The sequence below is a fragment of the Geotrypetes seraphini genome, chromosome 16 (genome assembly GCF_902459505.1).
Source record: "Geotrypetes seraphini chromosome 16, aGeoSer1.1, whole genome shotgun sequence".
Taxonomy (NCBI): Eukaryota; Metazoa; Chordata; class Amphibia; order Gymnophiona; family Dermophiidae; genus Geotrypetes; species Geotrypetes seraphini.
In genome coordinates this window covers 43,957,848-44,101,498 of record NC_047099.1, presented here as the reverse complement: position 1 = coordinate 44,101,498, position 143,651 = coordinate 43,957,848, and the positions used below count along the sequence as shown (strand labels likewise).

The 143,651-nt window shown below is 44.0% G+C and overlaps 6 protein-coding genes across 10 annotated transcripts in view; 2 read left to right on the top strand and 4 right to left on the bottom strand.

The window, feature by feature from the left end:
- Positions 1 to 3,236, bottom strand: part of SDHC (succinate dehydrogenase complex subunit C) — an 8,026-nt gene extending 4,790 nt beyond the window's left edge. Inside the window, exons 1-3 of the mRNA XM_033925022.1 lie at positions 3,081 to 3,236; positions 961 to 1,017; positions 338 to 439 (exon numbers count right to left, since the gene is read on the bottom strand). Of these exons, the coding sequence (XP_033780913.1) occupies positions 338 to 439; positions 961 to 1,017; positions 3,081 to 3,100 (179 nt within the window). The 5' untranslated portion in view covers positions 3,101 to 3,236. The remainder of the gene's footprint in view (positions 1 to 337; positions 440 to 960; positions 1,018 to 3,080) is intronic.
- Positions 3,237 to 7,991: 4,755 nt separating this feature from the next.
- Positions 7,992 to 25,636, top strand: MPZ (myelin protein zero). The gene is made up of 6 exons (XM_033925361.1): positions 7,992 to 8,156; positions 15,521 to 15,687; positions 16,944 to 17,154; positions 17,546 to 17,681; positions 19,068 to 19,125; positions 21,586 to 25,636. The coding sequence occupies exons 1-6, from the start codon at positions 8,090 to 8,092 to the stop codon at positions 21,682 to 21,684; spliced, it is 738 nt and encodes a 245-aa protein (XP_033781252.1). The 5' UTR covers positions 7,992 to 8,089; the 3' UTR covers positions 21,685 to 25,636.
- Positions 25,637 to 28,552: 2,916 nt separating this feature from the next.
- On the bottom strand, positions 28,553 to 43,492 carry LOC117350775 (persulfide dioxygenase ETHE1, mitochondrial-like). Its single transcript, XM_033925368.1, has 7 exons — positions 43,424 to 43,492; positions 36,892 to 37,036; positions 35,887 to 36,035; positions 34,940 to 35,069; positions 30,037 to 30,126; positions 29,737 to 29,853; positions 28,553 to 29,022 (listed from the first exon to the last, which is right to left on the bottom strand). The coding sequence occupies exons 1-7, from the start codon at positions 43,448 to 43,450 to the stop codon at positions 28,922 to 28,924; spliced, it is 759 nt and encodes a 252-aa protein (XP_033781259.1). The 5' UTR covers positions 43,451 to 43,492; the 3' UTR covers positions 28,553 to 28,921.
- A 7,324-nt stretch (positions 43,493 to 50,816) lies between these two features.
- On the bottom strand, positions 50,817 to 86,843 carry PCP4L1 (Purkinje cell protein 4 like 1). Its single transcript, XM_033924952.1, has 3 exons — positions 86,705 to 86,843; positions 60,092 to 60,149; positions 50,817 to 52,717 (listed from the first exon to the last, which is right to left on the bottom strand). The coding sequence occupies exons 1-3, from the start codon at positions 86,711 to 86,713 to the stop codon at positions 52,575 to 52,577; spliced, it is 210 nt and encodes a 69-aa protein (XP_033780843.1). The 5' UTR covers positions 86,714 to 86,843; the 3' UTR covers positions 50,817 to 52,574.
- A 7,427-nt stretch (positions 86,844 to 94,270) lies between these two features.
- On the top strand, positions 94,271 to 130,109 carry NR1I3 (nuclear receptor subfamily 1 group I member 3). 4 transcript variants are annotated; one of them, XR_004537286.1, is made up of 10 exons: positions 103,456 to 103,690; positions 105,835 to 106,040; positions 108,379 to 108,509; positions 111,888 to 112,078; positions 115,122 to 115,351; positions 117,532 to 117,677; positions 118,908 to 119,024; positions 121,511 to 121,616; positions 125,493 to 125,710; positions 125,754 to 130,109. XR_004537286.1 is itself a non-coding variant. In XM_033925305.1 (9 exons), the coding sequence occupies exons 2-9, from the start codon at positions 105,865 to 105,867 to the stop codon at positions 125,626 to 125,628; spliced, it is 1,233 nt and encodes a 410-aa protein (XP_033781196.1). In that variant the 5' UTR covers positions 94,271 to 94,406; positions 105,835 to 105,864; the 3' UTR covers positions 125,629 to 130,109. The 4 variants fall into 4 exon arrangements, 3 of the variants coding, with proteins under 3 accessions (XP_033781196.1, XP_033781192.1, XP_033781195.1); XM_033925305.1 differs by lacking the exon at positions 103,456 to 103,690 and adding an exon at positions 94,271 to 94,406 and having other exon boundaries at positions 125,493 to 130,109; XM_033925301.1 differs by having other exon boundaries at positions 125,493 to 130,109.
- Positions 130,110 to 141,856: 11,747 nt separating this feature from the next.
- The window catches only part of TOMM40L (translocase of outer mitochondrial membrane 40 like), a 16,544-nt gene continuing 14,749 nt past the window's right edge, over positions 141,857 to 143,651 (bottom strand). For both annotated transcript variants that reach the window (XM_033924142.1, XM_033924143.1), the window contains exon 9: positions 141,857 to 143,651. This exon is cut by the window's right edge and continues 4,190 nt beyond it. The gene's annotated coding sequence lies outside the window, so the exon portion shown is untranslated.

The following is a 143,651-nucleotide window of genomic DNA, read 5'->3' as shown; positions in this document are numbered from 1 at the left end:
AATTTCCATTATTTCTTATGGGGAAATTCGCTTTGATGTACGAGCACTTTGGATTACAAGCATGTTTCTGGAACGAATTATATTCGTAAACCAAGGTTTTACTGTAAATAATTAGTGTCCAGCTATCATTGGGTCCTGAAGTACCCCCTTACCAGCCAGGTTTTCAGGATATCCACATTATAAGCAAATTTCTTTCATGCATATTCATTGTGGATATCCTGAAAACCCGACTAGCAAGGGGGTACTCCCGGATCGACTTGGGGGAAACACCGCAGTATGACATAGGGGACATCTAACAGAAAAGCTTGACACAGATCTAAGATAATGAACACCTTACCTGTAAATGGTGATGTGAGGAGAGATAGGACGACTCAGCTTGGTATTTTTGTTCCAAAATTGTTCCATTTCTTCTTTTGCTGTTGTGCCCATGGGGACAACACTGGGATAAAGCAAGAAAATTCTTAAACTCTGGTTACAAGGCACTACTTCTACTTATAACTGTAATAACGATATATAATAAATTGGAGTTTCAAACTCCACTGTACAGAAAAAAAGTAAATGGTTGGGAAGAAAATATATACGTCTTATTTATCGTGTACAGAGCAGTAAGTACAAAGAGCATCCTACAAGATGCATGGTTACGGTGCCTCTTTGAACATGAAGAGCTTATGATTCAGGACTGCATTGCATCAAGTTTGAGGGTTTGCAACTTGAACCTCCACAATTCACAGAATTTTTTGTCTATCATTTTGAGACATCCTTCTATCCACTTGTAAAAAGTGTGCCCATTTTGCTTATTCTGGCACAAAAAAATAAAAAGACAAAAAATGTAAATATTGCTTAGGATCATCGGTGTTTCTATCTGCCCACTAATGACAGTAGGCAGACAAAAATAAGAGATTGCATGTGGTTTTTACTATGCCAACTTTGGGCAAGAACGAAGGGGAAAACATAACTTACTTTCTGACACACAAAACTGGCCGCAGCCGAGCATGAAGGCAATGCCGACCAGCGTGTCTGGAAGAGAACAAAAGCATAGTTAGGGCAGAAATAAGATAGAAATCTCATCTACTACTAGTACCTATCACTTCTATAGACTTGGAAGAGCTTACAATCTAACTTGGACAGACAGACATGACATATAGGGTTGGGGATGCAGAACCCAAGGTGAGAGGAGTTAGGAGTCAAAAGCACTCTCAAAGAGGAGGGCTTTTAACTGGGCCTTGAACACTGCCAGAGACTTCATATACCTTACAGAAAGAGAGACAGCAAAGCTAAGATGGAAAAATGGAAGTACCGAAAAGGTAATGCACAAGAAGGCTACCCCCTTTTTCAACAGAAAGAAGTTCTAGACTAAGATCATGACAGGATGCTTTAAGCTGGTACACTCAAGTGTAGTATCAGGAAATATGGTGGGTGCCTAGAATATACTCCCCACAGGGGATGTACAGACTGTAGCAGCCTAAGAAAGTAAATAGACCCATGTATATCAGGACTTTGGTTATTGTCAAATACGTATGGTATTAATGTGCTGGGAATGGAGATTGAAGATGTGTATATAGCTCTGCATAATCAAAGCTAAATGCATATTTTCCAGTGGAAATAGTAGGAGCATTCTATTCTTTTTATTTTTCTGTTAACTTTACACTTGATTATTGATGCAAACCTGTACCAAGTAAGCTAGCTGTGATTATTATCCCTCTATAAGTTATGTGCAGAGCTTTTTTCCTGCTGTCTTCGTAGGTATTTTATTTTTCAGAAACTTGCATTGCTCGCGCTCTCTCTCTCTGCCTTGGGATTGCCTCCAGAGTTCGACCTTGTCAGTCTTTTGCACCTACATAACAAGTTACTGATTAACCCTTATAATGGTCATGTTTAGGGTGTTTTGACTAAGTGGCACCATAGTTCTTCACATTCAGCACACACTGACCGGTAATGCCATGTTGTGCAAAGAGCCCTTAGGAATTGTTCATTCTCTTTTATTTAACAGAACTAAAAGAGGAAGCACGCCAGTCAGCTTTTATATATTCTTATTGTTCCTACTTCTACATTATTTCTATAGCGCTACCAGACGCACGCAGCGCTTCATGTTTGCAATATGTGTGTGCTAACGATTTTATTGCATATGTTGCTTGTAAGCCGTCTAAAATTGTACAGTGCAGGATAAAATATTTTTTTAAATAAATAAAGTGCCTGAATTTTCTGTGAGATTGTGTTTGTTGGTACAAATTTATAAGATGGGCCTTAATGCGGGTGCCTGAATTAGAGTAATAACTAATCATTTCAATTCTAAAAATCGGATGTGTGTGGAGGTGTCGAAACTTCAGCCTGCCTCAGATTGCAACATCTTTTATTTGTGGACTAGCCGATTACCCGGATATTCATTTATTGCAAAATGTCCCTCTCTAGGGTGCTGAACTTGGACTTAAACGGCACTGAGAGTGTCCGTATTTATCTCAGTCTGTTGTTGTTTTTTAAATTTTACATGTGTCCCCCCCCCCCCCCCCCCCCCCAGTATTTGTTCCCAGATAGTAAGTCATATGTTTGGTTGAAATCTGTCCATGCGTCTCAAAGTTATGCTGGAACATAAACACACACACATGGGATTTTCTAGAAGATTAAGACTTTAGCTCATAAAAGGTGCCGTGATCTTTGCACTTTTTTTATTTCACAATTCCACTTGTTTCCTAGAGTCCTGGTGTATCCTTCCAAATACTTGGTTATGTGAGTGTGTTTGTTACTAATGTTAAGAACCTAAGACTGGTCCATCAAGCCCAGTAGCCAATCCAAGTCACTAGTACCTGGCCAAACCCCAGAGAGTAACAAAAGATTCCATGTGGAATCCCCAGAGTGCCAAGATTCCATGTGGAATCCCCAGAGTGGCAACATTCCATTCTACCGATCCAGGCCAAGCAGTGGCTTCCCCCAGGTCTTAAGAACAGACTCTGGACTTTTCCTCCAGGAACTTGTCCAAACCTTTCTTAAAACCAGCTACGCTACCCGCCCTTATCCTCTTCAATGACTACGATCTCCCCCCCTGTCCCGCACAGAGATTCTACCTCCAACTGCTAAAAAGTCACCTCAACAGAAGCGCCGCCATCTTTTCTGCCTGCCGCGCCGGGTAATGACGTCACAGGCCACGCCTCCGGATGACGTAGCGCGTCTCGGGACCGTTTAACGGCCGTTCGCTTTCGTTTCTTAAGAGAAGCTACTTAGGCGCCCGAGCGAAACGGAAAAAGGAAACGAGCAAGAGCCGAAAAAGGAGAAAGAAAATCCCCTTTAAGCAAGCGAGAAAACCAAGGGGCGGTTCTTTAGGGTCACGTGGCGTTTGGCCCCGCCCACGGCTGTCTTTGGTCCGAGGTAGAGCGTCAAGGAGGCTGAATCGAAAAAGCGGACTGGAGCAGTTCAATAACATGACATGGAGCCATTTTCCAGAAGAACAATATCATAACTTCAGTTTCTTAAAAAAATACCTTTTTCATTCCCTTCTAAACACTCTATAGTATGATCTGGATGCAAAATTTTGATTTTTTAAAAATTCTTTTTTTATGATATGCAAAATTTGAATTATACAGTTTAATATTTTTTCCCTTTTACAGTCGGGAACCCACAATATTATAAAACATATCAATTTCAGCTTCTTAAAAAATACCTTTTTCATTCCCTTCTAAACACTCTATAATATGATCTGGATGCCCTAGAGATGTCAGGCTCTGCAATTGGACAACTAGATGTTCTGGTTTTTATTACTTTGTAAATCCTGGTTATGACCTTTTTTTTTAGATTATTGTAAATCATATTGAACTCCTATTTGGGGCATATTAGCATTCATAAGAATTGATGTAATGTAATCCCTGTCCCTGAAACATTCAGCATTAGAGGTTTTATTTTTTATTGCCTTAGGCAACTTACACAGAGATGCCAGGGGTGGCCCATTTCAAAGCTAGAGATTTACCACTGCTATGGTGTAGATTAAAAACCAATAAATGAGGGTTTGTTTGTTTTTTACATTTAAAACCAATTCTGGCAGATGCACATTCCAGAAACTGACATTCTAATCAGATAAATTGACAACAAAAGTCTTTTTTCTACTTTTGTTGTCTGGCCATTTTATTTTTCTCATTGTGTTGATCCCAGTCTCTGGCTTCTGCTTTCCTCTTTCTTCTCTTAACTGTTTTGCCAGTGTCTCTTGTCCATTTGGCACTTCTTTTCTCTTCGTGTCTGCCATTCATCTTCTCTCTGCATCCCTATCTATCTGACCCAGCATCACCCCTGTCTTCCCACCACGTTGAGTTTCTCCCATTTCTGTGTTCCTGTTCTTGCCTTCCTCCGCCATGTGCCAGCATCTATCCCTCTCTCTTCTTTCCCTCTGCTCTCCCCAGGGGTCTAGTAAGTATTTCTCTCTCTTCCCTTGTTCCTGTTTCATCTTCTCTTGGAGGGCCAGCACCTCTCCCTCTTTCTTTTTACCCTGCAGGTCCTAGCACCTCTCTCGAGTCCTCCCTCCCCCCTCATCCAACACTTTTTTCCCTCTCCACGCCCCCTACTTTTTCTCACCCACCTCATTGGATCGCTTTCTTCCATACCTGACCTCCATTTTGGTACCTCTCTCTCTCCTTGCCCCCATCAGATGCAGCACTTCTCCCCCGCCTCCCTCATTCCCCCCATCTCTCTTTGACTCTCCACTTCCTTCAGCCTCGTCCTATCCCTTCCTTTTCACAAGGACAGGATGTGGCTGATAAAAGGCCTCTGGGTTGGGCTAAAGTAGCCTTATATTGCTGATGGTGCCAGCACTGCACAAAAAAAGATTAACACCCCACTTTTACAAAAGCGTAGAATTCCTATGAGCGTAGGAACTGTTATCACCACAGCCGATGCTAAAAACTGTGCTAAGCTTTTGTAAAAGGGGGGGGGGGGCAATTTCAGCAAAAAGTGAGGTACCAGATTGCGCAAGGAGAGGGGTGGTTGTGGAAAGAGGACAAAGAGAGAGGTGTTGCATGTGATGGGACCCACATGAGGGTGCCAATTGTGAAATTGGGCCCCTTAAGTATGTGAGCTGGAGAAGGAGCCTGATTTTGTGTGTCACACACCAAATGCATTACTTGGCACGTCTGCTTACAATCACAGAAGAGAATTCAAACACTGTGTCCCTGTGCCCATCCCTGACCAGTCCAGGCCTGGGGTATTTCTGCAAGTGTGTGACATCCTTTTGCAGGGTGTGAAGCTTTATATATGGTTTATTCTGGGAACGTGCACTGGCCTTTGCTGCCCACTTGCTGTTGCTCAGCCCAGGAGTTGACAGCGTTCTCTTTGTGAAATCAAACTGGAATCCTTCTGAGTCTAGTGGATTTTTCTTAAGCTCCCTCCTACACACAGGGCAGTGTGCAGGCTGAGGTTCTGTAGTTTGCACAGTTTAAAGAGCTGAGGTGGCCTCCAAAGAATGTGAGAAATGAGGCAGATTAATCTCGGTGTTTAGGACAGCCCGACAATGTGAGACAATTCAAGCAAATATATTACTAACAGGGCCGGATTAACTCTGTGTTGGGCCCTAGACAAACATACATTTGTTCCCTCCCTCCCCCAAGGACTCCAGACCCAGAGTAACCAAGTTATCTAGGCCCCAAGGTGGACCCTAGCATCCAGTAACTGTGATTCAGATTATTATTCCCAATGTGCATCACTTTGCATTTGTCCACATAAAATTTCATTTGCCATTTGGACGCCCAGTCTTCCAATTTCCTAATGTCCGCCTGCAATTTTTCACAATCCGCATGCGTTTTAACAACTTTGAACAGTTTAGTGTTATCTGCAAATTTAATCACCTCATTCGTCATTCCAATTTCCAGATCATTTATAAATAAGTTAAATAGTACCGGTCCCAGTACAGACCCCTGTGGCACTCCACTGTTTACTCTCCTCCATTGAGAAAAATGACCATTTAACCCTACCCTCTGATTTCTATCCAATAACCAATTCCTAATCCACAACTGAACTTTGCCACTTTGATGAGCAAACAAAACAAAACTGCAGATCTGTACAAGACGTAGGCAAAATTTATTGTGACAAAATAATTATATGCAAACCCTTTTACCGATCAAGGGACCCGACACGGTCCGTGTTTCGGACAAACCTTCGTCAGGGGTCCTATTAGGTACAAATATAATATAAAATTTATTATTAAAATAACAATTGTACACATAATAAAGGATACAAATAATAATTAAAAAGACATTTTAACAGAAGATGGTGTTTAAACAATACTATACCAAAGTTTGTGATGGATACGACAGAGGAACATATGTGCGTATTGGGAAAGTGAAATGAACCGAAGTAAGAATAAAATAGCAATGACATGCAATTTCAATGAACTACATGCAGAACAGAATAAGTGATCTTAATGAACTAGAGAACATCAATTTTACTATAAATACATTACTGACTGTAAAAAAGAAATAAGGGCAAAGATAGACACTTTGTGAAATTAAATGACCTCTTCCCAAACCATTAAGAGAGTAAACACCCAACATTCTACATTTGATTACTTCCAGCATGGACAGAGACAGAAAACTTATCCTTTCCTTTCACTTTGGTTCCATGACACTTTGATTTTCTCAGGAGCCTCTCGTGAGGAACTTTGTCTTGAGCTTTCTGAAAATCCAGATGTTTTGCCACTGTGATGACTGGTCTTGAGTTTTTGTCTTGTTTTTACAATAGGAAACATAGAAACATGATGGCGGATAAAGGCCAAACGGCCCATCCACAGCATCCACTATCTCCTCTTCTCCCTAAGAGATCCCACGTGCCTGTCCCACACTTTCTTAACTCAGACACAGTCTTTTTCTCCACCACCTTCCAGTAGACTATTCCATACATCTGCCACCCTTTCTGTAACAAACTATTTTCTTAGATTACCTCTTAACTTCATCCGACCTAGGCCCTATCATTCCGGAACTTCCTTTCAAATGCAAGACATTTGCCTTATGCCACGTAGGTAGGCCCAATTATGTATGTTATTTTGTAATCTGCCTTGGCTAAAGGTGGACTATTAATAAACCATAACAAGACTTTGATGCAATGTGTGTTTGGGGGGTTGTGGGAAAGATTTTTTTCCTGGTGATAAATGAAGAATGACTTTTGCACCTTTGACATGATGGGTGTGTGCACATGGACTGCAGATGTGGAATGTGAGACAACTTTTCCATTTCTTCTTTATGTATCTTGAATTTTCTTGTTGTGTTGGTGGAATGTAAATACAATGCAATCAAATAAAGAAACTAAAATCAATCTCCCTATTCTCTTTTTCATTACCTTTCTTCATTCTTCTTTTTGTCTTTATTCCTCTCAACTACTTTTATTTTTCTCAACCTACCTCTTTCTCTTATATCTGTTTTTCATTGTTTCCATTTTTCTCAATTTCCCTTCATATTCTTCTCTCTCTCTGCCTGTTTCCATTTCCTGTTCTCTCTCTATACCTGATCTTCTTTCCTTCCTTTTCTCTGTAGTATCCATCTCTTCCTCTCTTTTTCCCTCCTCGCTCTCTCTTTACTTTTCTCTCTTTATATCATGCTCTCTCTGTCTCTTTCTTATCTCTTTGTATCTCTTTCCTTTCTTCTGTCTGTCTCTTCTACCCCTCCTTTTCTTTCTTTTTTGTCTGTTCCTCTCTGTCTCTTTTTCTGTCCCTTTGACTCATTTTCTCTCTCTCTGTCTTGCCCTCCATCTCTCTGTCCTCTATCTGTTACAGCATTCTTATCGGGGGCTAAAGAATCGCCCACATCTGCAGGGAGAATGTAAAAGTGACAAAGCCCTGCTGTGTCTCAAAATATTTCACCACTGAATGTTTGCCACACAGTTCCAAACAGAAAACAAAATTCTCCTTTCTATTTGCTGGGTTTTTTTTCTCCTAAAAGCTCCCACTAATAAAATGCCAAGTCTCCATTGGCCCAATGGCTAGCAGACCCCACACCCGCTGACCACAGGCAGTTTTTAAGCCCCACTGCAGACTGGATCCCACCCTCAGTTCTTCCTAGGAGGGATCTGGGCTGTGTGATTTCATGTCTAATGTATCCAAGGATTTAATCTCGACGGCAAAGCCATGACTCCAAAGAACTGGTGGGAAAATGCTGTATCCCAAGTTTCTGCTTTCTTTTTCATTTTAATGGGTAAGTAACTCTGCATCTACTCTATTACCTGGGAGGGAGAAGCCCCAGACCAGTTGCTCTACAGCAGACTGGAAGGTGACAGACTCATACATCAAATTTGGTCATTGATTTTTCTTTAATGAAGGATCTGGCATGGATTCTTGGCTCATGTCTGTGGCTCCCTGGGGACCAGGGCTGGGAAGGCAGGAAAGGCAGTGGGTTCAGACCCTGGGGGGCAGGAAGCGTCACTATAACACAGTAGTGACACCCAGTGGATGGACTTAGGATCCATGATTGCACAATTTTGGAAAGATCCCAGCTGAGGATTCACACTTCAATGACAGGTTAAGTGGGGGGGGGGGGGGAGCCTAGGTAGTTATGAATGATGATTTTTGCATCTTAGACTAAATCAGTGGTTCTTAAACCTGTCCTAAGGGACCCCCTGGCCTATTACCTACTTTAGAGGCATATCTCATTCATGCATACTCATTAGGGATATCTTGAAAACCCAACTGGCTGAGGGGTTCCCTAGGACAGGTTTAAGAAGAGACCTGATTCTAAATGAGAAACGAGAAAAATGACACACATTACAAGTTCTCAGCCCAACTAACTTCCTAAATTCTGAATGTTATTCTCTTACTTTGTTAAGTGCCAATTTGCAGAAACAAAATTCTATATTTTGATATTGTTTCAGATCAAGGGCTGAGAGACAGTGGTATCTCCATTATTGATAGAGTTGAAAAGCCGTTCAGAAAGGTATCCGTGTGGGGCATGTGAGCTGCAGGGGTGGTCAGGGTGACTTCATGAGATCTCTTGCAGCTCTTCAGGTCCCCTCATTTCGATCTTTCTGGGATTCTGGATGTCCCATTCAGCCCTAGCTCCCTGTGGTGCCACAACAAACATTTTGGATCAGATAAGAAAGGTTTAGATGAAGACATGAGGTTTTGGAACTCACTATCCAAAATCAAATTCAACTGCCAATCCCTAATACATCAACATGGCTCTCTTTCACCTTTACCTTTCTCCTGTATACTGTCATTATAATGTTTTTTTTTTATTATGGTATTCAAGTGTATTTTTTGGGGCAGTTATTATTTGCTGTTTTGGACCTATGGAATAGTGTGGCAACTCTCAAAAACTAGTCGAGAAATGCATTAAGTTAGATTATGTACAGTCCTGTATTTGATTGTTTATTTAATAATAATAATTTATTCTTATATATCGCCATACCAAAAAAAGTTCTATTCGGTTCACAACAAACTGGGCAAGTACATAAAATACAGATGAAATACAACAGATTGAAATAAGAGAAACTTAACAATAATGAGTGGAATGCGGATAAAATACATTACAAAATAAAGAGAAAGCTGATAAAATACCAGCTTAAAGGCACAAGAAATGCATATTTAACTTTATCTCTGTGTATGTAAGGGGGCTAAAATGGCAACCATTCGATTTATCCTGTGATTCTGGAGGAACCCTTAGGTCTCTTCCAGCTTTATCTTTATATTAATCGAGATGACAAATATGGATCCTTTCCAGCAGTATCTTTCTACAATTATGGCTGGCCTGAAGGGTATCTTTCGGCCCCATCTGTCTATGGTTGTGGATGACTTCTTGAGGTCTTTAACCAGCTCTGTATTTCTGTGATTCTGGATAAAATCACGAGGTCTTTATTTTTTTCAGAGTTATAGTGTCCTGGGTTGTTTTTCATAAAGGACCAGCAAAGGTTGTAAAGAAAGCATGTGCTGTATCTCCTGAATAACTTTTTATTTTTATTTTTTGAGAACATGTCAGGGGATAAAAGAAGGTTCTGCCTTCCCAATCACTTTTCTTATTTAATTTCCTGTGTTGCCTCTAGAAGTTCAATACTTATGTTAACTGAGAGTCAGCATGGTTTGAGTGGAAGAGTAGCCTAGTGGTTAGTGTAGCAGGGTTTAAAAAAGGTTTGGATAAGTTCCTAGAGGAAAGTCCATAGTCTGCTATTGAGGCAGACATGGGGGAAGCCACTACTTGCCCTGGGATTAGTAGCATGGAATGCTGCTACTATTTGGGATTCTGTAAGGTACTGTGACTCGGATTGGCCACTGCTGGAAACAATACTGGGCTAGATAGACCTTTGGTTTGACCCAGTATGGCATATGAGAAAAGGACTATATGGGGCATGGGGGAACAGGGAGAGGGAGATCTATATGTAGAGGAGACAGAGTGAGGAAGACCTAATCAGGTGAGGGACAGGGATAGTGAGACTGTACTTGAAAATGGATGGATAGGATGGATGGGGGAGAGAGAGGGGACTCATATTGGGAGCTGAAGTGGGAGAAAGGACCCAAGATAGCAGAATAATGACAGGGGAGAGGATGAGGCATTTAATTAGGTGAGAGTGTAAGGATTAGGCCTGCACAACAATTTTACACAGAGCTGCTAGAATTCAGAGACTATGCTTGAAGCAGAGAAAAACGTCTGGCCTATTTCTGTTCCTTCAGTATCTTATCAGTGACGCGCTGAACTGAAACAACTGGGATTTGTTATCGCCATGTGTTCTAGCTTGCAGCCTTATCTAGGGCACACTTGTCCTTTTAGACCACTTGGACCCCAAACTTTCTGAGGGCCACCAGCCAGGAGCTAGGGTTCCTGGAATTTATTTGCCTATATTGAAGTTGGAAGGATATTTCCGGAGATGCTCAGGTCATGAGGTCGAACAGGAAACGTGGAATTCCCAAGTGGGCTTGTGGTTCCTGGCTATCACTCTCTAAGAAGGGACCCCAAGCTGGTGGTTCCTGGCTATCATTAAGAAGGGGGCATGCATGCTGCTGGTTCCTGATCCTGAGGCCTGCTGGCTATGCTATGCCTGAACCTCTACCCTTTGAGTCTGTGACAGAGACCTGAAGAGAGTGGCTGGACCCAGACTTCTGACATTCCAGTGTATGGTCCTCCTCCTGAGAGACATCTCTCCCACTCAGACTGTGTTGGGCAGCGTGCCTGATTCTGCGCAATGAGATGCACCAGCTGACTGAGGAAGGACCTTCCCTGCATGCACAGGTCGGATCAGTTTTCTGTGTAATAGGGAGGAACGCTAATTGGGAGGCCCAATCTTAGGGTTGCCAGATTTTCCAGTCAGAAAATCCGGACCCCCTAGATCTGCCCACCAGGCCCACACAATTTCACCCATTCCCGCCCTGTAACGCCCTAATCCCAGGTTTTGAAAAGCCATCCGGACTCCCGGACGTCTGGTAACCCTACCCAATCTTAGCCTATAGGGGAAACATGTGTTTGTTTTTCCAAACAATTCATAACAATAGTGGGTAATTTGCACTTTCTGATCATTATTACGTTTCCTATCTTTCTAACACCAAGCCTGATCTATTTGTTTGTCAGCAATCCTATTGGCACAGGGGTTTTGGGTTTAGATCTTTGGGAAAACAGGTAAATATAGATAAAGAGATTTCCTAAACCAGAATGCTACCAGAATATAAAATCTGTTGTGAGTGACCCCTGTTTAGCCTCTCTAAAATGCTTACAGGGTGAAAGCAGAAGAATGTAAGTGAGGGATGGGAAAGGGGTGAGTCGAGAGGGTGGAAAAGAGAGATAGGGAGTGGGTAGAAGATAGAGTCTACGAAGAGAGTGAATGGTCAATTTAAAAACTCGGGAGAAGAACAGAGATTAAAATTAGAGAAAGATACAGTAGGAAATGAAGCAGACAGAAGAAACATCAAATAGAAAGGGAGACCCTGAAAAGATGAGAAGAGGAAGGCACTGAAAGCAAAACAAGAACATAAACCACCAGGAAAAGAAAAGAAAATGCCCAGACGAATCAAAAAAGAAAAGTTTTATTTTCAATGTATTGATGGAACTATTCCAGATTTGAGACTTTTGGAGAAAACTTTTTCTTTTCAATGAACTCCTGGTTCTTAAACCACAAGCTCAATCCTAGTATTCTTTTAGGAAGTGGTTGAAAACTTATTTGTTTGAAAAATTGGTCAATTGAGATTGGTTGTATTCCCTCTAAAATGTTTATGTTTTCTTATGCTAGGGCGGTTATTATTCTATGCATCTGTAATGTTTTTATATTTTGCACAATGTGAGTGGAAATACACTGCACACAGAGTCTAACGTTTTGGGATATCTGTTCCTAAAGTGAGGCATTTTGCTATAACTAGGAGGTCTTGGTGGAGCAGGAGTTTCAGAGTCTGAATTCTCTTAGCAGATTTTCTTTACATTACATGCATTGGTTGGTTTTGTGTCATTTCCAAAATGCCTGGGAGTGAAGAATTTTTTTTGCTGTTACTGAGGCAACTCCATAATTTGTATATGATGCATCTGTGGTTTGATTACGATTTCCCCTTTTTACCAGGATTTTAGAAAAACATTGAAAACCTATCTGTTTGTTAAATTTGTTTAATGCCTTAGCAATTTCAAGACATCTGTGATTTTATTAATAATATAACTGTTTTTCTTGTCTGTAAATAATAATAATAATTTTATAAACCGCCAAAGCCATGATAGTTCGAGGCGGTTTACAACAAGAGGCGCTGGACAATCAGCGAAGTATAAAAATAGAGTTATTATAATTATAGTGAATGCCAGAGCTATTGCTGGTAGGTACGTATGACAGAGAGTGATGAAAAAGTAATACATATGTAATACCATATGAGTTTATCTTGGGCCGACTGGATGAATCAATCAGGTCTTTTATTGGTTGTCATCTACTGTGTTGTTCCTATAGGGGAGTGTGTGACGATACAGCCTCAGCACCCTGAGGTTGTGGGTTCAAATCCACGCTGCTCCTTGTGACCTTGGGCAAGTCACTTAATCCCCCCATTGCCCCAGGTACATTAGATAGATTGTAAGCTCGCCGGGACAGACAGGGAAAATACTTGAGTACCTGAATAAACTCATGTAAACCGTTCAGAGCTCCCTTGGGAGAACGATATGGAAAATTGACTAAATAATTACCAAACAATACTACTGGGGAAATAACTCAACACACTAGGGTGAAACCCAATCAAACAACTAAGGCACCCCTTGCAAAACACTCTAACTGATTCCTTATCGACTGGAAAAAGGTGCTCAGAACCGTTCTCGGTGGAAAGACTGACATTTAGCCTCTACTATTTTTTATGGCGTGTTGCCTTATCTGAGGCTGCTGAAATGCTCGTATGTAAATGTACAACTTCTAGAATGCTGTGAAGAAGCATGTGATCAAGAGTTCCAGGCTCTTTCAAACAGTTCCAACAGGTAGGGTCTTGTTTCAGCTTCTTCACTGCACTATGGTTCATTCCTTTTGGACTCGTATCTGGGACACCATAAAATCTATTACCAAATGTTCAGAAGCTATTTCCATAGACATTATAATCCTTCGTTCTCAACACCCTTGTTTCGCACTATCAAACTGTCCTCCTAAACTTATTGACACCATGATTGTGACAGCTCTTATGCACATTTTGAAAAATTGGAAGTCACCCACACTACTAGACTACACCTTTTGGTGGAACTCCTGGAGCATGTACCACAAATTCGAATCATATGCATATGAAAAGAACATGATATCCCGTTATTCTACAAATTTGGTGCGAAATAAATCACCTTGGTCATTCTTAGATTCATATGTTCATTCTGCCTTGTAGACACTTCTGTCTCTCTCTCTTTCTTTATCTCTCTTTTTTCTTTTTTATTTCAATTCATCTTCTCTGCTTTTCTATCCTTTCTATTTCTTTTCTTAGCAGTTTAAAATACTCTGAATTCTTCTTACTAATCTACTATATGCAAATAACAGCAATTATGGTTTCTTTTGTTTCTACATCACTATTTCTTATTCAATTTTTATGTATTTGAACTGCTTTCTGTATATTACTTATAATATTCAATAAAATTAATGAACTAAAAAAAAAAAAACCAACAAATTCTAGAATGCTGTCAGTTATGATAATTAGCTGCTGATTGACATTATGGACCAATTATTAGCTATAATTAGTTTTAGTGAACACCTTATTTATTTATTTTTAAAATTTATAGACCATCTATCAACAATTCCTATGTAAAACATAGATAACGACCTAATACCAATAGATTAAAAAAAGCTGCATCTTCGTTACATTTCTTCCGCCCCAGATTAAACTGTTCCTTCATCAGAGTAATTATTCCATTACAAAAATGCTGGTATAAAAAGTTGTGTCTTCAATAATTTCTTAAACTCTAACCTATGAGCAGATAAATGCAGTTGTGAGCTCAATAACTGCAAGAGGGATGGACCCGGGAGAGACATGCATCAGCTGTTGAGCTGGCCTAAGAATAGTCCTCCGGGATCAGACCAACGGTCCATCTGACCCAGAATCTTCTTTCGACAGGGGCCAAGTACTGAGATAGTAGCAACATCTCAAAGTGCAAGAAAATTAGATTTCGCTCATCTCAACTGTCTCCATGCCATTGATAGAATTCCTCCCACATCTCCATGTATACATGCCAATAAGTAATTTAGGCCCTCGTTTACAAAGCTGCAGTAAAGGCTTGTATTGTGGCCCGGAGTGCTTAATTCTATGAGTATTGGAGCAGTGTGGGCTTAGTTTGATTTTGTACTTTTAAGGTATACAGTATATATATTTTTAATATATTTTGGGTTTTATCTTTAATTGTAATCTGCTTTGAACCAGTTTTCTATACAGATAATTTAAATTCAATTATACTATGTGTCTGGGGAAATAAAAATGTAAACTGCTTTGGTTATACCACAGAAAGCGGTATACCAAATCTGTGATCCTTTACCCTATGCAACATGCCTGAACCAGCAATTCCTCCCCCACCTCACTCCAAGTACATATTTTGAAGAATCACTCTGCTCTCTTGGCTGATAAAATCAGAGTAACAAGGTAGATGATAGCAGAAAAATAGCAATCAGCCTTTCCAATCTGCCCAGTCATTCCTGTCCACGCTGCTAAGGACATATCCAGTGATTTTTATGTTCTAGAAATAAAGTGCCAGTAGTCAGATGCAGGTCATCCTTGGGAGGGTGGAGGAAATCAAGGTTAATGTCACCCCTACCCCTGGCTGCAGAACTTCTCTTCTGCCAGCAGGTGGCATAAGAGAGCAGCCCTCTTGTCTGTTCCTGTCTCCTCTGCCACCATCATGGAACTTGTAGCACTGATTCAAATGGTAGAATGGTTTGGGATGTAAGCTAAAACGTCTCCAGCTCAGAACTGGATAACTTGGCACTCTGTCCTCTGGAATCAGTCCCATACAATGCTCCTGTCACACCCCTCTTCATGCCTTGAGATGGGACTTAGCCAGTGTCCTTTGTTATTGGAGGGAATGCTGTGAGTGTGAACAAACCTCTGACCTTGGAAAGACCTTGAATTATGCTGCAGCCATGCTTGTTTGTTTCCTTACAGTGCTTACTCCAGCTCTGGCCATTGAAGTGTACACCAGTCGAGAAGTCCATGGCACGATTGGGTCACGGGTCACCCTCTCCTGCACCTTCTGGTCAGAGGAATGGATCTCAGATGAAGTCTCTGTGACTTGGTACTACAGGCCTCAGAGCGGCAAAGACAGTAATTCTGTAAGAACTCTGACTTTATTTGCTTTTATAATACACTGCATTAATTCGTAATTTAGCTCAGCTTGAATCTCTAGCTGTGCCAACGATTCTCCTCTGTGTGACCTTGGGCCAAGTAGGGTTACCATATGGCTCCAAACATCTATTTCTTTATTTAGGGTTCACGACTAATATCTCTGTGAGACACTGGGGTGAATTGCTTTCCCTCCCTGTGCCTCAGTTCTAATCCCAGCTCTGCCGCTCTCTATTTGACACTGAAATGAATTGCTTTCCCTCTCTGTACTTCAGTTCTAATCCCAGCTCTGCCTTTCTATTACAGTGAAGTGAGTTGCTTTCACTCCCTACTGCTCTGCCTCTCTCTGTGTGACGCTGGGGAGAGTTGCTTTTGCCTTGTGTGCCACACTTTATTCTGCTGGATGGTTGTAACATGGTTGCTCTTCCCCCTTTTAGAAACATTTTTATGCCATATGTGGTAAGAGCGGATAGCGTAGCTGATTTTAAGAAAGGTTTGGGCAAGTTCCTGGAGGAAAAGTCCATGGTCTGTTATTGAGAAAGACATGGAGGAAGCCACTGCTTGCCCTGGATCGGTAGCATGGAATGTTGCTACTCTTTGAGTTTTGGCCAGATACTAGTGACCTGGATTGGCCACCGTGAGAATGGGCTACTGGGCTTGATGGACCATTGGTCTGACCCAATAAGGCTCTTCTTAGGTTCTGCCAGACCTTTGCTTGGCTATTTAGAAAGATTATGATCCTAACACTTGTGAGATTCTGCTTGCATAGGGTTACCAGAGTTTCCCGAAGGAAAATCTGGACTCATGGCCATGCCCCCAGGCCCGCCCAGTTCCATCCCGTTCCAACTGTGTCCCGTCCCTGCCCTCAGACGGCATCCGAGCATGCGCAGACACAACGCAGTGATATCACTGTATTGCGTTCAGGCATGCGCGGATGCCCCTTCCTGACGTGATTTTGATGGGAAGCTTGTCAGCTACACCCCTGCCCAGCTCAAATATTAGGTAAGAATAAGCATTTTTGAGGGCAGCAAAGAGTAGCCACATTCAGAGCCAAAGAATACGTATAAACCGAAAGAACCATCAGTACGTACTTTAATTATCAAATCTTTGGGCAGAAGGGGCCTGAAAGTTAACTGAAGGAGGGTGTAAGACTGAAGGTTCATCTAGGACTTCCACCACCCTTGCATATTATCAGTTTGGGCCTGTTTTCTCATGTCTTCCTCTCCACCTTTCCCTGCTTCCACAGATATTCCACTACACAAAGGGGCAGGCCTACATCGACAAGGGAATATTTAAGGAGCGCATAGACTGGGTAGGGAACCTGCGGAAGAAGGATGGCTCCATTGTGATTTACAACTTGGACACTACGGACAATGGAACCTTCACTTGTGACGTAAAGAACCCACCCGACGTTGTGGGGAAGTCCTCCTCTGTCCAGCTGTTTGTCTTCGAGAAAGGTGAGAAAGAAAAGAGGTTTGGGGGCTAGAATCACTAGTTGACTCCAAGCCAGTCCTAGTTTTATACTGCTGCATCAGCTGATTTGCAATGCCAAGATACTACAAGCTAAAGGTTAGGTGCGCTGTTATAGAATATGCCCGATCTGCGCACAGCATCTAAGCCTGGTTTTCATTGACACATCATGCCTGAATATTAGTCACTTAGATGGGCGCTATGGGTATTCTGGAGGCGGTTTAAAGTATAAATAGTAGAAGTAGCGTTTAGGATACTGCATCTTGGCACTTAACTTTTGATGCTCTTTATAGAATAGCCCCCATGACCTGACCCAGGCTGCGAAGTTCAGATGTATTGACCCCAGTGCACTACAAGAACTCCCTTTTCTCTTTCCAGTGCCCATACGAGCTGGGGTCATCCTGGGTGCAATTATTGGAACAGCACTGGGATTAGTGATCATTGTGGTAATTGCTGCCTACCTCATCCGATATTGCTGGCTGAAGAGGCAAGCCAGAGTGCGTCGGGAGCTCAGGTGAGGCATACTGCTTTCTTTTGTGCTGGAGGGATGTACCTGTAAAGTGGGCTGGACCTATGTAGATCCATATGCGTTCTAGGTCACTGTCTCTTTATATGCAGAGTTACCATATTTAAAAAAAGAAATCTTGGTTACATAACCACGCCCCATTCCGCCTCCAGCCCGCCCTATTGTGTCCCAGCCCCGCCCAGTACTTCCTCTAGCCCCACCCAGTTCTGCCTGGGGGCAGAACCACGGTTCCGGATTGCACACAGTTTTTGAGGTGCAACCGTATCATAAAGTAATTTCAGCTAATAGAGGACTTCGCAGTGGAGGGCTTTGAGGGCCACAGTGGAGAACATTGAGGCCTGCATGTGTTGGAGATCATTATGCTAGAGAAACTGGGCCCCTTCTCCCTTGAGAAGAGAAGACTGAGAGGGGACATGATCGAAACATTCAAGATATTGAAGGGAATTGACTTAGTAGAGAAAGAGAGATTGTTCACCCTCTCCTAGGTGAAGAGAACGAGAGGGCACTCGCTAAAGTTAGAAGGGAAAAGATTCCGTACAAACGTAAGAAAGTTTTTTTTCACCCAGAGAGTGGTAGAAATCTGGAAGGCTCTTCCGGAGGCTGTTATAGGGATTCAATACAAGGTTGGATAAGTTCCTACTGGAACAGAACGTACGCAAATAAGGCTAGATTCAAATAGGTCTTTGACCTAAGAGCCGCTGTGTGAGCGGACTGCTGAGCACGATGGACCACTGGTCTGACCCAGCAGCGGCAAATCTTATGTTCTTATGTTCTATGAACTATAACAGAGACTTTCTATGCTAAGGAAAAAAAACAAAATCCTTAAACTCCCTCGCTAAGTGAGCAGAACACTGAAAGTCCCTGAACATACTTATTTAACTTCAAGCCTACCTTTCCCCAAGATTACAAGCAATTTCCCAGTGAAGAACTCTCAGTCACTGGCGTAATAAGGGGCGGCAGTCTGCCCCAGGACCCCTCCTCCTCTCTGCCACATGCGCACTCCCTTCCCCCTTAACTCTGCTTTTTCACCGCCGCAAGTAATAACTTCAACGTGCTCCTCGCAACCACGTTGGCTCATACTGATGTCACGTCTGGGTGCCGCACATAGGAAGTGACAAAGGGAGAGGACGCGGTCGCGAGAAGCACATTGAAGTTGATGGTCGCGGCGGTGAACAACTAGAGGTCGGGAAGGAGCAGGGGGTGGGGGAGGGGCGCCTTTCACCCCCGCTACGCTACTGCTCTCAGTCTCTGGAAATCCTCTCACAGGGAAAGGAGTGATATGAGGGAGTAGACAGGTGCCTATTGCTTTCTAAAGGGAATGAAAGAGGTTCTTGTTCCTTTGGTGACAGGTGATTGTTGATGTTTTTCTTTCAGTGCTATGGAAAGAGGAAAACTTCATAAATCTAGCAAAGACTCAAAACGGACCCGGCAGGTGAGTCAATGAACTCTAGAGCTGAAATATCCTTTGCTGAAAAGAGGGGTAAAAGGAGCGAGAAAAACGGAGGGAAATAAGAGAACGAGAGCAGGGACAAAGGTAGAGAAGAGAAAAGCTCCCCCCAGGTCGGTTACTTATTTCCTCTTCTTCCGTGAGGGGTCCCTCGAAGGCTGTTACTACTTTTCTTTCATCACCTTCAGGAGGTTGTTCTACGCATCTACCCTTCTTTCTTTGAAGAAATATCTCTTTGTCTTAGTCCCGAGCCTATCACACCGATGTTTCGCATCGCTATCTTGTACTTAGGGATCTCCTTTCCTGACCTTGAAGGGAGGAATTCTCCTCAGGTCATCCAAAGTCAGGCACAGAGGAGGATGCACGCTAAGTATGAATTTTATGTCATGGGGAGAATGTGGGGCAGTGGTTAAAGCTCTGGCTTCAGCACTCTGAGGTTGTGGGTTCAAACCCACCTACTCCTCGTGACCCTGGGCAAGTCACTTAATCCCCACCATTGGCCCATATACTGTATATGACTAACTCAGTGTTGCAAACGTTTTGAGCTCTGGAACACTAAACGGAGCAAATGCTTTTCGTGGCACATTATAACTGAAATTCTAAAATTGCAAAACCAACAAAAAATTAAATTTGAGAGTTATTTATTTAAAGTTCTTTAAGCTATGTATGGGTAATTGTAACAACAGTGAAGCTGTTTGCGCTAAATAACTATATGAACAGGTTTCATACCCCTCAGCCCTTTCTTCCATCTCTGGAGGAGTCCAAGGAAATAATTATCAGACACAAAAATTATACTGTATTTTAAACATCAAGGCCTTGGGAGTTCTTGGCATTCTACTAAGTGGTAGAATATCAACCAAGAATCTCCCCAAATTACAAGTGACTGGCCATTTTATTAGGTTTATTATATTACTTAATTTATTATTAAACATACGTGGTTGAATTACAATTGCTTCATTAAGATCCAATGATAAATTGCATACTCCAGCAATGTTCTTTTGATTAGTTTTGATCACATGATTTCTTGTCAATCTTATTTCATTCATCATTTTTCCTAGCAACAATCATGACTTAGTTATCACATGGTATTTAATTTTGCGCCTGTCAACAATAGAGGGGGTGTTCTATCTCAATGCATTGCACATCATTTAGGGTACACTGACCTGATCCCTTAGGCACATCTTCTATTCTGTTAATGGAACAGGATGTAGTTGGGTCAAACGTCTAAGCAAGCAATATTCTTTTTACTGTAACTCTGAAGTATTTCTATATCCTTTAGCTTCATCCTTTGTCTTTTCAGGTTTCCCAGGCAAGGGGTGTCTCATACACATTGAGTTATGGGCCCCCCTTATATCCTGCTTAATACTACTATTTATCACTTATATAGCACTGAAAGGCACTGTACATTTTGACATTTAATAGCTAGTTGTGCTTGTTTTTGAGTGCAAATTATGTATTCAAGTCCCACTCAGCCTGGGCCCACTGAAGACCTCTCCCCAGGCTTACCTTATAGCCCTAATGGTCTAGTGGTAAGCTGGGGCAGAAGCAATCCCTACTTTCCCCAAGGCGAGGTGCCATGTCCTGTCCCAGCCGGCTCTGCACCCCCCCCCACACCCACACCTACACCCACTGCAGGCCTCTCCCCAGGTTTACCATACAACCCTGCTCCGGCTCACCACTGGATCACCAGGATTGTAAGATAGGTCTGGGGTGAGCCTGCAGTGGGTCTGGGAGTGAGGGGTGCAGAGCTTCTGGGATAGGACATGACACTTCACCTTGGTGAAAGGAGGGATTGTTCCTGTCCCAGTTCACCACTGGACCACCAGGACTGTAAAGTAGACCTGGGGAGAGGCCTGCGGTGTGTTCAGGCTGGGTGGGATGACCTGCAGTGTGGCTGGGTGCAGAGCTGGCCAGGACGGGACAGGGTAGGACACCTTGGAGAAGGGAGGGAAGGCAGGAATGTGGACACCACAGGGAAGAGAGGGAGGTAAGGCAGAGAGAGAGGATTACCTGTGCTTAAATATAAACCATCTGGTAGCACTATAGAAATAATAAATAGTAGTAATAGTAGCAGTAGAGTTAACATTTTAGGGGGCAAATATTATCTCGGTTTATATTCGGATGGGCATATATTCAGGTTTATATGGTAATCCTGGATTAAGTATGTGTAAGTGGAATTTTGGAGACAAATGCAGTACAAATGATGAATACAACAGATAATCCAACCATTCTTTAATTCTATAGTAGTTTCCCTGTATCAGAAGAACAGAGAACAAAGTCAGATTCATTAATGCAGGGGCAAAAGCAGTAGCGTGACAGTCACATGGGTCAAACAGAAAAGAGAAAATGTCTCATTCTCAGATTGGTTGAACCAGTCAGTCCTTTTAGCTATGTTACTGTGGTGAATTCATTTCTAATGTTCTTTTCTCCCCCAATTTTTTTCAGACTCCAGTCTTGTATGCCATGCTAGACCAGTCCAGGCTCACAAAGTCCTCCAGTGACAAGAGATCCAAGAGCGGGGACTCCCGGAGAGATAGGAAATAGCAGTTAGCAGGCAGGGAAGGTACTCAGAAGGCGGAAGGCGGGTCCCCTCGCAGTTCAAAGGTCGTCATGACCATTGAACTGGAAATGAAGGGGGATAAGTCCGGCGAGGAACAACCTCTCAGAGCCGCAGTGAAGTCACCCAGCAGAACCAGCCTCAAGAACGCCTTAAAAAATTTAATCAAAAGTGACGCTGAACAATAAATGCTATTAATCAAGTACTAGAATTTTGGGGTGAGGGGAGCTCATGTGAAGGGGTGACTGTACTTACAGGAGGCTAAGAAAGCTAGATTTCCTCTGAAGACCTCCTTGGTGGGTTCCCTTTCTTCAGAAATTGCGCTTATGTGCCTAAAAGAATTGCATACAGATTCCTTTGGTTGGTATTTTCAATTAATTACCAATAAGAGACGTTATATGTGCACCTAAATCACTTTGGGGATAAATTCTGTCTTGAGCCACTTACTTGTAGGCAGCAAGACCAGCGTAAAAGTGTTGTTAGCATGGCAAGTACTTGGAAAGATAAATACTAAAATTTGCATGTAGGTGCGCTCATTTACATCAGCTCTAGGACTGATGTGAATGCTTGTGCCTTCATTTAAGGTGCATTTTTGGCCACTTAAGATGCCGGGTTCTAAAATTACCCTCTGCAAGTGCATCCTTGACCTTCTGAGCCCAGTCTTGGGTCCACTGGTTTGCATCTGCAGCTTCTAATTACAAAAGCAAGCCTGAGACTCGATTTGGTTCAGCAGCACTGCAGCTGGTTGGTGGCTTAGATATAAGGCCCATTGGATACCCTCGAAGGTTGATGGTTCGCTCTCTCCCATTTAGAATTTGGCATAAGCTACAGCCTACTGAAACATTGCTCTAGCTACCACCTCATGTAACAAACACTGACATAACATCTCTGTTGTCCCTAATACACAAAAGCATGTCATAATCTCTAATAAACACTAGATACACCATAGGGACTTTTACCAAGGTTTGCAGAGGCAATCAGTGTCAGTCACAGAAAACCTAAGTGTATACAAGAGGCTTTGAGGTCATTTTGGAAGAAATCTCCTTGCGATAGATGACATCTTTTACCTGCCTGACAGCAGATAAAGATCAGTTGGCCTGACCGTCCATAGCAAGCTCTCAAATCCTTTCCTTTCCCTTTGAGATCCTCTATACATGTCCCCTACTTTTATGAATTCAGATAACAGTCCTGAGCCTACCCCCTTTCACATTTATCCTGGGATCCCACATTCCCGAGCTTCCTTTCAATTGTGCATTGATGCAACAGAGAGAGTTAAATGTTTCCCACTGTGATCTTTATGTTTCAATATGTCTTTTTATCACTATTTTAGTAGCCATCCCTCGACTGACTCCAGCACTCCAAATGAGGTCTCACCAGAGACTTATACAGAGACTTTATCATCCTTATCCCTGCTTGACATTTTTCTCTTTAAGCACCAACTTCCCAAATTCTGAGCATTATTTTGCCACTGGAGCTGAAAAGAGCGTTCTCATTTCGATAAAATTCTCTGTTTTTGACGTTTAAGATCATCGATTGAACCACATCCACGCCACTCTCGTCTTGGTTGGGCTGAGAACTTTTCAGGACCCCCTCGTATTTCTGGATTTTGCTGTCACCTTTTCTACCTGTTTGACCATCTTATGATTGTTTTTCTGTTTATTAAAAACTCTTGCTATACCGCTTAAACTACAAATAAGAACAAAGCGGTTTACAAAATAATACAATATAGTAACTAAAGAATTGCATTAAAACAGGAAAGATGATACAAACCTGCAGAAAATACAAAGGAATTCAGACCGCCGAGTCCAAAGAGAAGGCTCATCAAAAGTCTTGTGCTTTTAAATTCACTAAGGATTCCTCTTTCCTTAATTCTAATGGCAGGCTAGTCCATAGAACTGGTACTAGGTCGAAAAAAAGCACAATTTCTAATAGATGCCAAATGCGCTTCAGATATATGAGATAAAACGACTCTATTGTCATATCTGATTATTCTTCCTTTGTACACAAAGTATTTTGACCTCCTAAACTATACCATTATTTTAGTAATGCAATATCCCCCAAAGTCCAGGGATGGAAGCTCTTCTCAGTCAACGTATCCGACCTTGAACAACATTGCACCTTTTGTGTCAGTGTTGGGAATCATTGTAGAAGATTGTGTTTTTCCAGGCCAAGGATGAAACTTGTTACTTTGCTTCCATTTCCCAGCTTTGCAAAATGATTCAGGGTGCTAAACCCAATGGAATTTAGCCCTCCAAGAGGTTTGCTCAAGCACTCACACAGCTGGCTCCTAAGCCATGAGATCAAATTACCTTTGCTCTCTTTCAAGCAAAAATGTTAGTTCAGTTTATCTCACTATCTTTGTTTAAATAGCTTTTCATTGACGTTGGGATATTGATTTTTCCAGACCAAACTTCTCTAGTTGACTTAGGAACTGCTGCCCCTTACTTCTGACAGCGAACATTGATAAATGGACCTCTCCAGTAGAATCGGCCAAGGATTTGCTATTGACCTGGGGTGATCACTGTACAAAACAGGATATTGGGCTCACCAGCATGGTGTCTTTTGTGTTCTGACGATCACTTATCATACACTGGAACCCACTTATCTTGGGATGGTTTCTTGCTGAAAAATAATCAATGACTAACCAGCATTAGAGAAACACACTTTGAACTGATTTACCACCTTCTGGGTCTTACATAGGATAAGGAAGGAAAGATGATATTGCCACTCACATAGCCTTTCAGAAGAGTTTTTAGGAGCAAGAGAAAGAATGGTTGACATATGGTCAGCTGAAGATGAAGCTTCTCTCTTAAGATGGAGGAATTGGCAATCTCCTCTATTGGGTTCTTTCCTCATTCAAGAATGGCTGATGCTATTTCGATGCCATCACCAAGCTATCTTTTCCATATACAGTATGCAAAGAGTTAATGACAAATAATTGATCTCAATTCATTCAAATGTTTAAAAATCATAATTCAAACACAAAATGATTAACAACATATACAAAGAGTTTATCAAGTAAATGTTCCACTTCCGTGGTTCACAACTACCATCATCCAAAATGATGAATCCTCTTAAATGACAGAAAGCTCCCATCAACCTTTGAACCCAGCTATGCTGAACAGGGCAGCTGATGCATTTCTTTTAACCACAACCTGCATCACCCCTTACCCCAAACATCTTGTGTACTAAAATTCTTCAGAAATAACCGATCCTGTGAACAATAGACCATCATGTACCTTCCACTGCCAAATGCTTCTTAAAATGGGCTTCGGCCTGAATTGCATTCTGTATGAATATGTAGGGGCCAAGCCTAGATCTCTTTGTATACATGGAGATCATGTTTGTGCTGCCCAGTGATTCTACTCCATGACTTAAGGCCTCATTCAACTTCCTAACACCAGCTTCAATGCCTTCTGGTACTTGTAGTTCCACAACGGCTGACCAGGCCTGGAGATCTAACTAACCTCAAACCATAAGACACAATTTGATTTTTTAAAAGCTTCCTTCTCTGAGTATGCTGGTATGTGTGGTTTTTAACCTTAACAACCAATCCCAGAATGCTTAAAGGTAAATTTTAAAAAACTCAGGCTAGATCCAGACTGCCTCAGCTCTCATGAAGTTTGTGGACATAGAACTACAAGTTCCAGAATGCAATGGTAAGGGAGGCCAGAAAGTTAGAACAAGCTTCAGGTTCTCTTGAGGCCCAGGAATCAGTTCCATAGTAAAATTCAGCCTGGTTTAATTCCCTTTTGTGGGGAGGAGGTTTGTTTACAGCCCAGCCTTCTTATTCCTGTTCTCATGGAGCTTTAAGAGAAAGGATATCATTTTTTTACCTCAAGTTTTCCTATGATTAGGGTTACCAGGCGTCTGGATTTCCCTGGACAAGTCTTCCTTTTGAGGACAACAAACCCCCTTCCCTGCATGGATCTGGCCTCCCTCTGATTGTCCCCCCCCCCCCTCTCCATGTGGATCTGGTTTATCTCTTATCCATGGGTCCTCCCAAAGCAGTGGTGGCAGCTGTCCAGCAGAGACAGCAGCACTGTGAACAGGCTGCTTGCAGTTGGCCTCACCAAAGCCTTTCCCCTGCCGTGTCGGAAGTGATACAGTAGAGGAAAGGCCCAGGTGGGGACGGCTGAGAGCAGCCTGTTCACAGCACTGCCTCTTCTGGCTGGCTGCCACCGTTGCTTTGGCAGGACCCTTGGGTAAGAGATACCAGATCCACATGAAGGGGGGGGGGATGGAGACAATAAGAGGGAGGCCAGATCCATGCAGGGAAGGGGGGTTTGTTGTTTGGTCAGGAACAGGTGGCAGGACAAGGACAGTGGGAGAAAGGAAGGACTGCGCTGAATTCTGCCAGTAGTAAATACTGCAAAAAGTTACTTTTATCGAGTTAAATAGAACCTCCTGCAGCTTATATCTTTCTATTCACCCTGACTGAGACCCTCTTATTTTAGGCAGGCAGGCAAGGGGGATGATTTCCCTTTTAAAGCAGCGACTACATCTCCCTATGTACTGAAGGATTGTCTCTTTTGACACAGAGCCATCTGGCCATCTTGTCCCTTCACCACGCACCTCAAGGCAATCTGATATCCTTCATGTTCTTCGTATCAAAACCACCCCATCATATTTATAGGAAAACTCAGTCTGACCCAATGGGCTGGAACCAATGCTCCACAGATTTTGAGAGGGAATTGTACCTGCGCTGAAATGAAATTGATTTACTTTCTGTACTAAAACCTTGCGTTAGAGATTTTGTTTGTTTAATGATGTGTTTTATGGTTCCGATTTATATCTTATTAGGGTGATTTTTGTGCTGGGAGAGGCGAGGTCAAAGACCCCTGTTTTACAGTTCCGTACTCTTGGTTCACCAACTGGAGCGGTCTCCACCTCAGTCGCCATTTTCAGATTAGTGGGGAGGAGAGGATTTTCTCCAAAATATTTTGGAGACTTTTTTTTTTAAAGTTTTCTCGGTGGTCTTCCCTTTCCACCTCTCCTGGCACAAGAATAATGTTTCAGCCTTATACATTTGTCTTGTGCCATGCAACTGAGAGGTTATGACGTTGCATGGTTTTGAAGAGGACTGAAGCCATTTCTCTGTATGTAAAGATTAACTGATTTGTAAAGGTGTGTTTGCTCCTTTTTTTTCCCAATGATCCCTTCCTTTCATAGCAGAAAACCATTGTGAACCATCCCAACCCTACCACCTTCTGCCCATAATGCATGCTGGTGGCTGTAACATGCACTGAGGCAGGAAATAACTTGGCAACTGTGTATTTGGGCATGGCAGGAGAGCTCCTCTACAATTTAAATCACTACTATCACCGGTAATGAGATGCCTGACCCATTTCTTTAAGAAGGTGAACATAAAATGTTTGAGTAGGTTGGCTAGCAAAACTCGGAGTGGCTCTCTCTTTGGTTATGGACTGGGGTCAGCAGGTAAGTTTCTCTTTAGAAAGGTACTAGTTGCCAAATAATCCAGAATAGACCCTGCTTCTTCATTTTCATCCTGCACTACACTCTGTAGTTTTGCTGATGAACTCTAGAACTACAAGTCCCAGGATAGAGTGATGGATTATGGGTAAAGTCATGAGACGCTTGCATTCAAGAGCCGCCATCTTGGAAAATTGGAGCATTATGTTACAATGCCCTAAAAATGTATATATAACTGTGTACATATACATATAAGGAAATTATCCATACAGGAAGCAAGGCAATAGTTAGAATATGTATTTTAAAAGGACTAAAATATTTATCCTGCTCCTCATCCTTTCCCCCGACTTCTGTACATTTTTTCTCAACATCATTAAACGTGTAATTTAAAAAAAACATGCATGTCTGGGAATGTGTCAGATTTATTTCTCGTTCCATGTCAGGACAGAGCCTGACTAATAAAAGAAAATACTACCCCCGTTAGCATTTAGCGGACCTTAGTAAAAGGAGCCCTATGTTAGCCAGTCCTCTTTTTACCCCTTAAAAAAAGTGGCATCTACTTGCCCTGGATGACATGGTAAGAGGCAAACTACAAGCTGGTCCAATGCACGGCTGCTCTGACTTAGGGTTAACAAAGTCACCACACACTCAGTCATTCACCCACATTCTCTCACTACCATTATAGTGCTAGAGTTAACATACAATCAGATTTCTAGACTGCATAACCTGGACGTTCAGATTAAATTAATAAAGAAATAGAAATGAATCATAAGGATCTAATTAGCTCTACATTTTGAGAAAAGATAAGTTTTTAATTGTTTTCTGAAATGCAAATAAGAGTAAGAAGCCTTGAATAGGTCGTAAAAAGGAAAAGGTACGATCATGGTATTTCTTACTTTTGCAACCTTTGACAGGCCGAAATATAAAGAGGGCATGGGATGTTCTACTATTTCTTTGAGAGACCATTGAAAATATGTTAACGAAGGCAGCTTTATAATATATATAGCCTAATTTGAAAATTATATGGGAGCTGAAATGAACAGGATCCGTTTCTTGGTCCCGAAATCGTCCTGCAAAACATTCTGTCATCTATTTCAGACGTCCGGAGGCAATTCCCCTTAGAAAGAAAGATACACAGACAGAGTTCTAAAGGGATAGCCTGTTTTTTTATTAGTCTGCATTCATTATATATCTTCAGTGGTATTAGCAGATGACATAAGTACAGACCATATCTAGTGACAGGATACATAGGCTTCAAAGAAGTAAACAAAAAGGAGCAGGATATGTACTTCATTGTTTAAAGCTAAAAGGTGTAAAAAGCTTCCTTTATCTATCTCAACCGGTACATAGTAGTGGGGGGTCGAGCCTTCATTGTCTGAGAGTTAACTTCGTTAACATAAATTAAATGACCTCTTCCCAAACCATTAAGAGAGTAAACACCCAACATTCTACATTTGATTACTTCCAGCATGGACAGAGACAGAAAACTTATCCATTAAAATGTGTCCTTTCATAGACAGAGACAGAAAACCTATCCTTTCCTTTCAGGAGCCAATGGAGCTCCCGACAGAAAAGAGTTATAAGGTCGAACGTCTTTAGTCTATAGGTAAGTCTTAGCGCATTGCTCTGAATAAGTCTCAATCTGGCAATATTTTCCTGGGTGCACAGAGCTGCCCCATGTCATTCAAAGAGTCGGTGGACTTTTTACAATGTAAACAGCAGAGGGAGAGGTGCTATATGAGGGTTTCATGGTTCACATAAAGTGCATTCTGTACCACAGGAACTCCCTATTCACAGAGCTTGGGAAGGGGGGAAGGCTGTAGCAGAACTGTGAGGCAGGGAGACGACATCTTCTTGGAGCCCACACACCAAGTTAGCTGGAACTGCCCGATCTAGAAATGAAAAAAAAAAAACAACCCAAGATGTGAAATTGTGAGGGTTACCAGATTTTGGTTGGATAAAACCGAGAAACACGGCCCTGTCTCGTTCTACCCCAGCTCCGCCCCTCCCAAACATCTTCTCCTCTTTCCTCCTGCTCAGGCCCACATCTGGAGGGTCTCCGAGCATGCCCAGATGTGATGCGATGACATCACATGTAGGGTTACCAGACGTCTGGATTTCCTCAGATGGCTTTTCAAAACTCGGCACTTTGTCCGGCTTTTGAAAAGCTGTGTCGGGCAGGGAGGAAGTCCGCCATCATGCAATGATGTCACATGTGTGTGATGTCATCAAGTAGCTTCCGCACATGTGCGGATTTCCCTGCCCAACAAGAGCAAGCAGCGGGAGGCAGAGCTTGGGTGGGATTAGGACAGGGGTGGGTGTAACTAGGCGGACCTGGGGGCGGAGATAGGGGTCCAGATTTTCCAAAAGGAAAATCTGGCAACCCTAATCACATACATGCAAGTGGCATCATCACGTCACACCCACCATGTGTGCTTGGAAGCCCTCCAGGTGCAGCCCCAAGCTTGAAAACCCGGACACCTCTGAAAAGAGGACATGTTCGGGTAAATCCTATGCCTATGACAACACACAGAATTGTGCACCAAAATATTAATCCCTCCCCTCCCCACAGCCCCCACTCAATTCTCATAATGCGCAGGCCTTGCCTATTTGCTTGGGGTACGGCAGGTTGAGGTTGTTCATGATCTTGCAGAACTCGGAGAGAGGCTTTGTGAGCCGGGGGTTAAAGTTCTTCTCCTCAGCTACTGTTGTCACTGTCTGGCCTGGGATGAATTGGAGAAAGTTCACAATCAGATCTTTCAGAGAGTTGCCCCTGAGCTCAGAGCTTTGAATTCTTGCCCAGAAATAGCTCAGAATCAGTAATTTAAAGAGTGGGTAAGTTGGGCAGACTGGATGAACCATTCGGGTCGTCTACTAGGTTACTTCCTGAATGATCTGAGGCATACCCGTGTAGTCGTGTGCAGGATAGAGTTGGCACTCGTCAGGGAGGGAGAGGATTTCTTCATGAACCGATTTGTATAATGTTTCTGGATTTCCTGGTTGAAGACAGCAACAAGTACAAAACTGTAAATAGATTTTACATCACATAAGGCCTTCGATGTTCTTTGCATATTTTCTTGTAAGATTTACACACTACTGCATGTAACAAAATCACACTCACATTTTCACACACATTAGTATTGTAAACATCAGAGACCTATATTTCCTCTATGCCAGTGATCTAGGCTAATTTTTAAGCGAGGGCCATTTGGGTTCCTAAAGAGCTGAAGGAGAGCCAACAAATATCTTCCTATTTGGGGCCCTGATGCCAATATTATTGATAAATGTGTTCATGTGTCTACATAATTTGGCTCCCAAACACCTGCTCCAGAGTATCCTCGATTGCTCCGGTCTACTGTGCGGGATTTGAGGTTAACGTCATCAAGGGATAGTAGCTTCCATTGTATTGGCCCCAGGGAATGGAACAACCTCCTGAGTACATGCGTCAACAGCAGAATACACAAAATTTCAAGAAATGACTCAAAAGGCACATGTTTTGTCAGATGAAATCCAGAGTCTGAGACTGTGGATTGGAGGGTGCTGGTCACTGATGTATTCTATGGTCTGAGTGAAGTTTGTCATTGATGCAACTTGTTTGATAGATGGAATTTTAGATTTTGTATGTAAGTGTGTAACTTGCCCTGGATAAGGGCGGGGATAAAGAAACAAACAAACGCACTTCTCAACATTCATTCCTACCAGAACACCTGGCCTGAAGAGATGATATTGGTCATATCTGATTACGTGACATCAAAATCTAAGGAGGGACCAGAGAGTGACCAAGTGTGGGCTTGACTGCCTTTTGGAAGACTCCACAGATTCTCTCCCTGCTAGGGCTACTCTCTTGGTTACCTTCTTTCATGAAGGGGATTACAGAAATGTGATGAAATGATTTGTAAATGCCTTTTTCTACACATTGATTCCTCTTGACTCCTGATATTTTGAAATTCTGTATGTAATTGTGAAAGGTCACTTGGACACACAAAGTCAGAGGCGTGAAGAAAGTACAAGAGTTTTATTTACAGCATGCCGGACTCTTGTGCAGTGAGCAGCCTGCTTACAAGAGTGCCAGAAACAGGAAATGCACGGACTTTTATGCCTTTTTCACAAACTAATATATGCAAAATCTACAACTTCTCATTTGTTACTTCTCTAACTTTTCTACAATTATTATTGGTCCTAAGCCAGCACTTGCGATAGGTTCAGGGGTACAATTTATAGTCCTATAGGAAGCTAGTTCATTTACCTGCTTATCTAAGCCTTGCAGTTCTAACTGTTACATGTTTAGGAGGGCAGGGTACATCATGGCTCAAACTCTTATCTATTTAGCTTACAATGTGGTAAGGCAGGGACATACATTTCAAGCAGATGATGTCAGCAGATTGTACACTGTTTCCAGCTAAGTAGGCCAGAGCAGTATTTCAAACAACAGTTAACCATTTCATGACCCTACAATTGCTTGTATAGGCTTTTCTGGTATTGATTCCTGCTGCTGCTACTTTGAGAATTTGTTCACTTATGTTTATGTGTTTTTATTTTGTTTATAAACTTATGTAGGTGATGTTATGTAAACTGTTTAGGTAGAAAGTTTAAAAATAAATAAATAAAATAAGCTAACTTTAAAAAGAATATATTATTCTGCGGAAAACCCGTGCAGATTTTTCCAGATGTACCTGGGAACACCCTATTGGCAAGGAAAGCCTTTTTGGTGGTCCCATAACCCACCAGAGAAATCAATGCACAGTTTATGATTCTTCACAGCTGGAGCAAGGCACAAAGTGAATACAGATTGGGTTGTTTGGAGTTAGTCTGGCTTTTTAAGAATTGATTTAGTCTGTGTTAAGGCTTGTTCTTATATTTCTTCATTTAGTTTCTCTGCATTTTAGCCAAATACCTCCCGTAATGGGGACTGTCATTTGATTAGATTTTCAATTCTTGCTTTCTTTTCTATTTTTCCTTTGTGTAAGAGGGATATGTTTTTCCTGAATTAACTTATTTAATAAGTGAAATAATTTATAGTAAAACACTGGATTGCAAGTAACTTGGTTTACAAGCAAAACATTTTATTAAATTTTAACTTGATATACAAGCAATGTCTTGCAATACAAGTACGTACAGTGTACACACATCACAACTGAGCCGATGGTTCTTCTCTCTCTGACATTGCAGGAGTCTAGTGACTTTACAGTCTACAGCCCAGAAATATCAAAGAAGAGACAAGTTAATCTAACCATGTATTTTTTAATGAGTATAACTCAGGGGTAGGCAATTCTGGTCCTCGAGAGCCGGAGCCAGGTCAGGTTTTCAGGATATCCACAATAAATTTGCATGAGATAGATTTGCATCTCAAGGAGGCAGTGCATATTTTCAAGTTTTTTATTTTGTTTGATAAATTGCTTATTTAAAATTTACTAAGCGATGTACAGTTTTATAAAATCAAGAATAGAAGACTAACAGGGTAGAACATATATTTTTTTGACTCAACAAGACTAACATGAAACATAAGGAGAGCGGGGAGAAGTTACAATTTATTAAATTGAAAGAGAAAAACAAAAAAGGAAGAAAACAAAGGGACGGGAAGAGAGCAAGAAAAATGAGAAGATTCCTGGGTTAAATCTCAGTGTTAGATGCCAAACGCATCTTTAAAAAGATATGTTTTTAACAGTTTTTTAAATAAAGAAATTTTTTTTTCATCTCTAATGTAATGTGGTAGTGCGTTCCACAGTTGTGGGGCTACCACCGAAAACATTTCATGCCTTCTGATGCCTATGATTTTCAAGGAGGGAACAGATAGGAGGTTTTGTGTCATTGAATGGAGAGGTCGGCAGCTACTATGGGGAATGAGCATTCTGGAAATAAATTGTGGTTCGTTAGAAGATAAGGTTTTGTGTACTAGCATAAGAATTTTGAAATTGATCCGATGGCTGACCGGAAGCCAATGAGCATCCTTTAGTAATGGAGTGACGTGATCATATTTTTTGGCATTATAAATTAATTTAACTGCTGTGTTTTGTATAATTTGCAGTCTTCGTTTTTCTTTTTGTGTAATGTTAAGTAGGAGTGAATTACAGTAATCTATTTTGGAACGAACAAGAGAGTGAATTAAGATATTGATAGATTTGGGTTCCAAAAATTTTGAAATAGATCGGATCAGACGTAGCTTATAAAAGCATGTTTTAACTATGTTGCTGATGTGATCTTGAAACAAGAGTTTGTCATCGATGATGACACCTAATTTTTTACAGAGGAGACTAATTCAATAGGGATGGTGTTGAGAAAAAAAGGGGTTTTTAAAATAGTGTCTTTTTTCCAAGAGAATAGCGTCGCTTTGGTTTTTTGAGTATTTAAGGATAGTTTGTTGGTGACCAGCCAATCATTGATGATTTCTAGTTTATTGTTGATGATAGAAATGTCATCAGAATTATCTGGGTCAAGAGGGTGGAGAAGTTGAATGTCGTCTGCATAGGTGAAAGATGTAAAGCCTATAGATTGACAAATGCTTAAAAGAGGAGAAAGAAAAATGTTAAATAGAAGAGGTGACAGAACGGACCCTTGTGGAATACCGTAAGATAAGGAAAAACTTTCGGAATTTTCATTATTATAACTGACGAATGAAGAGCGGTTCGATAGAAAAGAGTTAAACCATTGTAGAACTTGGTTATCTATACCGATGGATGCTAATCGTTTTAGTAGTAGATCATGGTCAATGGTGTCAAAGGCCGGCGATAGATCTAAGGAAAAAAGAATTACAGATTTATGGTGATCTAAGGGTAATGAATGTTATTTATAAGTCCTATTAGAGAGTATTCAGTGCTGTGAAATTTGCGGAATCCGGTTTGATTAGGATGAAGGACGTTAGTGGATTCAATCTCATTCATATTCATGGTGGAGATCCTGAAAACCTGACCTGGCTCCGGCTCTCGAGGACTGGAATTGCCTACCCCTGGATAACTTATGGGCAGACTGGATGGACCGTTCAGGTCTTTATCTGCCGTCATTTACTATGCTACAATACGAGTATGTGTAGTATTTTGTATTAAAGTTTTTGGGTTGTGGAACAAATCGTCCGAGTTTCCATTTTTTCCTATGGGGAAATTTGCTTTGATATACGAGTTTGACTGTATTTGTTTAACCCTTTATTTAGCATTGCTGCTCAGAAGCAACAGGTGTTTTCTACGGCTCTTAAGGGAGATCTGTATCTCCAAATGCCTGTTACCTTGGCACTGTTGCTCTCGTACAACATCAAGTTATGTAAAACAGCCGTTTCACCATCTGTCAATTGAAGGGTTAAAAATAAAAGCAGGGGCATCCCTATCTCTAGGTGGTCTAAGCATTCACCTGAGGAAGCAGCACTTCCCCTTCCCATGTCCAACATCTCCCCCCTCTTCTCTGTCTCTATCACTGCTGTCCTGCCTCTTCCCAGACCTGAGCCCAAATTGCAATCTGTCTCAATGCCAGCGCACAGCCTTTAAATGACAGTTGGGGGCGGGGAAGAGGGGTAATTGCTGAGCACAGAATAGGGGGAGGAAAGGGGGAGGAGTAGAAGAGTCACTTGGGTGGAGGAGAGAGAGGGAAGGTAAGAGGAGATGCTAGGGAGGCATGGTGGAGGTTCACCGAGGGCGTCAACAGACTCTGTCCAGAAGCGGAGGGTTTGACTAGCCTTGTCAGTCCTTGAGAACATGTCATTCTTTCTAGATTTTGACCCCTTTTACTGTAAAATTATGAAAATCATAAAACAGGCATGCACTTGTTCTCTCTCTCCGCTTTCACCTCCATGCTCAAGGACTGACTCGCTCTCAGACCTACTACCTTGCTGGAAGTCTGTCCTTCCGCAGCCTCGGATCAGCAGTGCATCTCCTGTGAAGGCCATGCTGTGGTCGCTCAGGACATAGGTGACGCAGCCGTTTGTGTGGCCTGGAGTGGCTCTCACCTCCAGGGTCTACGGGTGGAGGATGACACAGGAAATCGCAACATGGTCATGACACAGTATGGGATTAGCTAGGCTATGTAAGCAACACCAACCACAAGAACCAAGTCACCTACAGGGTAACTCTAAAAATGTGCACTTCTATAAAGCAGGGATCCTCAAATTCAGTCCTCGAGGTTCAATGTCAGATATCCTGAAAATGTGATTGGCTGGGGGCTCCCCCGGGACAGGTTTGGGCACCACTGCTTTGAAGCTGAAGGAAGCAGAGTCTGCAAATCACATCACTCCGAGTGAAAAAGGCATCTCTAGACTAGGAAGAAAGATGACTGTGGACTGTGGACTGTAGGTCATTAGAGCAGAGAATCATTGCTAGTTTTCCAAATCACAACTCAAAGCTCTTGAACATAAATAAATTTGGATAAATATTCAAACAGGGGTTATAAATTTTTATGCCGCAATAAATGTTTAATGTATGTCTCCTAATTCTATAATCCTAGGTGCCCATTTTTGCGATTCGTACTCAAAGTTGCATACAGAGGTTACAGAATACCGCCAGGGGCTGTTTTTTTCACCCAGACACAAAATAACTCTAATGCATCCTTAGTCATTGGAGTATAGGATATCCCTTGGAAGTTGGGAAATCTGGAAATTATTGCTCCAGGTCACCCCTTCTCTCATCTCAGACCCTCCACTTTAAGCTGCATAGCACCCCTAGGCCACTGCCTATTCTGCTTAATACACAATTCAGCCTATCATCCATCCCAAAGCCAGCCTGAGGTTATCAGTCCTGCTATGTTAATAGCATGCAAAAATGCAGTCAGTTCCTTACTAAGCCTCCAAACTTGATCGTGTCGCCAGCTTTAATATAAACATCAGCCTTGCCCCCGCTCTCTAGGCTCAGGACACTGCGACACCCAGGGATCTTCTCCTTTAGTCGTCCAGAGCCTGTCACGTGGTCTGCGTGGACATGTGTGTTGGCTAGAAAGACAAGAGGCCAGTCAGATACCAAGCAGCAAGCATCCTTGTCATCAGAATATAGGGGATCTGAGTGCAAATCATGCCTGAGAAACAAGAATGTTCATGGCCATGCCTCAGGCCACAGGGCAAGTCACAGGTTCATACCGAGGCCCTCTATGCAGTGAGCAAGCTCCCATGCATGGCCAACCACCCCAGAGGAGCCAAAGAAACTGAAAAAGTCCCCCTTCCAGTGCAACATAAAAGATGTGTTTCCCTTTTCCTTCCTTCACAGATTTAATCATGTGAATGTGGGGCTGAAATTAGAGAATGACACGGTGACAAAATTCATCACCGTCCCCGTCCCCGCGGATAACCGCGGGAAATAAACCCATGTCATTTTCTAGTGTCTATTTCATCCTCTGTCCTTCTACACCAGAATTATTCAAAGCAAAGCTAGCGGGTCAGTGGTTGTTGCCATTCATACTCTGATTCTTCCCTCTTTCCTTAAAGAATGACATGAAGATGGTTTCCCGCGGTTATCCGCGGGGACGGAAACGGTGATGAATTTTGTCACTGTGTCATTCTCTAGCTGAAATGTATAAAGTGTGTCTCAGTGGGTTGGTAGGGATAGTGTGAGGGTAGTGACTATGTGAGGTTTGTTTATCATCCTGGAGCAAATTAGCTCTATACCTGTGTCCCATGCCCTCGCCTCTAAAGCTCACTCTTTTGTTCTTCCTATTCTCCGATATCCTCTACTCCTGCTCTCCCCCTCCCTCCAGTGCCCTCTTCCATCCTCCTCTGCTCTCTCAGTCCCTCTCCCTTGCACGATTCTCCTGCCCAGCTTGGTCAGAAGATGGGAGGCAAACCAAACTCAGACCTGCATACAACAGCGCCAATCCCAGCTCTCTGATCAGACGGGCATCTCTCTCCACGGTCTCCAGGACCGGGTCGATGATCACAGCCTCCTTGGTCTCTGCATCAGCCAGAACGTAAGAATAGGTAGAGCTTTTAGGCTCAAACAGCTGCAGGAAAAAAAAGGGAAAAGGGAGAATGAGGAAGAAGATCAGCACCAAGGGAGGGTTTGCCAACTTTATTTAACATTTGATAAAATCACTTTTTCATAAATTCAAAGCGATGTACAATAATAAAAAAAAACCTCAGAAAAAAAGGGGAGACAGACAATTTTGGGAAGAACTACAATCGATATAGGCAAGAAAACGAAAAAGGGAATAACGTAGGTGGTACCGTGCCTTCGTAAGAGTCGATGTCCTACTAATACGGAGATGAATTATTCAAAAGCGTCCCTAAATAGGTGACTGTTTAATTTCCCTTTAAACTTGTCAAGGGTTTTTTTCCCCCTTTAATAGATTCCAAATTTGAGGAGCTGCAACTGAAAACTGGAATTGTTAGAAGGTTTTTATCCTCTGATCGTAGAGGATCCTTGTGTGATAAGTGACGGATTACTATAGTATCATAAGAACATAAGAACATAAGCGTTGCCTCTGCCGGGTCAGACCAGGGGTCCATCGTGCCCGGCAGTCCGCTCCCGCGGCGGCCCCCCAGGTCCATGACCTGAAAGTGTTCCCTACCTAACCTAAAATGTCCATACCCTATTCGCTCAATGTCCTGTACGGTAAACCTCTATCTGTACCCTGTTATCCCCTTCGCTTCCAGGAAGTCATCCAGTCCCTTTTTGAACCCCAGAATTGTACTCTGTCTTATTACCTCTCCGGGAAGCGCGTTCCAGGTGTCCACCACCCTCTGAGTGAAGAAGAACCTCCTTGCATTCGTTATGAATCTGTCTCCTCTCAGTTTTTCTGAATGACCTCTTGTTTTAGTTGTCCCTGCTAGTCTAAAGAATCTGTCCCTCTCCACCTTCTCTATGCCTTTCATGATTTTATAAGTTTCTATCATGTCCCCTCTCAGTCTCCGCTTCTCCAGGGTAAAGAGCCCCAGCCTGTCTAACCGTTCGGCATATGAAAGGTTCTCCATACCCTTTATCATCCTCGTGTTATATCAGGACATGCTTTGCCTCGTTGCTTAATAATAATTTATTTTCTTGTATACCACCCTGCCAGTAGTTCTTGGTGGTTCACAACAAGAGAGACATTTCAGTGAAGAAATACAATTCAAAAAAACATGTTCCTAATTTAAATAGATCAATTTTAAAAAAAATGCGAATACCTAATTAAAATACACTATCGTTACTATACTGTTATAAATGAACATTCTTGCTTATCGAATAGGTAAGTTTTCAATAATTCCCTAAATTTGAGATAAGAGTAAGATTGGACAATCAAAGGGCACATCCAGGAGTTCATCTTCCCCGCTTGATATGCCAATGTTCTGTCCAGAAAGGTTTGATAACGACAGGCCTTTAGAGCAGGGAAGATGAACATACCGGAATTTCTTGTGCAATCATTTCAGATAAGAAGACAATAAAACAAAAAGTGCCTTGCAACAAATACACCCAAATTTCAAAATCACTCTGGTCTCAAATGGAAGCCAATGCAATCTAGTATATATTTCTTAAGAACCAAAAATCAGATGGACAGCGGCATTTTGAACCAATTGAAGTCTTTTTTGTTAACCTTAGATAGATGATGTTACAATAATCCAGGGTAGACAGTATGGTAGACTGAACTAATAGCCGAAAGGGGGCCCAGGACCACGTCAAAGCAGTTGCACTGGTCACGGGATGACTAGGGGTCACTCGATGAAGTTTCAGGGAAATATTTTTTCACTCAAGAGAATAAAACTCTGGAATGCGTTGCCAGAGGATGTGATAACAGCGGTTAACATAGATGGGTTTAAAAAAAGGTTTGGACAAGTTCCTGGAGGAAAAGTCCATAGTCTGCTTGCCCTGGGATCAGTAGCATGGAATGCTGCTATTTGGGGTCTGAATTGGGAACATGGGTTCAAGGAGGGTCTAGATAGGTTCTTAAAAGAAAAGGGGATTGAGGGGTACAGATAGAAGTAGAGGTAGGTTATAGGATTAGACAGAAACCACTTCACAGGTCATGGACCTGATGGGCCGCCGCGGGAGCGGACCGCTGGGCGCGATGGACCTCTGGTCTGACCCAGTGGAGGCAACTTCTTATGTTCTTAGGATGCTGGGCTAGATGGACAATTGGTCTGATGCCCCTTTTCGATTATGTTTCAGACTTCTAGCACTGCTCCCTCCCCCAGATTTTACTAAATATGATCCACAGTCCCATAAAACTATCCTTTAAAATATGAAACTTTGTTTTATAAAGATATGGAGAATGCAGGGGATTTCTAAAAGCCACTTATGAAACGTTCACCCCCCTTTGCAAAACTGCACGCCTATGAGCATTCAGCACGCCGGCCTATCGCGGTTTTGTCAAAGGGGGGAAATGGTTAACAACTTAACCCAGGATGCACTAAAGTGAACTACGTTAGTTGTGCCGACTGGTGCGATTCATTTATTTTTCTTCTTCTTATTTATGCTCTGGCTTAGGTGAGAATGCTTTATATTTGCTCTGCGAGTCAAATCTCTCCATTTGAAAATTGTCTGGACTTGACAGTGCCAACTTGTAATTTCTCTGAAACGCTTCCTTCATCCAAATATATTTTCATTCCATTAATGTAAGCCTCTGCTCTGTGACATCCCTTGCTGTGCTGTTAATTATGGATTGTCATATTTTCTAAAAGTTAACTGAAAAGTTTGAGCTGAAAATTGTTGCATCATTGAGCAAAGGGGGAGGTGAACAGCACAGTGGGTGAGATGTAAGTTGCCCACTGGGAGAAAAAAGACAGACAGACATTGGGAAAGTTTAGGGTGATCATAGGTCCAGATTTCCCCGGACGGCTCTTCAAAACCTGGCACTTTGTCTGGGTTTTGAAAAGCTTCTATCAAATCGCCATCGGGCACGAGGGCATCCGTGCATGTGTAGATGCCCTCCTGCCCGATGAGAGCAGGCAGCGGGGGCGGGGCTAGGGTGGAATTGGGCGGGCCTGGGGGCAGGTCTAGGGGTCCAGATTTTCCAAACGGAAACCCTAGGTAATAATTTAATTTAATTTAATTTAATTCTTATATACCACTAATAACCGTGAGGTTTCTAAGCGGTTTACAAAAATGATGCATTAAAGATACAATAAATAAATACATACATAAAAGTAACAAGCATTACCTATCAAATAAAAAGTCCAAGGAGAGCCATCATATCTTCAGCTCCATGTAGGAATACTCTGTTAGCTACCTCCATTTAGACGATCAAGAAATCTCACAAGTTTTTTAAAGACTTAACACCTGTACAAGTTCTCAATGTCCCTTTCATTGAGTTCCAAAGTCTTGGAATCAGCTTTGCTGGGTTTTTACATAACGTACTTCCTGATTCCTTTCCTCATTTAAGCTGATTCTTACAAATACGTCTCATAATGTTTTCCTATAGTGTAAATTGTAAACAGTTCAACAAACTGTTACCTTTTTAGCCAGACTTGTTCATAGCGGTCATTTGGAATTTCCCGGGGAGAAGAGAAATTGCCCCCACTTAACACTTTGTCTCCCCAGGTGGAGGCACAAGGGCTGTTAGTGATTCCAGGGCCTGCCAGAACCTGCTCGAGGGAGACTCATGCCAGCTTGGCTCCAGACCCAGGGGCGCTTCCAAGGTGGCATTACATAAATTCACAAATCTAAAAGAGGAAAGCCAGGACTGGATCAGCCTCTGATGTTAACCTAGATCAGGTGGCAGTCTCGCGTCTGTCTCAGCTGAAGCATTTTTCCAATGCATTCTGAGATGCGCTACTGTATTTAAAAAAAAAAAAAACCACAAAACACACAACTGTAGTCCTGTCTCTTTCATTTGCCACTAGAACTACAAGGGGATGTCCAAAAACTGGGATTGACTGAAAACCTTGGTTGAGTCCTTGCCTAGAGCAAGTGAGGCCAGGCACAGAGCTTCCAAGTGGGAGATTTCAGGCCAGTCTTTTCTGCTAAACCTCATTAGTACCTCCAGTACTGATCAGGGACTACAACTCTTACATTGCTCTTTGGGATGCGAGTTCAGAACTAGACCTGAGCAAAAAGTCTCCCTCCTGGAACTGGGTAACTTAGGGCCTCGAAAGCTTATGCATTTCGTTTACACAGAGATGGCTAAAAATATAGCCATCTCTGCCCAGATGCAGGATCCCTTGGCAGCTCTGTAGACGTCAGACCAAACTCCCTATATGACTAATTCCTTATAAATAAACTCTGATCTTCAGTTGTCCTAGTTCCCATGTGGACTGATAGAGCGAGAGGCCTATGCTGTGTTATTCTGCTTTTGATAATTAAGCCTGGGAGACTGTGCTAAGTCAGAAACAATGTCTCTGTACAAGTCTCTGGTGAGTGTGAGACCTCATTTGGAGCACTGTGGGGGCCACATCTTCAAAAAGATTTAAACAGGGTGGAGTCAGTTCAGAGAGTGGATACTAAAATGGTCAGTGGCCCCTGTCAAAAAGCATATGGAGGACATTCTTAAAAATCTCAATATGTGTACGTTGGAAGAAAGGCTGGAGAAGGGAGAAATGATAGAAGCATAAATGCACAGGAGAAGAAAGTGGTTTACAATCTGAGTTAAGAGATGGGTCTCTTAATTGAAAAGAAGGTGAACGGAGATAGACTCATGAATAATATAAGGAAATACTTCTTTATGGAAAGAGTGATGGATGCATGCATGGATCGACCTTCCAGCAGAAATGGTGGAGACCAGAATTGTGTTTGAATTGAAGAAAGCATGGAACGCTCTTCCAGAGTCTGTTATAGGGGAAAACACCCTCCAGGGATTCAAGACAAAGTTGGACAAGTTCCTGCTCAACTGGAACGTACGCAGGTGAGGCTGGGCTCATTTAGAGCACTGGTCTTTGACCTGGGGGCCGCCGCATCAGCGGACTGCTGGACATGATGGACCACTGGCCTGACCCAGCAGCGGCAATTCTTATGTTCTTATGTCACAAACATGAGGAAGAGGAAGGGGTTGTAGAGCTGTGTAGGACCACCTTTGAGGTTTTTCTGTTGATGTGGCCTCCCAGGCATCAGAATCTGGAGGCCAGAGTTAAAAGAGCACCTCCCCTTTACCCCTTCCATCGTATTGCAGCTGCTTCTGGTGGGTTTTGTCATCTCTGGTGTGGCAGCCGTCCAGCTCCCCTGCAGAATATAGCTTTAGAGGCGAGAGCTGAACGAAAGGAAGTCTGACAACATCTCTGTTTCAGTGGTTAGCTGAGTCACCGTGAACTAGCAGAAGCTCCATTTGTAAGTCATGAATTCTTCCTTCTACTGTGCTGCCCAAAGGCCTGATCAGGTCGACCCAAATAGGGACGTCTCCTGGCCTTCAATAATTTTCTAGAAACGACTGCAGTGAGTTTTACAGGAGATTTGGATCCGTTATATGGATTCTCAGTTCCACAGCCTAGGGGACAGAAAATGTTCAAAGGCCTGGAAAATGGATGAGAGACGTGGGGGTCCCGGAAAGCCAGCCTAGTCTTTCCAGCAGCTGTCAAGAGGCTCCTGTGACTCAAACCCCAATGCTTCCAAGCATTCTTCATTTTCTCCCACAGGAACGTTTTTCTCCAGTGTGTTTTCCATGTGAGTAAAGACTGGGGATACCACCATTAGGGCTAATCCAGTCCTGGTTTTGCCCTAATGCATGCAGGGAACTGTTGTCCTGCTTTTTAACATTGATGGGGGTGGGGGAAGAAAGAGAGACTAGAGAGGGTTTTAATGTAGCTATTATATAAACCGAATCTTCCCTACTTCGGATCATTCCCATGGGTTGCAGGATATGTGTACACCGCACAGATATTTAGTTAGTCACACTGGATAATTTGCTTTGAGTGGATAGCGTAGCTGGTTTTAAGAAAGATTTGGGCAATTTCCTGGAGGAAAAATCCATAGTCTGTTATTGAGAAAGACATGGGGGGAAGCCACCGCTTGCTCTGGATCGGAAGCACGGAATGTTGCTACTCTTTGGGGTTCCGAATTTTACTATTCTTTGAGATTTTGGGTTCTATAATCTTTGGTTACTCTGGGATTCTGGCCAGGTACTAGAGACCTGGATTGGCCACTGTGAGGATGGGCTACTGAGCTTGATGGACCATTGGTCTGCCCCCCAGTCTTATGTCTAGGGCCCAATGGTTATGTTTTCTCATGGACTCTAGGAGTCACATTTCTGAATGTCCTCACTGTGGCTGATGAAGAAAACAGCAATTAACTTCGCCCCTCAGGATAACTAACCACCCTGTGGTGATGTTTTTTCAAGGTGCCAGTGCCGGAGCAGTCAAGAAAGGGCACCAGATGGCTCCAGACCTGTCCTAGGTTCACCCCCAATGCACTGTGACTTTGTATCTAGAAGTTCATAGACCAGGACCAGCTCAGCCTGTCATCTTTCTAAAACGGTTTGTGCTCTTACCTGCCTGAAGATTAATCCTTCTGCCATGACCGGTTATGCACTTCCTTCTCACTTTGATCTGGGAAACAGCAAGCAGCTACTTACATGCCACTCCCTGCTCTGTCCCTCCTTTCTCTCCTCCCAGAAACCACACTAAGTCATCTCCAGCATCGTTTTTCTCTGCACCTGCCAGACCTTACCTATGGTGTTATGGTTTGTGCTCTGTACCCTTCTCATCTGATGGGGGATTTTAGGTAACTCAGAACTGAAATTCCTGCTAGAAAAAAATTTGGGGGAGGTTATGAATTCCAGTTCAAACCATTTTTTTATTGATTTTTTAAACAACAGTAAAGAGGTTGTGAATTCTAATAGATTTAAGAGTGACCCTGTAGCTGGTTGGGTTTTCAGATATCAACAATAAATGTGGTTTTTGTTTGGGTTTGTTGGGTTTTTTTGCCACAAGCTTTTGCGTTCTCCCTGACTTATCCAGCAGGCTTATGAACATTGATGCAGGGTCTGGCAGGTTCTTTTCCTGTCCCTGCCCCATTCCTGCAAGCTCCGCCCTCATCTGCACAAGCCTCAAACACTTTAAAATCACAAGTGTTCGAGGCTTGTGTAGTTAAGGCAGAGCTTAAAGGAATGGGACAAGGACAGTGACAACACTCACGGGGAAACTGAGTTCCTGCAGGGACGGGAACAAATTTGTCCACATGTCATTCTCTAATCTGTATTTCTTTGGTCTGGGGCAGGGATAGGCAACTCCGGTCCTCGAGAGCTAGAGCCAGGTCAGGTTTTCAGGATATCCACACTAAATATGCATGAGATAGATTTGCATCTCAAGGAGGCAGTGCATGCAAATCCATCTCATACATATTCATGGTGGAGATCCTGAAAACCTGGCTCCGGCTCTCCAGGACCGGAATTGCCTATCCCTGGTCTGGGGAATATATGGATAATGTTTTCCTATCAATTTTATTGGAGTTGCTTTTCTTCTGTTTTGTGCTCAGGTTGTAAACCACTTTGATCTATATTGTGTTAGCTAAAGACAGTATAGTAAGTGTTAATAATAATAATTATTTTCATTTTTATTACTCAAACTGGGGTACGAAAACATCTGAGCTCAGGCCCAGAGTTGTCAGGTTACCCAGGTCCAGGTGGGAGATTGTAGGCTAGGCCTGGATTTCTGACAATCCCATCTTGAAGCATTATGGGATCAACAGTACGGATGGCAATAGTTGGAATCAGGAACTACAATTACCACACTGCTTTGGGGTATAGGTTCAAAACCAGGAATGGAAAAAAGTCTCCTTCCTGGAATTGGGTAAACTGGCCGCTCTGAGTTTGAAAAAACAGCCATTGTTTTTCTACAGATAAATCTTATCAAGGGGTCTCCAGCATCAGGATAGCACTCCGCCAACTAGTGTTGCTCGATTCAGGGGAAAAATCTTTTGATTTGGCCTATTGAATCCATTTTTCGATTTGATTCAATTTGTTTTCCTACCCCAGTCTGGCATTTTTTTTTTCATATGCCCTGGCAGGTTAAATTTGTAGCCTCTTCACCCCCCCCCCCCCCACCCCTCTATGTCCTCTCAAACCCCAAGTTGGCACTGTGGTGTAAACAAAATAACTCTAAAAGACTTTTCCTCACGCTCACTAACACCAGCGCTGGCAGGATGCACATTTCAAATCTGACATATTTGTAATCACAAATTTTTCTACCTTTTGTTGTCTGGTCATTTTATAATTCAAATATCTGTTGTAGTGGTGGAGAAGTGATACTCTTTGGTTAAACTGTGAAATACATCTTTTGAAGTCTGTTGTCAGTGGTTTGGGATATAGCATCATTCAATCGCTTCTCTCCTACAAGTCAACGACACACAGAGGCAACACAACTACCCACCACGGCTTGGAGAGAATTCTACTACAGTATAATCTCATTATAACGGACTTCAAGGGACCTGGAAAAACGGTCCGTTATATCCAGAGGTGCATTTTTTAAAAACTTTATTTAGGTCAACTTGAAACAACATTCAATCAATGAACAACACACCATCAGTAACAAAACTCAGCAAAACATTGGAATGGCACGAAATGATTGCAAACCTAGAACCCCAGAAGATGTTCTAAAGCATTATGTCCTACTGTCCTGGAAAGAAAAATACTCTGTCATTTTCTTCTGGGCTGCATTTTGATACTGTATCACCGGCACGCCACGCGCCTTGTAGGCGGAGCATGCATGTCCATTATAGCCGAACAAAACTACAGCTAAAAGCGGCTCTAGGGACCAAATTGGTTGTCTGTTATAAGCAATGATTTTCTGTGTTTATAATGGCGTACGGCCGGGACCAGCGGAGGTTCCGTTATAACGAGATGATACTGTAGCAACTGTTTCCTGTTCAGCGAAGCCCAGGGCTCCTTGAGTACATCCTGTGTGTTTGCAAGAGTGATGCATTCAGTGGCCTAGCGAGGTGAGTGGCATCCCACCCCCACTGCGCAGACGGGCCCCGCCCCTTCCTCCATCCCTCCATCACGAACTTGCTGCCCAAATCGATGTCGGCTCTGCCTCTGATGTCACTTCTTAGGCGTGGGACCCAGAAGTGATGTCGGAGCAACAGCTGACATTGACACGGACAGGAAGTTCATATTGCTGCTCACGCCAAGAAAATTAAAGAGGTATCAAGTTTTCATATACCGCCTATCAAGGTTTTACAATCAGGTACTCAAGCATGGGGGAAGGGAAGGAGCAGGAGGGAGGGGGGGGGCCAGAGAGGAGGGCAGGTGCTGGTGACCCCACCAAGACGGCGCCACTGGAGGCATTGTGACATTTGCGATACACAGTATCCCATGAGCTGCTTTAGACCTTGTGCCTTATAACCCAATAGAGGTTAAGAGTGCACACGAGAATGTAGAAAGTGGGCCATCCAGTTCCAGCCACAGATTCCCTTTCCAGGGCAGAAATAAGTGGATGCAATGAGTTCCTTTTTGTAATCATCATTTTTTATTGTTTAAACATGCCAAAAGAGTCAAATTCCAGGGCTCGACCAGCATTCAAAGCACCGAGATGCCGCAGCCAAGATCTCTACAGCCTCCTGCATTCTCCCGGAATCAAATTCAAAGATGATTTCCTAATGCACCTGAGCCTTTAGTGGACTGAAGGCAGGGAGACATGAAAAGTCTTACAAATACCCTGAAAGAGGAATGGCGGGTGTATAAAAGAGGGAGAATGGAGGTGGGAGGCCACAGGCCTGGGATAGGCACGTGGGATAGGCACGTGGGAAAGAGATAATGGCTACTGCGGATGGGCAGACTAGATGGGCCATTTGCTGTCATGTTTCTATGTCTAGCTCTAACTGGTCTTCAGACACATTTTTAGCACATGCCTAATGAATATGCATGAGCTATCTTTGCATGGCACTGAGAAAGTGCTGGAAGTATCACCCTGAAGTAAACCTGGTTCTAATAGTCCCACTTCATTTATTTGGTCTGAGGCCACAGTAATGCAGGGATGAAGGCTCAAAATATTTCTTTGCACCAGAAGACTTTCTGTGTTCCTACCATTTCACTGGTTTTCTTTCCACCTTTCACGCTATATTTATAATTTCTGTGCCCATCCTGGCTGTTCAGCCAATAGGAACTCACATCCCATAATGCAAGCAGTTGACATATTACAATCTATACAGGGGCTTATAAGAGAGGGTTAAGCAACTTCCGCAGAGTCACAAGGAGCTACAGAACTGGGCACTGCTTTGGGATATAAGTTCAAAACCAGGACTGGCCAAAGAGTCTGCAGGCAAAAACTGGGTAACTTGGCATCTATGCATATGTCTCGTTCATATTTGACTGATACTGACTCCAAAGAGTGGCAAATCTCTTTAGAGCAATCCGGACTAGTCAACAATAAGAAGCCATAAAAGAATCAGGATTAGATTAGCCTGTGAACATTGACCGGAATGAAGTGTCAGGCCTCCAACTCCTGCAGTAATGTACGCTGCTTCTTTAAAATCTCATTCTGAGTGCGACAAAGAAGTTCCAGGGGCCCCAAAGCTTATGGAACAGAGTCTGACAATTAGCAACACAGAGGGACTACAACTACCAGAATGCACTAGATACCAGGACTCATCCAGCCCTCAGGGTCTTCCTGTGAGATAACAGTGCTGAGACAACATACGTGGTCTACGTGGCCTGACCTGTCTCCAGGGTACTCCCTGCTCCCAGGAACCGGTCCACTCTTTCCTTGTGTCAATGAGAAACAGAACAGTTCGTCGCCATCCTGTTCTATACGACAACTAGAACTGAATGCAGACCCCTGTACTCTGGGCCCAGTTTCATTCCCAATCCCACCCCCTCTTCTTTGTAACTGGGAATCCTAGGCTTTCTTCAACGCTCATACATCTTTTTCAACTGAGAGCATGAGCCCTGCACAAGGCAGTAATAGAAGAGTCTTATCTTTTGGATCATGATGGTTCTGTGGCTGAGAGACCCTCAGGCTTTCCAAACAAGAAATACACTGAAAATATACATCACCCCAGGTATATGTTGGTATAACTGGCCCACTGATTAGCCTAAACAGAAATAGCCAAGTTATAGACATTTATATGAAAAAAAGAAGCAGGTTTTCAGGGCAACACATTGAATTTCTAGATTTTTGTGTGTTTTCATTTTCACACCCTGTCAACTGCCTCTTTGCCCTTCAGAAATATTCACATTCCCATCTACACTTCCTTTCCCTACTCTGGGGCAGCACGCCTAGCCTTCCCGATCTGATCAGGCAGGGGCAAGTGAATGAGAGATTTAATTTTTGTTTGTTTGTTCCCTATTTTATTCTGGTAACTGACTACCTGCTTAGTGACTATTGCTAAGGCCTTGACTATTGACACCCATTGCAATAGACAGGACAGAGAAGCTGAAGAAAGGTGGCCACAAGGTGGCGCCATCCCCATACAGCTAAAGGCCCTAGTCTTAGAAAACCGATGAGGACCATTATTGTCTGGCTTTCCTCCTAGGAGAAACTTTTTCTTCTTTTCTGGAACTGCATTAGTTAAGCAGTCACCCAAAAGGATTTAGCATTTTCTAGTATCAGATAAAACTGACGGATCCTATTCCTTCTAATTTACAGCAGAGCTTCCAAATTCCCCAGCTCCACGAGGGAGATTTTGGGCCAGTCCTTCTGCGTTATAGGACCTACTGCACTGAATTCAAAGGACAGAACCAGGGACTACAAATTCCACAATGTTTTGGGATGTGAGTTCAAAACCAGGTCCAACCAATGTGTCTCCCTCCTGGAACCGTGGAACAGCTCTGTAAGAGTAAAGTCCACATAGAGGTGGCACGCCATACTAAAATCTACTAGGACAGGCCTGGGCTTGACTCACTACATACAGGAGATAGCAATTCTGTTTCCCAGAAGAAAAGCAGGAACTAGAGCTTCATGGGGCAAAACCAGGACTGGATCAATCTATTCTCCATGAGATGTCAGCCAAAGCTTTGGCACTTCTATGGCGAGGCTTTTGCTTCTGGGACAGTCCTTGGCACCTGGATCCTTCCCTGCCCTTCTGTAAATCATTCCTAGGTGCCCATCCAGTAAGTCTCTTCCCTAAAGAATTTGTGGTTTGAGTTGGTGTAAGAAGTGGGATTTGAACCAGGATGCTTGATTCTACTTCTGGACCTCCACACTAACACAGTCAACAACTCGAGTAATGAGGGTATGAGTCAGAGACTTTAAGGATAGTTTTCTGTCACTTTACACCCACCATCTCTTCTTGCCCTGCCAACCCTCTAATTAACAAAACAAATTATAGTCATTACTACAGTGAAAAGGCCTTGCCACTGACGAGATAATTAACCCTATTCACAGCTTAGTTTATGGTTTCATGCTTTCAGAATAACACTGATAACTTTCATTGCCAATGTGTGGCTTGGATTTTTTTTTTTTTTCTTTTTTTCTTTGCTTTCCTATCCTGCAATGCTGGATCTCCAGGGGGCATTTTCCAGTCTTCTGGGAGAGGAGGCAGAACCTATGACACACCCAGCCGGAAGCACCTTCCGAAAGAGATCTGTTCTAGTATTGCATCTGTACAAGAGGCTTCAGGTCACCAAGGACATGCTAAGATAGTCCTGATTTTGTAGGCTTTTCCTCCCTTCCCCACTGCTTTTCTCAGAGAAACTGGAACTACAAGTCCATAGATGCACTGGAGTAAAACCAGGCCTGACCTACCCTGACCCTGATAACCCGGAGCTCTCTTGTCAACAGTATTTGAAGGGCAGGGTCAGATCTTTTCTACCCTCTATCTCTGGCATTCCGGTATATGAAGTTGAATATTTCACATTCAAAGACACGTATTCTTTTTCTGGAACACTTTGGAACACAGAAGTAAAGGTTAAAAGAACCACTTTAATAAAAGAACACAGTAGAATGTGTGACCATTTATTGGACTGAACTTCATATGTTTCTTAACTAGCTTTTGGAAGCTAAAATGCCCTTCCTCAGTACTTGAGAATGAGCAAAACATTATCCAAATCTGACATAAGGGAGGGCGGAAGCAGGAAAGAAAGACAGGAAGAGATGGGTGATCAGAAAGTGACAGACTGTAGAATTTTATGGTTTATAATGTGTTAGGAAACTCGGCTCTTTAAGTCTTTTCTTGTTAGTTTCAAAGTATCTGATCATTTTAGCTTCAAAACTCTCCTGATTTGTTTTAATATTCCCCTTCAGAACCCTGATTTGAAATTCAGTCCTAAAAATGCCTCCTACAGAGAGGTCACCTTGGTTTGTGGTGGCATCTGATCTCATGTCTCTGAATTGATTCTTGTTCCTATGAGACTTTTTGAAGTTAAAATTATATAAGAACTACTGGATCAGACCAATGGTCCATCTAGCCCAGTAGCCAATCCTGGTCCCTAGTACCTGGCCAAAACCCAAGGAGTAGCAACATTCCAGAACCCCAAAGAGTATCAAGATTCCATGCAGTATCTCAAAGAATAGCAAGATTCCGGAACCCCAAAGAGTAGCAACATTCCAGAATCCCAAAGAGTAACAAAAGATTCCATGCAGAATCTCAAAGAATAGCAAGATTCCGGAATCCTAAAGAGTAACAAGATTCCAGAATCCCAAAGAGTAACAAAAGATTCTAGAACCCCAAAGAGTATCAAGATTCCAGGCAGAATCTCAAAGAATACAAGATTCTGGAACCCCAAAGAGTAGCAAAATTCCAGAATCCCAAAGAGTAACAAAAGATTCCAGAACCCCAAAGAGTATCAAGATTCCATGCAGAATCTCAAAGAATACAAGATTCTGGAACCCTAATGAGTAGCAACATTCCATGCTACCAATCCAGGGCAAGCAGTGGCTTCCCCCATGTCTTTCTCAATAACAGACTATGGACTTTTCCTCCAGGAACTTGTCCAAACCTTTCTTAAAACCAGCTACGCTATCCGCTCTTACCAAAACCTCTGGCAATGCGTTCCAGAGCTTAACTATTCTCTGAGTGAAAAAAATTTCCTCCTATTGATTTTTAAAGTATTTTTCTTAGAATCAAAAGAAGATGGAGCTTTGTGTCCCTTAGTCTTTGTAATGGACATGGAAGGGTTTAACACAGATCTAGGCTGTCCAGCAGATTATGAACCACAAAATTCTGCAGCCTGTCACCTTCTGTTCACCCATCCATATGTTTCCCCACAGTCCCTTTTCCCTTTGGAAGCTTCTTATGATTTACGTATATTTTCTGGAATTGTCATCTTCTGCTCACACTACCCTGATCCGAGGAAGAGGGTTTTAGCTTCCGAAAGGTAATCAAGAAATGTGTTGTTGGTTCACTAAAAAGGGACCACCTTATATTTTTAAATATTTATTTCTGTGGATTCAAGTACTAATACCGTAACAACTCTACTTTATTCAATTGGAAAAGGGTGTAAAGATGGTGGGTGAGGGCAGAGGGGGTGTCTCCCAGATGCTCAATATTACCTTGGGATTACTGGCGGGACACGTCAGCATAGAAGCATTAATATACTACAAACATTCAATAGAGAGCAAATCCAGGATTCCCTCTCCAGAGACGATGGATATTGTCCCGTGATGATATTCTCAGCCCTGGCCAACCAGGGAATGAGCAACCCAGTTCACGTTACAGAACCAGGGTCTTTCCATGGCAGTAATGATAGACGAGTCAAACAGCCCAAATCTACCATTTTGCTTTTCTTGGGATTATGCTGGATTTTAGTGGGCCTTGAATTTCTTTGTTATATCCAAAGGCAATGGAATGTCTTTTTAGTTGGAGGGGGGTTAATGAACCGACCTCCCGCCCTTGCCCCCACCTCTTAAACTCCCTAGATGAACCTGTGTAGGGCCAACAGATGATTGGGCCATGGCTCTCACCCACCCCATTCCACTTGCTTTGATTAAATCAACTACCGAACAATGTGTCTGTATTCCCTTCTGCCCTCCACTTGTTCTCCTCAATCGTGTTTGTAGGGCATCCTGTATTCCCTCAATGGTTTCTCAGTTTCTTTTTATTCCCTCTGCCAGTGCCTTCTCTGCCCTCACCCCCTGGCTTTTAACCTTTTTGTTAAAGAGTCTGAGATACTGTTTCAGTCTGCTGCATGCCGCTGGGGCTACTTCCTGTTCGTTTATGGCGCCTATCATGCTGAGGGGTCTAGCCACCAAGTAGAAAGTTGTATATCTCAGCTTCAGGTTGGCTGTTGATGTTTTTGAGGTAAAGAGGTAGGGATTGAGACTAAGAGGGGAGGTCTTGAAAATATTTCTGCCTATGACATCATCACTCCTCCATGGCTTTTTGGGTATGATAACATCACTATTTAGTGATGTCACAATGCTAGTAGATAAGGTGTGGCATAATGATGTCATGGCCACTAGAACAGACAACACAAATAACCATGCATTGAGAATTTATAACATACAAGGAGGAACTTTGTGGACCCAGACCTAAACAGGGTCATAACTTGTTCCAGACTGGGGTAGATAATTTCCTGGGATAATGGTCTCCAGGAAAAAGTTCTCTGGATGAGAGGTCCCAGACATAAATCCAATATGCGATGCGCAATCTATATTTGCAAAACTCAATATTCTAACCTTAGGACTCTCAGTGGAAAGAAAGATACTAGAGAAGTGTTTCAGGACGGGTTCAGGGGGGTAAAGGAGAAGGAAGGGGGTCGGTGCTCAGGGGCTGGGGTCCTGTTTCCGTTTCTGGAAGCGACGAAACTTGTTCTGGATGGCGAGTGCAGCTTTCTCTGTCTCAGGCGCATTGAGGTCAATGTCGATCTCCTCTTCCACGTCTGCTTTCGCTGTCTCAATCCCTTTTCCTGCACAAGAAACAGAAATTATACAGTTTGGTTCAACACAGAGTACAAGTAAGATAGGTATTGGAATACACTAGGATGTAACCAAAAAAACTTCAGAAGAAAAGCTTAAAAAGAAGAAAAACAAACATGGAGAAGGTCACGGTACTACTCGAGAGGGTCCAGAGAAGAGTGACTAAAATGGTTAAGGGGTTGGAGGAGTTGCCGTACAGCGAGAGATTAGAGAAACTGGGCTTCTTCTCCTTTGAAAAGAGGAGATTGAGAGGGGACGTGATTGAAACAGTCAAAATACTGAAGGGAATAGACTTAGTAGATAAGGACAGGTTGTTCACCCTCTCCAAGGTAGAGAGAACGAGAGGGCACTCTCTGAAGTAGAAAGGGGATAGATTCCGTACAAACATAAGGAAGTTCTTCTTCACCCAGAGAGTGGTGGAGAACTGGAACGCTCTTCTGGAGGCTGTTATAGGGGAAAACACCATCCAGGGACTCAAGACAAAGAAGATAAAAGACAGGTTGTTCACCCTCTCCAAGGTAGAGAGAACGAGAGGGCACTCTCTAAAATTGAAAGGGGATCGATTCCGTACAAACATAAGGAAGTTCTTCTTCACCTAGAGAGTGGTGGGGAGCTGGAATGCCCTCCAGGGTTCCAAGACTAAGCTGGACATATGCAGGTGAGGCTGGACTCATTTAGAGCACTGGCCTTTGACCTGGGGGCCGCCGCGTGAGCGGACTGCTGGGCAGCCAGTAGCGGCAATTCTTACGTTCGTATTGCAGAAATGTCCAAAAAAGATAAGTCTTCAGCTTCTGTCTAAACGGAGAATAACTCGTTTCCCGTCTCAGATCCACTTTCTGCCACATAGTAAGGAATGGAAGATACAAGACAGGACTTGACTCAATCCCTTTAAAGATGGAAAATGGAGTATCAGGAACATTTGATTAAGTTTCAAGTTTATTTGAGCTTGATATACCGCTTTAATTGCCAAAATTTATAACAAAAGAAAAAATTTAAAAATATAAGTAAAATGGGGAAAAGCCAACATGAATTACAATAAATAATTGACGATACACAGCTACACAAGGGAAATGGCTGAGATACATTTCCTAAAATAAAAGGAAGGGAGATGTGGCCATTGTCTGAGTCTCAGATGCATTTAGTCCTAGCTATAAATCTCATAGACATCTTAAAAAAGAAAGGTTTTAAGGCTGGATTTGAACTTGCTAAGGTTAGTCTCCTGCCTCATAGAAACATAGAAACATAGAAATAGACGGCAGATAAGGGCCAAGGCCCATCCAGTCTGCCCACCCTAATGTCCCTCCCCTACCATTGCCCTGTGAATAGATCCCTCCTCTTCCTTTGCCCTGTGAATAGATCCCACGTGACAATCCCATCTGGCCTTAAAATCAGGCACGCTGCCTCAGGCCCATAGACGCAACCGACTCAAGTCTCCGCACATCTTTGCGGTTCTGGAGGCCGCATTACCGCAAAGATGTGCGGAGACTTGAGTCGGTCCAGAGAATGGCCACCAGGATGCTCTCGGGACTCAAGGATCTCCCGTATGAGAAACGGCTGGATAAATTAAAGCTATACTCACTCGAGGAACGCAGAGAGAGGGGTGACATGATCGAGACATTCAAGTATCTCACGGGCCGCATCGAGGTGGAAGAAGATATCTTCTTTTTCAAGGGTCCCGTGGCAACAAGGGGGCATCCATGGAAAATCAGGGGCGGGAAACTGCACGGGGACACCAGGAAATTCTTTTTCACTGAAAGGGTGGTTGATCGCTGGAATAGTCTTCCACTTCAGGTGATTGAGGCCAGCAGCGTGCCTGATTTTAAGGCCAAATGGGATAGACACATGGGATCTATTCACAGAGAAAGGTAGGGGAGGGTCATTGGGGTGGACAGACTAGATGGGCCATGGCCCTTATCTGCCATCTGTTTCTATGTTTCTATGTTAACCATTGAATAAAGAGTCTTGCACTTGGTATCATAAAATAATTGTCGAACCCAGGAGACTGTTAGAAGAGGCTGCTGTGAGGAACAAAGAGGACACGAAGCCTATTGATTGGTTTGGACCGTGAAAGTGAGGAAAAGAATTTTGAATGTCATTCTGTGGGTGATGGGCAACCAATGGGCTTTTTTTTAGACTTGGAGTAACATGATCAGATTTCTTGGCGTTGAAGATCATTTTTATTGCAGTGTTTTGGATAAATTGTAATCTCCTCTTGAGCGATACCCTGGTAAAGAGCGATGTTGCCTTTACCATTGCTCTTGCTAACAAACCCATTGTTGTTGCAGGGAACTGCCAGCAGCGGCAGCGAATCCGGGGTGCTGCCTGTGCCCCTCTCTGTGCTTTCCTTCAGCCACGGTCCATCCCCAATGACACAACTCCCTGTTTCTACCTGGGTGGACCTCGGCAGAAGGAACGCACGGAAAGGGGGCCGCAGCTGGCAGTCCCCTGCAAAAAAAACTAGATTTGTTAGCAAGACCAAAGTTGAAGGTGATGTCGGACTGCTGCGGCTAGAAAGGGAAAACATGCCGACCCACGGGGGTCCCCCAGGGCTCAGGGCACTTGCCCTATTTGCCCCCCTTCCTCTAACGCCAGAACCTCCTTCTCACAAGCACAAAAAAGGGCAGAAGTGATGAAAAGTCCTGACACAAGGGAGAGACAAAAAATAACATGGAAGTCTCAGTCAATCAGATCTGGGTAAGGGGGTGTTTGCAGTCTCTTGACAGCACTGGTATTAGCCCAGTTAATACACGCAAAGGCAGCCAGGCAGTAACACTTCTGGCTTTCAAGGGCTGAACATCTGTGCCAGACGGATAGTGAGACTAAGATCTCTGCTTTTGTTTTAAACCCCATCTGCTCTTCCCTGTACCCACCCACGCCTATTCTCTGATTCTTGCTAATGTCCCACACACCCCATTTCTCCGTCATATTAAGTGGCTTAAAAGAGGAGAATAAAACCATTAAACAAGCCCTACAAAAAATATGTTTAGTGTAGTCTCACTGGAGGGAGAGGGGATAAAGGGAACAAGGTAGCAATTAGCAAACATTTGGCAGGCTATGGTACAGTGGGGGGGGGGGGAATTGATGTCCCCCAAGAAAGAGGAACTTCAGGAATAGGGAACTGGAGAAACATAAGAATTGAAGCTGCTGGGTCAGACCAGTGGTCAATTGTGCCCAGCAGTCTGCTCACACGGCAGCCCCTAGGTCAAAGACCAGCGCCCTAACTGAGACCAGCCCTACCAGCGCACGTTCTTGTTCAGCAGGAACTTGTCTAACTTTGTCTTGAATCCCTGGAGGGTGTTTCCCCTATGACAGACTCCAGAAGAGCGTTCCAGCTTCTACCATTCTCTGGGTGAAGAAGAACTTCCTTACGTTTGTACGGAATCGATCCCCTTTCAACTTTAGAGAGTGCCCTCTCGTTCTCCCTACCTTGGAGAGGGTGAACAACCTGTCTTTATCTACTAAGTCTTGAATGTTTCGATCATGTCCCCTCTCAGTCTCCTCTTTTCAAGGGAGAAGAGGCCCAGTTTCTCTAATCTCTCGCTGCACGGCAACTCCTCCAGCCCCTTAACCATTTTAGTCGCTGTTCTCTGGACCCTTTCGAGTAATACCGTGTCCTTCTTCATGTACGGCAACGCAGTATTCCAGGTGGGGGCGTACCATGGCTCGGCACAGCTTTTTTTGTTGCTTTTCTTATATGTAACCCAGCTTTGGGGTATAATTTTGGTTTTGGATCTCCTGGGTTTTTTAGTGGACTGTTAAACACTGAATTTTATTTGCAAAGTAGTTTCTTATATTGTCATTGTACTAAAAGTGTATTGCATTTTCAACGTTTGTTTGCTTGTCTGAAACTTTGAAAGTACATAAAGATAAAAAAGAAAATACTTTATTGAGAGGATGAGCGACAGGGTTGTAACAAGGGCATAAGAGTTGCCCAACTGGGACAGACCAAAGGTCCATCAAGCCCTGCATCCTGCTTCCAACAGTGGCCAACTCAGGTCCCAAGTACCTGGCAAGATCCCAAAAAAGTAGCAACATTCCAGAGCTGAGACTGTGATGTCATAATGCTTAATTCCACCAATGCCTAAGAGCCAACCTCATCGGTGATGTCACAATGGCTCAATTGTCCTACAAGAATGTAAGAATTGGTATACTGGGACAAACTGAAGGTCCATCAAGCCCAGGATCCTGTTTCCAACAGTGGCCAACCCAGGTCCCAAGTAGTAATATAGATTTGATGCTGCTTATCCAGGAATAAGCAGTGGATTTCCCCAAGCCATCTCAGGGGGCAGAGCTTTGGATGTGTCTCTGCCCCCTGGATGTTGCACTTATTATAGGTATTAGGGGGAGGTGTGTGGATTTGAACCCATGACATTTGGAAGATGGAAGCTCTGTGGTTAAAGGCATTGCTTCCATCTTCCAAAGGTCATGGGTTCAAATCCACACACCTCCCCTAATACCATTCCATGGAGAAGACGTTTCAGCCAGCCCTGGATTTCTGCCAACCTTACCCTCATGCATTATGGGACCTGCAACACTGATTTCAATGGATAGAATCAGGAGCCACAAACTACAACACTGGCCACCTCCTCCCCCTCCTCTGTCCACGGAGAACCTACGTTACAGGTAAGTAACTACACTATCCCTACCAGTTCAAATAGTTATCGTTTGCATTCAGGCAGCTGATCTACGCCACTGAATACAATACAAATATATTTGTGATGCCCATATTCTAGTTAAGAAATTCAAAATAAAACACATTTTCTTTTTCCATCATCTTGGTCCCAGTTTCTCTTTGCTTTTTTCTCTATCTTCTCTTTCCAGCGTCTGCGGTTCATTTTTTTTCCTCTTCTCTCTTGTTCCATTCCTCCACTATGCCTGTCTCCAACATATTGATTTTTCCCTTTCAGCTGTCCTCCCTTTTTCCTTTTTAGATTTTCAGCTACCTCTCAATTCTCCATCTCCTCTCAGTCCCTAGCTCTCCCATTTCCCCCTCTGTACGACCTGCTCCCCTTTGACTTACTCTTATTGTAAACCCATCCCTACAAGGTTACCTTACTCTATACAAACAGCCATGTACTCAAAGACTTCATTGTTTTTTCGCTGTATGTCCAGCTCTTCTTTATTGTAAACCGCCTTGAACTACCTTGGCTTTGGCGGTATATAAACAATAAATTATTATTATTATTATTATCTCACTCCTTTCCCAGCCTCCTATTTCATTCTATCGACACTCCATTACTACATTTCTACCGCTGTACTCGCTGTTCTCTTACTTATCTTCTTGTCGTCGTCCCCTTTGGCCTCTTCCCTATGGCTCACCACTTCCAGAATCCACTTTTGTCAAACTATATCTCAATCCCTTTCTTTCTCTCCCCTTCCATCTTCTTATCCCACATCTCATTCTTCCTGCCCTCCCATGGGTCTATCTCTCCTCCTCTCTCCCCATGGTCCCAACATCTCTCCCTTGATGCTGAATAATGGGATGAAGGTAAAAGAGAGATACTGCATCTCTCTCCCTTCCACCCTCCAATCTAGCATTTCTCCCTCCCTCGCTATCTTCCTTCCACCCCCAGGGGCTGGAAGGAAGGTTATAAGGAGGTAGGGAGGGTTATAGGGAGGTAGGTTATAGGGATAGGATTACAGGTAAGTTATAAAATTAGTCAGCGACCACTGTTCAGGCAATAAGCCTGATGGGCCGCCGCGGGAGCGGACCGCTGGGCAAGATGGACCTCTGGTCTGCTTCAGCGGAGGCAACTTCTTATGTTCTTATGTTCTAGGTCCAACTTCTCTCCCTTCCTCTTTCTCTCTTCCTAACTTCCTTCCCTCCCCATCCCATATCTCTCCCTCTTTCTCTTCCCAACTGTCCTCCCTTCAAGTATCTTCCCCTTCCTTCACACCAACCCACGTCCAACTTCTCTTTCCCTCCAGATCATTGCCCACCATCTCTTTCTCTTTCCTGTTTCCAGCCCCATAAGTTCTTCCCCTTCCTCCACCCCCAAACTACTACTACTACTACTTCTACTACTACTACTACTACTTCTACTACTACTACTACTTCTACTACTACTACTACTACTTCTACTACTACTACTACTACTACTACTTCTACTACTACTTCTACTACTACTACTACTACTACTTCTACTACTACTACTACTACTACTACTACTACTATGAGTTATTTCTATAGCACTACCAGACATACACAATGCTGTACAGAGTCACAAAGAAAACAGTCCCTGCTCCAAAGAGCTTACAATCTAAACAGACAAACTGGATGCCATGGATACAGTTAAGGGGAACAGTTAATCTGCTGGCTGGGCTGGAGGGCAGTGGGGAGTAGGGTTATGGATTGAAGGTGGGTTTTCAGTCTGCTTTTAAACAAGGGAAGGAGCTTGGACAAATTAGGGTAATTTATTCCAGGCATAGGAGGCAGCTAGATGAAAGGAACAAAATCTGGAATTGGCAGTGGAGGAGAAGGAGTTCTCTGGGAGGTGTATAAGGAGAGAGAAGAGAGGAGAGATATTGAGAATAAACACACTTGTAGGTCAGCAATAGGAGCTTGAATCTGGCACTTCTCTGAACTACCTCCCCAGTTCTACTTAAAAACCTCCAGCAGGTCCAGAGAGCTTCTTCAACCCGGTATGTCCTCTTCCTTCTATCCTGATTCTGAAGTGTTCCTGTGGCCTCCCTCCATGCTTTCCTTCAACCATGGTGGTCCACCCAGGTGGAAACAGGAAGTTGCATCATTGAGGACAGACCGCGGAGAAATTGCTACTGCAACTGGTTTTTGTCAGCAAGAAGACCGAAGGTGAGGGCAATAGGGCAGATACAAGTGGGAAAACATGCCAGCCTATGAGGGTGCACCCCAGAGCCTTGGGGCCCAGGGTGGGGTTACCATATTAGAAAAAAGAAAACCCTGGAAATACGACCTTGCCCCATTCCGCCTCCAGCCCTGCCCCACCCCCAGAAGGCCTCCTCTCTTTGTGATGAACTCTGGAGACGTCTGGAGGGCCTGGAGCATGCACAGATGTGTGTGACAAGGCCCTACAGGTGCGGCTGGAGCTTGTAGGGACTTTCCAAAACCCGGAGAAAAGAGGATATGTCCGGGTTTTCCCAGATGTCTGGTAGCCCTAGCCCAGGGCAGTTGTCCTGTTTGCTCCCATCCCCCTAACGCCAGCCCTGCTTGGCAGCTCTGTGTACAGTCCCACAAGAAGAGCCCTTTGTGAGTCAATCGAATTCTCCAAGTACACAGCAAATCTTATAAACCTTTGAAAAATTCCACATGAGCCAGACCCATGTCCTCAGCTGGTGAGGTGGGGCAGCGTCTGCATGTGTCATCATACCCCCCCCCAGGCTCTCACCTTTGTCTTGGCTGTCAGGCACCTGGTTCTGGGAGGGAGATTCACTGTTTGCATGGATCTGGAAACAGAAAGAGAAGGTAGTAATTAATACCGCAGGACATGGGAGGGGGAAAAAAAGTGTTCTGAAGGCAAAATATGGCTGGTCTGAGACCTCACAGATGGGTAAAGTCAAAATAAAATCCATAAAACTGCCTGCCAGAGGGGCATTGGAGAACTACCCACTCAACTCAAGAGCAAGTCACAGCTCTGTCAGTGCCAGTGGGTGCTCTGAAAAGCCCCAATATTGAGTGAGCATATATTTTGGACACCCCCCAATCATTATGAAATCCTAGCACACCTCTTCTGAAGACATGTTCATCCGACAGTAAGAGAAAGAGTAGCATTCCGCTGGATTCTCTGGATGGCGTTCATTATATAATGGTGGGCGCCCAAAAGGGGACACGGCCAAAGGAGAGGCAGAGGTCGCTGGTATTCCAAAAGGTTGTGTATAGGATCACAGAATAATTCCCTGCCCAACTTGGGTGCTGGGACTTACACCAGGTGGAACGGGCGCTAAGCGCTATCCTATACAGGGTGTGTGCCATTTATAGAATTCCTTCCATTATGCTTCAGATAAACTGAACTGAAAATTCTCTTCAGCCCTTTCCTAACCTTCACCTCTCTCTGAGCATATCCTCCTTTTCCTCAGCACCTCTCTCTCTTCACCCCTTCCCAATGTAGCCCTGGGCAAACAGTATGCAATGAAGCGAGGAGTTTAGGGGTGAATTTTATTTCCTAGAGCTGCAAGTTTAGAGTTTCAAAATGATCAGTGTCGTATTAGTGCTCTCTGATTCAGGGAAAGTGTTTTTGATTCGATTCAGCCTATTGAATCGATTTTTCAATTAGATTCACTTTTCCTGCTCAATCGGGCGTGGGTTTTTTTTTTTTTTTTTTCAAACCCCCTAGCAGGTTTATTTTGTCGTCTTTCCACCCAAATAGTGACAAATATCAAAATACACAAGTGACATATATTTTGATATTTGTTAGCATTTGGTTTATTTTGGTTATTTTTGAAAGCTACGGTAATCAAAAATGCATTAGGCTGTGGTAGCGATTCCCCTGCAGCAAATGCATCAAAGCCCATTCGATTCCTAGGAGCTTCGGTGCATCTGCAGTGGCTTTGTAAGTTAGTCCAATAACTTATGTTTTGATTATATCCATTGCCAAGGAGGTCAATGAGACGCAGTAAGCAAAGAAAGGGGTGACTACAGAGATACCCTTCAGAACCTTAAACCAGGATCTGGGACCCGCAACAGCTTTCCTTTCTCTCCTGTCAACAAACTGTATCTTGATTTTCAGAAAGTTCCTCTTGAGAGGCTCCAGAGAAAATGAAAGAGTCATGAGATAGGTGGCAAAGTTCAGTTGTGGATTAGGGATTGGTTACTGGATGTCCAAAGTGAAGCACTTTGGGAAGAATAACCCAGATACTAGGGTCCACCTTAGGGGTTAGCACCCAAGAAAAGGATCTGGGTGTCATTGTAGACAATACAATGAAACTTTCCACCCCAATGTGTGGCGGCGGCCAAAAAAGCAAACAAGATGCTAGGAATTATTTTAAAAGGGTTGGTCAACAAGACTGAGAATGTTATAATTCCCCTGTATCGCTCCATAGTGCGACCTCATCTGGAGTATTGTGTTCTGGTCTCCTTATCTCAAGAAAGGTATAGCAGCACTAGAAAAGGTTCAAAGAACAGCGACCAAGATGGTAAAGGAGATGGAACTCCTCTCGTATGAGGAAAGACTAAGAAGGTTAGGGCTCTTCAGCTTGGAAAAGAGACGGCTGAGGGGAGATAGGATTGAAATCTACAAAATCCTGAGTGGAGTAGAACGGGTACAAGTGGATCGATTTTTCACTCCATCAAAAATTACAAAGACGAGGGGACACTCAATGAAGTTACAGGGAAATACTTTTAAAACCAACAGGAGGAAATTTTTTTCCACTCAGAGAATAGTTAAGCTCTGGAACGCATTGCCAGAGGATAGGGTAAGAAGAGCGGTTAACGTAGCTGGTTTTAAGAAAGATTTGGACAATTTCCTGAAGGAAAAGCCCATAGACAGACAAGGGGGAAGCTGCTGCTTGCCCTGGATCAATAGCATGGAATGTTGCTACTATCTGGGGTTTTGCCAGGCACTAGTGACCTGGTTTGGCCACTATGGAAACCGGATACTGGGCCTGATGCATCATTAAGGCTATTCTATGAAAAGTTCTTGGGAAAGTTCTTCTCATGGACACTAATAAAACTTAAACTTAAAGACAGGGCCACAGCTCCACAAGTCTCCTTGGCAAATCCGAATGGTGCTAGCTGGGTCCTCTTCGCAAGGAATGAGAAAGGAGAAAGATACAGAGAGAATGTTACCTGGAACCCAGGTGGTGAAAATATGTCTAGCTAGGAAAAATCTTGTCCTGAAATGATGGCACAGCTAGTGTAAATTGTAACCTGTGACCCGTTCTGAGCTCTTTGGGAACAACAGGACAGAAATCGAAATAAATGTAGCACATGGGCATTTCTTTAAGGGATAGGAACAGGTGAGAAGTTTAAAACCAATGAACACGTGTGAGCTCTTGCTTCATGTAAATAGCACAAAAGCAGACATGCCAAGTAACCCAGGTCCACACTGGATTTCTGACCAGCCCATCCAGGTGCATTATGGGACTTCAATAGGAAGGATCAGACACTACAAATCCCACACTACTTTGGGATTTAAGTTCAAAACCCGGAGTGGCCTGGAACGGATTAACTTGGCATCTCTGCAAAAGAGGTAAAACTGGGAGGGAGGTTTTAGATTTAGGCTTAACAGTGGACGTTTTGTCCTAATTACACGGGGAATTCAATTTCCCCATCCCATCCCCGTGAGTTTTGTCACTGTCCCTGTCCCCATTCCTGTAAGCTCTGCCTTAACCGCACAAGCCTCAAACACTTAGGATTTTAAAGTGTTTGAGGCTTGTGCGGACGAATGGGGCAGGGACAGGAAAAGAACTCACCGGGATGGGAAAATGAGCTCCCGCGGGGACAGGGAAAAATTTGTCCCCGTGTCATTCCCTATTTTGTACTAGGTAATGGAAGCTGTAAGTGACTTCTCTAAGGTCACAAGGATCTGTAGAAGCCATTAGGACAGTGCTTCGCAACCCAGTCCCTAGGGCACCCTCGTCCATTCAGGCTTTCCTGATATCCACAATGAATAAACTCTGTTTCCTTGGTGATATGCAAATCTGTCTCATGCATTGTGGCTGGGTGTTCCCAGGGGAGTGGGGTGAGAAGCACTGCGTTAGGCTCGATTGCTGAGTGAGGACAGAACTCAGTCCCATAAACGTACCAATTTACCAATAAGCAAAGAGGCTTTAATGTCCAGCTGATGAGGACCCTCAAGCTATTAGCTGACGATGTCCTCTGAAGGTGGTCGGGGGTCCCTATTGCCAAGCGTCCCTGAGTCACAGATTCTGGCCCCTCAGTGGCTCAGGGATGCTGCCAGCGACTGCTGCGCTTGGTTCTGGCCTTCTTTGGAGGTGCTACTTGGGGATCCTCACCAGCCACAGCACCGGAACAACAAAACCAGAAATGCAAATACAAAGACATCTGCTAGATACATTTCCCAAAGCCAGCATATGTCAGTCGATAAATTCCTTTTTTTACCTTTGTTGTCTGGAGATTTAGTTTTCCATCCAGCTGGTTCTCTTTTTTGGCTTTCTTGGCTTCTACATCTCTCCCTCCCTTATCCCCTAGACCCTGTGCAGCATCTTTCGCCCTTGCCCACCAGCCCCCTCAGTGGTGTAGGAGGCCCTCCCCCCACCCCCTTGCTCCTTCTGCACCCCTCCCACTCCTTCCCGGCCCCCAACACCACCCATCAAGATGGTGCCTGCAGCACTGATTTCAATGGATAGAATCAGGGACTACAAATCCCACCCTGCTTTGCAATGGTTCAAAACCAGGACTGGCCACAAAGTCTCCTCGAAGTGGGTAACTTGGTAGCTCTGAATAATGCTAGCAACAAGATTCTTAGATTTCATTGGAGAGGGTTGTTTCATTGATGAGACCACGCCTTTGATCAATAACCCTAATTATTTCCCGATTTCTTATCACTTGAAGAGCTCATTTCTAGGGCATCCCTAGGTGCCAATCTATAGGGGAAGGATGCTGGTTTTGTCTGTACAGCTGCTCAGTTCAAAAATACAAGATGACGCTACTCAGATCAGCAGGATATTCGCATCGTCAGCCACCAAAGCCTCAAGCATCAATTGAATTGTGCTTCTTAACCAACCTTCTTTACATTTTAGCACGCCTTAGTAAAAGGACCCCTAAGTGAACTACAGGCAGCTATTTCCCCGATCTCTCACTTATTACAGCAGGCATGGTACAATCATTTGGTTCCAATTAAATCATCCCTCCGAGAGCTGCTTTGACCTTTGGCATCATCTGAGCAATAATAGTCTGGTTGAAAATGTTTCCTTTTACGGACATCGGTCTCCGCAGATTGTGGCCCACTTCTGTCCAAGACAAACGGAGAAACAGAAAACTCTGATGGTAGATAAAAGCCACAAGGCCCATCCGGCATTTTCCATTTCTCAGGCCCATATGCTCAGAACTCACCGTGTAACTGGTTTAGCGGTGAAGGATTTCAGCAACTGATGCCCAAAATGGCTAATCACAGTCTTTCCTGTGCTTGCAGCAGCATCTGATAATTGTATGGATTACGAACTCATCGATATTAAAATAAGCATTCCGATCGATGCCCAGATGATGTACAAAATGAAGAACATAAGAATGGCCGCTGCTGGGTCAGACCAGTGGTCCATCGTGCCCAGCAGTCCGCTCCCGCGGCAGCCCTCAGGTCAAAGACCAGTGCCAACAGGTCTGGAGGTGCAGGTAGTGTTAAAAAAAAAAGCACAGGTTTTTTTTTTAATGGGCACAGATGTGTGTGTGTTATATAAGCACAATATCTGTCCCCATTCAAAATTTTAAAAAGTCATGCCAGGAACCCACCCCGAACTTTCCAAAAAAATTGGCAGGGCAGGAGGGATGTCCACTCCCTCCTGCCTCGGTCACCCAGACCTCCCCATGAAGATTGGCAGGAGGGATGCCAACTCACGCCCGCTGGCAGGACCGCCTCTTCAAAATGGCGGGCTTCCCTCTTGTGTGGCTAAGGCATAGCTTGCAGGAATGGATCAGGGACAGAGACTGAGATCCCGTAGGGATGGGAACAAATTTGTTCCCATGTCATTCTCTAAACAGCACCCCCCTACTCCAGGCATATCAGTCTCCGTGATTCAGTCAAATGCCCAAGAACTAGCTGACTATTTCTTAGATAAAATAAAGAAGACTTAAGCAGACAACAAAACTCAATCAGTCTTACTCAACCAAGCAAACCCACGACTGAAAATCACTGTGCGGTTGACTGAATCTGGACTGAATTCGAACCCATAACAGCTTCAGCTATCACCCCCATCCTGCAGCAGCATTGTCAACACCTTCCCCTGCGATCTCCTAAAAAGATCATCCAGTGGCCAAAATGGCTACCTGCCACACCAAATGGGTCATATTGCCTTAACTCCAATAACCAAAACACCAGAGGCAGACTTATCCATCCCATCTAATGTCAGACCTAGCGCAGGAATCCCTCAGCTAACAAAACTCCTTGAAACCCTAGTTTGCAAACAACTCAACGCATACATTGAAAACCACTCCTGTCTATATCCAACACAATATGGATTCAGAGCACAACATGGCACCATTAACAACTTACGTTAAGCAAATGCTATGCCTAGGAAAACAAGCTTTTCTTCTCCAACTATTGAATTTCTCCCTCTTAACCAACTGTATGATACTTTACAATGCTAATGAGTCTTGTTCATTTGCTCATTGTTCACCTACGTTGCCATCAAAACTTGGAACGCCATCTCTTTTGATCATGCAATACCTATTTGAAGTCTCTTTGCACATTGGTTGCACTCTCTGTCTGAACTGGTGTGGACCTCCTACAATACAATCCCCTGATAAGTCACAATCAGCTGCCTACATTACGATTGTATTGATATTTGCTCTTGGTATCTCTAACTTAGGCAATCCTATCTGACCAATGGAAATTTAAATCCGCCATGTATCGTATGGGCTCTTGCATTGTAAGTTGCACAGTGCGATCCTTAAATACTAGATTAGATTGACCTAAAGTCTGTCCCAGTATGGCAGCTCTTCATCGGCATACATTTGAATACAACTTCCAGCTGCGACTTACACGTGAGTTATGTAATGCCCGTGCACACGGCCTCTCTGCATGTTCAATCTACAATGCCCACGGTTGTTTTCTGCATCAGCTCCAGAGTGCCTGGTAGAGGAGGGAGTTTGAGTCCCTGTAGCTGAGTTTTTGTACTCTGAGTAGTCAGGGGATGCATTGCAATTGGGGCTGGGGGGTTGTTCTGAGGACCTGTAGAGTGTGCAGAACTGAAGGTGTGAAGTTTCTGTTACAATTCTGTTCCATGTTTTTATTAATGATAGACCCAAGCCTCCTCTCTCGGCCTGTCTCTGTCACGCTCCCTCCCTCTCATCCATACTGTGCCCTGGAGCGCTAATTCCTCTAAAGCCACAGTCAATTTATTTTTCCACAAGACGGATTGCTACAGTTAAAGCCTTGGCAGGCTCTGAGCATCTCACAGGCGAGCGATGCTCGTCACGGTGGCACTCGCCGGCACGCTATCTCATAAAACATAACCCATAATGCAAAGCTCACTCCATCATCTGCCTGCAAGAGGCCCATCTGAGAAGCAGAAGGGACCACAGTGAATGAGGAACGGAGGGAGGGAAGGAAGGGACGACAGAACCGCATTTTACCTAGTAACACAGTAAATGGCGGCAAATAAGGACCCGCATGGTCCAACTAGCCTGCCTAGACGGGCAGCCCGGGTTGCACCTGTCACTTTTTGCAAGTTACTTCTCCCCCTTTCATCTTGTAAGTCCTTTCTTAAGTTTTTCAGAGCTAACAAGGGCAGTTAAAGAGGGACACAAGATCCAGAGATGTTTCTGCGAACAAAGCAGCCCGCCCATTAAAAAAAGAACAATCCTTATATTGAAGGTATAGTACGGTAGTGTGGGGGGGGGGAGGGAAGATTACCACGTGAGGAGGTAATAAGACTAAAAGCACCCTCCTGTCCTGCTCCACCTGAAAGAACAAGGCCAGTCCGAGAGGCTGATGCAAACGGGTTAATTAAATCACAGGAAAATCAAGAGACACCTGGGGAAGAAGCCTGCTCAATGAAATTAGTGGAAGGCCATCAGACCTTGATGAGGCTGATTAATGAAAACCATATTAGAGCCGCTTCTGCTGTTAGACGTTGCTGGCATTCCTGCGCAAAATGGCACGTCCTTGTTACCAATATGTTAACTGGTCAGTACAAGATTACTGCATGAGCGCTTACAAAAGAGGCGGTAAAGGCTCATTTATTTAATAGCAGTGCGCTGACGGCAACATTAGTGCATGGCCCGTAATACAAAAGTTAGCAAATTGGCCTTAGCACACGGGAAAAACCCACACAAGGGGGTGAGTATTCAAGGTGATTTAACTGGGTAAGACAGACTCCTGCCCAGTTTAGGGTTACCAGATTTTACGCCTCATCCTGTTCTCGTGCTATCTGCTCATGCACAGGTGTGATACGATGACATCACATGCATGCATGCATGCATGTGCGTTCTATTAGCTCCTGACGCAGTCCCGAGCTGGAAGCTTTTCAAAACCCAGACAAAGTGGTGGGTTTTGAAAAGCCATCTGGATGCCCGGACACGTCCAGGTAAATCCAGGTATCTAGTAACACTAGGTAGGTGGATAATTGCCCAGTTATCTTGGAGAATCTGAGGCTATTTGCTTACTGTGATGGATACAATTTTATTTTCTGTATGCACTAAAAAAACCTCCTGTGCTAAGTTCTAATTCAGCTTTCACCGTTAGCCTCTCAATCTGTGCTTCAGAACCATTCCTTACTACAGCACCTCCTGCTGGGAAAGGCTGGAACTGCAAGAGCTGTGCGTGCGCTCTCTCTCTCTCTCTCTCTCTACCCCCCCCCCCAGCCAATCCTTGTGCACCATTCTCTGCAGCAGGAGTTCTGATCCCAGTGCTTAGGACATACCTGGTTTTCAGGATATCCACAATGAATATTCAGGAGAGATTTGCATACCAAGGATACAGGACATCTACATGTATCTCATGCATATTGACTGCAGATGTCCTGAGGGCTGGGTTCAGAAGCACAGCTGTGCTGCCTCTTCTACGGTGATACATCAATTTTATACTTAATAATATGAAGTCTGCACTTGTCGCTATGGCAACAATCCCTACCCCATAATAGTCAATCATACAACCTATATACTTCGAATACTGGAGAAAAAGCTGTTAAGCCAGTGAGTTCTCTTTTTTTCTTTAATCCACAGGGATCAAATTAGTACATTAAAGTCTGAATAGGCAGAGTGGTTGTGGAGGGAGAAAAAGGAACAAAGGAAAAGCTCAAAGGAAGGAGAATAGCGACCAGAGGGAAGAAAGGGAGATAAAGTGAGGGGAGAAGAGGCAAAAATCGGAAGGATGCTTGGGTAGATAGAGAGAGAGAGAGGAATGGCCAGAAGAAGGAGGAGGGGACGATGCCTCGCTATAAGAACGTTGGGTACAATCCTGGAGACTGACTACACCGTCACAAGAGGCTGGCGCCCGAAATGGTCACTGGTCTTTGACATAAAGAACTCCATATATCTACTTTGGAGGAAAGGTGGGAGAGGGACATTTAACCCCCCCTCAGCGCTGATTATAGCACAAAGGAATTCCGCCAGGATTACGTACACGCTCACCAGCTGCTCTGCCTCCAATGGCTACCTTACGTTCTGGAACGCTGTCCGCCTCACACAAGCGCTGTCCTGCGTCTGTACGCGATTGTCCTCTCCACTCCACCTCTCAGCCGCGTACAGACGCAGGAGAGCGCTTGTGTGAGGTGACAGCAGTGAGGCGGACAATGGTGACGTACCGAGGGCCTCAAAATAGTGCTAGCAGTGGTGAAAGGAGGGGGGGAGTGCTTCAGAGCCTAGGGCATGCTGCGCCAGTATTCAAAAATATACCACTACTACTGCTATTTATCATTTCTATAGCGCTGACAGGCGTACACCGAGCTGTACATTTAACAGAGAATATTGTGTAATAAATGAGTCCTCTTTGAGGGAACGGGAAATGTACAATACTGGGACCACAACACATCTCAGTGAAGCATGGAAATTGGGCCCTGGAGAAGGATTCTTCCTCTGAGGGCACTTTAGAGGCAAAAAATAAAGTAAATATTTCCATTCAGGTTTACTGGCTCCTCACTCCTTTGACAACCCTCCCTAAGAAACTGCCCTGGGAGGTATTTATATACAATAATAGGTGACAGTTCCACCGTCTTGTACCAGTTCCTTTATTTCAGGCTCCTCTGGGCCTGTCACGTAGAAAGCCTGAGTTTTAGAATCAATCTGTGCTGCAAAAGGCCTCTGCAACAATCCAAAATGTCAGCATGAGAAAGGAGACACGAGAGATGCCTCATAACATTGTTTGTGGCTATGCCTACAGAGTTTACTAATTAAAAATGGTCTGGTTGCAGCATTTCCTTCACCTTTCAGTTTTGGGCACTTCTGTTTGGCCTGGTGACAGCTCCCTGAACTTTCTCCATGGTTGTGGTAGTGGCGGCTCTATGCCAAGAGGGCGTCCTTGTGCATCTGTGGCTAGATGACTGGTTGGTTCAGGCAAAGTCCCTTACGAGAATCTATCATGCAAAGCTCAAGATGTGTGTGTTGTTTTTAAGACTGGTCCTTCAGCTGTTGTGAAGAAAGGGATTTTGGCCAGGGTGCTTTGAGATACTAGTTTAAAACTAGGACTTGCCAGAAAACTCTTCCTCCTGGAAATGGGTAACTTGGCAGCTCTAGAGAACCTATTGAAGGAGGTGAGTAGAGGTGGGACTGAATTGTTTTGACGTGGCGCTTCTTCTCAAGAGTGGCCACGGGAAAGATTCTAGTGAGTCTGGTCTGGAGAGAGGTGGCAGGGGAGATTTAGTCTCCTGATCTCTCTGAGGAGAGTTCTGGGTTGGGAAGGAAGGGGACCCCAAAGGAGAATCTGGCTCCTGTTCTCAACTATCTTTTGGAGTCTCTCTTGCTGCTGTGATGAAGTTGGTGGTATTCATTTATTTAATTTAAACATTTTTATTGAAGTAACAAAAAGAAAATACATTCATATAATATATAAAGATATTCCTTACAAAGAAATTCACATATTTAAAAATTCCATTCCATATAATACATATTATCAAATAATATTATCATTTTATATTATAAACCATAATCCCTCATTATCACACCCCCCTCTGTCCCCTTTCCCCCTCCCTCCAACCCATTTACTTTCCCCCCTCCTCCATCCTATTTTCCCCCTCCCTCTCCCCGGATGAAAGGTGACAAAAAACAGCTAAGATCTGGACTGCAATTAAGACAACCATAGCTTCAGTGTAATTCATTGAGAATTAAACTTCTTGCTCTAGGTGAAAGTTTTTGAACATAGGGATCCCAAGTCTTCAGGTTTTGTATTAGCATACAAATAGATCTCATGCATATTCATTGGGGAAATCCTGAAAACCTGACTGGATTGCGGCCCTCGAGGACCAACATTTGACACCCCTGCTCTAAGCATTATGGGAGTTGTAGTCCTGTGTAGGTCACATTCACAGCAAGCTGAGAAATAGAGGGGGAAGGGTTTGGGATTTAGTTCATGACTTCTTTTGGTCCTAAACAGTAAAATCCTCTGCTGCTTCTAGTACCCGAGAGACCACCTGATCAGGAAAGCGTGACCCACCTCGCAGCACTTGCCCAGGTACAGGATGCAGAGATGCCAAATTACCCAGTTCCAGGCTAGAGGTTTTGGGACAGTCCTGGTTTTAAACTTACATCTCAAAGCAGCGTTGGATTTGTAGTGCTTGATCCTGCCCATTGAAATCAGTGCTGCAGGTTCCAAAATGCCCCACGATGGAGTGGTCAGAAACCCGGGATGGCCCCAAAACCTCTAGTCTGGAACTGAGTAAGCTGGCATCTCTGATGCTGCAGTGGGACACGTGTTAACAAAATCAGGCATGGAGCAGTGCTTCAGAAGGACTGGCAAGAGCTTCAGGTTCCGAAGAGCCCTATGGCAAACCCACTCTTCCGAAAAAGGACAGGGCGTCTCCTCGTTTTTCATCTCACACTGCCTCACAGAAACAAGGACTCTGACTCAAAATAGCTCTATGCCATCCACTGGCACAGCCCAAAATGAATACACAAACGGCCCTTTATACATATTGGAAGCCATAATGTGTCTTCTGTGATATGGGGGGGGGGGGGTTAGGACTTTTAAAACAAAAAACATTCAACCTTCTATTGGGGCAGTTATTCTCAGATCTGATATTCCACATCTTGACCTCACAAAAACAAATGAAACTATTTGATATATTCATTTCTGTAGCCTTACAGATGATATTAGGAAATTGGAAAAATGCCAATTTGCTCTATGCAACATTTTGGTTTCTTTCCCACTGTCTACCATCTCTCTCTCCCTGCCTTGTGTCCTGGGTCAAAGCTCTCTATTCCCTTCCACGCAGCATCTCTCCCTTCTTCCCCTTCATTATCATGTGCAACATTTCCTTCTCTCTCCCATGCATCATCTCTCCTTGCTTTCCACCCTATGTCCATGTTTCCCTCCCCTCCACCATATGCAGGATTTCTCCCTCTCACCCCTTTCTTGCATCTCTCCCTTCCTCTCCTTCCTCTCTCCTCTCTTCCCCAATGTGTAGCAGCTTTCCATCTCTCCCGGCCAAAACCCCCACTGTGAGACCTCCCAAAGCAGAAGAGCAGTGGCGGTGGCTGGCCGCCAGTAAACAGGCTGTTTGTGGCCTGCCCCGCCAGGGCTTGCCTCTGCTGTGTCATCAGTGTTGCGGAAGAGGGAAAGCCCCGGTGGGGCAGGCCGCAAGCACTGCCTCTACTGGCCGGCCATCGCCGCTGCTGTTGCTGCTTTAGGAGGCCCGGAGGTATGTCCGGTCTCACCGGTGTTGGTCACTGAATCAGTGAGTCTGATTTTTTTCTGAGAACGAATTGATTCGAATCGGCGAATCGGGCAGCACTACTTTATGGATTAACAAGGGCGGCCAATGCAGCTCTATATGGTGATGTGAGGAATCTTACATAACAGCTGAGCAGAAGGTTTTGAACAATTTGAAGAGACCTAAATACAAGGAATTACCATAGTCCAACGGAGACATAATTATACATTAGAAATCAGTTCAAAAGTTCACAAGCAACAGCACAGACTTCAGCTTCCTCAAGAGATCGTTGCAGTCTGAAGAAAACATCCCTAACTACTGTTCTTAATTTGTAGCTTGAAAAACAATTGCAAATTAATGATGCATCCCAGACTCTGAGTCTGCCGAAAAATAGCAATCTCCTTGGGTGGAATCACCAAATTCCTGTTTTCGTTACTTTCGGCAGTGACTTGTTAGCAAGTAAGCAGGAAGCAGCCACCTTCCTCGACAGTTTGCTGCGTCGTCAAAGAAGAATCAAATGTGTATAATATCATAAGCAACACAAAAAAACGAAAGTTAAAAGTAGATGTGCTATAAGGGGCCTTCCAGCTTACCGAATCTCCCAGTTCTCTCCCAACGAGTCCAACAAGAGCACCCGCAGAACAAACCTATTTAATTACCACTCCTTGAAATCTTTCTAGATAGAAGGTTATCATTCCAGGCAGCTAGGCTGAACACATGGCTTGGAAAGCCCATACTTGAGGCCACTCCATACGTTGACTTTAGAAAATCCCTGAAAACTCGACTGTTTAACAAATTCTAAATTCCATTACCCAACTCTTCCTCGCCACGACCCTCTTCCCCATCTCCCCCCCCCCCCCCAAATCAAGGTCCGAAACTAACTTATACTTTCCACCTTGAATCTCATGCACTGACAAAATGCATCTTTATTGTAAACCACTTGCATCCCATGTACTGACTACCGTTTGTATCCCATGTACTGTCAAAAGGTATCTTTATTGTAAACTGCTTCGAACTTCACGGTATAGCGGTATATAAGAAATAAAATTATTATTATTATTTAGCTACCTGAGTGTTGAAACAAGTCTGTGCATGTTGTGACAGGTCTCAAGATTACTCGTACACAGTGGCGGCTCAGTGCGAGTCAGGAGAGTCCTCGTGAGAATCAAGTAAGAAACTGCTAGATTTGGAGCACCGTTCAGGGATAAAAATTTCTCACTAAGGAAGGGAAAAAGAAGTTTCTAGTGAGTCTCTGCCTCATCATCCTACAAAGTAGAAATTTGGAGCAAGCGGTTCACATGGGGTAGCGCAGCTTTGTAAAACAGGCCCTGATCGAAGTTTCCAGAGGATCGTAAAACATTTTTTTTATCATAAGGTCTGTGTGAACTTTCAACGTTAAGTGACGGTCTAATGTCACCCCCAAGATCTTAATTGAGGTAACTATATCAAAGATTTGATCATTAATTTGGAGGGTTTTTTTTTTTATCTGTAATGATGTCATTTGGACATTTAGATTTTTCTAAATCTGAGCATCCAGTGTTCTATCTGTGCCAGGCTGACATAGGCAAAAGTCTGGTGATATCGTCAGCATGAATATAAAATTTGACTTTCAGATCTTGCAGTACAAATAGATGTAAAGGAGGGTGGGTGACGGTGGAGATCCCTGTGGGACTTCTGATGGGTTACTCCAAGGAGATGAATATTTCCCGGTAGAGTAAACTCGATCACGATCTATTTTGCAAGAACCTTTAAACCACTTCCAAACATTCCCAGAGATTCCGATAAATCTGATATGAGGTTAAATCACACTAGGAAACAGGAAGCAGAGGGAGAAATATGTCTGACATACAGATTCAAGCTCCTATTGCTGACCTACGAGTGTGTTCGTTCCGCTGCCCCTCAATATCTCTCCTTAGACACCTCCCAGAGAACTCCATTCCTCAGATGAGCCACTCTGAGCTGTACCCTTCTCCTCCACTACCAATTCCAGACTTTGTTCCTTTTATCTAGCTGCCCCCTAGGCCTGGAATAAATGACCTGAGTTGGTCCATCAAGGCCCTACAACAAAAGTGGATTTCTTAGCAAGAACGAAGGTGGAGGTGACATTTGACCAGCGGGCTTAGAAGGGGGAAAATATGTCAGCCGAAGGGGGCCTTGCCTCCAAAGAAGAGGATGCACCCCCAAACAATCCCCGTCTCTTTGAGAGGGCATCTGCAGATGTGATGCAATGACATCACAAGTATGCAAGCATGCATGTGGCATCATCGTGTCGCATCCATGAATGCGCAGGTGCTTATAGCCTAAGTGGTTTACTTTAGGGGGCCTCAAGTATTTCTCCCCAGCTGTCCTGGTGGGCTCCCAAACTGACTAATGTACATAGGGCAATGGAGTATAAAGTGACTATCACATAAATGCTGGCTTTTACTAAACCGCGTTAGAGGTTTCCACTGTGGGCTGGCGAGGTAAATGCTCCGATTCCTTCGGATGTCGGAGCATTTACCATGCTGGTCCGTGGTAGAAACCTCTTCCGTGGCTTTGTACCTATATTCTACCTGGTGTAATAGAAGATTAACCCCTTCCCTGTAGCGGCTGCCATGTGGCAAATGCTCCACCGCCCCTTAAATCCCTAAGGGCATTGGAGTGATGAACACAGCAGCAGTAAATGGGGCCCTAAGTGACTTGCCCAGGGTCAGAAGGAGCCACGTGGGAATCGAACCATGAAGCTATTCTATCAGGGCAGTAGAATCATGCATGCGGTGTGTGTCATCCGTCTGATACCACGGGCCAGCATGGTAAATGCTCCGACGTCCATAGGAATTCCATGAGCATCGGAGCATGGTAGAAACCTCTGACGTCTGGTGTGTCTCAACTGAAAAAGAAGTTGAGAACCACTGCTCTCAAGGGGAGGGACTCATCAACAAGCGCTTTGTTTATACCATAGCATGGGCGTGGGGTTGGAGAGGTTGTAACCCTATGTAATGGTGAATTTTAAACTGTAACTCATTCTGAGCGCTCTGGGGAGGGCAAGATATAAAAATAAATAAATAAAATTGCTAAAAATCATTTTTATATTGGGGGGGTGTTAAAAATAATGATCGGCCCTGGGTATCACATATCCTAAGTAGGCCATTGCCTTAGAATACCAGAATATAACTCATCAAGAGCGACTGTGTTGTCACCAGCCCTCTGCCTTTCCTCCTTTCATATTTTAAAATGCATAAAACTACCTCGTACTTATGCTGGGGGGGGGGCTTTATTTTCTTAATTTGAAGGATGCAAATGAATGGTGACTACAGGAATTGGATACGTCTAAATTGGAATGAATGCCGAAGCCTGTTTTTTGGATTCTGTGCCAATGTTTGTTTGCGGTGGTGTTTGCAAACTGTTGAAAGATATTCATGAAGAGATTGGAAAAAAAAATTGTGGTTGATGTCCAAAACACTCTGGGCAGCGCCTGGGGATGGGGGGGTCACATGTCCGGATTTTACAGGCCTAGAATCTGCTAATCCTGCTTGTGTATAATTTGCCTTTAGCCTGGATTTGGAACAAGAGTGATCACACCTAAAATACATGCCACATTGACCTGAATTAGGATGTTTCCTTGGGCTAGTCACCATACCAAAATCTTTTGTCACCTCATTAATGGTGACACAAACTCTCTCCATGACCAGGTGCACTGAATTAACGCAAAACTCTTCAAAAAGTCACTCGGAACCTCTGCCATACCAAAACAGCACTAACTCTCAACCCCCCTCCCCTATGAAAAAGCAGCAATGCAAATGTTACATCAGGCCATAGAAGAGCAAAGGAGTGACTCGGAGGCTGTTGCAAAAAGCCCGGCAATAGAGCCAGCTTTGCGTGTGGCTTCTAGCGTGAAATTAACAAAAAATTCCATTCTATGCAATAAATAAGCATGCAGATTACTGCTAGCTTAGAAACACTGCAGTAATCCGCATCTCATTGCCAAATGTCCTTATTCCTGTCACTGCATGAGCAGCAAATAGCTCACACTCTGACAGGAAAGGTGACATTTAAAAAAAAAACCAACAACACAGGCTACTGCATTGATCTGCATTGGGCCCCTCCCTCCCCTATGCTTGGTATCTCACAGCACTACCCACACTGATGACTTGATTCCCTCTGCCCCCCCTCCCCCCAATTAAAAAAAATCCCTTGTGTCTAGCACATTCCCTTTCCCCAATTTAAAAAAAATTATCTTGTGTTGAGTGGCATCCTCACCCAGACGATTTCTAGCCCAGCCCTTCCCCCCAGAGAAGGAGAAATGCCCAGTCACTCCTGCTTCTGGCACAGCCATCTTGGAAAATAGCAGGGTCTGACCCCCCCCCCCCAAAGTGTGTTGTGAGGTCAATCTGCTATATAAGGGAATTTTTCCCTTATTTGGTAATCTCAGCCAACACCAAATAAGGGAAATATTCCCTTATTTGACAGACTGTGCTCTTTTGGGAGGGGCTGAGAGTGATACCAGACACCAGAAAATTTTATTTTTAAATAATAGGGAGAGGTGTTGGTCAGGTGGTAGGGGTAGCTGGTTCTAAGAAAGGTTTGGACATGTTCCTGGAGGAAAAGTTCATAGTCTGTTATTGAGAAAGACCTGGATCGGTAGCATGGAATGTTGCTACTCTTTGGGTTTTGGCCAGGTACTAGTGCCCTGGATTGGCCAGCGTGAGAACGGGCTACTGGGCTGGATGGACCATTGGTCTTATGTTCTTAGGTCTCTGTAGCAGAAAAGCCTGCATGGAATGCCTCTGTTTTAAGTAGGAGAGTGCTGGTGGAAATGTCTATCCTATAAGCAGCATACTGTGGTTGAAAGTGCGGCAGGACTGCACTGCAGTACACGGCACATCCCAGGAGTAGAAGAACAGCTCTTCAAAGCTTAGTAGCTTCATTGGTGCCTAATTCTTGCAGACTGAACTGCAGCCAGCTACAGGAATTTCTCTGAATGAATGTTAATAGAACAACCCTCCCCCTCTGTTTTGTGCAGGAAAGGCAATTACAAATCACAAGATCATTTCAGGTCCTCCTCAGGAAAAATGCAGCCAGTAATGGAGACAAACGAGAGAGCAACTTTCAGTAAGGAGGACTGCAAGGCTCAGGAGATGGATGCAGGGATTCAGAGACTGTTTCCCCTAGGACTGGAGGGCTGAAACACTAAGCAACCCGATCCGATCCAATCCGCGCATGCAAATGAGGGGAAACGGCGTGCAAAGTAGGAAGGATGTGACATCGGGAACACCGAATGGGCTGGCCGATCCAAAAAGAAGCGACTGCTGGGGACCAGTCGCTCACGTCCTTTCCGACTGTCCTGCCAGCCCTGCAGCCCTGAAATAAACCTGCTCTCTGCCTCCCCCGACTCTCCTGCTCTCTGCCGCCATTCCTTGTAGTGCGAGCCCATGGTTTTAACCCGTGGGTTTAAAGCGGGGCTGCACTACGGCGTGTTCTGTTCTGTTCCAGCCCTGCTTTAAACTCACGGGCTAAAACCATGGGCTCGGGAGTAAAAAAGAAAAAAAAAAAAAGGTTATGCCACGGGGAGCAAGCACATGCGCAGACCATGGTCTGCGCATGTGTCAGGATCGCTCTTCAGCGATGCGTCTGCTCGGTGTGGGGCAGGTCTCCGATTGCGTTCATCTGCATATAGGCTGTTGGTGAATGCGTCGGATCAGATAGGATCGGCTAGAATCGGATCGATGTAAGTTAGTGAATCTAGCCCTAAATCTGTCACTTCTACAACCTGAAGGCTCAGATGATGGGGACAGGGATACCAAGTCTTACATATCTAGCACTGGAGGGTTCAGAGGACGGGCACAAAAATACAGAGCCTATTATGTCTAGGACTGGAGGGTTCAGGGGATGAGCACAGGGATAGAGTCTGGATCAGGAGATGGGCCTAGAGAGAGAGTTTGTTTCTATTGGTGGAATGAGGCATTATGACATCACAAACTCAGCTCTGCTTCCCAAAGACTGAAACTCTTCACGCTACCACTACGAATTGTTTCTATAGCGCTACCAGACACACGCACGCAGCGCTGTGCAGAGTCACAAAGAAGAAGACAGTCCCTGCTCCAAAGAGCTTGCAGAGTAGTGGATGCATGGAACGCCCTTCCAGGAGAGGTGGTACAGTCAAAAACAGCGAGTGGATTAAAAAATGTTTGGGATAGACACAGGGGATGCGTAAACAGAGGACCGAGGTGGTTGAGGCAAGAGTAGTGGGAACCGAGGCCTATGCCGGACATACATCTTGTGGTCTGCGCCCCACAAACGGCAAACAGTCTGAAGAATAGCCAGATCCAGCATAGGGGGAGCTGAGGAAAATGCCTGACAGACTTCTACAGTCTATGTCCTGCAACTGCCAAATTATAGATGAAGTTTGGCCACTCCAGTGTTGTAGGTTTCTTTATTGTCACAAGCTGAGTTAGGGGGCTATGCAGCTCAGGGGGGAGGGGACTGTTCGCAATACTTGGGGATGATATAATCGAGACTCCATCAGTGGAGACTTGACAACTGGTGTTTAAGGGGCCGCACAGTGGCAGACATAGCTCTGGCCACCTTGTTGGGCAGTCTGGATGGACCACAAGGGTCTTTATTTACCGTCATTTACTAGAGCATATTTCACTATTCAGCCAAAAACAAATACCGAATAAGAACAATGGACATTGAACTTTAATATAACAAATAACAAAAGAATCAATGTGAAATCAGAGATCAAGTGTTTATTTCAGGAGTATATAGCACAGTAGAGCCACGGATTAGTCTTCTTCAAATTTAAACAAATATGAACAATGTGTTTGGGGCTGAATCAAATCAAACACAAATATTTGGTCCAGCTCTACAATTTACTCTGTGTCACTGTGATAGGTTGAATTTGGCATTTATACACCTATGTTATAAACCTGCCCACTTGGAGGGCAGAAATCAAAGTTGGCCATTCACAAAGGGGACAAAGTTGCTGAAGAGCAAGATATGTTCAGGTAACTATATCCAGAGATTTCAAGGCAGCGGAACCGTGCGATAGCTGAGGCCAAAGACAACGGGATACCGGGGTGCACATGGAAAGGCAACTGCAGAAGAAAGAAAAGCTCATCTAATGCTGTCGTACCGGTCATCAGTGAGACTTCAGATCGATGCAGTTCACAAAGAATAAGAATCTAGACAACCCAGCGACCTACAGAGTAGTCAGAAAGCCCTTTTTAATTTTCTAAAACTCGTACAAATAGAGACCACTTTAATAACTATTCTGAAGTGTGTGTATGAGCAAGACTTTGTGAACAAAGTACACAACTCCTTATTCAAATACTTTACTAGTTCCCGGAGGAAAAGTCCATAAAAATTATTAGCTAGAAAGACTTAGGAAAGGAATCGCTTCTCTCTGGAAATAAGCTACTTCATAGAGTCTGCCAGAAGATATCTGTGACCTGGATTGGCCACTGTTGAAAAGAGGATGCCGGGCTCAGCAGACCCTGCATGTTCTTTCCTTATGTATTAATAATGCACAAAACGTTAACCCTTTTCAATGGAAAGAAAATTCTAGAGCTAGGAATCATGGTATGACGTTCCAAAGGAGTAGACTCAGGAGGTGGATGTGCTCGAAGCAAAGAATGGGATAAGAACTGGGTCCCTAAAGGCACAACTAACTCAAAGTGCTTGTGGAGGAGCTTAAAGCTGTAATGAAGGGGGGCTACAAAGCGGGAGGGAGGTGCCTTGGCAATGTTGTCTGTGAAGATGCTGAAGGATGCATGTGATCATTTAGGGCTCCTTTTACTAAGGTGCGTTAGGGCCTTAACGCGTGGAATAGCGCACGCTAGACCTTGACGCCAGCATTGAGCTAGAAGCGTAGTGCGCGGTTTAGCTTGCGGTAATTTTGTGCGTGCGCTAAAAACGCTAGTAAAAGGAGCCCTTAGTTTGCAGGGAATCAGCCAGATGGATTGCCTGTCACCCATATCCAACTTGAGGCGCTCTGTAATAGTTGTTGTTCTGGCTGCAAGGATGCTGGCGAAGCGCAGGGCTGGCATGCAGTTAACTCACCAGGTCCACAAGCAGGAGCTGGAATGGCGCGGGCAGCTAGACCTGAATGCGGGTAGCTGCAACCCCCCAACCTCCCACCTCAGGTTCAGATTCGCTTCATTAGTCCTTTACTCTTTCCAAAACTACAAGGCCAAGGAAGCACGCAATGAAGCTACTACGTGATAAATTTAAAACAAATTGGGGAAAATTTAGTTCTTCACTCAGGAGGCAATTAATCTCTGGAGAACGTGGTAAAAGCTTAGTTTGGATAATATCCTAAAAGAAAAGCTCATAAGCCATTTTGAAGATGGATTTGGGGAAATCCACTGTTTATTTTTAAGACAAGCAGCAGCATCAAATCTGTTTTGGGATCTTGCCAGGTACTTGTGACCTGGATTGGCCAGTACTGGAAACAGGATTCTGGGCTTGATGGACCTTTGGTCTGCCCCAATATGACATCATTTATGTTCTGTCACAGCTCCCATCACCACATGGGTCAGCAGCTGTGTTCTGCGTCATCGGCTGCTGTTAAGCCAGTTCCACCTTATTCAGCACCCCAAATCTGCCTTCTACCCATTTCCCTATTCCTAGAAGTACTTCAGGACTCTTGGGCATGTTTCTGGGGAGTCCTGACCTCCCCAAACCGCATAATGGACCATCCATGTTGCAGGGCAGGAATGAGCTGCCCTCAAATAATCAACAAAATAAAATTAGAAATATGGATGGAAACTTTTCCCTGTCTCTGTTCCAACTACTTAGCCTCACATACCATCTACATATTAGTCAAAGACTCGGTGAAACTCCCTCCCTGCAGCCATCTCTAACTGTAATATGTGGATCAGGCCTATGGGGTTAATGTGGTTAAGAAGGGGGAGAGATGCATAATTATCCGCTTGCAATTGGAAACTGTCACAGTGCATGGTGACAGCTCTGAACGACAGACTTGGCTTTTAAATCCCAGTGTAGCATCGCTCTGCCTTAGACCTGCAGAAACATATGTTAGGCTGTAGATCGAACTCCCGTGGTTGGCCAGGGGCCAGCAGCAGCCTCCTCCACCCCCCCCCAAGACAGATCTGCAAAGCAGCTGCACCAAATCGAAACACATCCATATTTATTTGTGATATGGTGACAGAATTGTGAAATGTCCTCTAGTATTCAGTGCTCGGAATACACATGCTAGAGAGGGGAGCAACACACACACACACATATGATACACGCTTGGGCTGGATGGTGCTATGAAGACAAATGATCAGAGCCCCAGGAGGGGGGAGGGGAAATGTTCGTGGTCAGAGTAAGGGACTAGAATTATAGCATTCCTGAGGGTCATTGCAAGGACCCAACTAGACATGTTTTGGGGAAAGACAGAGATATAAATAAGGGGGGAGGGGAATGCACAGAAAATTAAAAGGCTAGGGCATCAGATTCTAGCAGGTATTAATTATCGGGACAGCATTGCCAGGTCACAGTACAAGCAAATGACTCCACACACACACACGTGCCTGTTGGATATGATGTCCTTGACCTGCTTTGTATGGAAGCGACCTATGTTGCATTGCAGAAAATCAGGACACACGGTTGTCCTGTTTTCTACTCTGGCTCTACTTGGAATAACAAATTTGCCCTCTAGCTGTAACTTGACAGGCATTATGTCAACAAATAACCAAGAATGTCCTTGGTGGAGGCAGGGACTTTTCATATCCTAAGTGGCAACTGGTCCAGCGCGGATCCAAGTAGGACCGCGCTCACGTATTCATCAGAGAACCCCATATTTGGGTATCTGGCTGCTCTGATAGGTCTTCTGTTCCAAATCATATCTAATAAATTTTCTCCCAGGTCATGACAGATTGCTGATCCAGGACCTTTTATCTCTAACCCAGAACATTTTCCCATTGAAGCTGGAGTGGAATGAGGAAACCCCTTCCACCCTACCCGTTACTATAGCCTAGAAAATTGATCACAACAAGTAAATGGGTCTGTGTGTCCTTTCCAGAATCGTGTTAGAAACAGGAACCGGCACAGCCTGAAAACCACTGCTCAGTCCTGACTCAAGAAATGTTTGTAGCTCCTGTGAGCATGCCTCGCCTGCAGTGCTGACCCCTAAATACAAGGGCTGATGGAAAAATAATGGTTCTCTTTCCAAGAAGAAGACATGGCAAAAACGGTGCTGGTTCTTGTGAAGCTCATACATCAACGTTTCTGAACCAGCAGCTAGACCGCCGTAGAGTTCATCGTTGGGTCATGGCGAGGGGAAGAACTTTGCACGTTTCATCATAGCAGATGAGGAAGACGTGTCTGTGTGAGTATGCCAGAGGTGTGCGATTGAATTTTGTGTTAAACTTGGAAAGAGCGGTAATTAAATAATGCGGTGGAAAAACAATTACCGTAGAGCGCATGGAATTCAGAATTTTGGGGGGTCTGTTTTGTTTTCATATTGTATGGAGCTGTAGTTTCAGAAGATCTCCTGGGGAATCTCACAGTTGCGTTTTCAGGATATCAAGAATTATGCAAGAGATCCATTTGCACACACTGTGGACCCGATATGGTTTTGGAAGCCCTGGCACAACGCTTGCTCCGGTTGAGGAACAGACCCCAGCTGTTAGACCAGGTGGGGGAGGTGGTTTACTGAATTCACTACGTCACCTTTCCTGAGCAGCGTACAGACTAACCCAGAACAGAAAGGAACACTGTTAATTTATTAGGAAAAGGGAAAAAGAAATACTCATCATTCTCTGAACTAGAAATCAAACATTCACCAGGGAGAAGTGCAAGTGAGAACCATCGTTCCTAGTGCAATCTTATATTTTTTTTTAAAGAAAGAGTTCTAACCACATTGAGGCCAGAAGAGTATTCCCCAAAAAAACCCACAGCAATTCCAAGCCCTAAGATACAGAAAAGCCAGACGAATTTTTATAGAAAATTAACATATAAGGTTGCCTGACATTTCCAAGTCATTAGGGACAGATCGAGCTTTGTTAGAGATTTTGAAACGTCAAAACCAGGACTGGCTCAGCCTGTCCCTAAAGACCTGGAGCCTGAAGTTTGCAGACAACAAGCTTCTCAGATTTTCATTCCAGGACCCTCATGACGGAAACACAGAATTAGCCGATAGGTCCGTCCACTTTTTACTCATCCTCTGTAACCCCTGCAGTAAGGGACACCCTAGGCAGCCTTCCTTATCTTTGAGGGTGGTCCTAACGGAGCACCAATGTGGCTTCCCCAGCCTTTCTGCAGGTAGCCCAAGTGTGGGGTGCAAGGATAACCCTTCACTTTCTGTATTTAATGAGATTTATTAATTGCCTTTATGAAAAGATTCACCCAAGGCGGTGAACAGCAGGTATAACTCAACATAAAACTTACAAATTTGTAATAGCCAAATATAGGGCTTCCATGAAATAGTTCAAAAATATACTTGTTAATAGCACTGAAATTTATATAAGGGAAAAATAATGCATACTGAAAAGGAAGCCATAAAACTTATGAAGCATCTAATAACACAAATCAGAACATTCAAATAACAGAGATATGACGCTAAGGCTTTTCTATAAAACAGCTTATCCTACAGCCGAGGGGACAAGACAGGTGGTACAGGGTGCCTTGGGATAGGCAGATGGGAAGTTCAACCCGGTATAAGAAAGCGATTCACGCTGGATTTTACTAAAAGGCGCTAGAGGTTTTTAGCGTGGGCCGACGAGGTAAATGCTCCAATGCTCACAGGAATTCGGTGAGGGTCAGAGCACGCTAAAAACCTCTAGCGCCATTTAATAAAATAGGCCCGTAGCTAAAGAGATGAAACACCCCCTCCCCCCCCCCCCCATTCTCTCTGCTGTAATAAAGAAAATCACGTAAGTCCTGAAACCCTGGTAAGAACTGCATTGCGTTCTCTTCCACGTGTTTGAGAAATTTAGATGGTTCCCTGCAGGATGATAGCGTTTGTTTGTCTGTCTGTCACAGGAGCTGTCCAGAGGATGGTGCTGAACAGAAGTGACCTGCCCCCTATTGAGCATCCCTGTCACCTTCCATCATGCAATAAACCCCCTATAGTTTCCAATTCACATCTATCGTTTTGAGTTTTATTTGAAGCCAGGTCATGTCTGTTAAGATTCTTCCTCTGAGCAGGTGACCAGAAGGCAGCTCTTGGTAGGCTGAAAGGATGCCAGAAGCGGAGAAGAGTTCCTGACCCTAACTCTTTACCATCTTTCTTCCTTACCTCTGAAGTAGAGAATGACACGGGGACAAATTTCCTGTCCCTGCCAGCTCCGTCCTCATCTGCACAAACCTCAAACCCTTTAAAATCATAAGCGCTTGAGGCTTGCGTGGTTAAGGCAGAGCCTACAGGAATGGGGCAGGGACGGAACGGTGAAATTGAGTTCCTGGGGGGACGGGAACAAATTTGTCCCTGTGTCATTCTCTACTCTGAAGCCAACTTTCTCTTTTACTGTTTGTTTTCTTAAGTGAATGAAAAACTTAAAATTTTCATTCAACTTTTATCATTAAAGAATAAAATCTTTTTTTTTCTACAACAGAGAATGATAAATGACGGTCAGTGATTGGAGAGGAGGGTGATTTGTGGGGTCAGTTCCGTTCCGTTGCTTTACAAGGGATACTGCAGAGAGGCTGATAGAAAAAAAAAAAGAAAAAAAAGATTGGCGTTTTGCAGGTAATGCAGATTTTTACAACAGCGAGGAGGATGCTAAGAGAGTAGACTGAAAAACGGGTGACCTGCTAAAGCCTGAACACTTGAGTGCTTGACAAATGCCAACGAAAGACAGAGTCATACACCCGGGAACTGGAACATGATGGTAGGTGAGATGCTAGACAGACACCTTTGCATATGTGCTAATAGGGCAACAAGGCGATGAACAGTCAGAGGGATGTTAGGATGTATAGCGAGAGTTGCGTCCAGTGGGGAAAAAAGGTCTTGCCTGGATCAGTAACATGGGATGTTGCTACTCTTTGGGGTTCCGGAATCTTTTGTTACTCTTTGGGGTTCTGGAATGTTGCTGCTCTTTGGGATTCTGGAATCTTGTTACTCTTTGGGGTCCTGGAATGTTGCTACTCTTTGGGGTTCTGGAATCTTTGTTACTCTTTGGGATTCTGGAATCTTGTTATTCTTTGAGATTCTGCCTGGAATGTTGCTACTCTTTGGGGTTCCGGAATCTTTTGTTACTCTTTGGGATTCTGGAATGTTGCTGCTCTTTGGGATTCTGGAATCTTGTTACTCTTTGGGGTCCTGGAATGTTGCTACTCTTTGGGGTTCTGGAATCTTTGTTACTCTTTGGGATTCTGCCTGGAATCTTGATACTCTTTGGGGTTCTGGAATGTTGGTACTTCTAGGGTTTTGGCCAGGTCCTAGGGACCTGGATTGGCCACCATGAGAACAGGCTACTGGCCTTGATGGACCTTTGGTCTGTCCTAGTAGGGCTATTCTTATGTTCTTTACCGAAACCTCACCTGGCATAGTGGAGCCAGTTCTGGAGGTTGTACTTTTCAGGGGACAATAGATAGGATACAAGTGGTCCAGTCCGAAATGAGGTTCAATGTGAATTGCACTTGTTATGTCTATCCAGGTTCCTACCCCTGTCCTCACTACCAAGATTGACTTAGGTTTTACGTCTCATGCTCTAAAGATCTGAAGTTTCCTTTCGTGTCCTATTGGGATAAGTCTGATCTCTTTTAGGTAAAGAATTCCTATCCCACCTCTCACACTTAGTGCCACAGAAGTGTCCCATAGCTTCCCCTCCTTTCAAGATGCTCACGGGCTCTTTGTGCTCAATAAAAGCAAAACAGATGGTTTCATTTGTCATAAAGAGACAGAACTTGGCATCCATTACTATCCCACTTCTTATGGGGCACAGAGAAAAGGATTCCTAGCAGCTTTTGAGACCGCACAGTTAATGCAGCAGGCAGAGCTTAGCCGAGGGGGGGGGGGGGGGTCAGATAGGAAGCGGAGCAGGGTCAGGCTGAAGAAATATTGTGGGGCCTGAACATTTGTCCCTCTCTTGCTGATGCGTCCACTGAAATGTTCATGAAACGAGCATCTAGATCATGGACCAAATCTCTCCCCTCCCCCCCCCCCCCCATCTCTCCTAAACACACACACACACTGACAGTCCATCTCTCGCCTTTCCCCGTCCCCCTGTCCCACATGAAGAATGGAGGCACTTCCTCCACCCTTCTAACCAAGGAACACCTTGATCTTCCTTCAAACTTTATATTCAAACTGAGCAAACAGAGCAAGCAAATAGATGGATTCAAATGACGGAAGTCAGAAACCCCATTCCCTCTGCTCATTTCCAAAAAAATCTCTCAATCTCTCTCTGCTCGGTCTTTTTTTTCTGTTAACTAGAACACTTTTTTTCCCAGTTTAATACCTTCAACTTATCCCCTTCTGTTCAAGCCATTTCTCCCTTTTTCTGGCATCCTGCCTCCTCATCCCTTTTTGCTGGGTTTCCATTCCAATCCCAGCCCCGGAGAAGAGATACCCAGACCCCAGACCCCCTCACCTCACTCATGTTGCTCTGCAGGTGATGATGCTCCGATGCCTTTCTCAGGTGTCGGATCTCTCTCTCTCTCTCTCTCTCTCTCTCTGTTTCGCCTACAATTCAGCCCTCGCTTTCCTCCTTTATAGCATCTCCCTGGAGTCAGAGCTCGGACGGGCAGAGTGACAACTGCGGACAGCCTACCACAGCCGGCTCCAGCCTTTGCTGCATTTTTCCAAAAAAGGCAGAGCAGCAGAGAAGCAGCTCCAGAAAGCGCCAGTGAGTAAAGACCGAGAGAGAAGACGGAATCCAGAGGCAGCCCTGAGCAGAGAGACACCCCCAACCCTAGCCCTGACCTCTAGGAAACCCTGATCCCAGGCATCCCAGCTCTGAGCACAGGGACACCCAGATCCCAGCCTCAGGCACTGGGAAATTACTCCAAACCCAGCCCCCAGCACAGGGAGACCCGATCCCAGCCCTGAGCAGAGAGAGAGAGACCCCCACCCTAGCCCTGAGCAATGAGAGACCTCGATCTGGGTCTGAGAAAAGAGAGATTCATTTGTGAACCTCCAGCTCTGAACACAGGGAGACCCTGACCCCCACCTTGAACACAGGGGACTTCCATCCCAATCCAGAGCACAGGGAGACCAGCAGCACTGGGACAGTGTAGGGGGTAAACCAGTAATTCACCACCTAGTGATCGAGAGACAGATGCAAATACAATTTTGTAAAGCCCTGTGGAGTTGTTGTATTGAAATCACACTTCCAATTTGGTAGATTTGAGTTCTGACTTCATTTACTGATAAACAACTAACAGGAAACGGACAATACTAAAATACTAATTTACATGAAGAATAAGAGCTATTTGCCTGAATAAAGTCATCAGGAAATAAATGACAGCTACACTGCAGCAGAATGCAATTCGAATGACAACTCTACCTTGACCAGTCAGATAGTGGAATGAATCCATCGTGTACAGAGACTCATTTTCCCTTGGGAATGGCTGTAGATGTTCCAACCTCGGTTGGTTGACATGATGTTGATACCAAGCGTTCAGGCTGCCCATCCTCACCATCCACTCTCCCTAAGAGATCCCACGTGCCTGTCCCACGCTTTCTTGAATTCAGACACAGTCTGTGTCTCCACTATTTCCTCAGATTACTCCTGAGCCTGGCACCTCTTAAATCCATCCCATGCCCTCTGGAGTTCCCTTCCAATTGAAAGAGACTTGCCTCATGCATGTTTATGCCACGTAGGGATTTAAACCTCTCCCACCTTTCCTCCAAAGTATACATATTGAGATTTTTAACTCTGTCCCCAGACGCCTTCGTGTTTGTTCGGATTCTTGAATGCTGGCCATTGGTAGCATATGGATCCATTGATTTAGGTAATGCATGAACACCTAAGGCAGACGTTTGAGCTGAAACACGGACTGGGTTGGGTATATTCTCATCAAGAATGTATATTACTTCATCTTGGTTGGTGTGTACTGTTCCATCCCCACTTTTTCTGCTTTTGACTGGATTTGGGGGGGGGGTTGTTTCTTTGTTGTTTCTATTCTGACCATGTTTAAATATAGAGTGGAACCAGTTGGAACTTAATGGATCTTGTGTCTTAATAAAGCTATACAATGTAGCATTCCCAAATAATGTTTTTTCTAGTTTATTGTTTATTCAGGTTTTTGATTGAACGCTTTTTCGAAACTACAAAGCGTTGAACAAAGTTTAAGATTAACATTTAAACAAAAATTTAACAAATAAAACATACATTTCTATAATGAAAACATCTATTATTGATTAAACAATAAAAAACTACAAGACTGACAACAAATACGTACTAGGTAAAACGGACCGAAAAGCCCCTGGACACAAATAGGAAGAGGGGGAGAAATATTTTTGGCTTATAAGGAGGAAAAAGACCTCAACACAAATGGAGGACCGCCAAGACAATATAGCAGGCCCCCAGAGAAGCAACTCAATCATTGGCCAAAAAACCTCCAAACATCACACGTGTCAACACAAAGTGATAAGAAATAACAGTACAGCACTTATCTTAGTTCCCTACGGAGCTTGCTCCGTTTCACCCAAACGGCTTCGTCAGGGAAGACTCTGTCTGTGCGTAGGACTAGAATCCTCCATTTTGCAGCATCCCGTGGGGTGGGGGAGAGAGAGAAAGAAATGCAGGAAAAAAAAGAAACTGGAACCAACTTGAAGGATAAATAAATCTCCAGACAACAAAGGTACAAAAAAAAAAAAGGAATTTATTGACTGAAATATGTTAGCTATGGAAAATCTATATAGCAGATGTCAACAGAAAAGGAAATACATTTGTGGGTTTAATTCTCCTGACCTTTGCTGTAGCTGGTGGGGATCCCCAGCTGAGGACCTCCTCCAAAGTGACCAGAACGCCTTTCTACCAAGCACAGCAGTCACTGGCAGCATCCTTGAGCCACTGAGGTGCCAGCATCTGTGACTTAGGGACGCTACTGCTACCTGCCAGGCTTGGTACAAGGGATTTTTGCAACCTTCAGAGGAAGTCTTCAGCTGACATAGCTTCAGTTGGAATATTTATACTTTATATTTACATTCAAGGCTCTGGCAGAGGCCCACTTACAAAGTATGTTTTCTTCCCAAGTAATATTTCCAAATTAATAAAGTGTCTTTGCTTATTTGTAAATGGGTCTCTACCAGAGCCTCTAATTCAGTAGCATAATTAAATGGCAGAACTACTTCTCACCTGAACACAGGGACACCCTGATCCCAGGCCTGAGAACAGAGAGTCCAGTCCCAGTCTTGATTCCAGCCAAGAGCATAGGGAAACTCTGATCTCGGCCCCAATCCCAGGGAGACCCTCAATCCTAGCCCTGAGCGCAGGGAAACCTTAATTCAGTCATGAGCACAGGGAGATCCCAATTCCAGCCCTGAGCACTGGGAGACCCACAAACTCAGCCAGCATACTGGGAGACTCTCAAATCCTATCTCTGCACAAGGAGAGAGCCAGTGATGACGTGCAGTGTTCAGAAATGAAGGAATTACAAATCTAACCCTCCTTAAAGCTGTTTTTTTATGAATTGGTTTTCTACTCCTACAGAATAATTTAATTTAAATTTAATTTTTATGTTTATATTCTGCTTAACAAAAATAGTTCTAGGCAGCATAGAATGATAAATAATAAATAAATTTGTTCAGAGGATTGAAATGCATCTGCTGAGTCACAGTTTTGTTTTGTTAGAGAATGAACGTGAGTATTAATTATAATAAATGCAGATAGAAATTCATTTATGTCCTTTTGTGCAGGGGTGGGGGGGGAAGAGGGGTTTGTTATTGTGCCAGCAGTGTGTCCTGAGTTGTGTTCCATGGCCTTCTATTGGGTTTATGGCCCAGGGAATTGACCCTGAGGTTACTGGATGTCAGAAGAACGATATTTGGTCCTACCACTGTTGGAAGTCTAACTATGAGACCGAGATCAATTGGTTCTCCTCAGTTGGGTCCAAAAGCAGACTGATCTCTGCTCCAGTAAGCTCAGGCTAGGGTCCAGTTCTGAAGCCAGACAGGGAGTAGAGGGCCTGGTCTGGCCATTTTTGAAAACAGGATATTGAGGGCCATTCAGGGACTTCCTTAGGCTCCTTCCTAAGGAAGTCCCTGATCGGCTCAGGTGCCTCAGGCCCCTCCCAAGGGATGAGCCTGAGGTATCTCAGCCATTCAGGGCCTTAGGCCCCGCCCCATACATGATGCACAGGGGAGGGGCCTAAATAATAACAACATAATTGAAATTTTGTCAATTAATGGGAAACTTGAGCAAATTCATCATTGGCTGGACAAAAATAGGTTGGCCCTCAATATTAAAAAAACAAATATCATGCTGTTTCCTTATAAGGAAAACTTTTCCTTAGTTGCTCCTATTTTGATTCAAAATATTCCTCTTCAATTAGTTAAAAATACTAAAATTCTAGGAGTAATTTTTGATAATAAACTTAATTATCATGATCACATTAGTAGTATTGTGAAAACCACCTTCTATAGATTGCGGAAAATTCGATCCATTTCTAAATTCCTTTGTCCTAGAGCACTTAATATTCTTATCCACTCTCTGGTGATGTCTAAAATCGATTACTGCAATTCATTATTTACAGGAATTACGTTACAAGAAATTAAACGTTTACAAATTATTCAAAATGCTTCCATTAAATTAATAACAAAATCTAAAAAATTCGATCATGTGACACCACTCCTTAAAAAGGCTCATTGGCTTCCAGTCATACACAGAATTACACACAAACTATGTACTATTATCTTTAAAACATTAGAAAATAAGACTCCAGCATTTTTATTCAGACTACTTATTCCATATTCTGTTAAAAGAACTTTAAGATCTAGTGAACGGAACCTTTTATCAATTCCTTCGTTAAAAGTAATTAGCACTAGAAGACAATTTATCTTCTCATGTACAGCTCCCCAGATCTGGAATGCGCTTCCTATGTTTTTACGGGAGGAGAAGGTGTTTGGGAAATTTAAAAGCGAATTAAAAACCTTTTTGTTCAAAGACGCATTTGCAAATTAATTAAATTTTATTATAAAGTATTATTCTAGCGAATTATTTCTATCTCTTGCTTTTTTTAATTTCCTTATGTGTTTTCCCTGTATGTTCTTTCTTTACTATAAAAAATGTATTTCACCCCCTCTTACCTTTTGTTTACGTTATAATTAATTAACTGTATGTAATGTTTTCGTTTCCTTACATGTATATTTTATTGTACATCGCTTAGAAATCTGATTAAGCGATTCAACAAGCAAACTAATAAACTTGAAACTTAAACTTGAAACTTGTTGCAGAGGAGCCAGAGCAGGAGGTGTTTTCAGTACTTCCTGCTCCTGATGTCAAAGGTACAGGGGCCTGGAGGGGGAGGGGGCCTCTGGTGGCAGGAGGGAGTGGGCATCCCTCCTGCTGTTTTTTTTCAGGGAGCGGGCAGGCATCTTTGGGGGCAGGAGGTAGTGGGTATTGCTCCTGCCTTTTTCTTCGGGGTGGAGGGGGAGGTCCTTCATGGCAGGAGGGAGTGGGCATCCCTCCTGCCATTTGTTTTTGGTTCAGTAGAGGGGGGCGCGTGATTGTCGAGGGTCATTGGGGAGGGCCGCCTGCTGCAGTGAGGGATTTTTTTCCTTTTTTTTTTAATGGGACAGGTATTTTGCGTGTGTAATACTCAAGCATTTTTCCCTGTGTGTCCTGGGGGGCTCACAATCTATCTAATGTCCCTGGGGCAATGGGGGGATTAAGTGACTTGCCCAAGATCACAAGGAGCAGCGAGGGATTTGAACCCACAACCTCCGGGTGCTGAGGCTGGAGCTTTAACCACTGCGCCACTCTAGAAATCAAAATGTAGTCTAGGACAATCCAGCCATTGTGACATCACTGATGAGGCGGGCTCTTATTGGTGGAATGAGGCATGATGACGTCACAATACCAGCTCTGCTTATCAGAGGCTGAAGCTTTTCACACTCCCTATGCTCATATCCTCCAAACACGTGCACAGCCTAACAGCGCCACCATTAGGTGTTGAACATCGGCCTGTTAGATCTTAAGTCCAGCCACTAGATGTCACCATATAGAGTAAGGACAGAGTTGGGCTGAACCAATCAGAAAGCAGCTAAAACCTTGCGCTATCATTGTGTACTGTAGCATGCAGAAGACTAGAAAATCATCCTGGTCTATCCGAGAGGTGCATCCTATTGTCTGAACATTTGATTCTCTCTCGCTCATCTCCAAAGGTCATGGGTTATTTTTAGCCAGATCTTTTGGAAGTAAAGCAACGAAAGATCAAATAATGGTGAGGGAAAGCTTCCTATCGTAGTAGGAGCTGAGGATGCCTTCTGGCCTCCTCCCCGTCTCTTTTCATATACTGTGCTGCTGAGATACTCCACTTTTTCCACTCCAATAAGTGAAGTCTGCTTTGAGAGCGCACTTAATTAACCTCACTTAAGCCGCTTGACAGCATGGGGGGGGGGACTGAGGGACTGCAGGGCTGTTGAGCAGAAACACAGCGAGGCCTGCCAGGCTTTTTCCACTTCTGCCATATCTGTTATGGCCCTCTGTTTTGCTTCATTTCTGTCTGATGATCTCTCTGCCCCCCCTCCCCCCCCCCGTACACACTGAAAAAAAGAAGAGGAAAGCAAGAAAAGAGAGAGAGAGGGAGACTCTCCCATTTCTTTTTCTCCAAATTGCTCCTCTTTCTTTTTTCCTCCTTCTCCCTTCCCTTGTCTTTAGGCTGTTATAAGGCTGCTTTTGGCCAGTACCTTTGGAGGAATTTCCTAGGCTCTGCTGAAAGCACAAGTGATCGTTGATTTGACTCTGAATAAGATCATACATTCAGTTCCACGTGGTCTGGGAGCATTTTTCAAGATGGTGCAGGTTTAACATAACATAACATCGTACTTATAAACCGCATAACCATAAGTTCAATGCAGTAAACAATAGATTACAAATAACATAACACTCAAATGTACTGTATAGTGTGGAGGAGAGGCAGGGGGAAGACAGCGTACGATGGAGGCTTGAAAAACATCATTTAAACTGTGGTTTTCACCGAGTTTGGGTGCCTAATAAACTGGGCCGAAAAGCTTACTAAATATCCATGGAGAGGAGAGTTGGGGCAGAGAGCAGGGCGGCAAGAAGCGATCGGGTCGGGGTTGCAAAGCGATCGGTGTCCTTAGTGAATCTAGCTTAATCCCCCCCATTGCCCCAGGTACATTAGATAGAGTGTGAGCCCGCCGGGGGGGGGGGGGGGGGGGGGGGGGGGCAGACAGGGAAAAATGCTTGAGTACCTGAATAATTTGTAATCTGCGTAGAATTGTAGGATATGCGGCCTATAAATAATTAAATAAATGAATCCCTCTAGTTGTTCAACGTGCTCCTCACAACCACCTCATCTCTCCTGTTGATGTCACTTCCGGGTGCCGTGCACAGGAAGTGACATCAGAGGGAGAGCCGAAGGGGTCGCGAGGAGCACGTTGTAGTTCTTGCATGCGGCAGTGAACAACTAGAGGGAAGGGGGGGCATTTCGCTAACCGTTTGCAATATAAATCCCAGTGGTTTTCCAATCATAACGATTGTTAATGCAGTCCTGACTGGCTCCAGGTAGAAGAGGTGCTGATTTGTAAGTCAGTCATATATTCCACTCCTGATATAGAACCTATAAGATCTAGGCTATCATGCTAAAATATGATTGAAATGGCATTTCCCATCATATCAATGTACTTTTTATGAATTATATGCGTTGATATACATTGGGTTTCTCTATATTCTTTGTATTGCTTTTAAACTGGGCTAACACAGCAAACACACAGGGGTAGGAGGCATTTCTGTCACAGAGTTTACCAACACAAGCTCTGGCGTTCCAGCATTCCCACAGGGCAGGTCACACCAGTCCGACCTCATTCTTCAGTCGTGCGGGGAGCTTGCAATCCTGTTCTGCTTGCCAGCTTTTCAAGTTTGGGAATGGAGAAGCAATGAGAAGACCTGGGAGGGGACATTCGAGAAAAACAGACGGCACTAGTGGAAGGCTTCCTGCCCCTCACCAGCTCCTGCCAATCTGCAGTTGGCTGGGTGGCTTACCCCTGGCATTTTGCTTGGTGGAATACCAGTTTCCATGGCTACAAGAGAGGAATGAAGATAACCCAGGAACCCACTGACTACACGTAGTCCAAGAGGTTCTTCTTGGACCCAGCAGAATACGGTAACGAATTCCAAGGCTCTTTGTTTTAAATATACCTAATTTTGGTGCAGTTAAAAGCAGATGGGAGCAAGAACTAGTGCTGGTACACCTGACATCAGGCAGAAACTGCTCTGTCTTAGATATGCAGAAATGGATTAACACCTGCAAGGTGTGTTCGAAGTTTTGAGGATCAATGTATCCTATCCTGCAAGTCACAAATTCTCACAGCTAGCTGCATTCTTCATTGGTGTGAGGCTTTCCTTATTGATTTTGTCTCCCGGGGAAGCATTTCTTGGGCACCGGATCCCATGGTGGTGGGTTGACAGAGGACAGTGATTATAAAATAAATATCCCCAAAGGGATTCACCGGCGCAAGAGAGAAAGAAGTATCAGGGACTCTCTCTCTCTCTCCTGCCAACCTGGATGACCACCGTATATGGTGCCAATGCCCTGAAGTATTCCTCACCACAGCTGCCTTATGTCACTCGAGTCTTCAAACCTCACGTTGTTTTTGAAGCAGGGTTAAGATCAAGCCAGGAATCTGCCTGCCCATTTACACACATGCACGCTGTCTCTACTCGTCAATAGGGCATCCATCCACCATGCCTGTTTTCTGCAGATACGGGGATGCCTTCTCTCACAGGGCCCTTATGAGGGAGAACCCAAATTCCTTTATGTTCTGGCCTGCCCCAGGTTCCCAGGTAAGAACAGGGCGAGAAGCCTGTGGCCTGACCCTGCAGCCCTCGTCACTCCGCTTCCCCATTTGGGGAGGGTGAGGCTCGCTGGAAGGAAGAGGAGCAGGGGGGGGGGTCATCACCTTTATTGTGGTGAGCTTCTTGCTCCCCTCACTCAGTCCTTTCATCTGCACACCAGTGAGGAGGTGCCCCAGGCCTTTTTACTTTCTGCTCGGCCTGCCGGGAGGAAGCCGGTATCTCTGTCTCTCTCAGCCATCTGTTAATGATCCTTCCACAGGGTCACCTATGGAAACCTTGTTATGACTTTTACTTCCTCTAAACAGTTACGTTTGCTCGTCTTCTTGGCACTCCGCAGGGCGTATCTAAGGAACTCACTAAACCATCCAATTGGTAGTAGTGACAGGGGGGTGTCTAATAAACATGAGCGTTTTGAGAATTCCTTGTTCATGGGAAATAATTACAATTACAGGAAAAGCACAATCCCATAGACTGAGAGAATCTCAAAGACCAGCTTGGACATGTAAGTCTTGGCTGAGAAACTGACTTCTAAAAGTTCCACCTTTCCATCATTGATCCTCCAAACCTCCCCCTCCTTTTTCAACACTCTATAATAATCAACTATACAGTATTCGCTTTTGCTTCTTTCTTTAAAATTCTTTCAATGGTGGATCCTTTCTCTCACATTCTGACAGCATCACTCCCGGTTAAAGACTGCCGTTGAGTATCCAGCCAAAAATGCAGCGTCATTATTGAACCCTTGAGAAAGGGCAAAACGGGTCCCATTGGAATATTTGCATCTATTTAAGGTAAGTTATTGGTTTTCTTTGCTGGATAATTCATTAAGAATATGAGAGAAAGGATCCACCATTGAAAGAATTTGAAAAAATATTTTTTCAGTCAATAAATAGTTAAGCTCTCAAACTCATTTTCAGAGGATGTGGTAAAAGCAGTTAGTGTAGCTGGGTTTAAAGAAAGTTTGGACATATTCCTGGGGGAAAAGCAGAATGGAATCTTGCTATATTTTGGGATATTGCCAGACACTTGTGACCAGAGACTCGGTGCTGGGCAGTTCTTATGTTCTGGTCTCCATACCAAGTGTAATAGCGTCTTGCTCCAAAAAGAGATGAATCACTAAATCAGGGGTGGACAACCGCAGTTCTTGGGGCCGCAACCCAGTCAAATTTTCAGTATTTCCACAATGAATATGCATGAGATCTATTTGCCCACCTTGCACTAGACGAGGGGTCTCAAAGTCCCTCCTTGAGGGCCGCAATCCAGTCGTGTTTTCAGGATTTCCCCAATGAATAGGCATCGGAATGGAGCATTTGAGCTACAAAGAACGACTCAGGAAACTGGGGTTGTTTACCCTCGAAAAGAGAAGACTGAGAGGGGATTTGATTGAGACTTTTAAAATATTAAAAGGATTTGATATAATAGACCAAGAAGCAGCATTGCTAACATTTTCGGATGTGAGACGGACAAGAGGTCATAGCCTGAAACTGAGCGGCAGCAGGTTCAGGACAAATGCCAGGAAGTTCTGTTTCACACAGCGGGTGGTGGGTGCCTGGAATGCACTCCCGGAGGAGGTTGTGGCGGAGACTACTGTACTGGGATTTAAGCGCAGGTTGGATGCACACCTTCTTGCATATCATATTGAAGGATACGGTAAAGTCGGGTCTCCAGAAAGGAATACCTAAATGGGCCGCCGCGTGTGTGGAGCACCGGACTAGATGGACCTCGGTCTGATCCGGTGAAGGCATTTCTTATGTTCTTATGTTAGATCTATATGCATGCACTGCTTTCAATGCATATTCATTGGGGAAATCCTGAAAACCCGACTGGATTGCGGCCCTCAAGGAGGGACTTTGAGATCCCTGCCCCTAGACTGTACTGTTCATCTGCTGATCACCCTCATAGGTCCTGAATTAATTTTAAAAAATACACAGTAACCATACCACTGAAAAACTGATGCGTATCTGACACATTTCACAACATTTTTATAGGAAGATTCTAATTGAATAGTTGGTATATCTCACACCACTGAAGTGCGTAGAGCGCCAGTGGCAAGGAGAACAGAGACACAACCCTATTTCATGCCTGACTGCATAAGAGTCTTAATTCAACTACAGGAGCCATCTAAAATCAATATAACCAGATGAAACTCATATCTGAAAAAAGGACACAGTGGCAAAGACTCTAAGCTGCAATACTGTAGAACATAATTATGCGGCTGGGAAAAGACGATGACCGAGTTCAGCTTTCGTACCTCGTGTCGACATAAACATCGCCACCTCTTACAAACTTCCAACAGCAAAATCGCTCCACATCCATCACAATGAATTAAGGGGCCTTTATTCCAAACCTCAGTAAATTTGTATTTTCCAAAGCTTAATGCAAGACTTTACTGCATGGTATCTGCAAATTGATTGAGGGTGTTTCCAGGATTTTCTACTGTAGGTCATGTATTAACATTCACTAATGCCTGGTGCCTTCTCCCAGTTAATGCGGAATCACTCAGGAGGCAACAAGTGACCCTGCATTAACTTGGCATTAGCTCACAGTAAGGGCAATGCATTAGCTGCCAAACGTCTTCCATGCCCAAAGGGCCTGATTCTCCAAAGGATGTTGATCTCGGCCACCGATCGTGTGTCTACCACGCATTGGCGTCCTTTAAAGAATCACCTCTTTTTTCTTTAACAAGAAAGTAAAACCCGGATGTCTCCATCTGTCCTCCTTTTCCTGGAGTCATATGGTACATTTTGTTCTATATCTATGTATATATGCATTTAATTTAAATACTGTAATCATCCAGTCATGAAAGTCAGACTCTGAATATCAGGAGTTCTGAAGTTCTTGCTTGACACGATAAGAAGGGAATAGATTTAGTAGATAAAGACAGGTTGTTCACCCTCTCCAAGGTAGGGAGAATGAGAGGGCACTCTCTAAAGTTAAAAGGGGATCGATTCTGTAGAAACGTAAGGAAGTTCTTCTTCACCCAGAGAGTGGTAAAAAACCGGAACGCTCTTCCGGAGGCTGTTATAGGGGAAAACACCCTCCAGGGATTCAAGACAAAGTTAGACAAGTTCCTGCTGAACCAGAACGTACGCAGGTGGGGCTAGACTCATTTAGGGCACTGGTCTTTGACCTAGAGCTGCCACTGGAGCGGACTTTTGGGTACGATGGCTGACCCAGCAGTGGCAATTCTTATGTTCTTATGTCTCTTTTGCCTTAATGAAAAGCATAAGACTAGAGATGGAACTGTAGGTTTGAAAGGTGTCAAGAAGCAAAATGTAGAGAGAAAGCTGAGGAACATGTAAAAATGATAAATAAAATATTTGTGTTTGGTGCTCACTGAAGAAAGAATTAGAGAGTGCTTGACAAGAGTTTATGTGGGGGGACCAATACCATCTCATTGATGGAGGACAGTATTTGTGTAGATCTGGCACACCTGAAAGTGGTGGGCTATGTCTTAGGATTCCGGCAAGTCTACTGAAGGACCTGCTCAATTGATCTTTGGAGAACGGAGTAGTCCTGTAGGACTGGGGAGGTCAGGTTTGGATTTAGCTCTTGGTATAATCATGAACCTATCATTCATGAAAACTTGTTGGTATCGTGAGAAGGGTCCTATTCTCAAAACATATCCTGCAAGTAGCTGGGACTCTCCAGGTGGAAGGTACAAAAACATTATAATGGATTTGAAGTTCAACTGGCAACCAATGAAGCTTTGCTTCACTTCAGAAGAATTGTAGCCTCAGAAGCTCAAACGGTACTTTTAAACCAGTGTTCATGCTACATTCATTCAATAGAGTTAAAACATTTTGGGTTTTAATTTTTCAAAATTCTTCATCATCAAATTGAAAACGAAACTTCAGTCTGCATTCCCTCTTGGTGGCCAGCATTTCACAGTGACTTCACAGCTGTGTCAGGGAACTGGGTCTAGCAGCGCTACATTGCTCGGGTTCTGTGAACCCAATAAATAGATTTAAAAGCATGTTTTCCTTCAGGTCCCAGCTGTGCTCCCTTTTTAACCTGAAAGGAAAAATGCTCATTTCAAAGCTCCTCTCTGCCAGTGACCTGCAGTCAGCAGCACACCAGAGCATGCTTAATTAGGGCAGCTGTGAACTGCAGTTCTCCGGGCTCCTCCCAGCACGGATCTGCTGATGTCACACCAACTGCCTTATGGGACTTGTAGTTCTACTTCTTAAAGGTAAAACCTGCCTTTTCTCAGCTTCCTTTCTGGTGAAGCAAGTTGTAGTGCCATGGGGTTGGACTCGACTACTATGATAGGGTTACCATATGGCTCCAGAAAAAGGAGGACGGATTGAGACATCTGGGTTTTACTTACATTGCTTTCAATGGAAGTAAAACCCGGATGTCTCAATCTGTCCTTTTTATTTTTTGGTACTATAAATATGAAAAAAATATATAGTAACTGTGACTATTAGGGGATCACACAATCATCCTAGACCTAACACAAAAGACTGATAAGGAAAAGCAAAAAAGTACCTTACTATATATTTTTGTCATATTTATAATATACGACTGTGTCCAGCATATTTAGGGGTCATTTTACTAAGGCTAAGTCAGTTAGCTTGGCTTAGTAAAAGGACCCCTTAGTGTTGACTCCATGTGCTATTTCATTTCTGCACCACGACAAGGGTTTTGCCACAGTATCTCTGTCCTAAATTTAATTCCATACATCTAAGAAAGTGGCCTCTGGTCTTTGAAGGTTGGTCCTTTCCTCAATCATAGTAACATAGTAAATGACAGCAGATAAAGCCCTGAACGGTCCATCCAGTCTGCCCATTAGTTATACCCATTACAAATACATGATTAAATGAACTTGTCTCTTCTTTGATATTTCAAGGTCATAGACTGTAAGATCCACTTGGTATTATCTTAGGTTCCAAGTTTCCATCCAAGCTCACTCCAGCCATCCTGTGTGCAGGATATCTACCATAAAGTCTGGCCAGTAGCATCGTCATTTTCCAAGGGAGTTCCCATTGATACCCTCCCCAGCCCATCCCACACCAAATCACAACATATGGGACACAGACTGTGCAAGTCTGTCCAGTACCGGCCTTAGTTCTTTCATTTACATCCTTTGTTTTCTAATTAGAGATCCTTTTTTGAATTCCATCACCACCACTTCCCTCGAGAGGGCATCTACCATCCTCTCTGTGAAAAAGAATTTCCTAACATCGCTCCTGAGTCTTCCTCCCTGCAATAGTCTATAAGGTGCCACCAGTCTCTGTCAATCTAGGTCAGTTATGTACAGACTCCTAAGAATCGGGATGGCAGAGACTAACAATGGAGCTAGGACCTGTCTCCACACAACTCACCATAATAAAAATATTATTCGGATTGTGGTATTGGAACAACTGCAGACACTAGTGAAATTTAAAAAAGACACTTGGAATCAAAGCGAGCAAACTTATCAAAGCAAAAGAGCCCCAATTCTCAGGCCCCTGATCCTCAATGCACCAGAACAAGCTGATTTGCTACTGACTCCTAGATAAAAAGTTACACGTTAGCATAACAGCCAGACTCCGGACGGCTTCTGAAAACGCAGAACTTTTTCCAGGTTTTGAAAAGCTTCTGTTGGGAGGGCTGGGTAGAACTGGGCAGGCCTGGGCTATGGGTCCGGATTTTACAGGAGTACAATCTGGTGGAGCGAAAGAGAAATCTTCTGGAAGAATTTAATGACTGTCTGTGTCTGATGTCATTTTTTCCTCTCTAACTTTAGTAACATTTGTAAAGTCATTTTCACGCGAAGGCTATCTTTTAATGAACTTTTTAAGTGTTGGTATAGCATGGAGAGGGTGGATTAATTTGCCAGTGTTCTCCTTCGTCCCTTCCTTACCTCCCTCTGTGCTACTAGCCCCGTGAGGATGCTGCAGACTGGCAAGGGTTACTATGAAGAGTACAAAGACAGCGGGGGCCACTGGGCAGCAGTCCCCTAGTCCCCTGTCGGCTGACGTCTACTGCATTAAGTTGTCCTCTTATGAAGGGGAAATAAATCCAGCTGAAGTGATTAAAACCAACTTGAATCAGCTACTTGCTACCACCTTCCTCTCATTCTGTCAGGGAGTTTAGCCGTGGAAACAGACCTTTCCCCCAAGGCTGAGGGAGGGATATTGAGAGAAGCCGGAGATGGGGGGGAGGGAGAACAATATCCCCCTCCCGAGGAATCAGTACTTTTCCACTTTTTTTTTACAGAAAATAATTCAAGGAAATTTGCTGTTGTGTTAGTCCTCGCTCAAGTTTATTTAAAAATTTCTTATACCGCTCGATCAGACTTCTGAGTGGTGAACAATAAAAATACAGCTTTCAACATATAAGACAAGGTTAGCATTTGACAATTGAAAACGACGTGACAAATTCAGACAAAGACGGACGGGAACAGATGGAAAAAAATGGCAGGGAGGCAAAACTATTGCATACACTGTAATATTGCCGTGACCATCAGAACAGATATTGTCAGACCCAGCCAGTCGGGTTTTCTATACAATACAATTCTGCTCTTATATTCCGCAATTATTACTGAAATGGTTCAGTGCGGACTACAAGATTAACCAGCTACACAAACTGAGAGGGAAAACAGAATACATAAACATTTCCAGAATTATTCCTTAAAATAGTTGTTAAACAAGTGTGTTTATAATTTTCTTCTACACATTACATTACTGACTTCTATTCCGCCCGTACCTTGCAGTTCTGGGCGGATTACAAAAGAAACAACTGGACATTTCCAGGAGAATTACAATTTAGGGTTTTGGATTACAGAAAAGATGACTGGACTATTCCAGTAGATTTACAATTTGGGGAGCTGTTTGCATGCAGTTTTAGGGCGGATTACAAAAGAGACTAATTAGGCATTTCCAGGAAAATTGCAATTTAGGGTTATGGATTACAAAAAGGTGGCTGGACAATTCCAGTAAATTGACATGGTTGAGACTTAGAGGAGAGGAAGAAAGGTTTGAGGGGGAATTTACACGGAAGGGGAAGACCAAGGTTTGTCTTTAGTTTGATAACTGTTAGCGGAGGATTTCAAATTAAAGCCGCCTGGTAGGAAAATAAGAGATTATGAGACCACTTCTATTGCCATCGTGCCACAGTACGGAAAGGCCTTTTGAGCCTAACGATATTTGCAATGAAAATTTGCCTGCAGTGGATACAAGGCGTGCGGATCTCAAGTACATTCGTTCAGCAGCATCGCCAGGCAACTGATTAAGGATGGGCCAAAAGTCAAAACCCAAATTTAATTTCTGCCTCCTCACACCCCCTTCCCAAAGTAAACGACATACCTGTGCGGGCCGGGATCCCCAACCCTCCTCCCACATGTTAGGTGGCCATCAGCATTGTCCCAGAGCCAGCCTTTGCACACTTATGCTCAGTTTTCACTCAAGCGTGAAAACTAAGCTTGCCCACAAGAGAAGGGGGCCTGTGGCTGGCAGCAGTGGCAGTTCAAGGACACGCCGGCAATTGACCAACATGTAAGTTCTTGAAAAGGGAGGAGGTCTTTGGCCGGCAGTGCTTGGGGATCCCTGCCAGCCACACTAAGGGAAACTAAATTATGGGTGGGCCTGAACCCAAACTGGTTGGCCATGGCCACAAAACTGAACTGTCTGGGGGGGGAGGGGGGAACTGAGTTGAGACCCACATTAGAGCTATGTGAGTAACCTTGACATTTACTTAAACCTCACCTCAGTCATGATATTTATTGAGCAGTAGAGTTGAATAAAGGGCTTGTGCTTTTAGGCTACAGAGTTAAGAACATAAGAATAGCCTTACTGGGTCAGACCAGTGGTCATCAAGTCCAGTAGCCCATTCTCACGAAGGCCAATCCAGAGCTGAAATCTTCCTAATGAAAAGCTGCAGGAGTTGCCTCCTTTTTCCTACTGGCCATTCCTCTCCCTATGCACACCATAAATCAAAATGATTTTATTTTCTATTTTGTGATTAACATACATCCAATTTGAAATGTGTATCTGCTAGAGCTGGGATCTACATGGCAGCGCTGGCTTTGGGTTGGAGAGGGCAAAGGGGGTTGGGCTGCAAAATAAACCACCCGAATCGAAAAGTGTGTTCAAATTTATCTTATACTCGTTCATGGTAATTGTGGATATCCGAAACGCCTTACTAGCTGTGGGGCCTCAGGCCACGTTTGGGAAGGTCTCTTGTCTCTTAGGTGGCCTTCTCCAGTCCCTTTCCCCGTCCAATCAAAGCACAAACCAGCCTTTCTATTTTGTTTGCCTAGTTCCCTTCCCACTGTCAGCTGTTTCCTCTCCACTGAACCATAAAGTCCAAAGTTCAGATTCCATATGTTGTCAAAGTGCATCAGTGAGAGTTACCTATTGAGGAGGTGCACAGTGAAGGCCAGGCCTGAGCAACCCTTGCTTCCTGATTTATGAGCACGCCCACACCTGCCACTTGCCACCCTGAATCCCAGGGACTGAACGTTTTTGGAACTAAGGTCAGGTTGGCACGCAGTATTTACTGTGTTTACTGCTAATTGATGTGAGGGTGAGTACCTCATCCAACCCGAGGGGGAAATGAGGAAAAGCGAGAAATGAATCATGGAGGGAGCACCCAGTCTGCATGTTAAAAGTATGTTTCTTTTCCTGCTGTGCGAAAGGATTTTCTATAAGGCTGTGAAGAGAAAGCAGAGGAGAGAGAAAAGAATGAAACCGAAAAAAAAAAAAAAAGACAAGGGAAGGAGGAAGGAGACCATAGGAATAGAGAGACAGGAGAGCAACAAAAGAGTTAGGCCGCTAAGAAAGAGTAATGCATCTGATTTACTGTCTTTCTGTGGTACAACCAAAGTGGTTTCCATATTAGAACAAGAAAAGGAAAGAGGCAGCACAGAACAGACAGGCCAAGAATAAGAGTCAGGAATCAGCTGTGAGAAGGGAGAGGGAAAGCCCTGTGGGCTCACGTTGAGAGTCTGGCTCAGATAAATGAACTGGAACAGACATCGGACCGTTAGCCCTACCCACAGATGTCAGTTCCATGTACAGGGCGCCACAGGAACGTCCTGACATCCAGATTGTAGGGGAGGGTGCCAATGCCAAAGTTACCTCAGGATGCCACAGTCCCTTGAGTCGGCTGTGTCTGGAACATAGGTGCCCACGATTATGCCCGCTTTATGGCTAGCCTAAGGGCTCACACCTACCTTTTCTCTGATTGTACCCATTCGCTGATTGTCCAGCTCTTTTTCTTCTTATTATTATTATATTATTAAATGCAGATGTGCATATATACCCAGTTACATAAGCATTTTATAAAATATAGGCCCCACGTTTGAAGCTTGAATGTTTGGCGAAACTACTTTAAAACCAAAAATCTTTAAGCCCAGAAATATCTCCCAATCCCCTAGTTTAATGTGGAGGGGTTCATATTCAGCATTTTAAGTTTCAAGTACAGTATATTTAAAATTTCTTATACCGCCTAATCCGACTTGTAGGCGGTGCACAAAATCATAAAAGCATACATTGGCTAAAATGCAAATTTAAACCATGACAAACGGGGACAGAAGGTAAAAAGGCAAGAACTACAATGTTCAAGGTAAAAGATAATATTTCGGGGGAAAACAATAGGGGGAGATACTGAAGGTATAATCATTCCAGGTCAGTTAGGTCTGAAAAGCGTCAAGAAGTAGAAAAGTCTTAAGCTTTGTCTTAAATTGATTAAGGCTAGATTCGTCTTGTAAATAAGACCTCATTGTGTTTATGTATTTTAATGACGGAATAGAAAGGAGATGCTGAGCAGATGATCGAAGAGTCTTAGAAGGGCTGATCGCCGCCAGCATTATGCCCAGAAATTTATGTTTGGGTTATGTGGAACCGGCTAAACCAGGCCTGACTTTTATGCATTCCTATTTTTATGGTAATCTTGGCTGCTAAAGTGCCGACTCCACCCTGGAATGTCCCCAAAATAGCTCGTTTTGAGATATGGACTAACTGGACATTTTTCAGTGACACTAACAGGTTAAGTGCTGCTGAAAATGACCAGTTAACCCTGAACTGGCGATTTAACCAGTTTCTAGTCCAGCTAATGCTGAATGAAGGAGGTGTCTAAACCCTCTGGGCTCTGGTCTTATGCTGTACATATTCGTAAGGACGGGTCTAGCCCATGCAATGGCTGTTTAACAGGCTTCGACTGTCCTGCATCAGAGGTGTGTGCTTTATTTAGAACATAAGAATAGCCTTACTGGGTCAGACCAATGTCCATCTAGCCCAGAAGCCCGTCCTCATGGTGGCCAGTCCAGGTCACTAGTACTTGGCCAAAACCCAGAGTAGCAGCATTCCTGAATCCTACAGAGTAACAAGATTCCAGGCAGAATCTCAAAGTGTAGCAACATTCCATGGTACCGATCCAGGGCAAGCAGTGGCTTCCCCAATGTCTTTCTCAATAACAGACTTTTCCTCCAGGAAATTGTCCAAACCCTTCTTAGAACCAGCTACACTATCTGCTCTTACCACAACCTCTGGCAATGCATTCCAGAGCTTAACTATTCTCTGAGTAAAAAAATATTTCCTCCTATTGATTTTAAAAGTATTTCCCTGTAACGTCCCCTAGTTTATGTAGTTTTTGACAGAGTGAAAAATCAATCCACTTGTACCATTTTTGGAGCCTCTTCACTTCTGTGTATTTCAGCTATGAATAAAGGGATCGATCCCTTGACCATTCCTGGGCTTCTCTGTGTCCTAAGTTGAAGAGTCAGGCTGCACTTTTTTTCCCCCCTACTGCAGCGCGTTGGTGTTTGGTCTTTGAGGGTGACTATGCTCATGCCGGGCGAGGAAGACAATGGCAGCAGCTTTAGCAGCACCTCAGTGCTGAGCCAAAGTGAAGAGACAGAGCCTGAGGGCGAGGAAAAGATTTGCATCGTCTGTGGGGACAAAGCCACTGGCTACCACTTCCACGTCATGTCATGTGAGGGCTGCAAGGGCTTCTTCAGGTGAGTTAGTATTGCAGAACCAAAGAGCCTGGTTCAGTGTTTTTAGCTAGAAAATATCACTGTGCACCTCTTGCAAATCATAGTCTCCAGTTTCTAAGTAGGAGCTTAAGACTTTTCAGCCTTAATATTGAGCCCTTCTTTTTAACACTGACTATAGCCATGAACTTGTTGTACCCAGGTGTTCAGTGCCATATCTGGATACTGTCTGATGCTGAATAGCCAGGTACAAGTTTTTTGATACTTTTCTGGGTACCAATGATATTCAGACCAATATCGGGTCTTTATCTGTCCTAACTTTCTCCAGCTCTGCCCAAGCTTCTTCCCCAGGATCACCCTGGCACTACACGGATAATTTCCACCAAATATCAACTCCTTCTTCTCTCCCTCCCAAATATCTCATCATCCATCAGTTATTAATTCGTTACAGCAGTGGTTTTCACGCTGATCACTCAAGGGTCACCAATGGGTGAGGTTTTCAGACTTCTCTCAAATACATGAGAGAGATTTGCACGCCTACTGACTCCATTATAGGCAAATCTATCTCATGCATATTCATTAGGGTATCTTGAAAACCTGACCTGTTGGCAGGAATTGTAGGTCCAAGGGGAGAAGGGGGGAAAACTAGGGCTGGATCCAGCTCTCTGGAACGTGCTCATCCTACAAGTTTCTACCTTTCCTTTAAGAGCTATACATTGATATGAGTTACCAGTAATAATAATTATTATTTATCATTTTTCAGTAAATTACTTTGATTTTATTCCAAATTTTTGTTTGATTGGGAGCAGCCCCAAGTTTGTGCCGAGCTTCTCAACCCAGTCCACGTTTCATACGCAGCCAGTCAGGTTTTCAGGATAGCACTAATGAATATTCATGGAGCAGATTTGCATGCCTGGCACCTCCATTATATGCAGATCTCTCTCATGCATATTCATTAGGGCAGTGGTAGGAAATTCCGGTCCTCGAGAGCCACAGGCAGGTCAGGTTTTCAGGATATCCACACTAAATATGCATGAGATAGATTTGCATCTCAAGGAGGCAGTGCATGCAAATCCATCTCATACATATTCATTGTGGATATCCTGAAAACCTGACCTGCCTGTGGCTCTCGAGGACTGGAATTGCCTACCCCTGCATTAGGGCTATCCTGAAAACCCAACTGGCTTGGTGGTCCTCCAGGACAGGATTGGGAACCACTTACAGTTCTATGCGGTTTACAAAAGACTAAGAAATGTAACAATTGGAATGAAAAAGTCATGAATTACCTAAGAACCTAGAGCAGTGGTTCCCAACCCTGTCCTGGAGGAACACCAGGCCAATTGGGTTTTCAGGCTAGCCCTAATGAATATGCATGAAGCAAATTTGCATGCCTATCACTTCCATCATATGCAAATCTCTCTCATGCATATTCATTAGGGCTAGCCTGAAAACCCGATTGGCCTGGTGGTCCTCCAGGACAGGGTTGGGAATCACTGACCTAGAGAACAAGTAGGTTTTTAAGTGTCTCCTGAATTCTAGGTAAGAAAATGAAATAGTAAGCAATTGCTTGAAATCGTTATCCCACATGGCAGCCTGACACGAGAGCAGACGTTCATGGTATCTTTTAAACTTGCAACTAATAAGGCATGAGTTTTACGAGAGAATTTTTGTGGAGAAGCTGAAAATAAATCCATCAAAAACAACGGACTCTAGAATAAATGCAGCCTGACTTAAAGATATCGTGCCAGGGAGCAGCTGGTGACAAGCACGGTGTATTTATAGCCGCGGTGATTTCAGACGCCAGCCAGTTCGGGTTTCCCTCTGTCGCCATGGTGACTTCACAGTATGAGCTTATGATGCTCTAACCAGTTGATGTAGGGCAGGGCTTCCAAACGTGTCTGGGGGACCCCACAGCCGGCTGAATTTTCAGGGCACTGGGCAGTAAGTACACATGGAGAAAATGTGGGGAGGACCAAGAAGATGAGACCGAGTTCCAGCTTTATTAGGGCATCCACAATGGAATTGCAGTCTTCCTTTGCTGGATGTCCCCATTTTTCCTACGTGTCATGTACATCTGCGGGATTTGCTTGCTACCTATCGGGCTCCTTATACAAAGCTCCGACACTCATAGAGTGTAAAAGCCAGTGATAGACTTCAGTACCAGTTGTAGCATTTTGAGAGTGTCGCAGTCCTACATACAAACGGATAAATTAGTCTCTATTATTTTCCTGTTTTTAAATGGTAATAAAGGTGATTCATCAAATGTGAATATCTGATAGTGACATTGCATCCACTGGTGGCTTTATGGTACCTGGATCTATATTTTACCCTTCGGATCCTACATCTCCTTTTCTCCTTGCAGGCGCTCCATCAGTAAAGGAATCCGCTTCACCTGCCCCTTTAGCCAAAACTGTGTCGTCACCAAAGCCAAACGAAGGCAGTGCCAAGCCTGCCGTCTACAGAAGTGCCTGGACGCCGGCATGAGGAAGGACAGTAGGTTCTTAACTTTCTTTTTGCTTTGGGATAACGGGCCACAAGGTGGAATTTATCGGCAGCGTTTTGCCCTGTTTAGGAAGATGTAGGGTTTCCCCGGACATGTCCTTCTTTTGAGGACATTTCCGGGGGTCCGGGTTTTGAAAAGCCTCCTCAAATCACGTCAGGCAGGGAGGAAGTCCATGCATGCATGGATGTCACATGATGATGTAGGCAGCTGGGGGGCGGGGCTATGGCAGGGATGGGTGGAACTGGGTGGGCCTGGGGGGGTCTGGATTTTCTGATTGGAACCCTAGGAAGATGCAACTCCAGAGTGACACAGAGAGAGCAGAGGCAGTTACTACTACTATTTATCATTTCTATAGTGTTGAAAGGCATACATAGCGCTTTACATTTAGCATTCAATAGATGGTCCCCTGCTCAGAAGACTTACAATCTAATTTGGACAGAAAGACAGGACATCTCAGGGTTGGGGAGATTCTGGTAGAAGAAATGATACAGTGGGTCTAGGTATCTGAGAGCAGTGAGTGGGAGTTAAGAGTTGAAAACAGTTTCCAAAATGTGGGCTTTTAGCTTGGATTTGAAGACTGCTAGAGACGGAGCATGATGTATTGATTCAGGCATACGACTTAGCAAGAAAGAAGGGACAGAGTCTGGAGTTGGCGGTGGAGGAGAAGGGTACAGATAAGGGTACAGACTTACGCAACAAATGGAGTGCACCAGGAGGGAGATATTGGGTTACAGAGTAAGAGGAGTTTGAACTGTATTCAGAAATGGATGGGGAGCCGATGATGTGACTTGAGGAGAGGAGTAATGTGAGAATAGCAGCTCTCATGGAATATGAGTCGCACAGAAGCATTTTGAATGGATTAAAGGGGTGAGAGACAGATGTATGGGAGGCCTGAGAGAAGTACGTTGTAGTAGTCTAAGCATGAAGAGATGAAAGCATTGATAAGGGTGTTCAGAGAGAAGAGGTCAGATTTTGGTAATATTATAGAGGAGGAAGTGACAGGTTTTAGCAGTTTGTTGGATTTGAGCCTGAATTCCTGTAGAGATATCTGGTATGGAAAGGTAGATCTGGGAGTCATCGGCATAGAGGTGATTTTGGAAATCATGGGAGGTGATCAGTGTACTGAGATAACGGGTATATATGGAGAAGCGGAGAGGGCCCAGGATGGGATAGCAGCAGAGGAGGATCCACCATAAGTAGAATGGAAGAGGAGAGAACAGAACCCTGGAATTCCAGCAAGAACAGCATGTTGAGGAGGTGGTGATCAACAGTGTTGAAGGCACTGAGAAGGATGAGGATAAAGTAGAGGCCACTGAATTTGACCAGGAACAGGTCATTAGAGACTGTAGCAAAGGCCGTTTCCGTAGAATGGAGAGGGCGAAAGCCTAATTGAACCACTGGCAAGTTAGATTCAAAGTATTGATAAAGAAAACTAAGAAAGAATTTGAAGAGAAACTTGCAAAAGAGGCAAAAACTCAGGTACCTCAGAAGCAGAAAACCTACTGCACATTAGAAAAAAAGAGCCCCATTGATTTACAGCCTTGTTTCCTTATGGGATGTGTTAGGGGGAAGCTGGAAAGTGAATATCGAGGGGAGGTAGTCCTGTATTATGAGTAGCCCTGACCACCCTGTCTGGTGCTGTGTGCCCAGCCTATGTAGAAACATCTTTGTCCCCCAGCCATTAGCCCACCCTCTGGATCCAGCAGCTCCCCAGTATCTTCACCTCCCACCCACCCCCCCCACCCCCATGCAGGGTTCCTTTGTGCTGGCTTTTGCTCCAGTGTAGCCAGGGCTCTTTGATTTACATTATCTCCATTCACTCATGTAAACTCAATAACCTGACTCCTCTAGCTGCCATAAGACAAGAGTATAATTACCGCAGGAGCTGGAAGGCAGCCTTGGATGATTCTCCCGGGATAGCAATGCAGAGAATAAAGAACAACAGAGGGCAACAGAGAAAGACAATACAGCAAATGGAAGGAGAGATAGGGAGAGCATGAGAAGGAAGTGGGAGGCTGGAAGGGAGGAAATATGATCAAGACATTAAAGAACACTGCTTATTCCTAGGATAGGCAGCATAAAATCTGTTCTACGCCTTGGGATCTTACCAGGTACCTGTGACTTGGGTTGGCCACTGTTGGAAACAGGATACTGGGCTTGATGGCAATTCTTATATTCTTATGTGAGCCGAGTATAGGACAGTTGAGCCATTGTGACATCACCGCTGAGGTTGGCTCTGAGGCATTGGTGGAATGAGGCATTATGACATCACAATCTCAGCTCTGGAATGTTGCTATTCTTTGGGTTTCTGTCTGGTACTTGGGACCTGGGTTGGCCACTGTTGGAAACAGGATACTGGGTTTGATAGACCTTCGGTCTGTCCCAGTACAGCAACAAGAACTGTAAAGTGCTCCTCGCGACCCTCTAACATCACTTCCTATGTGCAGCACCTGGAATCGACGTCATCAGGAGAGACGACACGGTAGCGAGGAGCACGTTGAAAGTTGTTGCTCGTGGTGGTGAACAACTGGGGGAAGGAAAGAAGGGGTGCAAGTGGTAAGGGGAGGAGTGGGAAGAGGTAGGGGGGTGGGGAAGAGGAGGGATGCCGGCGCCCCCCCTTTCCGCCCCCTCCCATTACTATGTCACTGCATACATTTCAGGATACACGCAATTTGCATGCCATCTATAGAATGTGGGAGTGAGAAAAGAGCCAGGCATGGAGGAGGAAAATCCCAAGGTCCTTCCAAAGGAATTTTGAGGACTTCGGTTTGATTAAGTAATAGTTTCCTTTTTCTTAATTATTTGTTAAATTTGTACTTCCTAATCAACTTTTCTGTACAAGATGTTTAATGCTTGGAAATTTTGTTGAAAATTATAAATAATAATTAAAAAAAAATAAAAATAAAAATGAATGAGCCTGGTACCTTATGTAGCCCAACAGAGCTGGAAGCTGGAAGAAGCAGGAGGAAACCCCTACGGCCCTTCCAAAAAAATATATTATCTGTTCAATATAATGAAAAAAACTTATAGCCTGCAGAACCAAAATCTAGGTGGGTTACAAAATACATACATTGGAAGGGGAGGGGAGGAATGGCCTAGTGGTTAGAGCTGGTTGTGAGTTTGATCCCAGCCTGCTCCCTGCAACCCTGGGCAAGTCACCTAACCCTCCATGGCCACAGGCAACACAGTTAGACTGAGCCTGTCAGGACATATAGGGAAAATACTTACAGAGTACCTGATTAGTATTGAACGTATTGTAAACCACTTGGTTGAATCTCTTCATAAAATGACAGTTAATAAATCCCCATAAATAATTAAAACACGAACAAACATTACAAAAATCCCATTTCCTTTTTCTTTGCTCTCAGTGATTATGTCAGCCGATGCACTGTTGATGCGGCGGGCGGTGAGGAACAGAAAGAAACAAGAGCGGCACACGAAGGTACAACCAGCAGCGGCAGAGGCTCTGACAGATGAGCAAGAGCAACTGATTCAGCTCCTAGTTGATGTCCACAAGAGAAACATCGATGCCAGTTTCTCCAAGTTTATCGAGTTCCGGGTAAGAGGATGATATCAAGGACCCCGCTATTAGATCATGGCATTAGCCCATCTGGTTGCCTTCCCCCAAGGCTGGCTTAACTGTTTGATGAATCAGGCAGAGGCCTAGGACAGCCGCATTCAAAGCAAAACAAAACGAACCGATAGCTACGTAAATGATTTTACTCACAGGGAGGGTGGTCAGTTTTCGAATAGCCCATTTCCCTGGATAAATGGGTTTTGAAAATGATCCTCATTGGGGGACATATTTTAACTGACCATAAATGGCTGCTGGTTGGTTAAATCACCTGTTCAGATCAATGTCAGCAGCTCTGAAGTGAAAATAGCCAGTTGGTATCAAACTTAAAAGCAGCTCTTTGGGGGTGTTCCAGGGGAGATTCGGCACTCGGATATTAAGTGCCGATATCCATTACATATATAGGTCTGTGTAAAAGTCAGTCCTATCTTTATGCAGTACCCATAGCTGGTTAAGTGTTGAATATCATACGTAGCTTGCTCCGCAAACCCGCAAACTCAATGCCAGTGCCTGGACATGGCCTGGCATGGAATTTCTGGGTTTAGCACCTGCCCCTTGCTCGCGGCTCCTCAAAATAGTTGCCGCAGTAATTTTGAGGAGCTGCGAGCGAGGTTCCAAGAGTGAGAGGGCTTAGCTTCTGTTCCTGCTGTCCTCCGTCGGACCACCAGGGGGGGATGGAGGGGCCTTCAGGAGGGAAAGCTTAGCTGTGGGTGGCGGGGAGGGGGCATGGATCAGGAGGTCAGAGGCTCTGAGGGCAGTAGAGAAACATACAGCCCTGGGCTGATATTCAGCCAGACCACCCAAAATTATCCAGGGATATTCAGTGCCCAGACGCGGCCCAACATTAAATATCACTGGATAATTTAGCCAGCAGCAATCAACATGTAAAAACACCTGACTGCTGCCAGGTGACTATTAGGGGGTAAGAGTCATGGACCCCTAACCACCTATTAAAAGTGATCAAACTAGATGGAGGCAAGGTCATGGGCAGCAATAGCCCAAGGGAACGGTACAGTTTGGGGGTGAAGAACTTTTGTGCACAACGGAAGAGCGGGACTTGGGTGTGATAATATGTGATGATCTTAAGGTGGCCAAACAGGTTGAAAAGGTGACGGCGAAAGCTAGAAGAATGCTAGGGTGCATAGGGAGAGGTATGGCCAGTAGGAAAAAGGAGGTATTGATGCCCCTGTAGAAGACTCTGGTGTGACCTCATTTAGAATATTGTGTTCAATTCTGGAGACCTTCAAAAAGATATAAAAAGGATGGAGTCGGTCCAGAGGAAGGCTACTAAAATGGTACCTGGTCTTCATCATAAGGCGTATGGGGACAGACTTAAAGATCTCGATATGTATACTTTGGAGGAAAGGCGGGAGAGGGGAGATATGATAGAGTTTAAACACCTACATAATATCGTAATGGCTCATCTACTGAACTGATGAATTGATAGCGCCTTAACATTCTCTTTGTCATGTTCGCATCTTTTTATGTATTCTGGTCTTTAATTATTTGTGAACCGAGTTGAGCTCTGTTGGAAGATGACCCAGTATATCAACCAAAGACTAGACTAGAAATGTGCATGAGTCGAGTAACTTTAATTTGAAAGGAAACTCTGCAATGCGAGGGCATAGGATGAAGTGAAGAGGTGATAGGCTCCGGAGTAATCTGAGGAAATACTTTTGTACAGAAAGGGTGGTAGATGCATGGAACAGTCTCCCAGAAGAGGTGGTGGAGACAAGAGGGCCTGGGATGGGCATGTGGGATTTCTCGGAGAGAGAAAGAGATAATGGTTACTGCGGATGGGCAGACTGAATGGGCCGTTTGGCCTTTATCTGCCGTCATGAGGCTAGGGAAGAGCTGGCCCCCCTACTGTTGTGGACCCTTGAGCACTGCCCCATTGTCTCAACGGTCAGTCTGCACCCACTTTGCAACGTAACCAGAAAGTCATGATCGGTTTTCCCAATATTAGGGGGTCCTAGTCACAGAGGGATGCGTCTGCCCATCAGGCACAGAGTGACAAAAAACCTCTTTAGAGGTTCCAATCCTCTGAACTACTGCTCTGGTGAATTCAGAACACCCTGGGCCGTCACTCACTAAGAGCATGTGACGGAAAGATTTATTAATGCCGGTCACAAGAGTATTGGGTGTGGAATCCTGACTTATAAATCAAGCTTGTGTTATTTATCCTGCTCTCGACACAGCCTCTTGGAACCAGCTCCTTCTTTCTTTAGGATTAATTAGCCCAGTGTCTATAAATCTGTCCGAAGGTCTTCAGATCAGACCTGTCAGGGATTTCTGACAGCATGTTATTTTTTTTAATATCATTGTAGACTTTCCACTTGCAGAGTGTGGGTGTTTTCTTCTGAGGTGGAATATTTCAGAGTTCTGGATTTATGACCACCTTCATCTCATTGCTTTTTGCTATCCAAATTAGAGAATGACATGGGGATAAATTTTTCCCCCGTCCCCGCAGGAACTCATTTTCCCGTCCCGTGAGTTTTTTTCCCTGTCCCTGCCCCATTCCTGCAAACTCCGCCCTCATCTGCACAAGCCTCAAACACTTTAAAATCATAAGTGTTCGAGGCTTGGGCGGTTAAGGCAGAGCTTACAGGAATGGGACAGGGACAGTGACATAACTAGCGGGGATGGGGCTGGGAAATTGAGTTCCTGTGGGGACAGGGACAAATTTGTCCCCGTGTCATTCTCTAATCTGAATTGATTTCAAAGCTGAAGCAGGGACTACAGACCCCATAATGCCTATGAGGTGTAAGTTCAAAACCTAGGACTGGCCAAAGGTCTTCGGCATTTGGTTTCTCTGCTTTGTCACCCTCTTTCCTCAGTTCTAATTCAGCCTCTGCCACTCACTATGTATGTGACCTTGAACAAGGTCACTATTAAGCTGAAAACAAGATAATTGCCTAAGCCTGACATTCACAGTCAACAAATTAAAAGAGAAAACCAAAATGTAAACTAATTAGCTGACACTTCAAAACTCTACCCCCATCTTTCCTTCACTGTTCATTTGTTTAAGCCTCCGGACAGGTTGCTCACACATGTTGTAAAGTCCAGGGCCTGCTCCAGTCCACTGCTTACACAGGAGCCCCCATCACCAATCTGCTCTGAAGAGTTTTGGGAAGAGCAGGAGTCCCCCAACCATGTTGCCTCCCCAGAAGCGATTTCCATGCTCCCACACTTCACAGACATCAGCACGTTCATGATACAGCAAGTTGTCAAATTCGCCAAAGAGATTCCTGACTTCCGGTGAGTCCCTCTGGCTTTTGTGGGGAGGGGGGGTGTCTGTTGTTCATCTGTGGGTTCTCAGCCACATAGCAGAGCTGCCAAGTTGCTCTGTTCTGGGAGGGAGATTTTAGGCTAGTCCTGGATTTCAGGCAACCTCATCCTGGTGCATTATGGGGCCTGCAGCACTCATCTCAATGGGTAGAATCAGGGTCCCCAATAACCGGACCTCGAGAGGCAGCCTGGCTACCTCCTGCAGCCAGCGGTGATCCCGGATATTCAATGCTGGGACTGTATCTGGCCATTGGCACTGAATTTCCGAGATAAAGTTAACCGGCCAAGCCGATATTCAGCAGCTGGCCAGCTAAGGCCTAGTGGCCAACTATAGACCTGCTTTTTGAGGCGAGTCTCTGGCCCCTTGCCTTAGCTGGCGAGCCACTGAACATTGGCATTGACCAGCTGTGTCATGCAACATAGTCAGTTTACGGGCTATCCACTGACCTGGATATTCAGTAGGAGATAGCTGGCTATCTCCCACTGAATATCAGCGGGTAGCCATCCAGGAAGGACTACAAATACCACACTGCTTTGGGATGTAAGTTTAAAACCAGGACTGGCCAAAATGTCTCCTTCCAGGAACTGGGTAACTTGGCAGGTCTGACATAGAACTCTACCACAATGCTGCTTTGTGGGAACCTTTTTATTTCTATGATGCTTGAGGCCTTGGCATAGGCCAGCAGTGCTAGCAAAACACAAGACTATTCGGTAAATCATCGAGCGTCCTGGAATAGAATCAGGAACTCATGCAATTAAATGTGAACACCCCCTTGTTTTTCTTCCTTGCTCTCCTATCTTCCAGCTTCCTCCAGCTCAGTCGGAACTGGCACCTACCAACAGAGTTGGGCATAATATATTACTAAGTAATATATTACTTTTTATAAGTAATACATTATTTTTCACAGTAACCTGCCTAGACTAGTTACTGTAGCATATTCCTGTTTCCTAATGAAACTAGTGACTGTTTTATATTTCTTTTGGAAAGTAATTTACCCAACACCGGTTACTTGTTTAAAAATAATATATTACCAGTGATATGGCGCCAGTAATATATTACTGGTACTATTACTTTTCTTACTCGTTCCTTCAATTTTTTTCCCTTTCCTTTGACAATTGGCTTTCTTTCCTCTCAGATTTAGATCTATTGGGTCTTATCCATAACTTTATCTCCTCAGGAAAGACAACACTGTAGATTCATTTATAATAAGCCATAAGATATTACTCAGTAATATATGAGTTGTCCAACACCTATGTGGCATAAATGTGCATGAGGCGAGTCTCTTCCATTTGAAAGGAAGCTCTGGAATGAGAGGGCATAGGATGAAGTAAAGAGGTGACAGGCTCAGAAGTAATCCAAGGAAATACTTTTTCACAGAAAGGGTGGTAGATGCGTGGAACAGTTTCCCAGAAGAGGTGGTGGAGACAGAGACTGTGTCTGAATTCAGGAAAGCGTGGGACAAGCACGAGGGATAGTGGATGTTGCAGGTGGGCCATTTGGCCTTTATCTGTTGTCTTGTTTCTATGTAACACTACCTATGTTAACTCATTTTCAAGCCTCCTCACCTCCTGCCCAACCATGAGGCTGCCATCTGGATCCAGATTCACAAGACAGGGTTGATCAAGTTTTGGGTGTACCCCAGTGCGTGCTGAGACTTGTAGTCTTGCTTTTCTTAAGGATAGTAATAGGAGCATCAACTCCAAGTCCCTGCATGCAACAGGGTAAACCCAGGAGTGGATCAACTCCTGCAAATCTGAATCCATCTGGCAGCCTTACTCAGCCATTGCAAAGATCTAGGGCTCCCCCTCCTTTCCCAGGGACTGCAAATCCTACCTCCTTCCTAAGCAATAAAAGCCAGGTGCAGGAACACATCGTTCTGTCTAGACTCTAGACAAATCTTCTAGTCGGGGATCTTTTTCTCCTCCACTTCTGTTCATTCACCCACTTCTTGAAAGGATTTTGCTGCTGTAAAAAGAACAAACACAGGGCAAGGGAGTAGAAACAGACACATAAAACAGAAAGAGATGAAGATGACCTGCAGCAAAGTGAGTCCCGTAGGTAGACGTGTATGAGAAAGGGCAGCAGTCATAGCACAAAGATACTGGTTCTCATTGTGTGTCTTGTCTTTTTTTGGTGGGGGTGGGGCAAGGAGTCTGCCGATCGACGATCAAATAGCGCTCCTGAAAGGAGCTACCTTGGAAATGTGCCAGCTCCAGATCAACACTGTCTTTAACGAACAGACCCTTATCTGGGAGTGTGGCCAGATCAGCTATTCCATCGAAGATGGCATCCTGAGTGAGTTTCCCATTCCTACCCTATTCCGCTGTCACCCACGGAGCCCTCATATCTCCTAAGTCACCTGCCCAAAGACATCTAATCGCCGCAGAACCCAAAATAAACCAGATACTCAAAATTGGTATCGAAAATGGCCAGCATTGAGTATCAGGGCTCAACGCAGATTTTTTTTATATGTTATAGTTTGATGGCTTTAAACTTTGTTGTGCAAAGTGACACAATCTTAAATCCTTAAACTGTAAGAGCTGGTCTGGATTTTCATTCCCTTTGGATTTTATTTCTGAGTCTCCTTTCTTGTGTATCCTAATATCATTTTATTTTGGAATTAAAACCTGCCTCCCAAGAATACTTTCCAGTTCTTTATGTAGCAGCATCAGTGTTTATACTACTGAACAGTCAAAAGCAGTGATTATAAATTGAATTTTAATAGGAAGAAGATATTACATTCCGTGTACTTGATTATTATAGACTAGTTATTTTCACATTTGCTAATGGACAGATGAAACCATAATGAATTTTTGATTGAGGAGGTACTCGTAGCTGGGCAGCCTCCCGTGGGCTGAATATTGGGGCCTGTTTATTCTCTTTACCATTCATAAAATGGGAAGGAGAAATGCACGACGGCTGCCTGATGAGAGCCGGAAAGGCTGTGTGTGTGATGCACCCCCGATGAATGAGAGACGTTGGCCACCACCTGTGGAGGTTTTTGCTTGTTAGTGCACGGTAGGCAACTGAGAGGTTTTGGGTGGCACCCACGGTTGGATGTTCTCGGCTCAAGCCTCGGGTGCCATCTGAGCAGTGGAGAAGTGGCAGCTTCCAGCTGCTAACGCTGGATCCCCCATGCAAGGACGGAGCATGGTGTCCGCAGCTAGAAGTGCACCACTGCTCAAACTGCACAGGCAGGGGTTTCCAGATGTCTGGGTCTCCCCGGACATGTCCTCTCCTTGACTCTACTAGGCATCTACTCCATGTACGCATGAGTGTGATGTCATTGCGCAGAGGCCCTCTAAACATGGGCTGGAGCTCAGGGAAGGAGACATGAGGTTTGTGTGGGGCGTGGCCACGTGTCTTTTTTCAGAGGAAATCTGGTGACCCTATGCACAGGGGGATTGAGCAGAAAGCATCTTCAGTTTCTTTTAATGCAGAAGCAGTGGGGGGAGAGAGGGTGGTGGCACGTGATTGGAATTAGCACTGCTTTAACCTTCCTCTCCTTTTGTTCTGCTCCTGCAGTCGGTTATCAGAAGGATTACCTCCAGCCAGTCATTAAATTTCACATCAATCTGCGGAAGCTGAGACTCCACACTGCTGAGTACGTGCTACTGGAAGCCATTGCCCTTTTCTCTCCTGGTGAGCACATGTTAGCATGATTCACAGCACTCCTTACTCTCCCTGCATTTTCACAGAAACCCAGCCCCCCCTGTGACACCTACATATACTGGATGGCAATCTCAAAATGGCTGCCAGCACCTCCTGTGGCAGTCTCAGTGGCCACTGGACCACTAGCACTTGTTAAGGTAGGCCAGGGGAGGTCCTACAGGGTGGCAGGGCAGCCCATGGGGCCAGGTCTCTGCTGGTTTTCTGTGGGGTGGGGGTGCATTGTCTGCCAGAAGGGGGGCGGGCGGGGAGAGCAAGTCATTTTCAGTTTTAGCTTAATTCTGGATGAAACTGAGCAGGAAATTTTGGCCAGGGATTCGGTTTTGGTGTAACTCCTCATGCCTAAAGGGTGAACGTCTGTTATAGAAAACCAAGAAACACAATGAGAGGCGATGAGCCACAAGCAGCAGACGAAATGATGCAGGTAAATGTAACTTATTCAATTTGAGCACCTGACGTGGCCATGTTTCGCCCTAAGACAGTTACAAATATACCAATTGTATTTAATTGTACGTATAAAACCATATGTATCATCAATACAGTTATGTGATAAAGGAACATGCAGAAGTGGACATAGACTTGGGCATATACTACACTAGACTATAGGGGTCGGGAGAGGGGGTGTCTGTTTCCCCCCTCTGTGCCGAACCACAACATCAGCTACTCCTGAAAGAAAATTGAGTAAGAGGTCTGCAGGCCTCATGCCCCTCGCAGAGGTTTCTATGGGGGCAGAAAGGGTCAAACAGGACTCTCAAAGGTACTGGGCTGAATTTTCTAACCAGAATTTCTGCTGCAGGGCCGGGGGCCAGGCTGGCGACTCCCCAGGAAAGGGGGCACAGAATTCTGGTGTGGGGGGGGGGGTTAGCGACCAGTGCTCAACACTAACAACATGCAAATTATAAGCACGCAGTTAATGTTGAGCATTAGTCGGTAAAGGGCTTGGAAGCTCCTGGCTCATGCCCACAAGAGTTCTGTGATAGTGGCAGCTTTTGTGCGAACGTCCAGTGAAGGGAGGGTGAGCAAGAAAACTTTTTGGCGGTGGCTGCAAATAGAAAGCTGCTGAATTTCGGAGGCCAGACTGACTGCTGGTGCACACGGTAAAACAGTGGTCAAAAGCATCTGTGTGAGCTTCTGGTCTGAATTAACAATTGTTTATGAATATATCGATACATGAGGGCATACATGTCTTAAATGTAGACAAGCTATGTTCTAAATTCTGGTCAGGGAATTTGGCATCTTAAACACGAAGAGATCACATGAATACAAGATGTTCAGAAAGGAAATAAAAACTATACTCTTCAAGAAATCCCTTAATAAAGCTTAACCCCCCTCTTACCATCCCCTCCCTAACCCCAGATCCTACTTTTCCCTCTCTTGGAAACCTTCTCTAATCTAACGTTGTAACCCTTCTTCCATAACTCTTTTTGTAATCCGCTTTGAACCGAAAAGTAATGGCGGAATAGAAATCTGTAATGTAATACATCAAAATATTCACTATCACAGGTGCATAGGTGAATTTACTCTTCCAAGATACTCTCCTTCACCTCTAATTTCAGTAAAGGGGTCAGACTTAGTACTAGCTTAATACTAGTGATACATTTTTTTCCACGTTAGCATTAAAACCATATTAATCCCCCCTTTTACAAAACCGGCAGAAACAGCTCTGACGCTCATAGAATTCCTGAGCGTCGGAGCTGTTACCGTCACGGCTGGCGCTAAAAACCGCACGACAGTTTTGTAAAAGGGGAGGGGGAGAATGAAATGTTGCAAGCCCAGTTTGCTTTGAACATCGAGCCCTGAGACATGGCAGTGATGGCAAAGATCCAACATCTAGGAAAGTTTGGCTTCAGAAGCAGTTGTCGTCTACGTTGCTGATGACAAAACCTTCCCCCATACCCAAACTCTCTGAGCCCACTGGTTCCTTTGCTCCCTTATCCTCAACAGTGTCGTAGGGGAAAGGAGAGGAGACGTCTGTTATGCCTGCGTTGACGTGTAGGCTAGGAAGAGTATCCATTGGCTTGGCTCAAGGCAGCCAAGGAAGAGAAACAGTCCTTCGGATGCCGGCATATAATTTTGCTTCGCTAGGAGTTGCACAAGTGTTAGTGCCATTATTTGCCCTGTTAACTCTTGTTTTGCCTAATCTTTCACTGTAACTGACAATTTTAACCTGTAAGCTGTATATTATCTATATAGATATTAGATCCCTAATATGTGTTGAGTTAGGATATAAGCTTGTACTGTATATTACTGTATATTAGGTATGTAACCTGTAACCCTTTCTGAGCTCTTTGACAGAACAGGCCGAGGTGAGCCATTTTGCTAACTAATACAGCTGCCTCGACTCCTGAATAGAGGGGTTGATGCTGGCGTGGACAGAGCAGAGAAGGGCTATTCTGCTTTCAAATCCAGCCCCTGATCAACAGCTAACGGATTTTCTAATTCTAATTCATCTGTTCTAGACCGTTCCGGAGTTACTGAGCGAGATTTAATTGACAAAATCCAGGAAAAAATGGCCATCACCCTGAAATGCTACATTGATCAAAATCGGCCTCATTATGAAAGCAGGTAAAGAGTTCAGCTCAAAAATTAAACCTGGGAATGATGCGTGGGTCAGAAACTCCTTGCCTTTGAGGTGTGCAGACACAATGGGCCCAATATTCAGACGACAGGTGGCAGCCCAGCTATCTCCTGTGGTCAACGGCGAACCTAGAAATTCTGTGCCGGCGACCGGCACTGAATTTCTGGGTTTTTTAAGTGGCTTTTGACATAGCTGGCTGAGCTATGTTCTAATGGCCAAAGACAGACCTGCTATTTATGTAGTCGCAATGCAAAAGAAAGAGATCCTGGTCTAGAATATAGCTTTTGAAAATAGCGAATCGGAAGAGTTTGCCGAGAAAAACGCCCACCTGCCCCCTTATGCCACTCTTTGGAATGTTTCTCCTTTCTGGAAATGAGCCCCCATAGTTAATAGTCATGGTTTGTTTGCTGATTTCCATAAGGTTTATCAGTTTCAAGTTCTGAACCAGGAATGTTTGCAAGCTGCAGGCTATTTGATTTTCGCTGTTTGTAAAATTAATCATGCTTAAGCTTCATTAGCCCCTGAGCCTTTTTCTCTGGTTTTAAGCTTAAATCTTGCTATAAATAAATACTGCTTCAGATTTGTGAATCCAGGAAGACCAGGAGCCTGGCTTACGATCTTCCCCCTCCCTTTGAGCCCCAGAGCAGTTTTTCCAGAGGTGATAATTGGTGTTTCTCCTCTGACCTAAGAATATATATGTCCTAGGCTTGGGGCAGCGTCTCTTGAGTGTTCAATCTTTCTCCTGAGTAATCCTGTTGGCAATGTCAGCTTTGCAATACCTCCCAGCTACTCAACCCCTTATGGTTCAATTTTTCCACAATGCCGATAGTGAAATTCAGAGAGAGAGAGAGTAGCATTTCACTGGGGGAACTATTTGGCAATTATAGAAAAGAAAACCATGGAAATAATTTAAAGTTTATTAAATTTTTTGATTGAACACCTATCATAGATTCTAGGCGATGTACATAAAAAATGGGAATATAATTATAATCTTAAAAACATAAGACCTGGACAATGACAAACTCATAAATACACAAGGGATAGGGTAGAGCTACAATAAATTCAGAAAAGTAAACGTAAAGTGGAAAAAACAAGAGGAAAAGGGTTGTAGAATGAGATCAGGGTTTACTGGATCCAAAAAGAAAACATGGCGTTATTCATTGCTCGAATGCGCAGGCCGGCGTGCTGAATGCTCTGCGCTGGAGCAGGGCAGAACATTTAGGGCTCCTTTTACTAAGCTGCACTGGTGGTTTTAGCTCGCAAGACGCTAACGCCACCATTGAGCTGGCGTTAGTTCTTGGCACGTAGCGAGGGGGACAGCATGCGCTAATCTGCAGTGCACGCTAAAAATACTACCGCAGCTTAGTAAAAGAGGGGATTAGTGCGTCGGCCTGCGTTAAAAACCACTATGGTGGTTTTGCAAATGGGGGATAAGTTCAAGAAGCAGCTAAAACAGGCCTATTTGGTTTGTGATTGAGCTGAGAGATTTAAAGCATAGATTATGTTTATTGCTACGGTACAGTAAGTATGTTATGGAATTTGGATATGTTTTATTGCTATACATAAGAGATCAAATCAGTCTTTTACTAACTGGTGCTTAAAAATGGGCTTAGCATGCTCTTATGCTGCTCTTTCCCATGCATTCAATCCATTTCTAGTCAAATTGCTTTTTTTCTATTTAGTTATCATTAGCACGCGGTCATTAAAAAAAATTAAGATGAGACTCCAAAAAGCACCCACTTATCTTTCACAGCCACTGAACCACTGTTCTCCAACGCAGTCCAATCTGACAACTCCGACACAGCTCCCATGCGGCCGCCCCGGGGAGTCTTCAATCTTGCTGTTTGTAAACTTCATTCAGAAAAAAAATGCTGCCAATTTGTCGGAATGTTTTTTTGATCCTGATAGTACATATGAATGGTGGGGAGGTTTTCTGAAGAGATTGAAAAGAAGGGAGCTAAAAAAAACCTACCATAAATTAAATATTATAGGTTGCGATATAAGGAAGAGATAAAACGTTAATGTGCTATCAGGACAATTTCAATATAATAGAAAAATCTAAGGTGGTGTTTTAGTATAATTTATTGGTGATTTAAGCCACTGTCCACCTTTTTGTTTGAAGTGACTTGAACACTTCCAACAGGCCTTACCATGTGTAAATGTTCATGCCTAAATGAGACAGGAATGCAAGTTGCCCTGCGTATGCTCCTTCACTATGAATGCCCCTCTGTTACGCACTATGGCCTAGATTCTATAAAATACGTCTAAAGATAGATGCCTAGATCGGCCAAAGATGGATGTAGGACAGAAAGTGAAGGAGAAAAAACACCAAATGGAGAAGAAGGTCCTGGAAACAGAGTTAAGAGAACAGACAGAAGGAAGTTCAACTAGAGACTGGGACAAGATGAGTTGAAAAATAAAATCACCAGACAACAAAGGTAGTAAAAGTGATTTTATTTTTAATTTAGTGATTGAAATGTGTCAGTTTTCAGAATTTATATCTGCTGTCTATATTTTGCACTGTTCAGGAAGAGATGCATTTCTTTCTATTTCTCTGGGGTTTTACTGCATGCAGAGTCTGGCATCTTAGGGTTTGCGTATATTAGGACTTTGAGTTTGTGGTCCTATATTCTGCATGTGTGACCAAGGCCAGGTGTTCAGGTAGGAGTGAATGTCATGAAGCATTATTGGTGTCATGGCCCCATGTAAGAAGATATTTGTCTGCTCTCTGTCAGCCCTTTTGGACTCAAAATGGTCCTCGCTTAAAAATTAGCGAAGGCCACTGCTCTGGGCACTTCAACAAAAACTGCTTACATAACTTCTGAGTAACCTTTGCAACATCTGTAAAAAAAACGTTTTAATAACCAATCTAATTCAGAATCCACTAACTGTGGCTTCTACTGAACAAGAGGAAATGAGGCCTAGAGGTCTCCTAAGGGCCAATTTCACTTGCAATGTTTTAGGTGGCAGAGACTTTACAATATCTTTCCCAAGGGCACAAGCTCTGAGATGAGCAAGACATAAGGGATTGAGTACTATGGGGATAAGTAGGACTTCAGGGTCATCATGTCAGTGGGGCAGAAGTTTAACTGTGATTGATAGCACAACTAGTGCCTGGGAGGATCTGATAGGGGCTGGTTAAATGGTGATACTCAACACTTAACTGCTACTACTAATCATTTTTATAGTGCAGGTGGCTTCTTTGCCCCCAGTGGGCTTGCAATCTAGGTTTGTGTATCTGGAGGGTTAAGTGACTTGTCCGGGGTCACAAGGAGCCACAGTGGGAATTGAACCTAGTTCCCCAGGATCAGGGTCCACCGCACTAGCCATTAGGCTACTCCGCTCCAGCAGCTAGGATATCCACATATCCTATCTTTATGTGGTTCATCATGGCCACTTAAGTGCTGAATATTGCACTTAACTGACTGTATACCTGAAAATTCAATGCTGGAGCCCAAACATGAAGTGGCATTGAATTTCCAGGGATAATGCTGAGTATGCCAACTGAATACCTCCCCCAAGGTTCTTAAGTTAGTACCAGCTATGCAATTTCTGATCATTCCACCCTCACACACTCGTCTCCCCTTTGGACTTCATTAGAATGTATTTTATGGTAATGTGAGATTATTACTAGTTTGAAACACTTCTTGATTTGCTCTCAGGATGGTGTGTTACATCCTGAGAGCAAACCAAGAAGTGTTTCAAACTAATAATAATCTAAGATGATGCCTGGTTTTTGTCGAGCTTCATTTCCGAGCTTTGTATTAGCTATCATAGCCACCACACCACTCTAGGTGGCATTGCAGTGCTGAAATATTATGACCATCTTAATGCTGCATGTGCTTCCTGGTTCCTTTACACAGGTTTTTGTATGCCAAGCTGCTCTCCGTATTGACTGAACTGCGATCTCTGACCATGGAGAGCACACGACAGATTTTTCATATCCAACACAAGAACAATTTTGTCATAGCTCCATTGCTAAAGGAGATCGTGAGTTGAACTGTTCCTCCTGAGGGTCATATGTACTCAGCTAATCCAGGGATCCAGACTCCATTCACCTAATCGAGCCTTTACCCAGCAGATCCAGACTCTCTGCATTATCCAGTTCAGCCTCTGCCCAACAGATCCAGACTCTCTGCTTATCCAATTTGGTCTCTACTCAGTGAACTCTGCCTCCAATCCAGCCTCTAGCCAGTGGATCCAAACTCTCTGCTTACCCATTCTGGCCTCTACCCAGTAGATCCAGAATCTCTACTTACCCAATATGGCCTCTACAAAGCAAATTCAGACTTATTAACATTGTTTCCGTTCATCCTGTCTATTCTCTTCTCAGATGATCTGTTCACTCATTCTGACCTCTACCCAGTGCATCTAGACTGTCTTCTAATCCTATCTAATATCTTCTCAGTAGTTTCAATCTCTTTGCTCAACATTAACCAGGCACTACTCAGTGGATCCAGAACAGGATTTAATGCATAGAGAAACTAGAGCCCAAGGTCAAGAGGGGGTCCACACCTGCCAAATCTCCTGCCTGAGAATGGTGATCTTTGGATAGATCTGAAGGCCTAGAGGTCACATTAGGTTTGCCAACTACATTAATCCTATCCTGGATCCAGATTCTTTGCTCATATGAGCAATTTTAAAATGATTCCCTTCATATCCAAAGTTGCTGTCTTGCTTGTGGGAGAGTACAAGTGAGGCAGAAAAAGAGATGATACTGGGATGAGAAAGAGTTAGGATGTCCTATCTAGGAGAGAAGTGGCCCCAGAAAAGAGCTGGAAACCTCTAGAAAGAGAATAAGTGTCTCCCAGATGATCTCCAGAGATATCCTGGAAAAAGCCCTGATACTGGTCTCCTGGACATCCAGGATGTGAAGGATGGATCTAATTCACCCAATCAGATTCATAGTTTCTGTCTAGTACAATGTGTTTGAAAAATGGTATTCATGCAATATTATGGGTTGGTTTTGTATCCTACCTCAGTGAGTGAAGCAGAATATAAATGCTAGTTCAAATTAAAATTGTAGTACGAATGCATTCAAAGCAAAGATCTCCAGGGATTGTGGAGAAATATGACAGGAAACCACTCCGAGATTTGTGAACTTTGGGCAACAACCGATTGCAAACAGCTAGAAGGTCTTTAATGATGTATTCCCAGCCCTTAAAAGTGAGTTGTTTCAGGGCAAAAGTACAGTTAGTCAAGCTATTGTTTAATTGTTCATGTTATGAAAGATACAAATTAAATGTGTACCATCTGAAACCATTTCAATTCAAATATCAGTTACCTTTACTTTCCCAAGAGAGACACCTGTAGAGCTCTGCCACGAGGTTGCAATGGGGTCAATTCCATATCAAGTGGACCAGGGATCTATGCCTGACTTCCTCCAAATTGAACAAAGGTTTATGTTGATGTTCCCTAAGGTCTCAAACAAAACCATGCAAAAGTTTTGGGCTGGATCTCTGTTAGTTGGAAACTTATCTTCAGAGCACCATACTCTGCTTAACACAAAAGTCACTTTGACCAGGCACTGCAGCCCAACAAAATCTGTCAGGGGACTGAAATTTTGGGGGATTAGTGCAAACCCCTGGTACTAAGTTCCTGTGCAAAGTTTGGAACCTGACATGAGCTTTTTATGGGCCAGCAAACTATGTGAAAAATGTTACAATAAGAAATTTAAGGCCTGCTTTGACTCCTCATTGCTCCTGACCTATACTTTGATTTGGGAAGTAACTGGACAGTAGTCATGGCCCATGACGTCCGTCTAGGATATGCACTAGGAGGCTTTGGAAGCACTTTTTATGCAAATTTTTGCCATTTTGGGGTGCAAATATCTCTATTGTGCAGTTTTTGTTTTGTTTTTATGTCGTTTGCTACAAAAATCATCCTGTTTCACCTTGGACCTGGCCTTGCTTTGGTCAGAATTAAGGTTCCAAAGACATGCATCATTTGCATGTGCAAATACATTATGTTACAGAAGTCAGCTTTGGTGCCGTATTGTGTAACATGCAAATGAGTTAGGGATGTGAAATTTTACAATGCAGCTAAGCTTCTTGTGCTTACCATGCTTTTAGCTTGCTTTGCCATATACTTTTAGAAATGACTCCTCAAAATGGACATTAAGCTATGCTCTGTTATGCATGTAAGCCCAGACAAGCAAAAGTATCACCTGTAATGTCATATCATGTTAAGTGTGTTGAGGCAGAGATTTTGGAAATATTCCCCAGCCTGCACCCTTGTACCCTTTATGGTACAATGATTGCTTTGACGTACAGGTCCTGGCCCATCCTGTTGTTTATGGATCTTGATGAAACCATGACTTAGGCATCCTATTTCCATCTGTTCCTTACTGTTCCATCTGTTTGACTTTTGCGACAAAAGTGTCTTTGGTATCAAATTTTTCTTTATCCCAAAGGAGAACATTGAATCAATCAGGCCCGTTCAGGATGAGAGGTTTAGCAAAGTTGCTGGGACAAGGGAAAATCATTAATTCAAGCCCATTGATGCAACTAAAATATGCATTAGCAAAATTTTGAAAGACACCACCTCATTCATTGCAAGTGTTCTGGAATGTAAACATTTTCCTGCCCTTCAAGTATCCAGCCTCCATCCTGGTCAGTATTTAGCTTACATCTATGAAAATTCTTGGTGGGTTGGCCACGTATGTGATATCTTGGTCAACTCTTTGCACCTCTAATATCCTTCCAAGTCATTTTATTAGCCACCACATAAAGACACCTGTTGGGTTCTAGAAGAGCATACTCTTGATGCACCCACAACTTCGAGTCTTCGCGGTGCTACTATCAATAAGGTGAACTTTGAACTTTACATCCGTGGCTGAATTATTGACATCTCATCCTCACGACTCCTTTGTTGGGCCCACAACAACTTCATCAGGTAGGCAGCACATTTATTCACAAACCACTTTGTCAACTTCTGATGGAATGCAAAAGCCTTTGCAAGTCAGGAGAAAACATTAAGGAGCTGATTCTGGAAGTGGCAAGTGCCTAGAAAAATGCCGTCTGCGGCTACCTTAATTCTGGCGCTAGTAATGTACACCAGGGATTTTAAAGGCCTACATTTCCAGCATGTAGGTTCATTGTAGAATCCCGTCTAGCGGCGCTTAGTGATGCCTAAGGCCAACTCTGCCCCTAAACACACCTACGTAGGCATGAAACATTCACTAAGTGCTGCTAGGCACCCTGGGGTTAGCCACCGGTCCCGGGAGGTGCCTAGGTCTTGTTTTTTAATTGATTTTTAATCAGCTTTTAATGGCATGATTAATTATTGCACCACTTAAAGCTGATTTAAACAGGTTAGGCACTGACAGAGGCCTAAAATAAGGCGGCTGTTACAGAATTTCCCTCTAAGTGAATTTTTGCAAAATCTGCATTTTAAGCAATTCCGTTCTGCTGTACTTTTTCTTGTGCTTAAATAAAGCTCAACAATCCATAGCTGGTGCCTTGCCTGACTATCAGGAGTGGCACCCTAAGCAATGGGATTTCCAATTATGCTGAAAGATACATCTGAGCAAAGATGTGTCAAACTTAAAGCATGGTAAGCACAACAAGCTAAGTTGCACTGCACAATGGCCCATCTCTATCTCATTTGCATGTTACACAATAGGGCACCAAAGATGTATCTGTGCATGCAAACGATGCATGTCTTTCATTCTGACCATAGCAAAGCCGGGTCCAAGGGTGGCTTTTGCAACAAAAAAAGATGCTCTTTCAAATGACACAAAAAAAGGAAAAAGTATGCACTAGACATATTTGCACCCCCAAAATGGTGAAAATTTGCATATAAGCTGCAGCGGCTCCTAGTGCAAATCCTAGATGTGATTACTGAATCAAAGTATAGGTCAGGGGCAATGAGGCACCAAGGTTCCAAACTTTGCACAGAAACTTAGTAGCAGGGGTTGTACTAATCCCCAAAATTTCAGAACCCTGACAAGATTTATTGGGCTGCAGCGCCTGGACAAAGTGGCTATTTTGTGTTATGTGGAGCATGGCCCTCTGAAGGTGACTTCCATTCAGCTGCCTGTACATCTCGAATGAATAGAGATCCAGCTGAAATATTTTGCATGATTTAATTTGGAACCCTAGTGAATGTCCACACATAATTTTATTCAACTTGGAGGAAGACAAAATTGGTCTTTTAATTAATAATATCAATAGAGTAAAATCTAGACCTCATGGTCCATCAGAGAATAGCAAGGATGAACCCAGGCGCCTGACACAGGATCTGGGTGTTGGCTACAGGGCTCGCAATTTCTGTTGGCTGCAATGCTGAGAATGATGTCTAACAAATCTCTCAGTGAGGACAGAAATGCATCTCGGTGAAAACAGTGGCATAAAAGCCTCCGAAGCAGACTTTGGTATCGAAACACTGATACTCTGTCGGGTCCCTGGGTTCATCCTTGCTATTGTCTCTTCAACGGGCCTTTGATTTTTTGTGTGTGTGTTCTTAATAAAAAGACTTTGTATTGACATGCTTGAGGATGTATTTATTCCATGCATCATGTGACAGAGTGAGATAGAAAGGATGAAAAGGCCTGGCAATGGTTATTATTTCCTGCACCATGCGATACAGTGAGAGAAAAAGTGTAAAAATTCATGGGGATGTCCTTTCTTCCTGCACCTTGTGATATAGTGGCATGAAAGGAATAGAAATGACTTGGGATGTTCTTATTCCCTGCACAATGGAATTGCCCGCTGATGGTTCTCATTCCCTGCAGTGTGGAGACAGAATGGATAGAAATGCCCGGGATGGTCTTTATTCTTATTGTGATGCGATGAGACAGAAGAGATCAAAAGTCCCGGGGATGGTCTCTTTTCCCTGCATTGTGCAATACAGTGAGATAGAAGGGTATGGACTATATTCCTTCTGCATTGCGAGCTTTTGTAGAATATCAGAGCTCCCTGCTTTTAGTGCTTTGTTTTCTCTAAATTGTTGTTTTGGTTGTAAAAGCCAATAGACACAGAGGAAAGCTGCGGTCCAGTGATGTAGGGTGTATATTATAAGTAATGGTGACAATAGTGCACCTGAGGTTAAGCAAAGCCATTTTTAACTGCTTCTAACACCCTAAGGGCTGTCACACCGCTTCTTCCATAGCTTTTCTCTCTTCTTCAGCTCCTCAGCATGCAGACCGGCACTTTAAGCTTTACTGCACACACGGTATTGATTCTTGGTTCTGCAGTCTGTGCTTTACAGACTCAGATTACTGCTCACACACCAAGTCAGGGGAGCACAGTCTGCCGCAGGAACAGTCAATGCAACCGCAGGCTCTGTATTATTAATTGGGCTCTGTAACCAAGCTGGCATTCCTCACCGAGGAGCAGTTATCAACACGAGCAGAGGCAAAGTCATCCATGGAAGAGACTGTAGCAACAACGCAGCCTATAGTCCTCCCTAGGATCCATTTCTTTCAAATAAACAGCCAACAGGCTGAAAGATTATAAATGTACCGTATTTCAAATATATTATGCAGACAAATGGAGCTCGCTTACAATGCGCAGTATGTATCTAATTCAGGAGGGAGATATTAGGCCAGCCCTAGATTTTTCACCCCTCTATCCCAGTTCATTATGGGACCTGCGTTACTGATTCTGATGGGTAGAATCAAAGACTACACTGGTTTGGGATGTCAGTTCAAAACCCAAAATGGACAAAAAGTCTGACTTCTGAAACTATATCCTGTCCATTATTTTCAGGATTACTTAAATAACTTTTTAGAGATCTTCCGAAAAGTAAGCAGCATCCTAAAACAATGACTATCTAATCCCAAAACATGTGATTGAAGCAGTTAATCTTATGTTTGGCCACACACACGATGGGTAATCCCTTTCTGTGAGGTAAGGGTTTGCCCCAAAGGATGCACTAGAACAGACAGAAGATAACACAATTTGAGGGGGTTCTGGTTGATGGGGGGAACCCCAAATCTCCTCGCAACCTTCACTGGTTGACTCACAAAACTCCAAAAGCCCTGAAATCATGCTAGATCTGTCTCTCTCCCTGGCCCCCTGTTTGCCTTTCTTCGAAGGCATGGACAAATGGAGGCACTATGTTTCCAGGGCCTCCTGCATGCTTCTCCTCTGGGCCTCCGTCCCTCCCCCATCTTCTCCCTTCCTTTTACCCCACCCCCCTTGTCCAGCAGTACCCTTTATCCCTTCCCTGCTCCCCCGGTCCAGCAACACCTCTTCTCCCTTCCTTTTACCTCCCATGTCCAGCAGTACCCCTTCCCTGCTTTCCATGTCCAGCAGTAGCCCTTCTCCCTTCCTTTCACCTCCCCCCTGTCCAGCAGTAGCCCTTCTCCCTTCCTTTCACCTCCCCCCTGTCCAGCAGTAGCCCTTCTCCCTTCCTTTTACCTCCCCCCTGTCCAGCAGTAGCCCTTCTCCCTTCCTTTCACCTCCCCCCTGTCCAGCAGTAGCCCTTCTCCCTTCCTTTCACCTCCCCCCTGTCCAGCAGTAGCCCTTCTCCCTTCCTTTCACCTCCCCCCTGTCCAGCAGTAGCCCTTCTCCCTTCCTTTTACCTCCCCCATGTCCAGCAGTAGCCCTTCTCCCTTCCTTTTACCTCCCCCCTGTCCAGCAGTAGCCCTTCTCCCTTCCTTTCACCTCCCCCCTGTCCAGCAGTAGCCCTTCTCCCTTCCTTTCACCTCCCCCCTGTCCAGCAGAAGCCCTTCTCCCTTCCTTTCACCTCCCCCCTGTCCAGCAGTAGCCCTTCTCCCTTCCTTTCACCTCCCCCCTGTCCAGCAGTAGCCCTTCTCCCTTCCTTTTACCTCCCCCCTGTCCAGCAGTAGCCCTTCTCCCTTCCTTTCACCTCCCCCCTGTCCAGCAGTAGCCCTTCTCCCTTCCTTTTACCTCCCCCCTGTCCAGCAGTAGCCCTTCTCCCTTCCTTTTACCTCCCCCCTGTCCAGCAGTAGCCCTTCTCCCTTCCTTTTACCTCCCCCCTGTCCAGCAGTACCCTTTCCCTGCACCCCCTGTCCAGCGTCGCGGATGGAAGGCAATCTGTAGCACACGAAGAAGTCTCCTGGTTTGCGCTGTGTCGCAGAGGAGCAGCATGGGTTTGAACCCACAACCCCAGGGTGCTGAGGCTGGAGCTTTAATCACTGCGCCACAGTCTCCCCACTGCTAAAGGTTGTGGTAAAATTGGATAACATAGCTGGTTTTAAGAAAGGTTTAGACAAGTTCCTGGAGGAAAAGTCCATAGTCTGTTATTGAGAAATACATGGGGGAAGCCACTGCTTGCCCTGGATTAATAGCATGGAATTGAAGACCTGGAAAGGGGCTACGTGAGGATTAGGCCCCCTAAGGAAAACATATATAGTGAAATACAGGCATAAGAATGCTGTTCTGATTTTTCAGCCAAAAGTCTGCTAAGATCGAAAGCTTGCACTATGCCCCAGAGACCTATTAAGCAACTGCCATAAGTCTTAGCAGCTTGTTATGTAATCAACATGTCAACCTGACCATCGACAGGAAGGCAGGAAATGTAAAATTAACTGCTTTTAGGAACTGATACAACCGCCTCAGGGTGGGCCATCTTTCACCCCTTTTACCAAAACTCTGCTTATCCGTGTGCTACTTCTTGGGTTTTGGCCAGGTACTAGTGACCTGGATTGGCCACCGTGAGAATGGGCTACTGGGCTTCATGGACCATTGGGCTGACCCAGGAAGGCTATTCTATGTCCTTATCTACAGTATATATACAGGGTGCCCACAAAAACACTCCTTGATTTAAAAATGGTTACAAAATCAAAACTTAGTGGAGTATGTTTATATATAAGACGACAGCAAATACAAGTCCCACAAAGCACGGTTAGCAAGATTTTGCACAATCGCTGGCACTTTCACCCTTATAAGCTGCAGTTGGTGCTAAAGTTACAACCTTCAGACAATGCAACGCGACAAAATGAGCAGATGTTCCTCAAGTGGCCCCCGAGATCACCGGACATTACTGTTTGCGACTTTTTCCTTTGGGGGTATGTTGTACCTCCACTACCCGCAACTACGGATGATCTGCAGGAAGCTATAAATGCGATCAGAGAGTCTGGTCCAACCTCGATTATCGCATCGATGTTTGCCGAGTAACAGGTGGGGTGCAGATCGAGTGTATGATGTCAACAGCTACCATATGAAACTTTATGAGCTGATGAAACTGTAGCCTCGAAGGTGAAAGAATATTCCAATAAATTGAAAATCAAGGAGTGTTTTTGTGGGCACCCATATATAGATATCTACGCACACATCTATACATAGTAAATGACAGCATCTAAAGACCTGTCTACCTATTAATTAAACACATTATAAATTCATGATTAAATTGTCTTTTTTTCTTTGTTATTTCTGAGCTGTAGACCATAAAGTCCACCTGGTCCTTCTCCTACATTCCAACTGCTGGAGTTGCCGTCCAAGCTCACTCCAGCCTATCCAACCACCCCGATGAGAGCTCACAAGGTAATGTCATGGAAATTTGTTGCTCCTGTCAACTCAGCCCCTAGAGGGAACACTGTTTGAAATCACACAGTAGACTGAAATGTCATTACACCACCTGACACAGAGCAGCCCGCGCTGACTATGCACAAAAAAGCGAATTAAGTAGCTCTTTTTGTCCTGTGAATGGTGCAGTGGCACATATGGCAGGCATGTGTTTATTTCCCTGATGACTACAGCATTTGCAAACTCTATTCAGGGAAAAAACAAACGACACGTATGCAGTGTTCAAGTCTCTGGATCTAGAACGCTAAGCCAAACCATTCTGCACATTACAATAGCTACAGCAGAAGTTGCTCTGGACATGACCTTTCGAGTAACTAACAAATTCTTGATTAGGTACTAAAAGGGCTTAAGAAGTCTGGCAGTTTTATTAAAGCCTAAGATAGATGGACATGTAGAATCGGTAGTCCTTTATCCTGTTTATAAGCATGGTGGACTGGAATATGCATTTGCCAAAGACGTCTAAAGTTCTAGCCTCTCTACTAAGCGGAGCTGAAGCGTAAGGGAATGAACTGTGTGCACACTCAGGAACTGGAGATGAGGTCTGTCAAAGCCAGACACCTTTGTATCCTGTCCATACGTGTGGAGGGGCATAACCAAAAGAAAGGTCCAAGTCCCATTTGGACGTAGGGCGCGAGTCGTCCAAAGTCGGCAGCACCAAAATGTCCGTTCTCAAAAAGTATGGGCAAATATTTTTTTTCCAGGCGTTTGATCTTCCAGACCGCCAGTATGTCTATCTTTATACCATATTCTCGTCCAAATCCCAAACACCCAGAACGAAACCTTTTCTAAGTGGGAAGGGCCAGCAATGTGATGGACTGGCCACCCAGAAATAGCAAGAGAACAGTGGGGCACCTTACAGGGCACTGCTTAAACATCTCACCAGAACTCCCTTATAGGTCATGGTGAGCCCCCCCCAAACTTACTATGTCCTCCTGTCTACAACCCCAATAGCCCTTATGGCTGCAGGTGGCACCTATATGGCAGTATAGTAGGGTGGGGGGAGGAGAGTTGGTGGACTCACATTTTTCACCATGAATGCAGTGGTTAGAGTGGCTTATGGGCCAGGGTCCTCCTCTCTATAGTTCACTAGCCCAACCCCCCCAAACTATTTAAGCCACCTCTGTGCAGTTCTACTAGGCTTTCCTATGCCAGGTGTTGATGTTCTGGAGGCAGGTATGTACGTTTTTAGGGGGGGGGTTGGTGATCACTGGGGGAGTGTGTGGGGGTCTTACTTTGTGTCTGCAATGGTTATCTGGCCACTTTGGATACCTTCTGGGCACTTAGACCGGTTTTTAGATCGCCTAAGTGACAACGTATAAGTTCCGTCTTGTCAAACTTTTGCAGTACGTCTAAGTCTAGGTCTGCCCACATCCTACCCTCACCACTCCTTCAATAATGCCCCTTTCAGCTCTGGGCGCACAGTGGGATTCAGAGACCTAAAAAGTCTCTGGATACATTGAAAAACCCGTTTCGATTACCGGTACTTGGGCGACCTTTTAGGTCATCCAAGTGCCGACTTGGGGAGGTTTTTAGACCTATTTTTCTTTCAATTATGAGCCCCGTAGTGTCTATTTTTCGAGGGGCAACCGGAACTGACAAGAGAGACTCCCAATTTTTAAACAAAACAGCTTTCATGGTTTTCTGTAGGTAGTACTTCATAGTCCAGGAGTTCAAAGGCTCATCTTCTTTCTCCATCTTCATAAGAAGAGTGGACAGAGACTGTCTCTTGTGTGTTTAATGTACGGGAACATCACTGTACCATATGCACATTCTACCCTTATCAAACTCCTATCTAGGGTTATCATTGCCAAAGATCCCCGACCTAATACCTAACCCCACATTCCCTTACCTTCCACCCAGCCCCAATATCCCCCTTCCGATTTTATCTAATCACATCCCCTCTTACCCTCCACAGGTTCCCCCCTGGATAGATCTCCTTACCTTCCACCCAGCCCAAGGTGTGTATTTGGAAACAGATCTTGTCCAAATTTGTTAGAGCAGTCACATTCAGCTATTGAGAAACAGCTCTTCCTTATCTTGGTAATAAAAACATCTGTACTCCTGTGTAGTGCTCAGTAAAACCCTGTGCAGAGCTCGAGTGATTATTATTACCCAGCAGTCTATATCCTGCAATTAGCCACTCACTGGCTCCCTGCCTGTCTCCTCTAAAGAGTCACCGTACAATGGCTCAGAGCATTAGTTCTCCACTAACACACATATAGAGGAACATCAGTCTTTTCAAACTAATAACTTTCATTAATCACTACCAGCAAAAGTGTTTCCTCTCCCTGGGTCCGACATATGCTAAACCTCAGCAAACAAACAGCCTAGTCCAACTGCACTGGTGTCCTATGCAAGCAACAATACTATTTAAAGTGCTTTTTTTACGTATAAGATAATTCCTAGTTGGGTACCTGCTTCTATGGTTAATGTCCTTCCGATCTCTGCATTCAAGCTACCTCAAGATTTGCACCATAAGGGCAGTTATGATAAACTCTTGAGTTATAGGGCTTCACACAACTGGATAGATTCCGTAGGAACGTAAGGAAGTTCTTCTTCACCCAAAGAGTGGTAAAAAAAAACCTGGAACGCTCTTCCGGAGTCTGTCGTTGGGGAAAACACCCTCCAGGGATTCAAGACAAAGTTAGACAAGTTCATAATGAACAAGGAGGTACGCAGGTAAGGCTAGTCTCAGTTAGGGCGCTGGTCTTTGACCAGAGGGCCGCCGCGTGAGCGGACTGCTGGGCACGATGGACCACTGGTTTGACCCAGCAGCGGCAATTCTTATGTTCTTAAGTGTTATTGAGTGCATGACCTTCAGGCAGTTGCTTAAAATCGAGCTGTTTCATAGATAATTGTGGTGGGATGGTTTGTTTTCCGTGTTTATTCTTTTTTCTTTTAAATAAATAGAAACATTTGTGTATGAGTGCTCAGTGCCCAATCTCCTGCGTAGGGACCATCATTGTGCCCATGAGTCCCTTCAGATGACTATAATAAGAGCCATCTCACCACTTTCTTACTTAAATCTTATCTTAGAATGAGAAATGGCGCACTTATCTTATACTTCAAGTTGGCTCTCTGCTGCTGTTTCCCTGTGATTCTGCAGGATTCCACCACCTTATTTGTGCTGTATCGTGTAATCACTATTGTGTCTAACTCATCAGGGCAGGATTAATTCATTGGTGGGTCCCCTAGCCCCACCCCTCCTTAGCCCTGTGCCCTCCCCTGCCCCTCTATGGCTCCCCCCTAGGGTTACCAGATGGCCGGGAAAATCCAGACAGACTTTCCAAAACCCAGCAGTTGTCCAGGTTTTGGAAAGCTCTAGTCGTGTGTGGAGGGCCTCTGGGTATGGGCGGATGATGTCCCACGCGTCCATGCATGCTCGGAGGCCCCCAGACACAGCCAGGAAGTCAGGAATGATGAGATGAGACTTTCAGGGGTGGGGCTTGGGGGCAGAACACAATGGGCCAAAGGTGCAGCATGAAGTGACCATAGGCGGAGCAGGGTAAGGCCAAGTGACCAGGATTTCACTGAGAAAAATATGATAACCCTCTACCTCCTGCTCCCCCCATATCCCCCTCCAATACCAGGTAGACTTCTAAGCTCTGTCTTTGCTGCTAGAGAAAATACAAACTCACTCTTCCAAGACTGCTTATATGTGATTGGCGTTGTAGCGATCACTGCCTGCCCTCTGTGATGCCGGGGTTTAATCATGAAGGAGTGTGACCTGCAAAAGCATTTTAAGTAAATATTTTGCTTCGATATGGAAATACTGGCTGGATGTGGGCTGCACAGGGCTTTTATAGGTCACATTCAAGTCAATTGTTCTCGGTCTCTCTCTATTAGTAGGAAAGCATAAACTGACGGGACTAAAGGACAAAAGATTTTAGTAACTTTTTTTCAGCTGATAATAAAGGAGCGAGAAGGAGACAAGACCCAGAACTAATCTATTGGCTACCTTCTATAGTTAGTAACAAGGGCAACACCAGAACTCCCATGGCCCTAAATACTATTTACGAGGAACTCAACCAACTTACTGTGGTATGAATGGATGGGGGATGGTGAGAGATAGTGGACTGGTCTAGAGGAACTAAATAGTAGGTAAGAACCAACCCTCACAACCAGTCCAGGCACTTGAAGGACACTAGTTGGGTACTTCAAAAATCGCTAACTTTCCAAAATCCACGTCTTGTCACAATGCTTGACCAATGAATACAAGGATGCCCATATCACCGCTCTACTAATCTTCCACAGTGGATTAAAGCCACATTCTGCCCAAGACAGTGACAAACCCCCGATGGAAAGGGCCTTCAATACTGTGGAACAGTTTACCGTTAGCATTGAGAAAAGAGGAGTCTCTGGTTAATTTTAAAAGACAGCTTAAAGCATAGCTTAGCTTTTTTAGAACCAAAAGACTGGACTTTTTTGAGGCAGCCTGCAAGGTGTGCTTGCACTGAATTTTTTAGCCGAATGGATGGATGTGATCTTTCCTGTTTTAACGGAATTCTTTTCCATTTTTTATGTTACTTTTTAGATTATTTTGTAAAACTCTTTGATATGGTATTGTAGCTAAACTGTATATAAAGCATTTTAATCAACATAAACCTGCCAGTCCTTAAGCAATCGCTTCCAGATCCATCCTGCTACCTCCCTCTTCTTGAATCCTCTAAAAAAGATAAACAAGTGGTTGAAAAAATAAAATTTAATTGGGAGATAGGTGCCTATCTTCTTAGGCACGATTCTACAAAAGACAGGCGTGGAGAAAGACTTAGGTGCCACTAGGCACAATTCTCTAAAGGACTTAGGCACCTATAATGGAGGCCTTTAAAACCCTGGCCTACATTACAGGCGTCTAAGTTTTAAGTTCGGCACCGCTAAGCGTGATTCTGTAATGAGCGACTAAGTGTGATTGACACGCAATAGTCACCTAACTTTTTTTGCGCCCATTACAGAATCTGGCCCCAAGGGTCTACCCCAACCAAGCCCTGAAAATTAGTCAAGGCCGCAATCTTGAGTGCAAATGTTCTACAATTTTAAAAAACTACTAAAAAAACCCTCAGCTCTTTGTTCAAGCTACACAAATATAATCCATCCTTACTAACAAAGGAATTAAATAGACCACATTTTTCATCTTCTTAATAAAGGTCCTGATTGGTAAGGCCCGACTTAGTGCAGGAAGAGGCGGTCGGAGCATATAGCGAGTGATTTCCTGTACTCGCTGGCACTCCGGCTGCTCTCTCCTGCTGCCCTCTCCAGTCTCCCCCATGAAAAACCGTATTTGCGGTTTTTCAAGATTTGCGGGGGTTCCTGGAATGGAACTCCCGCGAATATTGGAGGGAGTACAGTATTAGAAGCAAAAAGCCCGGGAAAAAGAATCCGTTGGATTGCTAGATGACCGAGGTGTAAAAGGGGCACTTAGGGAAGACAAGGCCACAGCGGAGAGATTAAATGAATTCTTTGCTTTGGTCTTCACCGCGAAAGATGTGGGGGAGATAGCGGTGCCAGAAATGTTATTCAGTGCTGATGAGTTGGAGAAACCGAAAAATCTCTGTTAGTCGTAATGGGGCAATCTGACAAACTGAAAAGTAGCAAATTGCCTGGACCGGATGGTATACATCCAAGACTACTGATAGAATTGAAAAATTCACTTGTGAACCTTCATCTACATACTCAAAGGTTAAAAGTCAAACAAGATTTATTTATTTAAAATACTTGCAACCATAGGCTGCTCCCATATAATAACATTCATCATAAAATCTTAAATAGCAGAAAAAAAAACAACTGAGTTATATACCAGCTTGTACTCATTACATATCCATTGAATTACAAATGAAAAATGTTCTGAAAAGGCCTCTGGAATACTATATGACCATACAACTTCATTTTCTTTCAACATCCAATCTTACGTTGTAACGGGCTTCATGTAACAGTGTGCGCTCAGGGATTTCCCAAGTGGCAGTGCATCATTTGCAATTAACTCAACGTACAGTTGTACTAATTATTGGAGGTCTGAAAGCTCATGCCCAGCTCCTTCATGATTGGAACAGCTTTACCGATGCTTGGGATTCATTTTCAAATGTTGGCACTTGAATTTAGATTTTGCCTGGCTCCGTTGCAGCAGCGAGCAATGCCTACCTGCACTGCAGGTCTTTTATCTGCAAGAGTGAGAGGATGTGTTATTCTTGGCAGTAACCCCTTCCTGGTGGAATGATCTCCCCTCCCCACCCCTCATGAATTATAGATAGTGAAAGATTTTCTTCCTACAAGCTAGGTATTGAGGGGGTGGGGGGATGGAACAGCAGTATACGAAATTGAAATACTCCCTATTATTCCTCAACCGCTTTTGAGTTCTCTGGCTATTTAGGCTACAGTTCAAAATTTTTACCTCTAACATTTTTAAGGGTCTTTTTACTAAGGTGCCCATTATATTCTGCCTTAGTAAAGGGTCCCCTTAATGAGTTCCTGATTATTTAAACAATAAACTGCATCTCCAGGTTCTCTCAGGTCTACAGAGGAGGTTATCCTAAGTGGTCCCTCTTGCATCCAAGGCTATGATCGTCAGCACTAGAGAGAAGGCTTTACTGTTATGGTCCCCCCCACCACCACCCTTGTTTTGTGGACACTATTAGGACAGCTTTCAAAATAGCCCAAAATGTTCTTTCATTGAGCTATTTACCTAGCTGCTGCATTCCACTTCTAACGCAGACCCGTTTTCATGCTGCACTGCAGCAATCCAACTTTGAATCAACACAAGCCTACCCAGCTGCTGTCAAGTCAGCAACATCCAGAAAAGGTTCCAGCCGCTGGCTTCATTTCTTGAAAGCAGCTCAAAAGAGCAATTGTATTTGTGAGTTCATAGATAATTTATAGTCTGGGCTAATTCCTACATTTTCTATTTCCTGGCTCACTGGATGTAAAACCCCAGGCAAAAAGGGCTACATTTTCCCCATATAATTCAAAATTCTTTTCACTGCGACTAAACCCAGACGTGTCAGAATCCCCAGTACTGTCCTCCTCATCCAACGGAAAATACACCTGAGAATCGAGGCCAAACTGCTGATTTCACTACACAGTCACAAATACGTGCCATTTTAGAAAATTGTGGCGGTCAGAATACAGACATTTTTGCCCAAACATCTAAAAGCTGCGATATATTTTACAAATTCTGGACTCTATGTTTCAGCCCGTTTTAAAATCAGTATCTCTGCCCCTGTCCAAGAACTCTTTAAGTCTGTCAAAAAACGAAGACGTGTGATGTTTGAATTTTAATCGTGAATATTTGATATGTGAACCACCTAGAATTTTTTGAAACAAACATCAAAAATATACATACAAAAAAAAACCTGCAAAAATAAACAACAATGCCAGTTAGGACCAATGGCATATACCAGTGGTCTCAAACTCAGACCCTTTGCAGGGCCACATTTGGGATTTGTAGGTACTTAGAGGGCCTCAGAAAAAAATAGTTAATGTCTTTTTAAAGAAATGACAATTTTGCATAAGGTAAAACTCTTTATAGTTTATAAATCTTTCCTTTTGGCTACGTCTTAATAATAATATTGTCATTTATAGCTAAAGAGACATAGGATCAAGAAACGGTTTTTACTTTTGTGATTAGGATAAACGTACCGAGGGCCTCAAAATAATACTTGGTGGGCCGCGAGTTTGAGACCACTGGCATATACATACTCAACGTTCTGCAAAGGCCTAATGAAAAAAACCAAAGTCTTAACTCCCATTTGTGTGAATTTTAATTGTGAACATTTGAAATGACAACCGCCTAGACTTTTATGATAGTGCAGTATATAAGGTTTCTAAAATAAGATGAGCTGAGCTGAGGGAGAGAATATGGAGAATCAACCTTCACCTTATTTACAGATTGCTCGGAGTGTGCCTTAGGAGCAGGACAGGTCTCTCTAATTTATCACCCAGGGCTTGGCTCACATTGACCTGTTTCTGCCAATGTCAAGAACCTCAAAAAATTACCAGTCTAGTAGGATGCTATGTGAAATCCACCCAGCTTTGGTATTAGGGTCAGAAAAACCTAGAGATAGTCCTGGTTTTAAGAACTTCAAGCCCACACAGGTCACTGGCTCAGCCTTGGGCACAGCCAGTGGGGTGCAACTGTACCCCCATAACCGACTGAAAACGAATGCAATGCTAAATGCTTGTGACCAGCCCCACCTGGGCCTTTCTTCTGCTGCATCACTTACTGCTGTTTTGGGAGGGACCGCAAGTAAGAAATACTGTCTCCACACAAGGAGGGAGGTCGGGAGTTGTTGGGTCAGAAACAAGAAGGCAAGGAAATGCCACCAGGGGAGTGGGGGGAAAAAAAAATCGGAGAGCGATTGAGGACAGACCCACAGAAGGAGGGGAGGGGGAGAGATGGTCAACCGCAATTGGGAGGGGAGGAAGGGACATGGATGGTGGACCCATAAGTTGGGGAGGAAGACAATGGCCAGCGAGTTTTGGAAAAGGTCACCAATAATTCCTTATCTAGATTCTTTGATATCGTTACTGGAGAAAAGATTTTCCAATGACAATTTAAACACATTTTCTTTACTATTATTGCAATCTGCTGTTACGTTGGAGAAGTCAATCAAAGAGTTAGTTTAGCAAAAAAGAGTGCAGTGTTTCAGTCATTTTTATAATTTGGAAATTTTTGATAGTGCGGTAGAACGCTGGTTTTGGAGAGAGAGAGAGAGAAAAAAAAGCAAAGAATGACAATGGAAGAATTGGTGAAATAAGCAACGACCTTTTTTCCACAAACAAAACATGCTCATTTCTCTGTTCCAACCATGTGTTACGAGTACTACTGAGCGCTTGTTTAGAGTGAAAACTTGGACCGCTTCAGTGGGTTCAGAAAAGAAGGATAAAAATAGAAAAGGACAATCTGGAAAGGGTTGAAGACTAAGGCCCACTAGCCGATCGGTTAACACAACTTAGTAAAAGCGGGGGGGGGGGAAGTTTAAAATAAAAATACTTTTTCAACAGCCTATTTTGTCACGTGCTCCAACCTTGGAACAAAAGTCTGCTTTCTTAACTTACACCCCTGTGTTCAAGTCCGCGTCCAATCCCAGCGCAGTTCTCTCAGTCTAAGATGGTTTACACCCCTCTGGCTTGGATCCCATGGGCTCAGCCCATCCTTTAGAATATAGATCCCATTGGCCAACCATATTTAGAAATACCTTTAAAAGGATCTCCCCAAAGGGAACATCCTTGTGTAAAATGAGGCCTGCAGGAGGCCGGCCTGCAGCTGCCGAGACTCATATCTGCTCAATTAACTGGTCAAAGAAACTGCGCGACAGATAAATTTCTTGGTAATTAACAAGGCTGTTAAAACAAAACTCATTACGGTTCTGCTTCCAGAAAACAGGACTCACTGCACATCACACAATTATCTAGAGCTGATGGCAGACATGAGCTTTTGGGTCTCTTCCTCTGCAAAAAAAATTGTAGAGTCCCTGAAGAGATCTTAATGTTTAATGGCTTTAAAAGCTTCTTCAACAGAACCACCCCCCAGAAGAG

Coding starts and splice junctions, on each gene's coding strand:
- PCP4L1 (XM_033924952.1), bottom strand. Junction 52,718..60,091: donor GCCTGACAGCCAAGACAAAG/GTGAGAGCCTGG, acceptor TTTCTTGTGCAG/GAAAAGGGATTGAGACAGCG.
- LOC117350775 (XM_033925368.1), bottom strand. CDS start 43,450: ATGGCAGAAGGATTAATCTTCAGGCAG. Junction 36,036..36,891: donor ATTGGCGCTGTTGTATGCAG/GTCTGAGTTTGG, acceptor TTGTCTTTCTAG/CCAACACACATGTCCACGCA. Junction 35,070..35,886: donor CGATCAAGTTTGGAGGCTTA/GTAAGGAACTGA, acceptor CTCCACCCGTAG/ACCCTGGAGGTGAGAGCCAC.
- MPZ (XM_033925361.1), top strand. CDS start 8,090: ATGACTCCAAAGAACTGGTGGGAAAATGCTGTATCCCAAGTTTCTGCT. Junction 15,688..16,943: donor GCGGCAAAGACAGTAATTCT/GTAAGAACTCTG, acceptor CTGCTTCCACAG/ATATTCCACTACACAAAGGG. Junction 17,682..19,067: donor AGAGTGCGTCGGGAGCTCAG/GTGAGGCATACT, acceptor TTTTTCTTTCAG/TGCTATGGAAAGAGGAAAAC.
- NR1I3 (XM_033925301.1), top strand. Junction 106,041..108,378: donor GGCTGCAAGGGCTTCTTCAG/GTGAGTTAGTAT, acceptor TTCTCCTTGCAG/GCGCTCCATCAGTAAAGGAA. Junction 119,025..121,510: donor CATTGCCCTTTTCTCTCCTG/GTGAGCACATGT, acceptor CATCTGTTCTAG/ACCGTTCCGGAGTTACTGAG.